At 44.3% G+C, this 129,764-nt stretch overlaps 1 protein-coding gene, 1 long non-coding RNA gene and 1 pseudogene across 2 annotated transcripts; 2 read left to right on the top strand and 1 right to left on the bottom strand.

Moving 5' to 3' along the window:
• The first annotated feature begins 31,514 nt into the window (after positions 1–31,514).
• On the top strand, positions 31,515–73,145 carry LOC147303056 (uncharacterized; annotated as a pseudogene).
• An 8,791-nt stretch (positions 73,146–81,936) lies between these two features.
• Positions 81,937–82,588, bottom strand: LOC147303055 (uncharacterized). The gene is made up of 3 exons (XR_015127352.1): positions 82,523–82,588; positions 82,276–82,331; positions 81,937–82,194 (listed from the first exon to the last, which is right to left on the bottom strand). It is a non-coding gene; the product is annotated as an uncharacterized LOC147303055 (long non-coding RNA).
• Positions 82,589–102,425: 19,837 nt separating this feature from the next.
• On the top strand, positions 102,426–103,952 carry LOC147303054 (uncharacterized). Its single transcript, XM_086283669.1, has 4 exons — positions 102,426–102,733; positions 102,858–103,140; positions 103,274–103,749; positions 103,928–103,952. The coding sequence occupies exons 1-4, from the start codon at positions 102,426–102,428 to the stop codon at positions 103,950–103,952; spliced, it is 1,092 nt and encodes a 363-aa protein (XP_086139795.1).
• Positions 103,953–129,764: the final 25,812 nt, after the last annotated feature.

The following is a 129,764-nucleotide window of genomic DNA, read 5'->3' as shown; positions in this document are numbered from 1 at the left end:
ACAGAGAGTAAGCTGGCAGACATAGTCAACAGGATTGGTGAGGTGGAAAATTGGCTTTGTTTCTTAGGAGACGAGCACGAGAGACAAAAGGCTAACCCCGCGGCTACAGTGGACGAAGTTGCAGTACTTCAGCAGAAGTTAGATGATATAGAAAACAGGGAACACAGGTCCTGGGTACCACCATCACCCAGGACCTGAAGTGGGAGCCCACCATCACCTCCGTCATTAAGAAAGCCCAGCAGAGGATGTACTTCCTGAGGCAGCTGAAGAAATTCAACCTGCCAACACGGACGATGATGCAATTCTACACTGCAATCATCGAGTCCATCCTCACCTCCTCCATCACCGTGTGGTACGCTGAAGCCACTATCAGGGACAAACAGAGACTGCAGCGTGTTGTGCGCTCTGCTGAGAAGGTGATTGGCTGCAGACTCCCATCTCTGCAGGACCTGTACACCTCCAGGACACTGGGGCGTGCAGCTCGGATCTCAGCTGACCCTTCTCACCCTGGACACAGTCTGTTTGACCTGCTCCCCTCAGGCAGGAGGCTCCGGTCCATTCGCACCAGAACCTCTCGCCATAAGAACAGTTTCTTCCCCTCTGCTGTTGGACACATGAACAATAAACGTACGACTGTTCCCACCACTAACACATGACCCTACGCTGTGTTCACTGCATCATTCCATGTTTGGCACTGATCACCACCTGCACTCATGTATATATCATGTATATATCATGTATATATCTATCTACTTAGCACTTTTAATTCTTATTCCCATTTTTATTTTCATGTCTATTTAAGCGTAATTTATAACAGTATGTTTGCACTGAAGCACCGCAGCAATTTCCTAATGTTGTAAACCCGCTCAACATTTGGCAATAAAACCCTTTCTGATTCTGATTCTGATAATCTGTGTTTTTTGGGGTTCCCTCAAGGCTCCGAGGAGATGGACGCGGGGAAGTTTCTGGAGGGAATCTTACCGAAGATTTTGAATCTGGTCCTTCCACGGGGCTTGGAAATAGAAAGAGCACACAAAGTCGGGGCTCCACCAAAGAGGTACGAAGGCGATCAACCTCCGCGAGCTAGACCACTTATAGCCAGATTCCTGAGATTTCAAGATCGTAATCGGTTCGCCGAGGCTGCCCGTCGCCTGGGGGATGTCGCATGGGAAGGTCACCGTATAATGATCTTCCCGGACTACTCAAGGTTGCTGAGTGAGAAGCTGAATAAGTTTAATGAGTGCAAGAAGCTTCTGCACAACAAACGTATTGGTTTCTCCTTAATCTACCCAGCAGTGCTTGTTGTGAAAGCTCTTCAGGGATCCCGTCGCTTCGAGGACCATAAAAAAGCAATGACTTTCATTCACTCCATGGTGGTGTTTGTTTGCTTGTTTGTTTTTGTCGTTTTTTGTTGTTGTTTCTCTTTTCATCTGTCGTTTTTGTTTATTTTTCTGGGTAGTAATATCTTCCTGTTTTGTTTTTTTTTTTGCTTTTTTTTTTTTTGCTTTTTTGCTTTTTTGCTTTTTTGGTTTTGTTTTGTTTTGGTTTTTTTTCCCCTGGACTCCGAAGTACTGGAACAATTTGTGGCTCTACTGTAGATCCAGTATGTTCGATTGTGGGTGTTTTTTTTTGTTTGTTTGTTTGTTTGTTTTTTCCTCTCTAGATTAAATTATGGGTTTAGCCTGGACTATCGGGGTATGGGGGAGCGGGGCTCAAGGCAGTGGTAGTTAAGTGTATGATCATGGTCTTTATTGAGGGGAGAATCATTGCCTGGGGATCCCCGGCATGGTTGAGGTATTGTTTTAATAGTTTTGTTTTATGTGTTTTTTTTTTTTTTATCAATTCTTGATGCCAAATTTGCTAATCATTATTAAAGGTTTCTGAACATCTTGCTTTATGTGTACTTTAAAAACTATCTATTAGTAGTAATAATTTGAGTATTATTAGCTGGAACGTCATGGGCCTCAATAATGCTGTTAAGAAAAACAAAATATTGTCCTTTATAAAATCTAAGAAGTGTGACATTGCATTTGTTCAAGAGACCCACCTGTTGCCCCCAGATTCTCAGAAGCTATGCGTGGGTTGGGTGGGATATGTAGGGGCAGCTAGTGGTAGTAGTAAAAGTAGAGGAGTGGCCACTTTGATTGTAAACATTTACAGTTTAAATGTATCCAAAAGATTAAGGATGATGCTGGGAGAATGATGTTAATGCTGTGTGAAATTCAAGGGAAGACGGTCATTTTAGCTAATGTATATGCTCCTAACGTAGACAATCCATCCTTTTTTGGACAATTGGAGAAAAAAATATCTGACATGGGGGACTATCCTATTATTATGGGGGGGATTTTAATGAGGTTATGGACCCGGTACTGGATCAGTCTATGTTTCTAGGGCTCATATGGCCCTAAAAGGGCTGACTGAGGCCTGGAGGTTACAAAACCCCTCTGGAAGGGACTATACCTTTTTCTCCCCCCCCAACCACTCCTTTTCAAGGATAGATTTTTTTTTGGTATCCCAATCACTAATGCCTGCTGTTGTATCGAGTAATATTGGTACCATAATCCTCTCGGATCAGAGCCCTGTTTATTTCCTCATGTTACTATCTAATGCTACAGCTAGGACGCCTAGATGGAGACTTAATTCCAGCCTTCTATCAGATGCAACATTTAGAGAGTCTCTTCAATTACAAATCAATCTGTATATAGAGACGAATGTCCCTACCGCCCCTTCAGCAGGAGTAGCATGGGAAGCACTAAAAGCTTTCCTGAGAGGTTATATAATACAGTATGCCTCATTTAAAAAGAGGGAAAATATTACTAAACTTCAAAATCTCGAACGTCAGATTAAACTTGCTGATTTAAAATTAAAAAATGATTGTTCTTCATTAAATTTGAATGAATTGACAAAGTTAAAATATGAATTTAATGCAATACTGTCACAAAAAGCTGAATTTTTTCTATTTCGTGCTAGACAAAAACACTTCGAGGAAGGGGATAAGGCCGGAAGGCTCTTAGCGAGATATATTAAACAGAGAGAGGCTATGGCTATGATCCCAGCTGTTAAAGATAATAATGGACGTCTTTTCTTTAAACCTAAAGTAATTAATATGATATTTATATTATACAGATCTTTATAGCTGGGAATTAAGCATTTATAATATATATATAAAGATATATAAAGACATTTTTGTTATCTTTAAATCTTCCTAGGGTGACAGTGGATCAACTGAAATATTTGGACGCTCCCATTACCGTTGAAGAGATAGTGGGAGTTATTAAACACCTGCCCTCTGATAAAGCACAAGGCCTGTATGGCTATACGGCTGAATTTTATAAATCCTTTCCAGAAGATATAGCGCCACTGCTTTTAAACACTTATAACGAATCTTTTCAAGAGGGTAGGCTCCCACCTTCACTATCTGAAACCATCATTACACTTATCCTAAAGAAGGATAAGGACCCCACTGGCTGTAAGAGAGTGATATTATACCCCTTATGTCAAACTGAGTGATTTATGACCCCCAATAAATTATTCATGAGCTCCGGAAGTAGGAAGTAATTAAGGAAGTAATAAAACTCGACAGCAGTCTTAACCTCAGCGGGAGATCATAAAATCGGCCCTGGAGCGGATTGGCTAACCGGGGTGCGAAGGGAGCGATGGGATTGTTATGTGATTGGCAGCGGGGCGAAGTAAGGCGGAGTTGGTCTAAGGGGGGAATTTTCAAACGAGGTAAGCAGCGCATTCGGGAGCAGAGCGGGGAGCAAACAAGCAGGAAAAAATTGTGCTCTGGTCTGGAAGCAGTTGCGGGTCGGCGATTAAGAGCGAGGTAGAGCTTAGAATGTGCGTTGAATTTTAGAGGTTGCTAGTAAGAGGGAAGTTTTTGAAGAAAAAAGAATAAGGACTTTTCCCCCTGTTTTGGATTATAAGGCTTTTGGGAATAGAGGGGGTACCTAACAAGTTATTGTAGGGTTTTTGGAGAAAACGCGGAGGGTTTTTTAAGGAGATTTGCCTTTTGCTCGGTGGAGGATCGGTAGGCGGGAGCCGCGGGGCGCTGAATTTGAGAAAAAAGACTAAGGATTTTTTCAGGATTTCCCCTGTTATCGAGTATAAGGTTTTGGGAATAGAGGGGGTACCTAACAAGTTATTCTAGGGTTTAGGAGAAAACGCGGAGGGTTTTTTAAGGAGTTTTCCCTGATTATGTATCTAAGGAGGGTTAGGGTTAGGGGATCGCGAAAGTTTTTTCTGAGTATGAGTTTTATTCTAAATCTACAAATGCATAAAAATCGAAATAAAGTTTTCCCCCAAGGCATGCAGCCTGTATTTGTGGCCATACTGAACGTTACAAAAGCACAAGTTTAACTAAACAATTTTAATATGGTTTAATACATTTTTAAACACATGAGCACGGAGCCCGAGAGAGCACAGTCCGGAGACACAGGCGCGCCCCCGCGCGCCCAGACACACTGACCCGCCACCAGATGGCGTTTTTTGAGCATAAAAAAGTAAAAACTTTTTAATGGCTTAAAAAATAAAAGAATGCTATTTAATATATAAGAAAGTATCTAAATAATCAATTAGTTGTTTTTAGGGGGAAAAAAGCAATGAGCTATGAACTAGCATATTTTTATGAATATCATATTTTTTATGAATATCATATTTTTTTATGAATATCATAATTTTTATGAATATCATATTTTTTTATGAATATCATAATTTTGTGAATATCATATTTTTATTACTTCCTTAATTACTTCCTACTTCCGGGGCTCATGAATAATTTATTGGGGGTCATAAATCACTCAGTTTGACATAAGGGGTATAATATCACTCTCTGCTGTAAAAGCTACAGACCGATAAGTCTGACCTCCTATGATAGTAAGATTTTATCTAAAATTCTGGCTAATCGATTAAACCGGGTAATAACCTCTCGTACATGTAGATCAAGTTGGTTTCATAAGCTCACGCTCTTCAGCTGATAATATTAGGATGTTAATTGACATTATGTGGGCGGTTCAGGACAGTCATTCTCCCATAGCTGCGATTTCGCTGGATGCCGAAAAGACAGAGTCGAGTGGAGATATCTATTCGCCACTTTGGAGTGTTTCGGTTTTACCAAAAGCTTTATCAACTGGATTCAGCTCATATATGTACACCCCAAGGCATCGGTACTTAGACCTATTATGGAATAATAGGGCCTTCTTTTGAACTAGGTAGAGGGACTAGGCAGGGGGATCCCCTCTCCCCACTCCTTTTCGCTCTGGCCCTTGAGCCACTGGCAGTGGCTATTCGTAGGGAGCCCAATTATCCAGGTGTCAGTATAGGGAGAGACTGTCATAAACTGATGTTGTACGCCGATGACATTTTGCTTTTTATATCAGACCCAGAAAAGTCTTGCAGGCAATAATAAATACGTTTTCAGCTATTTCTGGTTATAAGGTGAATTGGACCAAATCGGAGGCCCTTCCGTTAACTAGTTATTGTCCTAGGTCACTTTTTCAAACCGGTATGTTTTCCTGGCCTCAGAAGGGCATTAAGTATTTAGGCATCACTTTCCCGCCTCATCTGTCAGACCTGATAAAGATAAATTTTGAACCTTTACTCAGCGATATGAAAATTAATATTGATCGTTGGTCTCAGATGTATATTTTAATGTGGGGAAAGGTAAATGTAATCAAAATGGTATGTACACCTAAGTTCAATTAATTGTTGCAGGCTCTACCAATCCATGTTCCTTTGAAATGCATCAAACAATTTGACCAGCTTTGTAAAGCATTTATATGGAATAATAAAAAGCCTAGATTGAATCTGAGAAAACTGCAGAAACCAGTGGACAGAGGTGGGTTAGGGATGCCTAATCTACTTTTATATCATTATGCTTTTTCTCTTCGGCATTTGGCACATTGGTTCTTACCCCCTGAGAAAGCGCCTCCTTGGTTTTCCATTGAAAGTACTGCTTGCTCGCCATTTATACCATTATATAGCTTATCAACTAATCTGTCCCCCCACATCCAATCGCATCCAGTATATTCTCATTTGAAAGAAGTATGGAAAAGAATGTCCAAATTATTCAAATTTGACCCATATCTCAACCAATCTGCTGGTATTTGGTGTAATCCCAAACTTTCTATTGCTAAACTACCTTTCTTTTGAAAGCTCTGGTTTCAGAGAGGTGTAACAGTGCTGGGGGATCTTTATGAAAACAGTATATTTAAATCATTTGGAAAACTTGCGGAAGAATTTGATTTACCTAGGCAGGAATTTTGGAAATACCTGCAACTAAGACATTTGATGGCCAATACATTTGGTTTATCAGCAAAGCTCCCTTTAAGCTGCAACTTTCTGGAGGAAATCAAAAAAACCTTTGGGCATGGACAAGATGCATCAGCTTAATACAAAATGCTTTTATTAGCTTCTGATCCTAACACACTGTCCCTCAAAAGAACGTGGGACTTAAATCTCAGCTTTACAGTGGAGGAATGGCATCCTCAGGAATCTGAAAAAAATGTCACGTGAATTGCGTGAATTGCGTTCAAGATTGGTGTCCAGTATACTCTTTAAATAGAGTATACTGGACACCCTCACGGTTGCATAGGGTGGGTCCAAAGCTGGACTGGGACAAAAAATCGGCCCGGGCATTTTGACTAGAGACCGGCCCACCAGAATAAAGATTGAAAATGTGACGTCATTCAGGGGTAAAACCGCAAAGGATTCTGGGAACTTGTGGCAAGAGGTACTAGCGCACGCAGGCTTTCAATTGAACTCAGTTACACAGCGGTAAAAACAAACCCAAAAAATGGCAAGAAGCTGTTGTATTATTAACTGCAATAGCCGGTCGCATGACAGCCACGGGAAGCCGACGGGTAAAAAGATCGTTTTTTTTTTTATCGGATTACGTCGTTGAAGAGAAATTTTTTAAGCCATGTTTCCGAAGTAAGCCGACGGATGGTCTGGATATACCAAATATAACGTCTCAGAACACTCCAGCTCACATGTTAGTCTGCTCCAAGCATTCCCACAAAGGTCAGTCTGCTGTTGTAGTTAATGCGTCATTTTTCTTAACATAATTGGTTACAAGCAAGTCTGGCGCTGAACAGAAATTGTCGCGCTACGCTCCTTTATTTATTTTGCATAAATAGTGAATTGTCCTGACACAATATTGCATTTCGCTTCTGTTATTATCATGGTACATTGACAAAAACATATACTTTTATTCACAGGATAAAACAGTTGTTTTGTATCACTAATTGTCCAGTGCGATTACAACATGCAATATTATTGTCACTGTTACATTTCTGTGATGAACCAGAAATTATTTCCACTACTAATTAATTACCGTTGAGCTCAAAGGTTATATTAATAAACGGTTAACGAATGTGTATTTATGACGACGATTTGTGAGGCTGGTAAACTTACCTTTGTTCGTACGATGGTCTTTACTTTCTACACGGTGCATTTCAAGGTCCTGTACCCATCCGTCCATAGTAGAGAAGGTTGTAGGTCAAGTGGTCCCATTCATGAACAGTCTTTACGTATTTGGAGACCCTTCAGCTTTGAGTCACTTACCCACTCCTCTTGCTCATTGGGTATTATGCTGGAGAGGAAGCTGTTGGTGAAAGAGTGGAAGGCCTCATTGACTCCTACCTTCTTTCAGTGGTGTACCGCTTTGGGACAAGTGGCAGCTTACGAAAGATTGTCTATGGACTGCTAAATAGACTGGATGACTATAACGATAAATGGGCTAACTACTTTTCATATACAGGTCAGTGACGTATCCGGCTAAAGTAGTTAAGGTCAGACTAAATAGGATAGCTGTAATTGGGTCTATGTGAAATATTGGCATCATTGTGTATTTATGTTATTTTGGATCTTTTTTTTTGGATGGAAATATGCATTGATTCTCATTTTGTTTTGTTGTTGTGACTGGGAATGTCCACTCTGTTATCTTCTGTTTTGTTTTGTTTTGTTGTTTTAATATTAAAGTCTAATAAAGTTTGAGTCATAATATATTTAAAATGCAGTTTGTTTGCCAGATGTTTTTGTATGGCTTTGAAAAAAACAAAAAAAAACAAAAGGTCGTCCAGTCGAAAGTTCTGTCCTGAGATAAGAAATATTCTGTTTTTGTTTAAAAGGGGAAATGTGGTGTATTCATAATTGTCCCTGGTATATTTGTTGTATGGGCTGTACGTGTTTATTGTTCGATTGTGTACTGGCAATGCATGCCGGGAGGCGGTAATAAAGTGAGTAAAGAGGTGGTCTTACGGCACACAGTTGTCCTGCGTACCTATTCCGATTCAGAGTAAAAATCACACAGTCCTGTTTGATGGGTGGCAAAGACACTGGATTGACTGAGAGATGTGTGGCCTTTTTTGTTGCAGTCTGTGTTCATGGGTAAAGTGCAGGAGACCTATGTTTTTCTTCATCTGAGTGGAGCTTTGCTTGTGAAAAGATGAAGGCTGCAGTCCTTAAGGCATTTAAGTTAGTACCTGAAGCATATTGCCAAAAAGTTTGCTGTTAAAATAAAAGTGGAAGGACGGAGCTATGTTGAATTTGGACATAAGAAAGAGATCATTTTTGATCATTGGTGTTTGACTCAAAACTTTATACCCTTTAAGCAGTTGTGCGATTTCATTTATTTCATTGGTGGAATTGAAAAATTGTGTATCAAAGAGGATAGTAACTTACATCAGTGAGGATGAGTATATTCTTACAAAGACTTGGAAATCTGATTCTCTGAGTTTTTATCTGATTTAGTGCTCAGCTCAGATTAACATCCATGTAGATGCTAACAATGACAGCCTCAACATGGCATTTAATCTGTTATTAGACTCAATTGGCTTCTCTCAAAATGTAAAAGTACCCACCCACTACTTTAACCACACTCTAGATCAGGGGTCGGCAACCCTAGGCTAACCCAGGGTAACCCAGGGTTAACTGATGGCACGACCATAGCTGGACTGGCCATCCAGAATTTGATCGGTGGGTCGATGACGTTTCTTTCTTTGTTTGTAACGGTATAAACAATGAAAGGTGGCTGATTGGCCAAATAACTCAGTTGTTTGGTGGTGGCTATGGCGGAGCTTCCTCAGATTCAGTAACATTAGCAAGTGGTGGGGGCCAGCAGGTGGATGAGGGAAAGGGGAGGCAGGAGGAGCAGAGACCCGAGGCGGCCGCCAGAGTTTATTTTCATTGTGCTGACTTTTTACAGTCAGTTACAATAACTCGTACTGCGTACTAGCTAGCGTGACAGAGTTTCTACAGCTGGCTGGGTGCTATGATGTTACTGATGTTGAACTTTATTTTATTCGGGACGATCGTGGCTCAAGAGTTGGGAGTTCACCTTGTAATCGGAAGGTTGCCGGTTCGAGCCCCGGCTTGTGTCCTTGGGCAAGACACTTCACCTGTTGCCTACTGGTGGTGGTCAGAGGGCCCGGTGGCGCCAGTGTCCGGCAGCCTCGCCTCTGTCAGTGCGCCCCAGGGTGGCTGTGGCTACAATGTAGCTTGCCATCACCAGTGTGTGAATGTGTGTGAATGGGTGGATGACTGGATATGTAAAGCGCTTTGGTGTCCTTAGGGACTAGTAAAAGCGCTATATAAATACAGGCCATTTACCATATTCATAAGGTTAGTTAGTAGAGTTTCCAACCGCCCCGTAAAAAAACGGAATTGTCCCACATTCAGAGAAAATATTACGCGTTTCGTGTTGAGGTGAAAAGGGACATGTTGTCCCGGACTTCAGCTAGAATGGAAAAGACACAAAGCTGGATTTATTCTGTGTTTATGCTGCACAGCTGCCTCTACTTCTCTCATTCTCTCATTCTCTGAGTGGGAGACCAGAGATCACATTAACATGTGTCTCTGTATTAACAAACATGCCATATTGGTCCAGTTTATTTTTCTTATCATTGTTGTGAGGAGGCCATAGATAGCATTTGTATTTTCTGTTGTACAGTTCATTTGCTGTTATGGATAAAAAGTCTTTTCTTTTTTTTGTTTCCAAATAGCTGATAACTATTCGCTGACAGCTGCCAACATCTGCGAACACATATAATTCTATAAAGTGGTTCTATATAGTGTGTAACTGTTCATATAGAGTGTTATTAAATTTATTGCTGATGCAATCATATGGCACACTTGTTATATTCCCACTGTGGTGTCAATACACTATTAGAGCTTATGCCGAGTCAGACTGCACACACAATAGTTTGTTTACAAGCTGACTTCTCCTTTATTGGGATCACACAGAAGTAACACACACACATAACTGGGCGTGGTGCCCCCTACTGGTGATGGCTTGCATAGCACACAATAATTCTTGGTTCATACATAACATCTCCTCCGCACTAAGCTATGCGACCGTGGCACCACCCGCAGAAACATTTTCCATAGCCAAAGTAGCACCTTTTTTTTTATTACAACATTCATGAAAACTGGAACTAATGTTGCTTTCTGTATGAATTTCTTTTTAGAATCAGAATCAGAATCAGAATACTTTATTGATCCCTGGGGGAAATTATTTTTTGTTACAGTGCTCCATTTTAAACCAACATTAAGACAAGACAGACAATACGCTAACTAAGAATAGTACAATATATACATATATATACATACATACATACATAAGTCACTTATAAATAAATATTTGGAAAAGAAACATGTGTAGTTGTAGCAGCAAACAGTGTGTTAAGTGGATGCGTTGTACAGGGAGATGGCCACAGGCAGGAATGATTTCCTGTGTCGTTCAGTGGTGCTTTTCGGTAATCTCAGTCTCTCACTGAACGAGCTCCTGTGACTGACCAACATGTCATGGAGTGGGTGGGAGGTGTTATCCAACATTGTCTTTATCTTGGACAGCATCCGCCTCTCCGACACCACCTTGAGGGAGTCCAGCTCCATCCCCACAACATTGCTGGCCTTACGGATCAGTTTATTAAGTCTGTTGGCATCTGCGACCCTCAGCCTGCTCCCCCAGCATGCAACAGCATAGAGGATCGCACTGGCCACCACAGACTCATAGAAAATCCTCAGCATTTTCTGGCAGATGTTGAAGGACCTCAGTCGCCTCAAAAAATAGAGACGACTCTGGCCCTTCCTGTAAAGTGCTGTGGTGTTTTTAGCCCAGTCCAGTTTATTGTCAATGTGTACTCCAAGGTATTTATAGTCCTCCACAATGTCAACACTGACCCCCTGGATTGAAACAGGGGTCAAGTGTTTCCTGGTCTTCCTGAAGTCCACGATCAGTTCCTTGGTCTTTGCCACGTTGAGCTGCAGATGATTCTGCTCACACCACGTGACAAAGGAGTCGACCACAGCCCGGTACTCTGTCTCATCATCCCTGCTGATGCATCCAACCACCGCAGAGTCATCAGAAAACTTCTGAAGATGGCAGGTCTCTGTGCAGTGGCTGAAGTCTGTGGTGTAGAGGGTGAAGAGGAAGGGGGAGAGGACAGTCCCCTGTGGTGCCCCTGTGTTGCTGATCACCTTGTCAGACACACACTGTGGGAGACGTACATATTGTGGTCTTCCTGTCAGGTAATCAACAATCCAGGACACCAGAGAAGCATCCACCTGCATCGCTGCTAACTTATCACCCAGGAGGGTCGGCCTGATGGTGTTGAAAGCACTGGAAAAGTCAAAAAACATGACCCTCACAGTGCTCGCCGGCTGGTCCAGATGGGTGTAGACACGATTGAGCAGGTAGATGATGGCGTCCTCTGTTCCGAGACGAGGCTGATAAGCGAACTGAAGGGGATCCAGATGTGGTCTTACTATGGGTCGCAGCTGGTCCAGGATGAGCCTTTCCAGGGTCTTCATGATGTGGGAGGTCAGTGCCACGGGCCTGTAATCCTGGGGGCCACTGGGACGAGGCGTCTTTGGTACAGGGACGAGGCATGATGTCTTCCACATCACCGGGACCCTCTGCAGACTCAGACTCAGCATAAACAGTTTATGAAAGACTCCACACAGCTGGGGGGCACAGGCCTTGAGGACGAGGGGACTCACTCCGTCTGGTCCAGCAGACTTGCCTGAGTGAAGTCTCCTCATTTGCATCTCAACCTGGTATTGAGTGAAGGTGATGGGTGGGGGAGGGGTGTCAGGAATCTCACAGGAGGCAACATGTGAAGAGAGAGGCTGGCACAGTGGTGTGGCTCTGGATTCCAGGCTGACTGCAGGTGAGGTTGTGGGGGTGGGAGCAGACACTGTGGTGTCGAATCTATTGAAAAACAGATTCAACTCGTCGGCTCTATTCTCACCTCCCTCAGCTCCCCTGCTGTTGGTTGGCCTGAATCCAGTGATGGTCTTCATGCCCCTCCACACCTCTCTCATGCTGTTCTGCTGGAGTTTCCACTCCAGCTTCCTCCTGTAATTGTCCTTAGCCTCTCTGATCTTGTCCTTTAGTAACACCTGGACCTTCCTCACCTCCTCTTTGTTGCCCCCTCTGAAAGCCCTCTTCTTGTTGTTGAGGAGGGCTTTGATGTCCTTAGTCACCCACGGCTTGTTATTTGGGTAACAATGAACAGTCTGAGCTGGAACAATGGAGTCGGTGCAGAAAGTTATGTAGTCTGTGATACACTCAGTAAGCCCATTGATGTCCTCGGCGTGAGGCTCACAGAGTGTTTCCCAGTCGGTCACCTCGAAACAGCCCTGTAGTTCCGCTATTGCCTCCTCTGACCACCTCCTAACAGTCCTGGTGGTCACAGGTTCCCTCCTCACAATTGGCACATAGCGGGGGGTGAGGTGAATCAGGTTATGATCTGACCTACCAAGTGGGGGGAGGGAGGAGGAGCTGTATGCATCCTTGACGTTAGCATACAGTAAGTCTAAAGTTTTCTCTCCCCTGGTGGGACAGTCCACATATTGTTTGAATGTTGGTAGTGTATTGTCCAGTGATACATGGTTGAAGTCACCCGAGATCACAATAAAGGCACTCGGGTGCTGAGTCTGTAGCCGAGCTATGGCAGAGTGGATAGTGTCACATGCAGCTGTGGGGTTAGCAGAGGGGGGAACATAAACAGCCACCAAGATGACGTGAGAGAATTCCCTGGGTAAATAATACGGCCTGAGTCCAACAGCACACAGTTCAGTGTCCGGGCAACAAATCCTTTCTTTGATTGTTATGTTGGCAGGGTTATACCACCGGTTGTTAACTAAAACAGCAAGCCCACCTCCTTTACGCTTACCACTAGCGATGCTGTCCCTGTCCGCCCGAACAGTGTGGAAGCCTTCCACGGAAGCATTCTCATCGGGAATGACCTGGTGCAGCCATGATTCGGTGAAACACATCAGGCTACACTCTCGGTATTCCCTCTGACTCCGTACCAGTGCTGAGAGCTCGTCGATTTTACTTGCCAACGATCGCACATTTCCCATCACGATAGACGGCAGACACGGTTTAAACCTCCTCCTCGCTTCGAGCCTCCGCTGTCTCACCATCACCTTTTTTCTTCTCTTCTGTCCTTGACCTCTGCATCCCCGATGTGTTTTCCTCCAAATTTCAGCTGGTACTTCTGCGGGCACTTCTGCGGGCCTGGCCAGCGAGCCGGCCGGCATCAGGGCGATCAGCTGATCTCTGGAGTAAACAGTCCGTGCGTGTAGGAGATGTGCCGCGGTCCCGTTCCATGATAAAAGTAACAGTTCCACGGCCACCAGAAGAACAAAAACTCTCTCAATCCACCTGATTGAGTAAGAGATAGAAAACGGAGGAAAATACAAGTCAGAAAAAAAAAAGAATACGTAAGAAAAAAGAGCTAAACTAAGAGAAAAGCAGGAGCGACTGTAACAGGCTGCACGCTGGTTGGCGCATGCGCACTTTAGTTGAGAATAATGTCTCTGAATGCCAACATTCTCACCGAACTACTTAATACGCTCACCCATCACGATAACGGCTTGGTGACTCTCACTGGGTAATGTCTTACAGACTCTGTAACCTGTGTACAGTCAGTCAGTGATGATTTAAGAGACTGGGGTGTTTCTGGAGGTACGGTGGTCCCCATAACTTGTTCAACAGTCTCTTCCTGCAGAGCTGTACAAGGGTGAAGCATGGTGTCACTACCACTCTGGGCTGGTGACATCTGAGAGCTTGTCAGAGGATCCACTGTGACCTGCTGAGATACTGACTCGGGTCGTGTCAGCATCTGATCCACATGACGTTTCCACACTCCATGGGCTCCCACATTCACCTTGTATGACACTGGCCCAGTCTTCTCCAGTACGACACCGTGCGTCCACTTGTCCTCTCCCTTCCTATAATCGCGCACCAGGACAGGCTCGCCAACAGTGAACTGTCTGTCCCTGGAGTGTTGCTGTCGGCATTGTTGTTGCGCATCTTGTGACCGATGCACTGCTCCGGCCACACTGGGCTTCAAAAAATCCAGTCGAGAGCGCAGCTTGCATCCAATGAACAATATAGCTGGCGTTTCTCTAGTTGTTGCATGGGGAGTGTTGCGATATGTCAAGAGGAACGTGTCAAGGCATTGTTGCACAGGTGCTGTACCCCTGGAAGCTTTCAGTGCATGCTTGTTTGATGTTTGATACCATCATGGGGAGGCTCGCAGCTCTTCAACGGGAGATCGAGAGACCAGGCTCGGAGTGCTAGAATTCGAGCTGCTCACAAAGGAGAAATCAACAATATTCAACATTTGGACACCACGGCCCCAGCTGCAGGCCCAAGGCTGGAGCCCACCAAAACAACTCCCTGATAACGACTGTGTGATGACTATTCTTCCCGCCCCATGAAGGACACCTGGATTGGCTGGAGGACTGTTTACTTAGCCTGATAGGCCGAAGGACACTGTCTCAGCTAAACTATGGACACACACACACACACACTTACACTGATAAGCACTCACTCACCCCCCTCCCTTTCCAACGCCTTCGATGCTTGTGCCCTACCGGGGATGATAGCAGTCAACTGGACCAGCACAGATGCTGCAGGACCGGATGCGCTGTCTACGCCGGCTCTCTCTTACCCTTTACCCGCCCCTGTTGCTGGTCTCGTGTTTCTATGGTGTATTGATAGTCATGTGCTTTTGTGCTGAGGTGTTTTTTCTTTTATCAAACTGTTCTCCCACTAGGAGCTCAGTCTGAGTGGAGTTTTTTTTTCTCCTCCTCTTGCCTCATGTGGTGTATTTTCGTTGTTTTTTTCCTATCAGCCTACCTTCTGACATGTCTGCCCAATGTGATGTTTGTGTAAAGTTGGTCAGAAGGTTCCTTTGTGAGTGCGCATGCGCCATTAGCGTGCTGCCTGCTGTAACCCCTAATTTCCCTCGGGATGAATAAAGTATTCTGATTCTGATTCTGATTCTGATTGAATGTCTGCACAAAACGCTCAGCCAAACCATTAGTGGCAGGATGGTACGGCGCGGAGCGGATGTGTTTGACTCCATCAGCTTTCAGGAACACCCTGAATTCCTCAGAACAGAACTGCGGTCCGTTATCACTCACCAGGACGTGGGGAATGCCATGGCGACTAAAGAGACCCCGTAGCACTTGTATGGTTTTACCAGCTGTGGTGCTATCCATAATATGCACTTCAGGCCACTTGGAATGTGCATCTACCACCACCAGGTACATGTGACTTTCAAATGGACCCGCAAAATCCACATGGATCCGTTCCCACGGACAGGAAGGCCACAGCCAAGGGTGTAAAGGTGCTAACCCAGGCTCTTTTTGCATACGCTGACGAGAGTGGCAGGCTTTAGCTTGAAGCTCAATTTGAGAATCAATGCCAGGCCACCAAACATAGCTGCGAGCTAAGCTCTTCATCCTCACCATCCCTGGATGTGCAGTGTGGAGCTCTTCCAGGACATGAGAGCGCAGCTTAGGTGGCACAACCACCCTCACGCCCCAATAAGTTATCCCTGCTGTATTGTGAGTTCATGTCTGTGCATCAGATAGGGTGACAGCTCTTGATCTGTGTCCTTTGTTGCTGGAAAATGTCCAGTTGTTACCATTTCCAGCACACGAGACAAAGTGACATCAGACAAAGTGACATCAGACAAAGTCTCACGTCTGATCTCGGCGACACTGACTGGTAATGTGTCCAGCTGAGATGCGTAGAATACCTCAACCGCTCCCTGTTTCTCTTTCTGTGCAAGGGGCAGAGGTAAACGTGACAGATCGTCAGCATTGGCGTGATGTGCCCCCTTCCGATACTGTAAGGTGTAATTATGTGCTGACAGAAGGAGCGCCCAACGCTGCATTCGCGCAGCTGCCATTGATGGTGTACCTTTTACTGGACTCAGAATTGAGGTCAGTGGGCGATGATCAGTGAGCAAGGTGAACTTGTTACCATGGAGATACTGGTGAAACCTGCTTACTCCAAAAACAATTGCCAACGCCTCCCTCTCGATCTGAGCATAGTTTCGTTCAGCTTTGCTGAGGGTTCGTGAAGCATAAGCAATTGGCCGTTCTTGGCCATCAGGCATGACATGTGAGAGCACGGCTCCAACGCCATATGGTGAAGCGTCACATGCCAAACGGAGAGGCAGTTCAGGATTGTAGTGGGTGAGTATTTTTGGTGAGGCCAGACGTTCTTTAGCTTTCTGGAAAGCTGACTCGCAGGCTGATGTCCACTGCCATTTCTTCTCTTTGCTGAGTAGCTCATTCAGCGGCTTCAGGACTGTAGCTAAATCAGGTATGAAACGTCCATAATAGTTGAGCATTCCCAGAAAAGAACGTAACTGGCTCACATCAGCTGGTGCTGGAGCTTCCATAACGGCACGCACCTTTTCTGGTGATTTGTGTAACCCTGCCGCATCAATTATGTGGCCCAGGTATTCCACCGATTCTTGGAAAAACAGGCACTTCTCCTGTTTGAGACGCAGGCCATAGTCCTCCAGCCTGCTCAAAACTGCCTCAAGGGTTGTCTGTTTGTCAGGACCACTGACGAGGATGTCATCCAGATAACAATGGGTGTATGGTAGGCCGAGAAGCACTTGAGCCATAGCTTTCTGAAACAATGCAGGTGAAGACGCCACTCCAAAAGGCAAGCGATTGAAATGGAACAGCCCTTTTTGTGTCGAAATAGTCAGCAGCTTCTTAGACTCCTCTTCTACCTCCATCTGTAGGTAGGCATTTGCTAAGTCTAGCTTACTGAAATGCTGACCTCCTGCTAGAGAAGCAAACAGGTCCTCAATGAGTGGAAGTGGGTACTTATTAACACAGAGCTGCGAATTAAGAGTGACCTTGAAATCACCACAGAGTCTCACTGAGCCATCCTTCTTGTTGACAGGGACCACGGGCGTAGCCCAATCACTATGCTCCACTGGTGTGATCACCCCAAGCTCAGTCAGGCGTTTCAGTTCTGCCTCTACCCGAGGGCGGAGAGCACAAGGCACGTTACGTGGTGGACAGAATTTGGGGACACTATCAGGCCTAAGAGTCAATCTGGCTTTAATTCCTTTCATTGTGCCCAGCTCCTTAGAGAAAACGGCTGAGTGTTTCTTTAGCACAGCCTACAGATTGTCATTTCCGCTTTGCTCTCTGGCATGGACCATCTTTAAGTCTTTCCAGTTCAGCTTAATCACTCTCAGCCACTCCCTACCAAACAGTGGTGGAGCATCCACCTTTACCACGTACAAGGGTAGAGTTGCACGCTGCTTATTCAGTTCAACTTGCACCTTGATGACCCCTTCTGGTGCCAGCGGCTCCCCAGAGTATGTTTTCAGCATGATGTCAGTGGGTTGCAGCGGCAACTGACTCAGCATACTTTTATATTGTTCCCATGGTATCAAAGACACAGCAGCCCCTGTATCCAGCTCCATCTCCATTTTCTTCCCGTTAACTACAGGCATTAGGGAGATACGTGAATATTTCTCTTTTCATGACAAAGAATACAGCTCCAACTCACTATCAGTGTCGGGTCTGGTTCCTTCACTTTCACTCTCCTCTGCAGCAACATGATGAATTCTCCTCTTTTTGTCCTTTGCTCTGTTTTTGGGGTGGGGTGGCTGTAGCTCAGGTTGCAGAGCAGGTCAGCCACTAATCAGAAGGTCGGTGGTTCGATCCCAGGCTGCATCCTGGCTGCATGCCAAATATCCTTGGGCAAGATACTAACCCCGTGTTTGCCTACTGGTGGTGGTCAGAGGGCCCGGTGGCGCCTGTGTCCGGCAGCCTCGCCTCTGTCAGTGCGCCCCAGGGCAGCTGTGGCTACAATGTAGCTTGCTATCGCCAGTGTGGGAATGTGTGTGTGAATGGGTGGATGACTGAATGTAGTGTAAAGCGCTTTGGGGTCCTATGGACTAGAAAAGCGCTATACAAATGCAGGCCATTTACCATTTACCATTTTAACTGCATTGCCTTTCAGCTCAGGTTTCCCCTCTTTCTCTTTCCTGTTCCAATCTTGGCTGCTTCTGGCTCTACCTTTACACATGCGTTTCGTGTGGCCCTTCCTTCCACACTGGTGACAGTCACGGTCTTTGTACCAGCAGTCATCATCAGTATGATTAATTTTCCCGCAGCGGCGGCATTTATCACCTTTTTGTGACAGCACCACATTCACTTTAAGGGAACCACTCAACTGCTACACTTCATGTGTTGCTGTCTCTGCCGACACAGCATAATCAACTGCTTTGCGAAACGTGAGATCCTTTTCAGTCAAAAGACGCTTCTGCACAGTTTCACACTTTAATCCACACACAAATCTGTCTCGTAGAGCATCTTCCAGATACACACCAAACTCGCAATGTTCTGACAGTCTTTTCAGCACCGCCACATACTGTGCGACTGTTTCTTCTTCCCCCTGATTCCTCTTGTGGAACCGGAACCTTTCAGCTATTACCAGCGGTTTGGGAGCAAAATGAGCTTGCAAAACACCCACAATATTGTCATACTGCATTGTCCCAGGCTTGCTTGGCACCACTAGATTACGTAGCAGACCGTAAGTCTTGGGACCCATCACACTCAGCAGCACCAGGACCCGTTTCTCAGGCTGAATGTCATTAGCAAGGATGTAATGCTCAAAACGTTCAATATACGTTGCCCATTGCTCACCAGCATCATCAAATGGGTCCATCTGCCCAATCATTCCAGCCATGATGTATCCGCTGTCCACAGCCAACACTGTTGTTTCTGACTCGTCGGCGAAAAAGCAGCTAGCAGCTAGCTCCGATCCTAATTCACGTCCGTTTTCCATCCAAACTCGGCCACGCAGTCAGTTCATGCTCAGTAGACGGCCAAGTCTTCCAGACGTCACAACTCGTTGCCAATTTATGTTATATTCCCACTGTGGTGTCAATACACTATTAGAGCTTATGCCGAGTCAGACTGCACACACAATAGTTTGTTTACAAGTTGACTTCTTCTTTATTGGGATCACACAGAAGTGACACACACACATAACTGGGCGTGGTGCCCCCTACTGGCGATGGCTTGCATAGCACACAATAATTCTTGGTTCATACATAACAACACTGACTTCTGAGGAAATTTTAAATGGCACTCCTCATCACAGAGGTTGCTGACCCCTGGTCTAGATCTTGTTTTAACATATGGCATAGAAACTGAACATTTAGCAGTAAATATTATCAACCACTTCCTGAAAATCCTCTTTTAGCTGATTATTTCCTAATAACATTTAAATTTACAATAATCGATTACACCGCAGTGAGGAGTAGATTTAATCACAGTAGATGTCTTTCGAAAGCACTGTAACTAAGTTTAAGAATATAATCCACCCACTGTTATCATCTTCAATGCCCTGTACCAACACAGAGCAGAGCAGCTATCTGAACGCTGCTCCAACAGAGGTCGATCATCTTGTTAATAATTTTACCTCCTCACTACGTACGACTCTGGATACTGTAGCTCCCCTAAAAAAACCCCCAAATGACCTAATTCTCAACTGCGCATCCTAAAGCAGACCAGGTGATCATCATTTAGCCTGGAGAAATAGTTTGCTGCTTTATAAGAAAGCCCTCCGCAAAGCCAGAACATCTTACTATTCATCACTGATTGAAGAAAATAAGAACAACCCTAGGTTTCTCTTCAGCTCTGTAGCCAGGCTGACAAAAAGTCAGAGCTCTGTTGAGCCAACCATCCCTTTAACGTTAACTAGTAATGAATTCTTGAATTTCTTACAAATAATATTTCAACATTAGAGAAAAAAATTACCCATAATCACAATATCTCTTCAGTTAACTTCAATAATTACTTCCTCCAAACCATCAACGTGTCTTTTAGACCCCATTCCTACAAAACTGCTCAAAGAAGTCCTGCCATTAATTAATTCTTCGATCTTAAATATGATCAACCTATCTCTAATGATCAGCTATGTACCACAGGTGCAGAGGAATGGCTTATTGAAGAGTTTCAGTCAGGTTTCAGAGCTCATCACAGCACAGAAACAGCTTTAGTGAAGGTTACAAATGATCTTCTTATGGCCTCTGACAGTGGACTCATCTCTGTGCTTGTCCTGCTAGACCTCAGTGCAGCGTTCGATACTGTCGACCATAATATCCTATTAGAGCGATTAGAACATGCTGTAGGTATTACAGGTACTGCACTGCAGTGGTTTGTATCATATCTATCTAATAGACTCCAGTTTGTGCATGTAAATGGTGAGTCCTCTTCACACACTGAGGTTAATTATGGAGTTCCACAGGGTTCAGTGCTAGGACCAATTCTGTTTACATTATACATGCTTCCCTTAGGCACCATCATTAGAAGACATAGCATACATTTACACTGCTATGCTGATGACACCCAGCTCTATCTGTCCATGAAGCCAGATAACACACACCAATGAGTTAAACTGCAGGAATGTCTTAAAGACATAAAGACCTGGATGGCCGCTAACTTTCTGCTTCTTAATTCAGATCAAACTGAGGTTATTGTACTCGGCCCTGAAAAGCTTAGAAATATGGTATCTAACCAGATTCTTACTCTGGATGGCATTACCTTGGCCTCCAGTAACACTGTGAAGAACCTTGGAGTTATTTTTGACCAGGACATGTCCTTCAACGCACATATTAAACAAATATGTAAGACTGATTTCTTCCGTTTGTGCAACATCTCTAAAATTAGAAATCGTATCACCTCATTTAAGCACTCTGACACTTCAGGCCTACTGTTTGTTCCTAGAGTATTTAAAAGTAGAATGGGAGGCAGAGCCTTCAGTTTTCAGGCCCCTCTTCTGTGGAACCAGCTTCCAGTTTGGATTCAGGAGACAGACACTATCTCTACTTTCAAGATTAGGCTTCAAACTTTCCTTTTTGCTAAAGCATATAGTTAGGGCTGGACCAGGTGATCCTGGATCCTCCCTTAGTTATGCTGCAATAGGCGTAGGCTGCCGGGGGATTCCCATGATGCACTGGCTGTTTCTTCTTCACTCACTATGTGTAAATAGACCTCTGTGCACTGAATCGTACCTGTTATTAATCTCTGGCTCTCTTCCACAGCATGTCTTTATCCTGTCTTCCTTCTCTTGCAGCAGATGGCCCCGCCCCTCCCTGAGCCTGGTTCTGCTGGAGGTTTCTTCCTGTTAAAAGGGAGTTTTTCCTTCCCACTGTCGCCAAAGTGCTTGCTCATAGGGGGTCATATGATTGGTGGGTTTTCATCTGTACGTATTATTGTAGGATCTACCTTACAATATAAAGTACCTTGAGGCAACAACTGATGTGATTTGGCGCTATAGATATAAAACCGAATTGAATGAACAGGAAGGGGATGCTACAGCGACCTAATAAACTATTTACAAAAACAAAACAAAACATCTACTATGAATTCCCAAAACTTAAAAGTTCAAACATACATGCTAGATCAAAGAGTTTGCACCACAACACTGTCTTACTAGCAGCCAAATGGAATTTCTTATTTTCTTTTGTAAAACAAAATACCAATAATGACATGAAAAATACCAAAGAGAACAGTTACACACCTAGAAAAAAGATGAAACTAGTAGTAGAGGACAAAAAGTGGCAGGCCCATGAAAATGCCAAATTACACATTTGACTAAAAATCTGTGGTAATTGGTCTTGTGGAGTGATACATCCAAATGTTCAGTTTTTGTTTTAAATCTTAATCATTATGTATGGTAGACGCCAGGAGAGAAACAACATTGTATACACCCATCTGTAAAAGTATGGACAGTATTGAAACCACCATGTAGTACCATCTGGAAAGAAACTGACTGGCAATGGCTTTGTTTTTTTCAGTATAAAAATGATCCCAAGGACATTCCCAGTGCAGTAAAAGCATGCCTGGATGGAAAAAACATAACACTACCAGTCACTAGTGTTGGGAAGGTTACTTTTAACATGTATTCCATTACAGAATACAGAATACATGCCCCAAAATGTATTCTGTAACGTATTCCGTTACATTACTCAATGACAGTAACGTATTCTGAATACTTTGGATTACTTAATATATTATCATGCTTTTTACAACAACGTGAATGTACTATTGCTGTGTGATTTATTACTATTACTGAAGGTCCGTGACTCCGAACTGTAGTAAAGGGACCTCTGACTAATACGGCGGGGTCCCTGTCGGCTCGTAGCTGAAAAATAGCTTTACTTTGTTGTGTGGGTCAACTTTTCTTGCGAGAGACAGAGAGAGGCGTTGAAAGGCTGCTCCAACGGAACTTATTGTTTTCGGAGGAAAACACGAACACAGGTGTACAGTCGAGTCTTAATAGCTTACTTACAACTGGGCTCGTCAGGCACTCTTCTTGGCTGAAGTGGTTATTATTATATTTACATGCTTCCAGCTCCCGTTTTTCCTCGATGACAACTCGTACCTTTCCACTCCCCTTTTTCTCCCTCCTCGCGCTCGCATAATGTGTATGGCAGTCCATTCTCCCTGCAACACGGACTACACTGCCCATGATGCTACATTCTTTAGAGCTATGCTTGTAGCATTCTGCCTGTTAGCTTAGCACAACAACAACAACAACAACGAAAAGGCGCTCTCTCACTCAGGAAACACACAGTCGCAGAGAGAGAGAGAGAGAGAGCGTCGCCCTGTAACCATGGCAACCATAACGCTGCCGCCTGGAACAACAGAACGTAGCTGTCAAACAAAACCCAAACAGTCCTGACCTGCGACAATATGAAACAGGAAAGTACCGCAGTGTAATCCATTTATTTCAACAAAGTAACTGTATTCTGAATACCACCTTCTTAAACGGTAACTGTAACGGAATACAGTTACTCATATTTTGTATTTTAAATACGTAACGGCGGTACATGTATTCCGTTACTCCCCAACACTGCCAGTCACTGATGGGACTCAAGAGCTCCAACCTCGACAGAGCCCAATCTGTTTTTTTTTTTTGTTTTTTTTGGCCTGTCCCGTTTGGCTCTTTTGCATCAGAATTGTTGTCTAAAGGCAAAGAAAGATGCCCAACTTTACCAAACTGACCATCCCAGCCTTGCCGTAATGGTCCATTTGATTCACCTTTTATTGTTTATTTTATTTTCACTTACTGAATACGGGACAGACTTGACTGGGGGAAAGAAGGGGAGAAAGAAAGAGGGAAAGAGAAACAGCTGAGAAGAGGGACGGGGGAGAAGGGCAAAAGACAAAAACCAACAGAACGGGCAGAGAAAAAAAAATGCATATATCAATCACCTGGATCACCTGCTGAGAAAGAAAAAAGAAAGCAAGCAGAAGAGAACAAGAGTAATAGAATAAACAACATCACAATGATATATGGGAATATGACAGTAAATACTAAATGTTAAACATTATTGTGCAGCACATAAGATCAACAGAACACAGTGTGCTTTGAGGTAGGAGCCAAAAAGGGTGTAGTTTGTGGGTGTGATCACCCGTGTGTACACCTGTGAGCATGGACACGCTTGTTTTTTGTTTTTTAAAAGGTTCCTTCATGTAATAATCTGCTAGAGGGTGTGGGGGGGCCACAGCCCCGTCCTTCAGGGCATGAAGCAGGTGTGGAGGAGATCAAAACTCCAGACATCCAGAGGCCCCCAGAACACAAGAGACCAAGGAAGACCAACAGAGGGGCAGCTGCGCCACTGTCCCGGAAAGAGCTGAGGAGAGTCCCAGATGAGGGCTCACTCAGCAGCCGCGGAGCAGAAGCCAGGGGGAGTTGCAGTGACACGCCCGTGAGCTCCGCCGGCAGCCAGCTGCGCCTGAGTGACCGAGCCCCAGGCCGAGAGGCCGGGGGCACCCCACCTCCGAAGTGGCCCGAGCGAGCCCCAGGCTCCAGGCCCCGATAAGCGGCCGCCAAGGAGTGAGCCGGTGTGTACCTGGACGCCCATCCCCGGACACAAAGAACCACCAACGCACCGATGTCTGAGGGGGTCCGCCACTGGCAGGGGAAGTGGTGGTAGGGGGAGATAGGCCTCCAAACCTTGGAGGGCCTGAGATGTCCCCAGAGAGGTGGCGCCTGACACCCAACCTGACATATAGACACAGACATACAGGCACACACAGATACAAACATCCATTCCCACCCTCATGCTCTCATATGCACTTACTCCACACTCAACCAACGTGGAGACAGACATAAAGAGACGTTGTACACACGATCACACTCCCCAAGCGTACTCTACAAACCGGGTCTAGGTGCCCCCGCCCCTGGAGGGGGGAACTGCACCCAGACCCAGATGGTGTTACCCTTTTCCCTGCGGTGGGGGGAGGCAGACCACCCCAACTCCGCAGCAGCAGGAAGGCTCCACACTCCAGACCGCAGTCGGACGGCCAACTCCTCCTCCTAGTCCTAGCCCCCCTGCTCCAGCAGGTCGCAGAGAATGGGGGTGAGAGAAGACTCCAAACCTCCCTCCACCCGCTCATTGTAATGTTGATGCATGTGTGTTCTAAGGTGCAATGAAAACCCAGGAGGGCATGGAGCTACCTGCCAGAGAGCAGCAGGTAAGCGCATGGTCCCTCCTGCTAGCCCTCAATGTCTACGTGTATGTAAAATTGAGAGGTGGGCAACGATGCCAGGGGTGGGGTGTACACCCTGATGGTACTTTGGACTCCGTGTATCGTGCCCACCCCCAAGATCCTATATGTATGTGTAATGAGAGTGTGAGTAATGTGAATGTCTAAGTTGTGGGATAAAATTGAGGCAGAGGCAGCCAGAAGGGGACAGAGGGGGGGGGGGGGGGGGGGAGCCTCCTCTGCACCCTGGTGACATACCCCTACTCCAAGGCCCTGCATGTGTGGGTGGTTGTGGTGGAGCGGGAAGAGGGAGGCAGCTGGAGATGGGGAGGGAAGGAAGGGAGGGGCAAGTGACCCCTCCCTGGGGCCAGCTCCCCCGCTGACCCCAGTAGGCACCCCCATACTCCGCGACCCGCCAGGGAAAGGGGGCCCAGGCCCATCCAGACCGGGGCCCAGTGCAGCAGCGCTGCCCGGCCCCACAGAGCCTGGGACAGTCCACCCAACCCCACCACAGAGAAAACTGCACCCACCCCACCATCCACTCATCTTCCAGACTACATAAGACAATAAACACCCAGGCTGAGATCTTCCTCCACCTCTCCTGTATCTCCCCCTCCTGCAGAGGGAGCTCCTGAGGAGAGGAAAGCTCCTGCAAGATGTGACAATCTCCCCCACCAGTTGACGAGCCCCCCAGGTGGCTCGACGCACCGGCGGCACCCTGCTCCAGGGCTGGGCCCCCATGCACCCACCCGCCCACAACCCCGGCAACACACCAACCAGGACCCAAGCCCCCGAGGCCCGGTCCGGGTCCCAGCCCAGAGACGGAGCGCCCCCAGAACCTCACGCCCATCCCGGACCCACCCAGGGGCAGCCAGGCTACCAGGTCAGTAACCCACGTCCGTCAGCACAGACCCTCCCCTAGCCCCGCTGCACGCAGCCGCGAGGAAACAGTCACCTGAGAGCCAACAGAGCCCCTAACCGGACATGACCGCTACCCCGGGTTGAGCCCCCCAAGGAAGATGCCTCCGGGGAACCCTAAGCCTGTCCCTACCCCCACACCAATCACAACAGTGAAGGCGGGACCAAACTATGACCCCCCACCCCCACTAGGTGATGGAGCTGATCAAAGGAGCCCAGAGCAATTGATCTGATGTGGTGGCAGAGGCTGTATCAAGACTAATGTAATCTAATAGATAATTTCTATATTGGTTAGAATTAAGATTATTTTTATTTTTCCAGTTCATGAGGACTGTTTTCTTGGCTATGCATAGGGCAGTGAAAACCATATGGGCTATATTCTTTTCTGAAGTGACATTATCTAAGCTGCCCAACAAACACACTAAGGGGGAAGTTGGAATGTTACATTTCAGACACATCGATAAGTCTTCACATATCTCGCGCCAAAACTTCTGAACTGGTGGACAGAACCAAAGAGCGTGGATGTAATTGTCCGGTGAATTGGTTTGGCAGTGTGAGCAGTTGTTGGTAGACGTAAAGCCCATCTTGAACATCCGATGACCTGTATAGTGCACTCTATGTAATATTTTGTATTGAATTAATTGAAGACTGGGATTTCTAATTAGATGAAAGGTTTTTAAGCAAATCTGAGACCAGAAGTTTAGGTCTAAGTTAACTGATAAATCCGCTTCCCATTTTGCAATAGGAAGTGATATTGATTCATCTGTTTTAGAAAGCATTCTGTATATTTTGGATAGTAATTTGGGGGGTTTAAGAGTAAGAAATTGAACCACACTTGGTGGTGTTTGTAGTTCAACTTGACCCGGTTTAAATTTCTTTTTTACTATGGATTTAATTTGTTGATATTCTAAAAATCTTTTCTTGTTGATCCCATATTGTTCAACTAGTCTGTCAAATGGAATAAATTCTGTTCCTTCTAGTATATGTTCTAAATATTTGATTCCTTTATCACTCCAATCTGAAAAGTTTATCATATTATTGTTTTGTAATATGTCAGGGTTGTTCCAGATAGGTGTACGTTTGCATGGGATTAATGAAGACGCCGTCAATTTTAGAAACTCCCACCATGCTGTCAGAGAAGAGCTGATGTTGATGCTTTTAAAGCATTCATGTCGTTGGATGTTTGAGCTGATAAATGGTAGGTCTGAGATCTCTAGATTATTGCAGAGTGCTTGTTCTACATCTAGCCAAGGTTCATCTAAGAGGGTGTGTTTTAGCCATCCTGAGATAAACTGAAGCCTGTTGGCTAAGAAGTAGTGCTGAAAGTTAGGCAGTTCTAGTCCTCCTTTATCCTTGGTCTTTTGTAGTGTTTTTAAGCTTATACGTGGGGGTTTATTTTTCCAAAGGAATTTGGACATACATGAATCTAGAGATCTGAACCAATCTTGTGGCGGTTGCAGTGGTTCAATAAAAATTGCAAATAGTGAAGGGGAGAGTGGGCATCCCTGCCTGGTGCCCCTCAAGAGACAGAAGCTGGAGGATGTCTGGTCATTTGTTCTAACATAAGCTGTTGGGGAATTATATAATATTTTTAACCAGTTTATGAAAGAGGATCCAAAACCAAATTTGTGTAAAGTTGCAAATAGAAATTTCCAGTTAACTCTGTCAAATGCTTTTTCTGCGTCTAAAGAGAATATTGTAGTTTCTAGGTTTTTACTGTATGAGTAGTCTATCAAATTAAGTAATCTACGTGTATTTGTTGATGAGTGCCTACCTTTTATGAAACCAGTTTGGTCAGGATGAATTAAGAGGGGGGTTATTTTCTCCAGTCTCTTTGAGAGAGCTTTGCAGATTATTTTAAGGTCTACATTTATAAGGGATATTGGACAATAGCTTGAGGGATATACAGGGTCTTTGCCTGGTTTTAGCAGGAGATTAATGTTTGCAGAATTCATATTTGATGGAAGTCTGCCCTTTTCTTTAATTTCCAACAACGTTCTGTAGAAAACTGGTGCCTGAATCATCCAGAATTCTTTGTAGAATTCTGCAGGAAAGCCGTCTGGACCTGGAGCCTTATTATTGGGCATACTTATCAGGGCTTCCTGGAGTTCACCTGGTGTCAGTGGTGAATCCAGTGCCATTGCTTGAGTGTCCAATAATTTTGGAAGAGTTATGTTGTCCAAAAACTGATCAATTTCTTTTTTAGATGGGTTTATTTGTGGTGAATACAACGTTTTATAGAAATCCCTGAAAATGTTTATTTGTATCGGTTCATATAATGTGTTCCCAGATGAATCTTGAACAGCACATATAGTTGTTTTTTCTTTATTTATTTTTAGCTGGTTTGCTAGAAATTGACCGGATTTATTACCATGTTCATAATTTTGTAGGCGTAGTCTTTGTACTAAGAATTTTGTTTTTTTTATCAATTATCTCATTTAATTCTAGTTTTGTTTTGCGTATTTTGTTCAATGTTTCCTGATCTTGGTGGGACGCGTAGGCTTCTTCTAGTGATTTGATGTTTTTTTTCTAATTCCTGAATATTTTTGTTTTCTTTTTTCTTTTTATGTGATGAGAAAGAAATTATTTTACCTCTCATCACAGCTTTCCCTGCTTCCCATAGAACAGAAGCTGATGTTTCGGGAGTGTCATTATAGTCCAAATATGAAGTCCACTCTTTTTAAAAATATTTAATAAAGTCTTCATCTTTAAGTAGTGATATATTAAATCTCCAGTTTTTTCTTGGCGTAGTATTATATATTACAGAGCCCAATCTTGATAAAGAATAGTGTAGAAGGCAAACACAATCCCCAACAACAAAAGGGGCTTTAGAATTTCCTCCAAAAAGCCCGGCAAACCATTCCTGAAGACTACTTTAAAGAACTTACAGAAATTGCTTGCCACAGAGGGTTCAAACTATTGAAGTTGAAGAATAAAGGTGGTAAAGTGGGTATGCAGATGTTGCAGTAATTTCACATTTCCCTAGCAAAATATGAAGACATGATGGGTGACACAAGACTTTTGCACAGCACTGCAGTTATGAGTGCATTTACATAGAAGTGGGGGCATTGGTAGCACCTGGCCAATCACACACATGAAAACAGAATAAGTTATTTTAAAGGAAAATATAAAACATATAAACTATAACATGAGAAAAATATTAAGAGGTTACACGGACTGAAAGCAACACACTTACTGCAGACAAATCAGCAATATGAATGTCTGTAGCAGGAAAATCACTGTACAGTGGTATAGTACTGTAAGTTTGCAGTGGATGTGTAGATGGTTAACATGCTTTGTGTCAGTAAGACTGGAAAATAGAAAGTAAATTAGTTTAGTTCTATTCAGTCATAAGTGTAAAGCTAGAAAAGAAAACTGGCCAGAATACTGACTGTGTGACTATTTTCTCACTTTGAACAGAGGTTTAAGAATAGGAAGAAATAAAGAAATAATTAGAAATAGTTATTTAGGAATCATATTGAAATAAATGAAATGAGCTGAACTAATTGAGATAAATGTGCTGATCTTTGTGCTTGTGTATTTTTCTTTCCTTCACTAAGCTGTATTTAATGTTGTAATTGTCATGCCAATAAAGCACTTTTGAAAATAATAGAACTGAATTTAGCAAACCCAACTGGCTTGACCAGACGCCGTTTGAAAAAACAAAAAAACCCAAATAAAAAGGCTGCACACGTCTAAGATGTACAGTATTAACCTTCCAAACAAACATCTTAGGCTAATGAGAGGATAACTGTCTGGGCAGTCTCTCTCTCTCTCTGTCTCTCTCTTCCACCCAAGCAGAGCACAGCAAATAATTGGTCCCCTGTGGTTTTCATGAGGGCATTTATCTCTTGAAGGGTGTGCATTACAGGTTTGTTTGTTTGGTCTTTTCTTTCCCTACTGCACTATTTTGAATAACACTTAAAGTATACAGAAACTTCTTTTTAACAAGTTTCTAGGGTGAATGGGGTGGAGGTAAAGCGAAGAGCAAAACCATGGAACTAAACGATTGATTGAAGCACCCAAACCTCATTCAAGCTGCCCAGCCTCCCCGCTGCTTCATAGCAGCAGTCCTTGATCCATGTCAAGAATGATAAACACAAAAGGTAAAGCTGCTGAGGAACACTTTAGTTCCTGTATGACTGTTGAAACTGCAAATGTTTTTATTGTCGTGAACCTGATCACCTCATTGCAATTTGTCTGTATACTAAAAAAGTTCAGTCAAAGAATTAAACTCAAACAAATTCAGTGTGATTTTACTTTAAATCAGCTTAAGTCATCATCTAAAGCAGGGGTGTCCAACTGCAGGCCTCGAGGGCTGGTGTCCTGCAGGTTTTAGATGTGCCCTTGATCCAACACAGCTGATTTAAATGACCTCCTCATCATGTCTTGAAGTTCTCCAGAGGCCTGGTAATGAACTAATCATTTGATTAAGGTGTGTTGACCCAGGGTGAGATCTAAAACCTGCAGGTCAGCAGCCCTCGAGGTCTGGAGTTGGACATCCCCGATTTAAAGAGTTGCCAGAAAGAGAGATCGATAATGAGTTTAAGCCTTCCCGTAACTATTTCTGTAGAATTCAATAGTACAGTATGTATATAAACAACCTCGTTTCTTATTAAGAACTAAGTCTGTATGTTGTACAAACCTTCTGTTTGTGACAAATATTCAGTTTATTTATAGTACAGAAAATTTTTTTTTACCAACTGTAATTTTTGTTTTGAATATCTCAAATTTGAAGATTATTAAATAATTTACATCATAATTAGGGAAGGGAATTGGTAAGAATTTAGTGATTACGATTGCATTATCAATATCACTAATCCATTTGATGCCTTATCAATTCTAATTGGCTCATTGTTACAACCATCTCTAAGCAGCACATCAAAGACATTACATTCATGCAAATTAATGATATGCTGAGTAGTCAAATGTTTGTGAGTGTTGGAAGTGTTTGGCCTGTTTGTTGTGATCCGTGTTGGGGTCATTACTCAAAAAAATGTAAAAATAGTTATTACACATATTACACAGAACACTTTTCTTAAACGTAATGCAGTACCTTACTTAACTGCACCCAGGAGAAAAAACACATGTACGCAAGCACGGTGTGCAAATGGATTGGGCAAGCTTGTCCGAGTTTGCCATTTTAACTCCATGTGTGGCAAAATCTCAAAGGAAGAGACTGAGAAAAAAACGAGACAAAACTGCCCACAGCACAGCTGACAACGTACACGTCACAAACATGAACTAGTGCAGGATGTGGGAGAGGCAGACAGCTGCAGAGAGGTGGAGGGAAACGAGAACACAGAGGAACAAATAATGAAAGCTGTTTTTAGTTTGGTACACAGAACACTGGGTTAAGGATTGTGCTCAAAACAGGAAACTGAGGCTGTTTCACTCAGGGTGGAGGCTGAGAAAGGGAATGGTCCTCAGCACTGCAACAAAAGGTAAAAGAAGAAAATAACAAACACACACACAGGAAATGAACATCAGGTTGATAAAACAGGCACACACATGCAATGATTTACACTCATAAACATGGGCATATCGCTCATCACTGTTGAAAACAAAAAGCTTAACAGACACACTTATTACCAAATGCTAAATTTATCAACTTCACAATTAACTCTCTAGGTTGCAGGACAACAGGTTGACTTTTAGTAGACTCTGCTGCTACCAATCAGTAATCGGTCAATAAATCCCTTCCTTCTGAGGTGAGGGATGACAACAGAACTGGCAAAGAGTTGATGATGATGATGGCCTTAAGAGTCCCTCTTCTGATTGCCGCCAATGGGTTACAGGTGAGAGACACAGGTAAGGAACCAGGGCTCCACTCGTGAGGGTGGGTGGAGGGAAAACAGGCTTCAGGTGAAAAAACTACCATACACTCACTCGGATCATGACTGTACCCCCCTGGGTTGCCTCCTGGCGACTGACCAGACTCCGACCTGAGAAGATAATTGTAAAACCATAGAAGGGTGAGGAATGAGGGATCGAGGAACCCAGGATTGCTTCCCCAGGCCGTACCCCTCCCAATCTACTAGTAACTATTGTCCACAATCTGCCTGACCCTGCAGGTCGGGTGACTGTCAACCACTAGCCAAGCTTGTGGTGGGGGGTCAGACAGAGGTCACAGAGAACTCCTGTGGACGGGCTTGACCAGAGGTAAATAGTTGTTTTAATTTAGTGAAGGCTGAGTTGGTTTCTGAAGGCCACACAAAAGGAATCTTGCTGGAGGTAAAGTAAGTGAGTCGTGCCACTACTTGACTATAGTTCGTGATGAAAAATTGATAAAAGCTGGTGGATCCAAGGATTCATTACAGGTGTTTTCGAGAAGTGGGAGTTCTCCATTCGCTCACTGCCTGTATTGTTAAGGGCTCCATCTTCACCTGCCCTCCTAATGTAGCTAAGAAAAGTGACAGAGGGAGAGTGAAATTAATCTTTCTCAGATTTCACATATAGATGGTTTTCCAGGAGACATTGCAGGACAACTCTTAAAATAAAGTTGGTGCTCTTCTAGAAACTTGGAAAAAAAATCAGGTCGTCATCTAAGTACACAAAAGCAATGATGTTTAAGTTGTCCCTTAAAACATCATGCACCAGTGTTTAAAACACTGCCAGGGCATTGGTGAGTCCAGAGGGCATGACTAAATACTGTGTGTCCCAGGGGTGTAATGATTATCATAATAATTACACAGATCAAGCTTGGTAAAGATTGTTGCACAATGAAAGGGCTCAAAGGCCAAGTTAAAGCAGTAATAATAATAATAATAATAATAATAATAATAATAAATTTTATTTATGAGCGCCTTTCAAGTCACCCAAGGACACTTTACAATAGAATAAAACACTTAGTAAAACAATGGGAGAATAAGAACAATAAAATACAAGCACAAGATAAAATGAACAAACAGTGGATTCACAGTGAATATGCAGATTTGAACAGATGAGTTTTGAGTTGGGATTTAAACTGGGGGGAGAACCAATATTTCTTATTTCAGGGGGCAGAGAGCTCCACAGCCTGGGAGCAGAGCAGCTGAAAGCTCTGCTTCCCATGGTGGTGAGGCGGAAGGAAGGTACAGTAAGCTGGATAGAAGAAGAAGAACGAAGTGAACGGGCAGAACAAGTGGTGGTTAACAGGTCAGAAAGGTAAGGAGGAGCAAGGTTATGAAGGGCCTTGAAGGTGAGTAGAAGAAGTTTGAAAATTATCCGGAATTTCACAGGGAGCCAGTGAAGTTCCTGAAGAACAGGTGATGTGCTGGTAGGAGGGGTTCTGGTGATAATGCGAGCAGCAGAGTTCTGAACCAGTTGAAGCTTATGGAGGGATTTTCGGGGGAGACCATGCACCATCATTGAGCTTTAGAAAATTAGAGGTAAACCAGGATTTTAACTCGGATAGACATTCTGTAAGGGAAGAAGGTGGGAGGGAGGAATCAGGTTTGCAAGAGAGATATAACTGGGTGTCATCAGCAAAACAGTGAAACTGAAGATCAAATTTGCGGAAGATAGTACCTAGAGGGAGGATGTACAGTGGGGCAAAAAAGTATTTAGTCAGCCACCGATTGTGCAAGTTCCCCCACCTAAAATGATGACAGAGGTCAATAATTTGCACCAGAGGTACACTTCAACTGTGAGAGACAGAATGTGAAAAAAAAATCCATGAATCCACATGGTAGGATTTGTAAAGAATTTATTCGTAAATCAGGGTGGAAAATAAGTATTTGGTCAATAACAAAAATACAACTCAATACTTTGTAACATAACCTTTGTTGGCAATAACAGAGGTCAAACGTTTACTATAGGTCTTTACCAGGTTTGCACACACAGTAGCTGGTATTTTGGCCCATTCCTCCATGCAGATCTTCTCGAGAGCAGTGATGTTTTGGGGCTGTCGCCGAGCAACACGGACTTTCAACTCCCGCCACAGATTTTCTATGGGGTTGAGGTCTGGAGACTGGCTAGGCCACTCCAGGACTTTCAAATGCTTCTTACGGAGCCACTCCTTTGTTGCCCGGGCTGTGTGTTTTGGATCATTGTCATGTTGGAAGACCCAGCCTCGTTTCATCTTCAAAGTTCTCACTGATGGAAGGAGGTTTTGGCTCAAAATCTCACGATACATGGTCCCATTCATTCTGTCCTTAACACGGATCAGTCGTCCTGTCCCCTTGGCAGAAAAACAGCCCCATAGCATGATGTTTCCACCCCCATGCTTCACAGTAGGTATGGTGTTCTTGGGATGCAACTCAGTATTCGTCTTCCTCCAAACACGACGAGTTGAGTTTATACCAAAAAGTTCTACTTTGGTTTCATCTGACCACATGACATTCTCCCAATCCTCTGCTGTATCATCCATGTGCTCTCTGGCAAACTTCAGACGGGCCTGGACATGCACTGGCTTCAGCAGCGGAACACGTCTGGCACTGCGGGATTTGATTCCCTGCCGTTGTAGTGTGTTACTGATGGTGACCTTTGTTACTTTGGTCCCAGCTCTCTGCAGGTCATTCACCAGGTCCCCCCGTGTGGTTCTGGGATCTTTGCTCACCGTTCTCATGATCATTTTGACCCCACGGGATGAGATCTTGCGTGGAGCCCCAGATCGAGGGAGATTATCAGTGGTCTTGTATGTCTTCCATTTTCTGATGATTGCTCCCACAGTTGATTTTTTCACACCAAGCTGCTTGCCTATTGTAGATTCACTCTTCCCAGTCTGGTGCAGGTCTACAATACTTTTCCTGGTGTCCTTCGAAAGCTCTTTGGTCTTGGCCATGGCGGAGTTTGGAGTCTGACTGTTTGAGGCTGTGGACAGGTGTCTTTTATACAGATGATGAGTTCAAACAGGTGCCATTCATACAGGTAACGAGTGGGGGACAGAAAAGCTTCTTACAGAAGACGTTACAGGTCTGTGAGAGCCAGAGATTTTCCTTGTTTGAGGTGACCAAATACTTATTTTCCACCCTGATTTACGAATAAATTCTTTACAAATCCTACCATGTGGATTCATGGATTTTTTTTTCACATTCTGTCTCTCACAGTTGAAGTGTACCTCTGGTGCAAATTACTGACCTCTGTCATCATTTTAAGTGGGGGAACTTGCACAATCGGTGGCTGACTAAATACTTTTTTGCCCCACTGTATATTATAAAGAGAAGAGGGCCTAAAACTGAGCCTTGGGGTACACCAGAGGTGACGGGGAATAGACGAGAGCGGAATGATCTTAGTTGAATAAACTGGGAGCGGTCGAGGAGATATGATTGAAACCAGGCGAGGGGTGTGTCAGAGATGCCGAGAGAGGAAAGTCTGCTTAGAAGGACAGAGTGAGAAATGGTGTCAAAGGCTGAGCTCAGATCTAAAAGGACGAGAATGGTGAGAAGACCAGAGTCAGCTCCGATTAGAAGATCGTTAGTGACTTTAAGTAGAGCAGTTTCGGTACTGTGACATGAGCGAAAACCAGATTGAAATCTCTCATAGATGTTATTATTAACCAGGTGTAAATGAAGTTGAGCTGCAACCACTTTTTCGAGTATCTTAGAAATGAAGGGTAGACTGGAAATTGGACGGAGGTTGTTAAAGTTGTTAGGATCTAAAGAAGGTTTTTTCAGTATAGGAGTGACTAGAGCAGTCTTCAATAAGGAGGGAACGATACCGGTGGTGAGAGAAGAGTGAATGATAGCAGAAATGAGTGGGAGTAAAGAAGAGAGGCAGGATTTCACAAGCCCCGTGGGCATGGGGTCAAGATGACATGTGGCAGGCTTTGATTTACATATGAACTCGGAAATATCGGATAAATCAGGAAGATGAAAAGTGGAAAACGGCTCAAAAAGGAGAAGAGGTTCTGGAGAGGGCGTAGACACAACATTTGATCTGAGTTGCTGGTGGATGTTATTGATTTTCGTAGTCCAGAACAGCATCAAGGAGTTGCAGGTTTCAGAGGAATAGAAGTGCGGTGGTAAAGCGTTGGGGGGTTGAATTAGCTTGTTGAAAACTGAAAACAGAGTCCCTCATAAGAACTGATAATACCAGAGTAGAAGCTTTGTTTGGCCTTGTTAATGGAGTCTTTATACTGAAGTACGTAGTATTTATAGATTTCTGAATCAACAGTTAAACCAGATTTCTTATATTAACGCTCTAGCTGCCGAGCTTTGGCCTTCAGAGCTCGGAGGTCAGAGGTAAACCAGGGAGCAGAGCGAGCGAAGGAAACAGAGTGGGTTTCTACAGGAGCCAGAGAATCAAGGACAGTGCATAGACAATTATTATAATATAACAACAAATCATCAGGAGTAGAATAGAAGTCCGGAATCTGAACATTGTCCAAACTGGTAGTGAGAATGTCCATATCAATGTTCTTGATGTTGCGGAACGAGATGAGACGGGTTGGCTTGGTAGAAGAGCAGCAGAGAGTGAGGTTAAATGAAAGGAGCCGCAATAAAAACATTTGCGGGAACGAAAACGCTTCTCCCCCAACTCCAGAGTCACAAATGGCTGATTTGCATGGGTTTGGGTGGAAGTTCAGAGATTGGAAATGAGAAGTCCGTGGCAGATGTTGTTATCGAAAGTAGTGAGGCTGAAGTGGAAATGGCAGAGCAACAAGAGCGACACAGGGCCTTATGGGTTGTGTAGTTTGTTTAGCTTTCTTTGGCTAAAGGGAGTGGGTGTGGTCTGCCTCTCCCCACCGCAGGGAAAAGGGTAACACCACCTGGGTCTGGGTGCAATTCCCCCCTCCAGGGGCAAGGGTACCTAGACCCGGTTTGTAGAGTACGCTTGGGGAGTGTGATTGTGTGTACAGCGTCTCTTTATGTCTGTCTCCACGTTGGTTGAGTGTGGAGTGAGTGCATATGAGAGCATGAGGGTGGGAATGGATGTTTGTGTCTGTGTGTGCCTGTATGTCTGTGTCTATATGTCAGGTTGGGTATCAGACGCCACCTCTCTGGGGACACCTCAGGCCCTCCAAGGTTTGGAGGCCTATCTCCACCCACCACCACTTCCCCTGCCGGTGGCGGACTCCCTCAGGTGTCGGTGTGTTGGTGGTTCTTTATGTCTGGGGGTGGGCGTCCGGGTACACACCGGCTCACTCCTTGGCGGCCGCTTGTCGGGGCCTGGGGCCTGGGGCTCGCTCGGGCCCCCTTTGGAGGTGGGGTGCCCCCGGCCTCTCGGCCTGGGGCTCGGTCACTCAGGCACAACTGGGGGCCGGCGGAGCTCACGGGCGCGTCACTGCAACTCCCCCTGACTTCTGCTCCGCGGCTGCTGGGCGAGCCCTCATCTGGGACTCTCCTCGGCTCTTACTGGAACAGTGGCGCGGCTGCCCCTCTGTTGGTCTTCCATGGTCTCTTGTGTTCTGGGGGCCTCTGGATGTCTGGAGTTTTGATCTCCTCCATACCCGCTTCACACCCTGGAGGACGGGGCTGTGGCCCCCCCACACTCCCTAGCAGATCATTACATGGAGAAACCTTTGGAATGCAAGCATGCTGATCCACACAGGTATGCACACATGGGTATTCACAGACGCGGACTAAAGCTTTCTTGGCTGCTGCCTCAAAGCACACTGTGCGCTGTCTATCTTGCGTGCTGCACAATATCGTTTATTATTTAGTAAATATTGATATCTATGACTAGCTAGTTTATTGTGATGGTGCTTTGTTTTCTCTATTATTATGTTGCTCTTTGTTGTTTGCTGTCTCCTCTGTTTGTTTTTTTTGTTGTTTGTTTTTTTTTTTTCTCCATACAGGTGACCCAGGAGTTCTTTTTTTTTTCTCTCTCTTCCCCCCCCTTCTCACCGTCTCTTCTCCCCTTTGGTTTTCTTTCTTTCTCTCCCCCTCTTTCTCTCATTCATTCCCCCTGTCCTATTTATTAAAAAAAAAAAAAAAAAAAAAATGACAAAGGATGAACTGAAGCTCTGCCATCACGTAATGTCGCATACTGCTGTTTCTGATGTCATTTAGAAAAAAAAAAAAAAAAAAAAAAAAAAAAGATTCAATGACACAGCCTGATATTGACTCAACATTGTTTCAATGTTTCCTTGCTATCTGGGTTAGCTCCCCCGCAGCCACTCTCAGCTCGGTTAGCTCCCCCGCAGCCACTCTCAGCTCGGTTAGCTCCCCCGCAGCCACTCTCAGCTCGGTTAGCTCCCCCGCAGCCATTCTCAGCTCGGTTAGCTCCCCCGCAGCCATTCTCAGCTCGGTTAGCTCCCCCGCAGCCATTCTCAGCTCAGTTAGCTCCCCCGCAGCCATTCTCAGCTCAGTTAGCTCCCCCGCAGCCAGTGCTCCTCTCAGCTCAGTCTCCTGTGCCTCCTTCAGCTCAGTCTCCTGTGCCTCCTTCAGTTCAGTCTCCAGTGTCCCCCTCAGTTCAGTCTCCAGTGTCCCCCTCAGTTCAGTCTCCAGTGCCCCCCTCAGTTCAGTCTCCAGTGCCGCCCTCAGTTCAGTCTCCAGTGCCGCCTGTAGTGCAGGCCCCAGTAGCTCCAGTGCCGCCTGTAGCGCAGGCCCCAGTAGCTCCAGTGCCGCCTGTAACGCAGGCCCCAGTAGCTCCAGTGCCGCCTGTAGCGCAGGCCCCAGTAGCTCCAGTGCCCCCGCTACCCGTAGCTCTGGCTCCAGTATCACCGGTTTCACTCATTCACTCCATGCAGGGAGAAAGTCTAATTTCACCTCAAGGTGCTTTTCATGGTTCAGCCGCCATTGGCACAGTTTGCCGCTCCAGGGCTTCCCCAGAGGCTAGGTCTCAGTCCCCGGCTGATTCTGGACCCCTGAAGTTTATGCAGCCACCTGAGAACTGCACCATGTCAGCGTTGCCTGGGCAGAGCCAGTGCTCAGTGCATCGCCAGTTGCCTTCGTGTTTGCCATAGGACTCCATGCCTGCTGGCTTTGTGATGGCTTCTGCTGAAGGGTCTGAGGGACCGCTCTGGCCTTTTGTTTCCTGTTTCCGCTGGAGGGTCCAAGGGACCGCTCCAGCCTCAGAGCCTTCAGCCTCGTCTGGTCCAGCCTCAGAGCCTTCGTCCTCGTCTGGTCCGGCTTCATCCGAGTCTTCGTCCTCGTCTGGTCCGGCTTCATCCGAATCTTCGTCTTCGCCTGGTCTGGCCCCGGCCTGTGCTTCGCCTGGTCCGGCCTCTGCCTGTGCTTCGCCTGGTCCGGCCTCTGCCTGTGCTTCACCTGGTCCGGCCTCTGCCTGTGCTTCGCCTGGTCCGGATCGCCATCGCCTGAGTCGCCGCCGTTGCCTTCCGCGCGGTCGGCCCCCTGAACTGCTCCGTCGTCTCCCTCGTCGCCGCCGTTGCCTTCCGCACGGCTGGCCCCCGGACCCTCTTCGCCTGAGTGGCCGCCGTTGCCTTCCGCACGGCCGGCCCCCGGACCCTCTTCGCCTGAGTGGCCGTCGTTGCCTTCCGCACGGCCAGCCCCCGGACTGCCATCGCCTGAGTGGCCGCCGTTGCCTTCCGCACGGCCGGCCCCCCGAACTGTGTCCACGTCGCCGCCGTTGCCGTCCGCACGGTCGGCCCCCTGAACTGTTTTGGCCTCCTGTGCTGTCGGCCCCCTGAACTTTTCTGTTTTGGACTCCATTTTTCTTGGGCTGTGGTGTGTTTCGTTTCATTGGTTTTCTTGGGTTGGGTCTCGTGTTTTGTTTTTCTTTTTGTCTTTTGGCCTTCTGGTGCTCCTGTTTTGTTTTGCCTCGAGCCCTCCGTCCTGGACCCCCGCCGCCCGCCCTGGTCGGGTTGTTTTCTGTTTTTTCTGGCTGTTTTTCTTGTTGGGCTGTCTGGAGCCAGCCTTTGAGGGGGGGGGGGGGGGGGGGGTCCTGTCATGATCCGGAGTCTGCGACTCCGTGTTTGTTTAGTTTATTAGTATTCCGTGGTTTTGGTTACCTTGGGTGTTTATACTCTTCTGTTTCATGGTTCATGTTCCTATGTCTGTGTCCCCCAGCCTGTGTTAAGTTGGTGTGTTATGTCATTGCGTGTATGTGTTTCCTGTTTTATTGTGAAGGTCTGCGTCTTATGTGAGTGTTTCAGTTTGTTTCCCTACTCTCGTCACGTGATCACTCCCAGCTGTGTTCCCACCTGTATGTAATCTCCCTGTGTTCTCTGAGTGTATTTAAGTTGTGTCTTCTGTCATAGTAATTGCTGGTTCGTCTGTGTTGTTTCCCCTCGGTCTCCCTGCGTCTTCCCGTATGTATTTCTCCGGACCTCCCTGCATCCTCGTTTCTGGTTTGTCTTATTAGTTTACCCAGTTTAGGTTTCCAGTTTCATGTTTTGTCGCCACCGTTGTTTGTACTTACCCACCTCTGTGAATAAACACTCACCTGCACCAGAGCTGCCGCCTTTTGGTCCCTTTCTACAATTCCACACGGCTTGCCCCGGCAGACCGTGACACCTCCAAAGCACATATGGACATGTGATAGAAACCAACAAAAGAACACAGTGGATAAATTACATCTATCATTATATAACCATCTGCCTATTATATCACCACCACATGTTTGCTAATTTCATTAGCCATGCACTTAAAACTGTATAAGAGCAAATGCAAACTAGTCTGACGTGGCAAAATACAATGGCAGAAAAGCAGGAGTGTACATGGTGACACGTTGCACCTTCATCCCTAACAATACTGTTGCTGATGGTTCTTTTACAGAAGCACACACTACAAACGTTTGATAAAGATGTCTCACACCAAATGGTGTCCTTAACTGAACAACAGTCTCTCACAAATAAACAACTTACATTAGATCAAGTTTTAAATCTCTCTTTATAGAAATGTTACAGTTGAAATGACTTGCCATTTAATTTTTTTTACTCCCTTTATGCAGGATCCTCTTGTGTAGGGCTAGCTAGGGGGTGAAGTATCTCAGCTGTGAACTTAAGGACATCTGCACTCGTTCAGATGTAGTGCCCAATAAAAAACACCAAAAACAAAAAAACATGTTAACCCCTGACTATGGATGATGGTTTTACCTCTTTCATCTCTATCTATGTGACCCCTGCTGATTAACACATGAATAGGATTGCCTGTCACGTGTTACTATCTAGGCTTAAATGGGTTTGATGTTTACAGGCCTGCAGTGACATGAAATAATAACCCCCACCCGAGTAGAAAGTACAACTATTTGTTTAAAAATGTAGTGAATAAAAGTAAAAAGTTTTCAGAAAAATAACCACTGAAGGTAAACACCTGTGGCCAATTCACAGCTAAGAAAAGTAAAAATAAGGGAATAAAAAAGAACTTCAGTGTCCCAGAAAGTTGATTGTGTTCATCATTCATTACCTTGTTGTTAAAGGACAAACAGGTTTACCGAGGTTTTCCTGCAGTTTCCATGCAGACCAGGAGGAGCCAAGAATCAAACCACCAACCTTCAGTATATCAGTAGATGCCCTGCTCTACCTCCTGAGCTACCTAAGCTGCATCAGCTTCCAAATGAAAATTAAACACAACAGGTCGGCAAGTATAGAGAAAGAATCAGAATACTTTATTGATCCATTTTTTTTTTCCATTCATTCGCTTCCGCTTATCCTTTTCAGGGTCGCGGGGGGCACTGGAGCCTATCCCAGCTGTCATAGGGCGAGAGGCAGGGTACACCCTGGACAGGTCGCCAGTCTGTCGCAGGGCCAACACACAGACAGCCAGACAGACAACCATTCGCACTCACACATTCACACCTAGTGACAATTTGGATTATCCAATTAACCTATCCCCACAAGCTGCATGTCTTTGGACGGTGGGAGGAAGCCGGAGTACCCGGAGGGAACCCACGCAAACACGGGGAGAACATGCAAACTCCACAAAGAAAGACCCCGGCCTGATGGTGGAATTGAACTCAGGACCTTCTTGCTGTGCGGCAACAGTGCTAACCACCGTGCCACCGTGCTATCTTTATTGATCCCTGGGGGAAATTATTTTTTGTTACAGTGCTCCATTATAAACCAACATTAAGACAAGACAGACAATACGCTAACTAAGAATAGTACAATATATACATATATATACATACATACATAAGTCACTCATAAATAAATAGCTGGAAAAGAAACGTGTAGTTGTTGCAGTAACCAGTGTGTTAAGTGGATGCGTTGTACAGGGAGCCACAGGCAGGAAAGATTTCCTGTGTCGTTCAGTGGTGCTTTTCGGTAATCTCAGTCTCTCACTGAACGAGCTCCTGTGACTGACCAGCATGTCATGGAGTGGGTGGGAGGTGTTATCCAACATTGTCTTTATCTTGGACAGCATCCGCTTCTCCGACACCACCTTGAGGGAGTCCAGCTCCATCCCCACAACATTGCTGGCCTTACGGATCAGTTTATTAAGTCTGTTGGCATCTGCGACCCTCAGCCTGCTCCCCCAGCATGCAACAGCATAGAGGATCGCACTGGCCACAACAGACTCATAGAAAATCCTCAGCATTTTCTGGCAGATGTTGAAGGACCTCAGTCGCCTCAAAAAATAGAGACGACTCTGGCCCTTCCTGTAAAGTGCTGTGGTGTTTTTAGCCCAGTCCAGTTTATTGTCAATGTGTACTCCAAGGTATTTATAGTCCTCCACAATGTCAACACTGACCCCCTGGATTGAAACAGGGGTCAAGTGTTTCCTGGTCTTCCTGAAGTCCACGATCAGTTCCTTGGTCTTTGCCACGTTGAGCTGCAGATGATTCTGCTCACACCACGTGACAAAGGAGTCGACCACAGCCCGGTACTCTGTCTCATCATCCCTGCTGATGCATCCAACCACCGCAGAGTCATCAGGAAACTTCTGAAGATGGCAGGTCTCCGTGCAGTGGCTGAAGTCTGTGGTGTAGAGGGTGAAGAGGAAGGGGGAGAGGACAGTCCCCTGTGGTGCCCCTGTGTTGCTGATCACCTTGTCAGACACACACTGTGGGAGACGTACATATTGTGGTCTTCCTGTCAGGTAATCAACAATCCAGGACACCAGAGAAGCATCCACCTGCATCGCTGCTAACTTATCACCCAGGAGGGTCGGCCTGATGGTATTGAAAGCACTAGAAAAGTCAACAAACATGACCCTCACAGTGCTCGCCGGCTGGTCCAGATGGGTGTAGACACGATTGAGCAGGTAGATGATGGCGTCCTCAGTTCCGAGACGAGGCTGATAAGCGAACTGAAGGGGATCCAGGTGTGGTCTTACTATGGGTCGCAGCTGGTCCAGGATGAGCCTTTCCAGGGTCTTCATGATGTGGGAGGTCAGTGCCTGTGCCTGTAATCCTGGGGGCCACTGGGACGTGGCGTCTTTGGTACAGGGACGAGGCATGATGTCTTCCACATCACTGGGACCCTCTGCAGACTCAGACTCAGCATAAACAGTTTATGAAGGACTGGATTGGTCAGTGGTTTAACACGTGTTGTGTGTTGATTTAGATCCAACACATTTTTTCATGAAGTCCTCTTTTTAATATCACAGTTGTGTTAGCTAACAACGCAGCTGTTTTAGAAGTGCAATAAAACTATTCTTATGACTTATGTGAACACTTTATACTGTAAACATTTGGAAAAAATTGCACGTTTCATGTTCAGTTCAGTTCAGTTCATTTTTATTTCAAACATTTCAAACATGTGCCTTCACAATCATTACAAAATATCATTCCATTATTTGTTTGAAAAGGAGTAGGCTGAAGTATTTACTTATTTGTCCCTACCCCCTCAAGTTTTACCCCTCATTCATTTAATTTTTTTTTGTCTTAAATTAAACAAACAACATATGAAACATATGAAGTAAAACAAAACATAACATACATAAATCAAAAACAAGAAATTAGCAAGCCCCACCACAGTATAGTTTCTTTCATATGAAAAATACAGAATGTGTATATTTGCAGATACACAAGTTATGGAAAAACAACAAACCAAAACAAAACAAAAACTTTTTGGTCAGATTCTGCCTATAAGGAAGGAAAGTAAATGTGAGTAACAACATGCCAGATTTCTTTAACCAACACCATTGGACACACCAGAATAATGAACATAATGGCAAGAAAGAGGGATTACTTTATTATGGATGCATTTAAGAATAGGCCTCTTTACGTAAGACCTAATGCCTCAAGTCATGAGACCTAACGCTGCTGACGATCCTGCACTGAAGCTTACAGCACACTGTGGGTTTGACTTTTATGGCCTAATTACTCAATTTAAAGGCTATGATGATGACACACTAAATGTGTTTGTGTGCATAAGAGAACTCGTGGTGTAATGACTAGTTTTACAATGAGGGCTGGACTTCATGCTCTTTTGTGTGTGTATATGGTAAATGAACTGGGTCTCATAAAGCGCTTTTCTTCTCTACTTTAGCACAACAAAGGGCCCATTTACATTCACATTAATGCAAGAGCTTCCTTTCATTCACACACATTCACACACATCTGGAGTGACTTTGGGTACCCAGGTATAGTTGGCACGCAGACTGGAGCAGGCAGGGATCTGACCACGTTCCGATCAGTAGATGTTCTTCCTCCTGTGTCCCAACCTCTGTGTGTGAGTGTGTCATAATTCATTGGTGTGGCTCCATTAATGAATTATGGTGTGCCTACATAACTATATTGTCTGTCAGTGTGTCTACATGACCAGTTTATTTTTTACTGTGTTAAATAAGTTTCATTGTTCTTGTAACAGTGACAAAAAAGATTGTATTCCAATCATTCTCCAAGCTGCTTACCCAACGTGAAATATTTAATGTCCACATTCAAACCTCACTAATGGCCTAATCAGTAAATGAGGCCTACACACACACACACACACACACACACACACACACACACACACACACACACACACACACACACACACACACACAAATTATAAGATAAGTTTAAATAAAAAGTACATCCTTACTACTTCTATAGGAATTAAAGAATCAGAATCAGAATCAGAATGGGGTTTATTGCCAAATGTTGAGCAGGTTTACAACATTAGGAAATTGCTGCGGTGCTTCAGTGCAAACATAGTGTCATAAATAGCACTTAAATAGACATGAAAAAATAAAAGTAGGGATAAGAATTAAAAGTGCTACGTAGAAAGATATGTGCATGAGCTATACATGAGATATATACATGAGAATAAGAATTAAGAGTGCTACGTTGAAAGATATATACATGAGTGCAGGTGGTGATCAGTGCCAAACATGGAATGATGCAGTGAACACAGCGTAGGGTCATGTGTTAGTAGCGGGAACAGTCATATGGTTATTGTTCATGTGTCCAACAGCAGAGGGGAAGAAACTGTTCTTATGGCGAGAGGTTCTGGTGCGAATGGACCGGAGCCTCCTGCCTGAGGGGAGCAGGTCAAACAGACTGTGTCCAGGGTGAGAAGGGTCAGCTGAGATCCGAGCTGCACGCCTCAGTGTCCTGGAGGTGTACAGGTCCTGCAAAGATGGGAGTCTGCAGCCAATCACCTTCTCAGCAGAGCGCACAACACGCTGCAGTCTCTGTTTGTCCCTGATAGTGGCTCCAGCGTACCACACGGTGATGGAGGAGGTGAGGATGGACTCGATGATTGCAGTGTAGAACTGCATCATCGTCCGTGTTGGCAGGTTGAATTTCTTCAGCTGCCTCAGGAAGTACATCCTCTGCTGGGCTTTCTTAATGACGGAGGTGATGGTGGGCTCCCACTTCAGGTCCTGGGTGATGGTGGTACCCAGGAAGCGGAATGAGTCCACAGAGGTGATGGGGGTGTCAGTCAGGATGATGGGGGGGAGTGGGGCTGTGTGCTTCCTGAAGTCCACAATAATCTCCACTGTCTTCTGGGCATTCAGCACCAGGTTGTTGTGGCTGCACCAGGACACCAGACGTTCAACCTCCCTCCTGTAGGCAGACTCATCCCCGTCCGAGATGAGTCCAATAACGGTGGTGTCATCTGCAAACTTGATTAGCTTGACAGACTGGTGGGTGGAGGTGCAGCAGTTGGTGTACAGGGAGAAGAGCAGAGGAGAAAGAACACAGCCCTGAGGGGAGCCGGTGCTGATGGTCCGGGAGTCCGAGACATTCTTTCCCAGCCTCACGTGCTGCTTCCTGTCCGTCAGGAAGTCAGTGATCCACCGGCAGATGGGATCAGGCACATTCATCTGGGAAAGCTTGTCTCGGAGGTGGTCTGGAAGGATGGTGTTGAAGGCAGAGCTGAAGTCCACAAACAGGATCCTGGCGTAGGTTCCTGGGGAGTCCAGATGCTGCAGGATGAAGTGTAGGGCCATGTTGATGGCGTCGTCTACAGACCTGTTGGCTCTATATGCAAACTGCAGGGGGTCCAGGAGGGGGGCCGTGAGGGTCCTGAGATGGGAGAGAACTAGGCGCTCAAAAGACTTCATGACCACAGATGTCAGAGCCACGGGTCTGTAGTCATTTAGTCCAGTGATCCTAGGTTTCTTGGGGACAGGGATTATGGTGGAGGACTTGAAGCAGGCAGGCACATGACATGCCTGCAGTGAGGAGTTGAAAATGCCAGAAAACACTGGGCCAGCTCGTTTGCACAGTGTCTGAGGGTGGCAGGAGACACACCGTCTGGGCCGGGAGCTTTCCGAGCATTCAGGTTCTTAAACTGCTTCCTCACATCTGCTTCATGAATATGAAGAGTTGTGGTGGGAGGAGGTGGTGTGAAATCCTCTTTTGTGTGGGGTGAGGAGGGGGGTGTTGTAGGTGAACAGTTTGAAGGTGGTGATGGCTCTATGGAGGGGGGAGATGTGGGGGAATTAGTGTCCAAAGTGCCTCTATTGTTGGGGTCGTTGGAGGTGTGAAGGCTGCCTGATGGCTCGTCAAAACGGCAGTAAAAGTCGTTAAGGGTGTTGGCTAAGAGCAAGTCATCAGTGGAGTGGGGGGTTTTAGGCTTGTAGTTTGTGATATTCCTAAAACCTTTCCACACAGAGGCCGAGTCATTCTCTGAGATCTGCTGCTGCATCTTCTCAGAGTGCTGATGTTTGGCAATGTCCACTTCTTTAGTGAACCTGTACTTGGCCTCTCTGTAGCAGTCCCTGTCTCCGCTTCTGAACGCCTTACTCTTTTCCAGCCACAGCTTTTTGAGTTTAGGAGTAAACCAGGGTTTGTCATTGTTATAACTCACCCTGGTGCGTGATGGCACAATGCTGTCCTCACAGAAGTGGATATAGGAGGTGACAGTGTCCGTAAACTCGTCCAAGCTGTTAGAAGCAGCCTTCAATGTGTCCCAGTCTGTGGTCTCCAAACACGTGCGAAGCTCCTCCACAGCCTCGTTGCTCCACAGTTTTTTAGTCCTCACGACAGGTTTGGAGAGCTTCAGCCTCTGTCTGTACGCGGGGATTAGGTGGATCATGACGTGGTCAGAAAGTCAGAGTGAAGCGCGGGGCACCGCGCGATAGGCCCCGCTGATCGTGCTGTAACAGTGGTCTAATGTCCTCTCCTCTCTGGTCGGGCATTTAATATACTGCTTATATTTTGGAAGCTCATGGCTCAGATTGGCTTTGTTAAAGTCCCCAAGAGCAATGATGAGAGAGTCCGGGAATGTCCGCTCCGTGTGGAGAATCTGCTCCGCGAGTGCGCACTGAGCTGCCTGCGCATCTGCGTCTGGCGGGATGTAAACAGCGGCCAGGATGAATGAAGCAAACTCCTGCGGAGAATAAAACGGTTTGCAGTGGATAAAAAGATATTCCAGAGAGGAAGAGCAGTGCTGAGCAATCACTGTTACATCTGTGCACCAGCCACTATTGATGTAGAAGCAGACACCTCCACCTTTGGTTTTACCGGAGAGAGCGGCCTGCCGGTCCGCGCGCAGCAGATGGAAGCCCTCCAGCTTGAGCGCGCAGTCTGGGATGTTCTCACTGAGCCACGACTCCGTAAAACATAAGACACAGGAGGAGGCAACGTCTCTGTTCATGCTTCTCATCAGGGCCAGTTCGTCTATCTTATTCCCGAGTGAGCGTACATTGGAAAGGAAGATCCCAGGAAGAGCAGTTCGCAGTCCGCGTCTCCTCAAACGCACGAGTGCGCCGGCTCGCTTCCCTCTCTTTCGGCGTCTCGCTTTCCTGGTCAGAGTCAGCAGTAAATCTGCCGCAGATGCGACAGATATTGGAAATAAATCCACAGGCGTTGTAGTCCTGTAGTTAAGGAGCTCTTCTCTGGTGTACGAGTATCCAGAGGAGTGCCCAGACACAGAAGAAATGCACAAAAACAAAACAAAAGTAACGCACTGAAGCACCAGGGCGACCATACGCGGCGCCATCTTGGTTGTAGCTGAGAAAGTAGCTGATAATCCTATGTATGTGAATAACTGATAATCGGTAAATATAACCCTTACCTTTTGACATCTGGGACTACACTCTGAAATATATATAAACACATTTATGCATGTGCAATTAGGGAAAGACTGATCAAGTATGACCTGTTTGAAGTGTAGTCAGAAGAAAGCATCTTTTTTCTAAAAAGAACATGGCAGTGTGCTATGATTATAAATCACAGGATTTTAAGGGCAATGTCATTTGAACCGTGTCAATTCCAAGATCCTGCTTCTCACTTTCAAAGCGCTTCATAACCTCGGTCCTCCATATTTATCTCCACACATACTCACCCTATCGTACACTCCGCTCTTCTTCAGCTTCCCTTCTATCTGTTCCACCTGCTGGCCTGACTACCATGGGACTCAGAGCCTTTAGTTGTTCTGCCCCGAGACTTCCACCAGATCTCCGGACCACAAACTCGCTCACCACTTTTAAATCATGTCTCAAAGCTCATCTATTTAGAATTGCATACACCTGATCTGCCTTAGTCCATTTTTACCTGCTCAGCTTTTATGCTTTTGTTTTGGTTTTTTTACCTTATGTCTAAATTTTATTTTGCCATGTTTATATTTTATTGCTGCTATTGTTCTTGTGTTATTGTAAGGTGACCTTGAGGATCTTAAAGGAGCCTATAAGTAAAATATATGAATTATTATTATCATCATTATTACTCTACCACCTCAGACGCTTGAGAGACTTCCAACTGCCCTCCAAGGTGCTCAGGAACTTTTACTCGTGCACCATAGAGAGCATCCTGGCGGGAAACATCTTAACCTGGTTCGGGAACAGCACCATGCAGGACAGACGAGCTCTACAGAGGGTTGTGCGGTCAGCTGAGCGCACCATCCGCTCCGAGCTCCCTGACCTGCACTCAATCTACAGCAGGCGGTGCTGGACCAAGGCCAGGAAGATCGTGAAGGACCTCAGCCATCCCAACAACAGACTGTTCTCTCTGTTGAGGTCAGGAAAGCGATTCCGCTCCCTGAAGACCAACACAGAGAGACTGAGGAGGAGCTTCTTCCCGCAGGCGATACGGTCTCTCAATCACACCACCACACAGTACTGACCCACACATATGGTTCTTACACACACACTGGACTTTCTGGACTTTGTTTTTGCACAACACTGGTCACTATATTCTTCATTTCCAGTTAATACTTGTACAGCTGCTGTTATTGTGTATATATTTATTTATATTTAGATTTCTTCATACATTCTTATATAGTTCTATATTGTGTATTGTGTATTTTGTTGTACAGTTATTTTATTTTCAACTTTAATTTATATATTTTATCTTATTCTTCCCAGTTAAATTTACCCTTCATTCTAATTTGTGTTGTACAGTTATTTCATTTTTAACCTTAATTTATATTTTATTCCTTCCTAGTTAAATTTACCCTTTTTAATTTTTCATATTTATTTCCTATCTTATTCATAGCCTTTCCTTTTTTTGTTTTCTTTAGGTCACGAGCAGTTGTCCAAGCATTTCACTACATATCGTACTGTGTATGACTGTGTACGTGACAAATAAGAATTTGAATTTGAATTATTATAAAGTGGAGACAAACAGTGGCCCATTTGGCAAAAATCCAAATACATCTGTGCAAACACCTAATATCAGCTATGAAGCATGGAGTTGGAAGTGTGGTGATTATTTTGCATCTACAGTGACCTGGGCACCTTGCAGTCAGTGAAGTGAAGGTGTTCTAGAATCCTATCTGAGGTACAACAGCTAAAGCTTGAACTAAACTGGATCACTCACCAGGACAATAATCCTAAACACACTAACATATATAAAAAAGAATAGCAGGAAAATAAATCAAGGTGTTAAATGGCCCAGTTCAATGCCAGACCTGATTGAAAAGCTGGGGCAGGACCTAAGAGAGTTAAATGAATGCCTGTAAAACACAAGTGAACTAAAACAGTGTTGTAAAGATTCAGCCAAAGTCTTCCACAACACTGTGAGAGCCTGATAGAGTCATTTATACAATTACAAGTCCTATAAGATACTGAATCATGGGGTGTGTTTAGTTGCTCCACACACTACTTTGACATTTTGGCTTAAATGAAAAAACAAAATGACACATGACAATACGTAATATGTTGTGGGCTGTGGTTTTTCTCAGGTTGTATTTATATGATTTTAAGATTTGAGGGTTATACTATGAACAAAGTTCCACACAGTGAGGCTTTCTTTGTGTTGACTGACTTGACCTAAAACCCCCAGCTGGCGAAAACAAGATCGCAGATATTGTGAGGTTGTTTTCAGCTTTCTCTGAGATGAAACGAGATGGACAAAATGTCTTTAAATTGTTCACAGATCAAACTGAAATACATTTAGATCAACTGAACAAATATTCTTGGTGTGTGTTCTCTGTTTCAGTAACTGCAATTTCTAGCATTTTTAAAGAGCTTCAGAAGCAGAATAAGTTATACAAATATTTTTCTGATTGACTGATTTAGCACTTCATTGATTGGTAGTAAGGTGTAGTAACAACTTCCATCCACTGTATCCCACGTATTCAATTCAGGTCATAAGAAAGCTGGAGCTCATCTTCCCAGTTTCCATAGTGCAAGAGGTGGAGACGTGCTGAACAGTTTGAAAGTCGGTTACTGTAAATTTACTGTTTATTTTTATATACTCAGAGACAACATTTGTGTCGTTTTTCTTTCAGATTTTTTTCTTTAAAACCCAGACTGATAAGAAAAGAGGACATCTGAGAATATGGAGAAGCCCTTTAGGCTTCTAACCTCATGTTTCCCACTTTTCTGCTTCAAACTGGAGTCCTATTTTGGTGGTGCAGTGGTGCAGTGGCTCATATTGTTACCTTTCAAGAAGAATGTTCTCGGTTTGATAGTGAGATGACTACACTGACTATGGACACAATCAAACACTTCTGAGACAGAAGAGGCTTTCCTCTGGCAACACTTCCAAACAAGCAACACCCGTTTGGTCTTTTTCCCATTTTCATTTTATGAAGCTTCACATTTAACTTGCTAACTGAGGTTCAAAGCTGTTGCTTTAACTTTTTATCGAATTCAAATTAGGGATGATGAGGGAGAAAAACATATGGTTCTTCAAAAGAGAAAAATACACAAATAAATCCATATCATGGAGTTTTTCAAAATGACCATTAAACCTTATGCAATGGGCAGCACGGTGGCACGGTGGTTAGCACTGTTGCCGCACAGCAAGAAGGTCCTGAGTTCAATTCCACCATCAGGCCGGGGTCTTTCTGTGTGGAGTTTGCATGTTCCCCCTGTGTCTGCGTGGGTTCCCTCCGGGTATTACGGCTTCCTCCCACCGTCCAAAGACATGCAGCTTGTGGGGATAGGTTAATTGGATAATCCAAATTGCCACTAGGTGTGAATGTGCGAGTGAATGTGAGTGTGAATGGTTGTCTGTCCCTGTGTGTTGGCCCTGCGACAGACTGGTGACCTGTCCAGGGTGTACCCCGCCTCTCGCTCTATGACAGCTGGGATAGGCTCCAGCACCCCCCGCGACCCTGAAAAGGATAAGCGGAAGCGAATGGATAGATGGAACTTATGTAATATCGCAAGACGCATCATAACAATTCTGTTTTTGCACACGTCAAGTTCTACATCTTAATAGTTCACCAGCAAGCAGCCACCTGCTCCTGATTCCTAAAGTACTCTGTGGTTGTGTGTTTAGAGCCTGCTGAAATTTCTCTGTGCTTTCTTCCAAAACCTTCTCTTCTGCCTTTTTTCTCTGTCTTTCAGATCACTGATGTTCTTTATTTTTCCCTCTTTCACTCTTTCTCCATCTTTCCCTTTATGAGAAACTCTTTCTTCAACTCAGGCTGGCTGTTATTTTTTCTCCTTTTTTGATCATCCCTGTTCCTTCTCTTTCCTTCCTCTACTTACAGCTTCCCCTTTGCCATTCTAGCCTGAAATGTACCATTTTGTAATTACTATAATTTTTCTGAACCATATCCATTTATACGGATTAAGGATGAATATTCACAACACAATTACGTATTAAGCAATAGAAATGCTATCCAGTCTTTAAGTCTGATGTCATTAGCCATTTCCAGGTCCAAACTCTGCTGCAGATCCCAAAGTCACAGGAACTCTGCAACATCACTGAGAGTCACAAACTGTCTAAATTCTTTCATCTTTAATAAAATGATCAGTGTGGCTCTACCAGGGGTAACATCCAGGCATCCATGAAAACAGAGTATATGACATTTAACAGAGTGGGAAGTTAGCTCGCTGGTTTCCACCTAAACATGATACACCAGCTCTGCTATCACTTCCAACATAAATGAAGACAGAAAACTAAACAGCAGTGATGTTTGTAGGGTTACTGAAGTTGGGCTAGCTGGTATATAATGATGTGCTACATGATCGCTAGCGAGGCAGCTATGTTAGCATAACATAAACACAGTGAAGTAGGAGGATGAACGCCAACTTTTTTCCACTCAATAAAAGTTAACATGAGGGTTCCCGATGGTTAGGCTGACAGTGATCACTGACTGTTTTTAGGGGCTTGTTCAGATGAAATAGAACAAGATACAAGCATTAAAAATGAACACAGAGTAGTTTGGACCCAAAAGCAGGGTTCATACTTCAACACTTAAAAGACCAGCTCTCGGGGCAGAGATAGCTCAGTAGATAGAGTCTTTGCCCCATCATTGTTGGGGGTTCAAATCCACCGAACAGCGGCTATCTGCTGAAGGTACCCTTGAGCAAGGTACCATCTCTACACACTGGTCCCCGGGTGCTGGATTGGTAGCTGCCCACTGCATCACTGAGTGAATGGGTTAAATGCAGAAGACCAAGCATTTTCCTATGGGATTAATAAAGTATACATTAACAATGAGATTCAAGATATTCAAAATAATATTCGACACATCTGTAAAGCAGAAATATCAGTAAAATACACAGGAGGTAATATAACTGAAATAGTAATAAAAATAACTTAATATAATTGGTGAATAGGACACTTTACGCATTTGTCAAGACCATTAGAAAAAGGGTCAAAAATCCTGATGGTCTGACATCTGATGGTGCTGACAAAATACCCGACTTTCTCTCATAACACATGTTTTCGTGACAGAAGGCATCTTGTTTTTCATCAGTTGCTTGTGGCCTCTACAATCTACCTAAATGGAGCTCTTTTTACCAAAATAAATTATTCAATCTTGCATTTCATTGACTGTAGTGTTGACATACTATGGTTGTGACACAGGGTTTTATCAGAAAGGTGTGCAATAAATGAAATAAAAATAAAAAGCTTACCAGAGCAGTGATCTCATGGCATGTGTATCAAACAGGAAGTGGTAAAGGGGTCATCAGAGTGTAAGCTGCCCACAACAATTCCTGATCTTTTGTACTTTAAAAAAAATCTGATGGTGTTGACAGAAACTCTGGACACGATTTTAATCACTTAAAAATTATGTAAAAAAATTTTTTCGACTGCATATTTTGATATTATACAAGGTATTGACTTAAATACTTAATGACGAGAGCCATGATGTTTAATTTGTTAATATATATAATCTGTTATCTGTTATTAACCTCTGTCTCTCTTCCACAGCATGTCTTTATCCTGTCTTCCTTCTCTCACCCCAACCAATCACAGCAGATGGCCCCGCCCCTCCCTGAGCCTGGTTCTGCCGGAGGTTTCTTCCTGTTAAAAGGGAGTTTTTCCTTCCCACTGTTGCCAAAGTGCTTGCTCATAGGGGGTCATATGATTGGTGGGTTTTTCTCTGTACCTATGAAGCGCCTTGAGGCGACTTTTGTTGTGATTTGGCGCTATATAAATAAAATTGAATTGAATTGAATTTTACAGTACTTTCTTCTGTATTTTAATATTATCACACCTGCTTCTGGACAATGGATTTTTACGGTACCGGTAATGTCTTGTACCTTTTAAAATAAATATATATAATGGTCATGCAACACAGAGCACCTGTATAAAAAAGCCCAAAGCCGACTGTACTTCCTCAGGAGGCTGAGGTCTTTCAACATCTGCAGGAAGCTCCTGAGAATGTTTTACCAGTCGGTGGTTGCTGGAGTACTTTTCTATGCTGTGGTGTGCTGGGGGAGCAGCACAGCAAAGAAGGACTCATCCAGGCTGGAGAAACTGATCAGGAAGGCTGGCTCTGTGGTCGGCATGAAGCTGGACACTCTGGTGACAGTGGCAGAGAAAAGGACACTAAAGAAACTGCTGGACATTATGAACAATGCTGGGCATCCTCTGCACACGGCCATAAACAACCAGAAGAGTCTGTTCAGTGACAGGTTGCTTCTCCCAAAGACAAGAACCAACAGACTTAAAAACTCCTTTGTCCCACACGCCATCAGACTGTTTAACTCCTCTCTGGAGGGGAGAGGGAGGGGAGACAGGAGGACAAAGGAGGGGGGAACAACTAAGCTGTAGTGCCTCTTCACCTCACTGTGCAATACCTTTGTGCAATACTTTTGTAAATAGTCAATGGTGCAATAGACCTCAATACTTGAAATGTGCAATTCACTTGTATTTTTATTTTTTATTCCTATTTATTCTATTTATCCCCTTTGTATATTTTATTTATATTTGTCTCTGTATATATATATATATATATATATATATATATATATATATATATATATATATATATATATATATATATATATAGGGTTAGGGTTAGACCATGTTGGAGTAAACATGGTCTAGAGTGTCCTCTCCTCTGGTGGGACATTTGACAGGCTGATAGATCTTTGGGAACACAGTCTTTATCAGAATCAGAATCAGAATCAGAATGGGTTTATTGCCAGATGTTGAGGTTTACAACATTAGGAAATTGCTGCGGTGCTTCAGTGCAGACAATAAGAATTAAAGTGCTATGTAGAAAGAAAGATATGTGCATGAGATATACATAGAAAGATATATACATGAGTGCAGGTGGTGATCAGTGCCAAACATATATACATGAGAATAAGAATTATGAGTGCTACGTAGAAAGATATATACATGAGTGCAGGTGGTGATCAGTGCCAGACATGAAATGATGCAGTGACACAGCGTAGGGTCATGTGTTAGTGGTGGGAACAGTCATACGGTTATTGTTCATGTGTCCAACAGCAGAGGGGAAGAAACTGTTCTTATGGCGAGAGGTTCTGGTGCGAATGGACCGGAGCCTCCTGCCTGAGGGGAGCAGGTCAAACAGACTGTGTCCAGGGTGAGAGGGGTCAGCTGAGATCCGGGCTGCACGCCGCAGTGTCCTGGAGGTGTACAGGTCCTGCAGAGATGGGAGTCTGCAGCCAATCACCTTCTCAGCAGAGCGCACAACACGCTGCAGTCTCTGTTTGTCCCTGATAGTGGCTCCAGCGTACCACACGGTGATGGAGGAGGTGAGGATGGACTCGATGATTGCAGTGTAGAATTGCATCATCGTCCGTGTTGGCAGGTTGAATTTCTTCAGCTGCCTCAGGAAGTACATCCTCTGCTGGGCTTTCTTGATGACGGAGGTGATGGTGGGCTCCCACTTCAGGTCCTGGGTGATGGTGGTACCCAGGAAGCGGAATGAGTCCACAGAGGTGATGGGGGTGTCAGTCAGGATGATGGGGGGGAGTGGGGCTGTGTGCTTCCTGAAGTCCACAATAATCTCCACTGTCTTCTGGGCATTCAGCACCAGGTTGTTGTGGCTGCACCAAGACACCAGACGTTCAACCTCCCTCCTGTAGGCAGACTCATCCCCGTCAGAGATGAGCCCAATGACGGTGGTGTCATCTGCGAACTTGATTAGCTTGACAGACTGGTGGGTGGAGGTGCAGCAGTTGGTGTACAGGGAGAAGAGCAGAGGAGAAAGAACACAGCCCTGAGGGGAGCCGGTGCTGATGGTCCGGGAGTCCGAGACATTCTTCCCCAGCCTCACGTGCTGCTTCCTGTCCGTCAGGAAGTCAGTGATCCACCGGCAGATGGGATCAGGCACATTCATCTGGGAAAGCTTGCCTCGGAGATGGTCTGGAAGGATGGTGTTGAAGGCAGAGCTGAAGTCCACAAACAGGATCCTGGCGTAGGTTCCTGGGGAGTCCAGATGCTGCAGGATGAAGTGTAGGGCCATGTTGATGGCGTCGTCTACAGACCTGTTGGCTCTATATGCAAACTGCAGGGGGTCCAGGAGGGGGGCCGTGAGGGTCTTGAGATGGGAGAGAACTAGGCGCTCAAAAGACTTCATGACCACAGATGTCAGAGCCACGGGTCTGTAGTCATTTAGTCCAGTGATCCTAGGTTTCTTGGGGACAGGGATTATGGTAGAGGACTTGAAGCAGGCAGGCACATGACATGCCTGCAGTGAGGAGTTGAAGATGCCAGAAAACACTGGGGCCAGCTCGTTTGCACAGTGTCTGAGGGTGGCAGGAGACACACCGTCTGGGCCGGGAGCTTTCCGAGCATTCAGACTCCTAAACTGCTTCCTCACATCTGCTTCATGAATATGAAGAGTTGTGGTCGGAGGGGGTGGTGTGAAATCCTCTTTTGTGTGGGGTGAGGGGGCGGGTGTTGCAGGTGAACAGTTTGAAGGTGGTGATGGCTCTATGGAGGGGGGAGAGGTGGGGGAATGAGTGTCCAAAGTGCCTCTATTGTTGGGGTCGTTGGAGGTGTGAAGGCTGCCTGATGGCTCGTCAAAACGACAGTAGAAGTCGTTAAGGGTGTTGGCCAAGAGCAAGTCATCAGTGGAGTGGGGGGTTTTAGGCTTGTAGTTTGTGATATTCCTAAAACCTTTCCACACAGAGGCCGAGTCATTCTCTGAGATCTGCTGCTGCATCTTCTCAGAGTGCTGATGTTTGGCAATGTCCACTTCCTTAGTGAACCTGTACTTGGCCTCTCTGTAGCAGTCCCTGTCTCCGCTTCTGAACGCCTTACTCTTTTCCAGCCACAGCTTTTTGAGTTTAGGAGTAAACCAGGGTTTGTCATTGTTATAACTCACCCTGGTGCGTGATGGCACAATGCTGTCCTCACAGAAGTGGATATAGGAGGTGACAGTGTCCGTAAACTGTCGGCCTTATTAAAGTCACCTGCAATTATGTGAACACCGTCCGGGTGGGTCCGCTGCTCTTCTTTACTGCTGTTCAGCAGGATAGAGAGCACCGTGTTTGCATTGGCGTCGGATGGATTGTGCGCAGCCGTGATAATCACAGCTGTTCGTTCTCTCGGTAGAAAAAAGGCCAGGATCTTATTGACATGTATTTGAGGTTTGGGGAGCAGTGACTGTTTATAATTGTCCCGTTGTCGCACCAGCTTTCATTAGGGTTGCCAACTCCCTGAAAAATAAATAAGGGACACCTCGTGGCCAGGGCCGGGCGACCCAGTTGTCTTCACCCTTCCCAGTGTGGTGAATTTTCTAGCTCTTTTTTTGTGTGTGAAATTATTTTTTTAACCATTTGACTTGAAGTTGATTTAAGTAGATTCATATTCTATTCTTTGTGATATGACCATATGTGAAACAAGTGATCATTTAGCCATTTACTTTTAGCTCAAAATGACAACATTAACACGTAGCGCTGATATTCACTGCACATGCCCATATTAACTTTTTCCAGCCAGGTGTTTTCCTTTTCCCATTCTTCCCTTTCTCTGAGCGAACAAACATTGCTGCTCTAATGCTGGGCTTACACTGTGCGGTTTTTGGCCCATTTTGAGACGATTTTTGAGTCGTGCGACCGATTTGGTGATCGGACCGATTTTGGCCTTCATCGTGCGTCGTGTAGTATACGTGGGGTAACGAGAAGTGATTAACACCTCACGACCCGCTCCCGATCATCAATCGCTCGTGACGTGTCACCGCAGCCGCTCACACTGCTCACGCACAAACACGTAAACGTCGGTGAAAAAGATGGAGCAGCACGGCTGTGCAGCGTGTGATCTGGACACAAGCGATGGAGGCACAACTTGTAGAACTTTGGCTCATCCGAGCCTTTTCGATGTGGCCTCACAAAATTATCACGACCACAACAACCATGAAAATAGTTGGATTTACATGCTGCTCAATCACAGCTGCCTGATCAGTGTTTTTCATTAGCAATTGAGCATAGTTGATTGTGGTGGTCTGTCTGTGTGAGTGAAAGACAGAGGGAGAGCGAGCAACAGATTTTCTGTTATAACCTTCATTTTATGGACGCACAGTGTGAGCACTCAGGTCGCATCAGAGCATCGGGCGGTATAGTGTGAGACCTGCATCGTGACCTACCAACTTCTAACCCCTGCGAGTCAATCGTGCAGTTTGAGCAGGAGCTGAATAACGCGACTGAAAAACTCGCACAGTGTCTGCCCAGCTTTAGGTGTACTGTCATCCAAAACTTGCACCACAGTGTCGGCGTTTGTTTCCCTGTTGGCCATGCTTGTTGTTGTGGTCATCTGTTGTCTGCCGGTATTTTCTCAGCAAGCGAGCTTTCCTCGACCAATGAGATAAGCGGTAATCTGACTTGTCATACTCGAATTGTCATAAGTGTGCTGTCAGCTCATTGTTCACAAAGCAAGAGAGGGGCTGGGAATTATGCTTTCAAACAAAGCGTTAATTCCATAAACATTTATAGACTACTTTTGATTCTCACTGTATTACGGGACAAAGTGCGTCCCTTATTAGCTCAATACGGGACGTGTACTTTTGTTTCTAAATACGGGACGATTCCGTTTTTTCATGCACCTTTGTCCTGTCCCAGAGCAGAGTGCGGCCTGCTAGGCTAGCTGCATGCTAGCATTGCCGGTTGAAGTCAGGTTTCGGTGATGATCAAGGCACAGCAGTCACGAACATAGCGATTTCCCACTAGTTGTAATTCCAGGTCATCTGTTTTTTTTTTGGTTTTTTTTTGTGTCCCGTTTGGATCTTTAGCCATCAGAATTGTTGTCTTAAGGCCAAGAAAGATGCCAAGCAGATTTATTTTACCAAGTGGATCATCATGGCCTTGCCATATTGGTCCATTTGATTGACCTTTATTATAATTATGAATTTATTTTATTTTCAGTTGCTACAAACGGGACAGACATGATTGGGGGATAGGACAGCGAGAAAGAATGAAAGAAAGAGAGGGAGAGAAAGAAAACCAAAGGGGAGAAGAGACGGTGAGAAGGGGGGGAAGAAAGAAAGAAAAAGAAAAAAAAAACAAACAAACAAAAAAAACAAAACACCTGGGTCACCTGTATGGAGAAAAAAAAACAGAAGAGAAAGCAAACAACAAAGAGCAACATAATAAAAAAAACGGCACCATCACAATAAACTAGCTAGCAGTAGATATCAAATTCAAATTCAAATTTTATTTGTCACACACACACAACCATACACAGTATGACATGGGGGTGAAATGCTTGTAGCTGTACAATGCCCGACCATTAAATGACAGAAGAAAAGTTTTACAATATTTACAATTTACTACAAAAATTTACAAATTAACTTAGGAATTTACAGTAAAGAATGTGCAAATAGCAGAAGAGATTATAAAGATAAGGATTATAAATTACAGGCCCACAACAGCAGTGTCGTCAGCAAACTTGACAATGGAGGTGGTGTCGGATGTGGCTACACAGTCATAAGTGTACAGTGAGTACAGCAGGGGGCTTAAAACACAGCCCTGAGGCACTCCAGTGCTGAGTGAGATGGAGGGGGAGACTTGTTTTCCTACCCTCACTGATTGGGGTCTGTCTGTGAGGAAGTTGAGGATCCACTGACACAGTGATGAGCTGAGTCCTAGATCCGTCAACTTGGTGAAAAGCTTAGAGGGAATTATTGTGTTGAATGCTGAACTGTAGTCCACGAACAGCATCCTAACATAATTCCCTCTGCCAGTGTCCAGGTGACTCAGGGATGTGTGGAGCAGGTGAGATATGGCATCGTCTGTGGAACGATTAGTCCGGTAAGCAAACTGAAGTGAGTCGATGGTGGGAGGAAGTGAAGAAGTGATGTGATCTCTCATCAGTCTTTCAAAACACTTCATCACAATTGAAGTCAGTGCTACTGGACGGTAGTCATTGTGGCAAGCGGGCTGTTGTTTCTTTGGAACAGGGACAATAATGGACCGTTTGAAGCACGTGGGAACCACAGCTTGGGCCAGGGAGAGGTTGAAGATCTCCGTGAACACCGGTGCTAGTTGATCAGCGCAGGCTCTAAGGACCCGGCCAGGGATTGCATCTGGTCCTGCTGCCTTCCTGGTGTTCACCCTCCTGAAGGTGTTCCTCACGGCATGCTCTGTGATGACGAATGCATTTTCTTCACTGGTGCACTCCGAGCGTGCACAGCCGTTTGTTGTTTTAATTGCTGCGGCGTCGAAGCGAGCATAAAACGTGTTCAGCTCATCAGCCAGTGAAGCATCGGCATTCATCATTGAAGAAGCTGGTCGTTTATAGTCCGTTATAGTCCGCAGTCCTTTCCACAGGCTCCTAGAGTCGCACTGTCGTAGCTGTGACTCTAGTTTTTCCCCGTAGCTCCGCTTTGCCTTTCGGACCGTGCTGCGCACGTTGTAGGACGCAGCCTTGTATAGGTCCATATTACCGGAGACAAGCCCTTCATTGTAGGCAGCGGTGCGTGATCTCAGAGCGTCGCGGATGTTTTTATCCACCCACGGCTTCTGGTTGGGAAACGTTCGGATGATAGTTCTTTCTGCTGTGTCGTCCGCTAGTTTCCCGATAAATCCCACAACCGCTTCCGTAAACATGTTGATGTCATCAGAGCTGCGCCGAAACGTCCCAGTCTGCGTCATCCAGTGCGTCCTGCAGCGCGGCCACCGATTGGTCCGTCCAGCGAGCGACCTCCCTCCTGATTGGTGGTTGCTGCTTTAGCCTTTGTTTGTAAGCAGGTATGAGGAAGATGGCGGAATGGTCCGATTTTCCAAATGCCGGCAGGGGTTGAGCCTTGTAACAGTTCTTGAACGGGGTGTAGCAGTGGTCTAATGTCCTCGTGCCCCGGGTGGGGCAGTTGATGTGCTGGTGAAGGTTGTGAAATGTCCATTTGAGATTCACTCTGTCAAAATCTCCCATAACAATGAGTGCGGCATCTCGGTGAAGTGTTTGTTGATGTGTGAGAGCCTCATGTAGCTCACATAAGGCAGTGTCCGAGTCCGCGTGAGGCGGAATGTAAACAGTGCAGGCAATGACCGCAGTGAATTCCCGAGGGAGATAGAAAGGGCGACACTTAACGATCAAAAGCTCCAGATTGGGCGAGCAAGAGCGTGTGAGTGGGGAGATGTTTGTGCTGTCGCACCATCTGTTGTTCACCATCAAACACACTCCACCACCTCTTTTCTTCCCCGACTCCATTGTCCTGTCCATGCGGTAAACCGAAAAGAACCCCGTCGGCTGAACGGCGTGGTCTGGTATCGCTGGGTTCAGCCAAGTCTCGGTGAAGCAGAGGAGGTTGCAGTCCCGAATGTCTCTCTGGAACTTGATTCTGGCTCTGAGGTCATCAAGCTTGTTCTCGATGGATTGAATATTGGCTAGCAGGATACTGGGCATGGGTGCGCGGTGTGCGCGAGCCCGTAGCCTGTTCCTGATGCCGGCTCTTTTACCTCGAGGCCGTCGCTTAGGGTCGCGTCCTTTGTTCTCTCTCAGGATCTCCTTTGGCCAGGTTGGGTCCGGAGTTAAACATGGTGAAATGTTCGTGTACTGCAGACCAATAGAAACCAAAGTGTCTCTACTGTAGCGGATTTGTGTGTTTTGCATGATGCCCATGCAAGATTATCGCAGATATAGCAAAAAGTGACGAAAAACTGCAAAAAGTGGAGAAGTTAGGGCAGAGCATCCAGCACGGCAGCCGACCTCACCGGCGCCATATCAGTAGATACTAAATAATAAACGATATTGTGCAGCACGCAAGATAGACAGCGCACAATGTGCTTTGAGGTAGCAGCCAAGAAAGCTGTAGTCCGCGTCTGTGAATACCCGTGTGTACACCTGTGTGGATCAGCATGCTTGCATTCCAAAGGTTTCTCCATGTAACGATCTGCTAGGGAGTGTGGGGGGGCCACAGCCCCGTCCTCCAGGGTATGAAGCAGGTATGGAGGAGATCAAAACTCCAGACATCCAGAGGCCCCCAGAACACAAGAGACCAAGGAAGACCAACAGAGGGGCAGCTGCGCCACTGTCCCAGAAAGAGCTGAGGAGAGTCCCAGATGAGGGCTCACTCAGCAGCCGCGGAGCAGAAGCCAGGGGGAGTTGCAGTGACGCGCCCGTGAGCTCCGCCGGCAGCCAGCTGTGCCTGAGTGACCGAGCCCCAGGCCGAGAGGCCGGTGGCACCCCACCTCCGAAGTGGCCCGAGCGAGCCCCAGGCTCCAGGCCCCGATAAGCGGCCGCCAAGGAGTGAGCCGGTGTGTACCCGGACGCCCACCCCCAGACATAAAGAACCACCAACGCACCGACACCTGAGGGAGTCCGCCACTGGCAGGGGAAGTGGTGGTGGGTGGAGATAGGCCTCCAAACCTTGGAGGGCCTGAGATGTCCCCAGAGAGGTGGCGTCTGACACCCAACCTGACATATAGACACAGACATACAGGCACACACAGACACAAACATCCATTCCCACCCTCATGCTCTCATATGCACTTACTCCACACTCAACCAACGTGGAGACAGACATAAAGAGACGCTGTACACACGATCACACTCCCCAAGCGTACTCTACAAACCGGGTCTAGGTACCCTTGCCCCTGGAGGGGGGAACTGCACCCAGACCCAGATGGTGTTACCCTTTTCCCTGCGGTGGGGAGAGGCAGACCGCCCCAACTCCGCAGCAGCAGGGAGGCTCCACACTCCAGACCGCAGTCGGACGGCCAACTCCTCCTCCTAGCCCCCCGCTCCAGCAGGCCGCAGAGAACGGGGGTGAGAGAAGACTCCAAACCTCCCTCCACCCGCTCATTGTAGTGTTGATGCATGTGTGTTCTAAGGTGCAATTAAAACCCAGGAGGGCATGGAGCTACCTGCCAGAGAGCAGCAGGTAAGCGCATAGTCCCTCCTGGTAGCCCTCAATGTCTACGTGTATTTAAAATTGAGAGGTGGGCAACGACGCCAGGGGTGAGGTGTACACCCTGATGGTAATTTGGACTCAGTGTATCGTGCCCACCCCCAAGATCCTATATGTATGTGTAATGAAAGTGTGAGTAATGTGAATGTCTAAGTTGTGGGATAAAATTGAGGCAGAGGCAGCCAGAAGGGGACGGGGGGGGGGGGGGGGGGGTAGCCTCCTCTGCACCCTGGTGACATACCCCTACTCCGAGGCCCTGCATGTGTGGGTGGTTGTGGTGGAGCGGGAAGAGGGAGGCAACTGGAGATGGGGAGGGAAGGAAGGGAGGGGCAGGTGACCCCTCCCTGGGGCCAGCTCCCCCGCTGACCCCAGTAGGCACCCCCATACTCCGCGACCCGCCAGGGAAAGGGGGCCCAGGCCCATCCAGACTGGGGCCCAGCGCAGCAGCGCCCCCCGGCCCCACAGAGCCCGGGACAGTCCACCCAACCCCACCACAGAGAAAACTGCACCCACCCCACCATCCACTCATCTTCCAGACTACATGAGACAATAGACGCCCAGGCTGAGATCTTCCTCCACCTCTCCTGTATCTCCCCCCCCTGCAGAGAGTTCCTGAAGAGAGGAAAGTTCCTGCAAGGTGTGACAATCTCCCCCACCAGTTGAAGAGCCCCCCAGGCGGCTCGACGCACCGGCGGCACCCTGCGCCAGGGATGGGCCCCCATGCACCCACCCGCCCACAACCCCGGCAACACACAAACCAGGACCCAAGGCCCCGAGGCCCGGCTAGGGCCTCGGGGCCTCAGCATGACACAGGACCTGCGGCCCCACTTTTGCTTCCTTTCCCTCCTCTGTCTGTGCCCCTGCCTAGCCCCGATAACAATCCATGGGGAGCCCGGTGCTCTCGCTATGTGATTTGGGATATTGTCCCACAAAACAGAGGTCTGGTGCTGGTCACCGATGTCTCTGAGGTCCTGGCAGGTGTAGCGAATATTGAAAGCAGAACCAATAGTGCACAAAGAAACAAGAAGAACGTACAAACTAAACAAGCTAAACAAAACAGTGGAGTACTGAGACAGAGAGCCGTAAGCCACTGCAACAATGTGCGCTTCTATCTTGGTCACCAAGAAAGAGTATTTAAAAGTATTTAAGAGTATTTAAACACGTCTGATAAGAGATCTAAAAAGCACAGCTGTCCTTCTCTGACAGGATCTCTGGTTTGCTGTGCTCATCAAAGTGGCCATAGAAGGTGTTCACATCTTCAGCTAGACAAGCAGTCACTTCCCTGATGCTTTACCTCTTCCCTTTGTATTCTGTTATGGCCTTTAACCCACTCCACATACACCTACGTCGCTGTAGCAGGACTCCACCTTTGCTTTCTGCTGTCCATCAGCCGTTTTTATTGTTCTTATGAAAGTGTAGCCAACATTTCTGTACTCACAAGGATCTCTATAGGCAGCTGTCCACACTCTAAGAGCAGCATGCACCTCCTTGTTGACCATTGGCATAATTGGAGTAAGGCCGTACAGTAACCCACAGTACGATATCATCAATGCATTCATAGATGTATATGGTGATGCATTACAGGTAGACTTTTACGTTGTTGTTGTTGGCAGTTTGAATAATGTCCCAGTCCATAGTCGGGAAGCAGAAATGCAAGACTGTGGAAAAAATGACCTGACCACATATTTCACTCTTTACACACTTCTTTATTCCTGTTGCTTCTTAGACACGGTCGCAGCTTTTCAGCCAACAGCCACACACAACAACAACCTCAGGTTCCAGCACGTTTATAAAGGAGAGGCATGATCAGGTGATTAAGCGCAGGTGTGTCAGCCTCCCCCACAGCCGTGCCACGAACCACATCCCGCCAAATTCCCCCATCGGCCGACTTAGGCTGAGGAGCCGCCCGGCCTAGCCTACCCTATGCCCCCCGCCCTCGGAATCAGGAGTCATCTGCTTATCCGGCAGTGTTGACAAGGCAGGTCTGGGGGCAAGGCAGTGGCCGCACAGCAGGCACGGACGTGAGCCGAGGCTCACAGGCGGCTTGGCAGGCCTCGGTCCCTCAGGCCCCTGACCCCCAGCTCGGGCTGAGCAGGTCCTCCCTGCTGCCAAAAAGAGAAAACTCCAACAATTTGATGAGCTCCCCCCCCCCTGCATTTATTCATTTAATAACAATGATTAAATACAGAGTGGTGTATAAACACATAGTGAAAAAAGATGAGTGAAAACGAAACAGTCTACACCTATAAGTCTAATCTTAAAAGTAAGGAGGTTCTCAGTCTCCTGATTCCAATCAGAAGAGGAGACTGAAAGCTGAAGACTGTGCCTCCTATTCTACTTTTACATATCCTAGGAACCACAAGTAACCTGCAGTATGAGAGCAAAATACAAAAATCACTAGGCAGAAACCATGAACTCATTGACCAGGCTCTATAGAAGAACCACAAAATACAAAGGTAAATGCACTGATTCTTATAGAGGCGCTTTTCTACTCTCCCAGAGCACTCAAAGCGCTCTATACAACATTCACCCAATCACGCCCTTTCTCACAAGCACTTTATCTACACTCAGAAGTACATTCACACTGCGATGGATGCATCAGAGTGCAAGTTGCGGTTAGTATCTTGCCCAAGGATGCTTGACACATAGTCTGGAGGAGCTAGGGATCGAACCACCAACCTGCCAATCAGTAGCTGACCTACTCTACCTCCTGAGCTACAGCCACCCCATAAGGATGGAAAGGAAACACAGCAAGAGGGAGAACATGACGAAGGGCAAGGGAAGACTGAGATAATACACACAGGGGGATAATGAGGGAACAGGCACACTGACACCCACATGTAAACTTGATACAGGGACAAGAGATAAACCAACAGGGAGACATGACTGACTGGGGAGGCAAGACTATGAGTGACTATGGAGTCAGGGCATAAAGGGACCAGACAGAAACAGGGACCCGACTAAAGAAACAGATATGGATCAAAAAGGGAACTAAATCTATACTAAACAGAAACAAATCATGAACTTAAAAGTGTGGGTCAAAGACCCAGAACCATGACGGATGTGTAGTAATAGCATACTGGCACAGATAACCCTGGACTCTGAGACATTCAGCTAATCCAGCAAAGACAAGTATTCTCAGAACATTTTGGCTATGGCCACCCTGATGTTTCCTACCTCTAAAGATAAAGAGAATGTATTGTAAAATTAGTTTTTTGTTAAGCTGTAAAACTCGCTGGGGCATTTGTCCTTCCTTGGGAGCTGGGAGTGTGCGAGTCATTTTTGTCTTGGGCTCTGATTTCCTTTGGCCAGGTCACAACAAAAACAAATATATTCACAAATACATTGCACAGAAGTAAACACTGGGTCATAGCAGGTGATATGGTACTAGAGAGGTCTTTAAGATACAATGGCCCCGATTATTCAAAACCTTGTATGTGAGGAGAAGGATTTTATCAATCCGTCAATCAGTCAAACCTTTATTTGTCACATGCAAAGTTTACACCTGCAGTGAAATTAACCCCTCCCCCCATCCAGAGTAAGAATCTGCTTAGATACCACATTTAAGATTTTCAGGGCCGAGTACAATAACCTCAGTTTGATCTGAATTAAGAAGCAGAAAATTTGAGGTCATCAGGTCTTTATGTCTTTAAGACATTCCTGCAGTTTAACTCATTGGTGTGTGTTATCTGGCATACATTTTCACTGTTATGCAGATGACACCCAACTCTGTCTAAAGAGCTGGCCATATGGAGATTTGATTCAAACCACTGAAGTGCAGTACCTTTAATTCCTATAGAGATTGAAAATGTGACGTCACTCAGGGGTAAAACTGCAAAGAATTCTGGGAACTCGTGGCAAGAGGTACTAGCGCACGCAGGCTTTCAATTGAAATCAGTTATTCAGCGATAAAAAGAAACACAAAAAATGTCAAGAAGCTGTTGTATTATTAACTGCAATAGCCGGTTGCATGACAGCCATGGAAAGCCGACGGGTAAAGAGATCGGTTGTTATCGGATTACGTCGTGGAAGAGAAATTGTTCGAGCCATGTTTCCGAAGTAACAAAGAGCCGACTGGATTGCAGCCATTCAAAGACAAAATATAACGTCCCAGAACACTCCAGCTCACAGGTTAGTCTGCTCCAAGCATTTACACGAAGGTCAGAGTTTTGTAGTAGTTAATGCGTCATTTTTCTTAACATAATTGGTGATATAGGTTACAAGCAAGTCTGGCGCTGAACAGAAATTGTGGCGCTATGCTCCTTTGTTTATTGTGCATAAATAGTGAATTGTCCTGATACAATATTGTGTTTCGCTTCTGTTATGGTACACTGACAAAAACATATACTTTTATTCACAGGATAAAACAGTTGTTTTGTATCACTAATTGCCCAGTGCGATTACAGCGTACAATATTATTGTCACTGCTACATTTCTGTGATGCTACCAGAAATTATTTCCACTACTAATTAATTACCATTGAGCTCAAAGGTCCTATCAATAAACTGTTAACGAATGTGTATTTATGACGACGATTTGTGAGACTGGTAAACTTATGATACGTACGATGGTCTTTACTTTCTACACGGTGCATTTCAAGGTCCTGCACCCATCCGTCGGTAAACTGTACCTGGGCTTGTTGCAGTGACCTGAAGTTACTAAACTTCATGAGTGTGTGCACTCACTCCAAGAACCGTATGATTATATATATAAGCGTGGTGAAAGTTGGGCAAAATACGCTAATGTATTTTGTCCCTCTGTGTGCTCGTAAGGGTCTGACCCTTTCACTGGTTTGATTTTTTTCCTCGTATCTTTTCTTTGACTTTTCATCAAGTCTGTCTTTGTACGGACCGGCATTGTTCTCCTTCGTTTTGTACATTCCTTTTTGGGGGGCAAAGAAAAAGCAAGAATTTATTGGAACCGAAGAATGAACGTTTTGCGGTGCTGCAAATGCTTGCATTTGATGCAGGTACTTGGATTGTTTTGCCACGAGTTCCCGGCATGCAATGCACGAAAGTCACGTGGTCTGTCAATCTCTATTGCATGTTGAAATAAACCATTACAGTAAGTAGTATTGATCGCTGCACTGTAACGGTTTAATTTGAAGCTCTGGCATACACTCATGGAATCCTGACACATCTTGAAAATCCTCTCTTTTGAAGGCTGACTGATTACCCCAGAATTTCATAACAGCATTATACCCATAAGATGAAATCTTAACAAAGTATACCCTGTGCATCAACTGTTGGTTGTGTTGGATATGTACCTACCTTTCTTTCTGCCCAGTTGTCCATTGGTCTTAAGTCTTGGTAATACATTGTTTTCAATGCAAGATCCTTTTTAAAGTTAATGTATTTATAAATAACAAGCATCAGTTAGCAACAGTGTAAGAATAATTCCAATGATGCTTGACACAACCCATGTGACATCACCAGTATAATGTATGCATGGAAACAATTTGCAAGTCCCCCAGAGAATAACTCTTGGGACTTAGTGCTGTGTAACTTAAGAACATTAGCTGAATCACCGTGTGATGGAAAACTGATTTTGAAGGTACATTTGAACCAAATTCCCACAAACTAATCAATCATCCTTTTCATGTGTGAAGTACAAACTCCACCTCTCATCCGAAGCTTCTCGGATGAGAGGTGAAACGTCTTCAAGTAACTTAAAGAAGTTTCTTTGCAAGCTCCTTTGACTACGATGACCTGGATGACTAAGAACCTTCACAGACATACAAACTCCATAATTACACGACATCTACAACTAACCAATAAACTAGTCTGAATGTGCATGATCCCACCTTCTTATTAGCCAATGAACAAGAGGCCAATAAGATTCAGAAAATAATTTGAAGAAAATGAAAACTGTCTAGAACAAAAAAAATCACAGATTGCACTTTCCCATTGGCTCATAGATCACTGCACACATCTCCCTGATTTCTACTATAAATCATGGTTTCTCCCTCACATACTAATTTGGGAATATTTATTCATATTTGCTGCCACTTGAGATAAAAAAATCAATGAGGCAATCAAGTTGTCACTATCAAATTGCTGCTTTGGTGGTGTTTTGCATATTCACTGGTTCCTACATGATTAAAAACACATCCATCGACGCCATGGCCACTGACTCTTCTTTAATTAGTTTGAGAAACTTATTGAGCTCTTTCACTCTCTCCCTCTTCCTCTCTCTCTGCCTCACACACACACGGTGCAGAATTGCTAAAATTATCAGAAAACATTTACGATGCAAAACCTGTTGTTTTGGGGAACGTTCGACCTGGTATGGGAAAAATACATGTGTGTGTGTATGCATATGTGGACACACATTTACTTTATTTATTCATTTTATTTATGTGTCAATGGTCAACTGAGATCAGCAGAGAATTCCTTTAACTTGAGAGCGTGTGCTTTTTGAAAACATTCATTTGAAATGTTTTGACAGTATAGTACTTTATAATATCTGTATTATAAAACCTCTAATCCACACAGCTGTGTACATACGCAGCATCTCCCAAATTACCCAAGTACATTTAAGGCTGTACCCAGCAGCTATTTAGCTTAGGACACATGGACAGAGAGAGCCAGCTAATGGGAAAAGCCACTGTGAAGGAGCTTTAAATCTAACACTAAGAATAATTTTGCAGTCCTCTGTGCTGTCTTACATCCAACAGGGTTATGATTTGTTAGCTGCACATCCGTGATGCAAATCAGTATTCCACCACGTTCCAAAGGTTTTCCATTGGATTGAGATCTGGCGACTGTGGCAGTTATTTGAGTACAGTGGCGTCATTTTCATGTTCCAGACTGGGATGATTTAAGCTTTGACATAGTGGATTGCCCATCAGTGGTCATAAGCAGGACAAGCACAGAGATGAGTCCACTGTCAGAAAATCAGAAAAATGCAGCCTGATCTGACAAGTCTCTGTTGTGAGATACTGATGGCAGAGTCTGAATGTGTTGTAAAGAACATAAAAGAATATATCCACCTGCCTTGTACCATCAGTTTAATCTGGCGGAGGTGTAGTAATGCTTGGGAGATGGTAATTTAGCAGAGTTTGCTAGTAGATAAGTAGGCTGTGCTGTTTAAACCAACATTTAAACAGCCTACCTGAGTACTGTTGCTGGCTATGTCCATTCTTTATCAGAATCAGAATCAGAATCTGATTCTGATTCTGATTTTAAATGTTGGTTTAAACAGCACAGCCTACTTATCTACTAGCAAACTCTGCTAAATTACCATCTCCCAAGCATTACTACACCTCCGCCAGATTAAACTGATGGTACAAGGCAGGTGGATATATTCTTTTATGTTCTTTACAACACATTCAGACTCTGCCATCAGTATCTCACAACAGAGACTTGTCAGATCAGGCTGCATTTTTCTGATTTTCTGACAGTGGACTCATCTCTGTGCTTGTCCTGCTAGACCTCAGTGCAGCGTTCGATACTGTCGACCATAATATCCTATTAGAGCGATTAGAACATGCTGTAGGTATTACAGGTACTGTGCTGCAGTGGTTTGTATCATATCTATCTAATAGACTCCAGTTTGTGCATGTAAATGGAGAGTCCTCTTCACACACTGAGGTTAATTATGGAGTTCCACAGGGTTCAGTGCTAGGACCAGTTCTGTTTACACTATACATGCTTCCCTAAAGCTGAGCATACACGTGCAATTTTCGCGTTATTCAGCTCCTGCGCAAACTGTACGATTGACTCGCAGGGGTTAGAAGTTCGTAGGTCATGATGCAGGGCCGATGCTCTGATGCGACCTGAGTGCTCACACTGTGCATCCATAACATGAAGGTTATAACACAAAATCTGTCTCTTGCTCTCCCTCTCTGTCTTTAACTCTCTCTCTCACATACACACACCACCATCAACTTTGCTAAATTGTTAATAAAAACATTGACCAGGCAGCTACAATTGACCACAAAATATATAACAAGAAATGAGGAAAAGAATATGTTTTTTCATGGAATGCCATAAGGCCAAGCTGAAGGATTTTAGATGAAACCCTAAATAGCTGATTAATCCAAGTGACTGCTGCAGCCCACTGAACTGTCCAAACTGTTGTGATTCTTTGGTGGAATATGAATCTTTGCAAGCAGATTTTCAGAATCATTAATGAGACGCCAATATTCATCTGACCTCTAACTATACAGTCAAAATGGTTTTCCATTTGTTACAGCTTGGAGCAATCCAGAGAAGATCCCCCTATCATTTATCTGTATCATCCTCCTCCTCTCTCCCTGTGTTTGCGCCCTTTGCCCACTGCGGTGGTCTCCAGTTTCCTTAATGGTTCCCAAGATGCACTGTGGCTTTGTGGGTGCACTAAAGTGCGAGTGTGTGTGTGTGTGTGTGTGTGTGTGTGTGTGTGTGTGTGTGTGTGTGTGTGTGTGTGTGTGTGTGTGTGTGTGTGTGTGTGTGTCTTGCCAACAGAAAGAGATGATACGGTCATTTTGACACTTGAGAGGTTTTCCATCAGCTGCTTGAGTCTGGGCAAGCTCCTTCAAAGGCACTTACACACACACACACACACACACACACACACACACACACACACTTCCCTTACCCGGGAGAAAGCAAAGACATAGAAAATGGGGAAAATCCCTTATTATCACAGTTGGAAGTTGCTGTTACATGGTCACTGTGATGAATTAAAAGGAAAATCACTGCTTTTCTCATCTAATCTGAACAGACCTGTTTCGTTGTGAGTGTGGTCTGCTCTCCAGTCATGATAATTTTAAATACAGCAATGACCCAACTGTTGTATACCAGAAACTGCTTCAAAGGGAAAAAGCACAAATTAGCTGATTGAGACAACATATTTTGTTTAAAAAAACAATGTAAAAAGTTGAGTTTTATCAAAGTTATTTTAAATTTGGATGATCCCTTTTTTGTCAAGTAAGAGGTTGAATTTGTGTAAAGGACCCAGGAGGTTGTTGTGATTGAAGGTCACAGCTACCAATGTTGCCACAAAGTCTCTGCTGCTGTGTTAGAAGAAAAATTAGCTCCAGAAAAATATACTGCTCACAAAAATGAAAGGAATGCTTTTTAATCAGAGGATCGTGTCAGTTAAACTTTTGGGATACTGATTTGGTCAAGCTAACTAACTGTGGGAGCTGTTGGTCAGTTTCAGCTGCTTTAATGTTAATGAAATTAACAACAGGTGCACTAGGGCAACAGTGAGACAGCGCCCAGAACAGGTAATGGTGAACAGCTGAAGCCACAGATTTGTTTTTCCTCTTCATCTTTTCTGGCTGTACTCGTCACATCAGCAGCTCTGCACTCAAGCAGGGTGAGGGTGGAGAGGACCAGGCCTCTTCCAGCACTCTTTGAGGGTGGTCAGGCCCAGCTTCAGCCTTAGCCTTCAAGGTCAGCTGTGAGCCCTACACAACCCTGGCCATGAAGGGAGACTGGGAGCCCTGCAGTGTCACCCCAGCCATGAAAAGAGACTGAGAGGCCTTGTTGCCAGAGCCAGAGGGTCCCATGCTTCACCTCCAGCTTTCTCCCATGAGCTGTTTCTGCAACCTTGTGTTGCTGGTTTCTGTTTTGTTTCTGGTACCTCTGTCCTGGCCCCCTCCTCTCACCTGGGTCCAGTTAGGATAGGATTCATTTGGGCTTCACATTGATACATTATTTTGACATCTAAGTTATTGGTTTCACTTTTTGGTTATTGTTTGAGTTTAATGGTTTTGTTAGCCTTTAGTTTTCTAACTTTCATTTTTATCTAGCTTCTACCACATCCACATCTACCACATCCTGATTTATGTTTGACAGCATTTTTAGTAGATACTGGCACATGGTATGAGGATGAACTGAAGCTATAGTTTTGGAAAAGCATTGGAGGGGACTGTCGGTGGCTTTTGGGCCAGGCAGAGCCCCATGTACTAATAAGACGTGAATGGGTTGAAAAAGGGAAGGAGGGTGGGGCAAATAAATACGAATAAATAGTTTATAATGCAGGAGGGTCATACAGAAAACTGTAAGTGAAGTGTATAAAGTGTGATAATTTATCTCCCACTAGCTGGGAGAAGTGGGCTCTGGTTCGTGGCTCAGCTTCAGGGGAGGGGTGGTACAGCGGGTTCAGGGCAGAGCCAGTGGAGGCTGGCTGCTGCAACAAGCTATGGTATGGGGAAGGCCACAGAGGGGAGTGCTGGCACCTCCAGACTGGGCAGACCCCCACGGAAGCCAGCCCCAAAAAGCAGTGATGACTGCGTTACAAACTTTGATCATTGCTGGGAATGTACAGGGGTGCCAAAAATAGAGGCATTCTGTACTAAGTAGAAGTACAGTTACTTACTTACTTAAAATACTCCAGTAAAAAGTGAAAAAAAGTGAAAAAGTATAGGCTAGGAAACGTAACAAAGTATAACACAGTTTGCCAAAAGACAATTCTACAGTCTATTTTTATGCACAGGTAACTGGACATGATAATACAAATGTTATTCAAAATAAATTATAGTGCTAATGAATGTGCTCATCTTGAATCTCTTATTTAGGACCAGAGATAGGCAGTAACGCGTAATCTGATTACTTTTTTCAAGTAACGAGTAAAGTAAGGGATTACTATTGCAAAAACGGTAATTAGATTACCGTTACTTTCCCGTAGGAGCGCTGCATTACTGCGTTACTAAAACCGTGATTTTTTTGTGAGAATGTCTCATGACAGTGACGTAAGCGAGTGCGACGTTCGTGACAACAGCTGTGTGCAGATCAACAATGGATCATATATCGATTGTGGGAGAGAGTATGAGCGTGCAGCGTTTAAAGCGTGGAAGTACTGACCTTACTTTGAGTTTGATTCTGTAAAAAGTGACAAAAACATTAGTGTCCATCGTGCGTGGGAAGAAAACTTCTTTTTACAGCGAAAAAAACCCCTAAACCTCCAAGCAAGCACCGAGTAGCTACGACGTAATGGGAAACTCACAGAGAAACTCGCGGATTCTTCCACTGACCGCGGCACACCTGCACCAGGGTAAACCTCCGCCTGCTCCAGTCCTGCTTTACAGGTGAAAATAGAGCAAAAGGACCGCTAGTCTTTGACTTTATTTATTTTCTGCTGTGTTTTACTTAAATCTATTTGAAAGACTGAGTGTAAACACAAAATATATTTTTATTTTATGTCCTGGAATGTGCAGAAAATAGGTTTAAATGTTAAACTAATTTATTCAAGTCAGAGAATGTTGCATATAATTTTATTTTTGCTTGATGCATAAAGTTAAAAGATTAAAACTAATACAACAAGTTTTAAAAAGAGACTTTTCCATTTGATTACATTTTGTATGATGGATTATGCAGAAAAAGTAGAATTGGGCTGAAAGATCTATCACTTTATCACCTATTCAGGTTGTAAATCGTGTCTTTAAAAAGTAACTAAGTAACTAAGTAATTAATTACTTTTGAAAATAAGTAATCAGTAAAGTAATGGGATTACTTTTTTGGGGAAGTAATCAGTAATTAGTTACTGATTACTTTTTTCAAGTAACTTGACCAACACTGTTTAGTACACAAGCAGTAGCGGGTGACTTTGCCTCCACACCTAAACAGACAAATGAGAACAGACAGGAGTCAAAGTGACATCTGGCAAGTGGAGGAACACTAAGATTGGTTATAGTCGCTCAGCGTGGGGAAAATACTAACAGCCCACAATCATTTCTATTGTGAGCTCCAGTAGATTTTTTTAATTGGACAGGCTGTAATCAGCTGACCTGCTGCTCTTTGTGGATTTACACAACTGACTTCAACAAGATTATTCAGATGTTTGACAGCTATCTCGGCTGATTTCCATTTCCTACAATCACAGTATGAAGTTAGTATAATGATTGAATTCAGTGAATTAATCTAATCATCATCAGCGTAAATGTAAATGAATCTCTGCTACACAATGATGGAACCAAACACTGACCACCACAGGCACTATGCATCAGTCCAACACAGTAGTGACGTGTCGGCCGCGAACGAAATGGCTCTTAGAGACGGATCTTTGACGTGAACCACGCGAGCCGGCTCCTTATCGCGAGCCATGTTTTTTTTTTCTTTCTCTCTCTCTCACTTTTTTCCCGCTTCACTCCGCACGCGAGCCTTGTGCTTTGCGCTGGGCAGAGGGGGGAGGGGCGGTAGTTACAGTCAGTAGCACAGGAACAGAGCGGGAGGGAGAGAGAGAGAAAGAGCCAGGGTCAACAACGTCACATTAGAAAGTATAGTAATCATCCACAACTATTTTCAGTTGTGGATGATAAAGGATTCAGAAAGTTTATTCATGCAGGTCCATATGACAGAGAATATGCATGTCCTTTTTGTTTTCATATTTCAATTTATATTTAATTGTGTTGTGGTTTGCAGTGTTTTGTGTTGTTTCACTTTAAATTTGTTTAAAAGGAAAAAGCTGAAAATTTAAATAGTTAAAAGTTGAAATGTGAATAGTTGTTTTTTGTATTATATGATTTATTTATTACATTTTATGTGGAGTGAATAAATAAAAGTATATCTACGGTGGCTCCTGGAGACAAAGCACGTACAAACTCCAAAACACGCAAAAACTCAGAAGCACGTAAAAACTCAGAAGCACATAAAAACCCCAAAACATGTACAAACACAGCAGAAGTGCTCCAGGATGCCAGGGGGCAGTGTTGAGCTTTTGTTACCGAGTGGCTACACAAGCCAGCAAGTACCAACGACTGGATTTGGTGTGTGGTAGAAACAGGTAAATGAACTTTTTTTTTAAATTATTTGAATATATATGAGTGCTTGTGTATAAATACACAAACAATACACACATGCTTTCAATTGTGTAATTTAAGTGATCTAGGTAGCTCTGTTTTGGAAGTTCAGTTAATGCTAGAAATGTGCTTTGGAGTTTGTACGTGCTTTGTCTCTAGGGGCCACCGCATATATTTATATATAAACATATATAAATAAAATCACTTTTTTTTACATTAGTAATTCATTTTGTGCATAATTTTATATTATTGTTAATAATAAATTAATTAAAGCAACAAAACAACCTGAAGAGCCGGTTCGGAGCCGAAAGAGCTGGCTCTCTAAAAAGAGCCGGAAATCCCATCACTACAACACAGTTCCTTCTTCTGTGAATTACCACATTAATACAAGCTAACCTGTTTATCTTGCACAAAACTACCCAAATTTTGAGTACCACCAAATAAGTATATTTAGTTTCTTTTTTTGTAATACTTTTCACAAAATTAAAACACACACATAGGCTTTTTATAATTTTGTTTGCTGATGTTTGTTGAGGTGAAAGAAATTAATGTTAGAAATGTTGTGGAGTAACATGCTCATTCCTCACAAGTTAGATTCTGACTATAACATATGGAGGTCTGCACTTGTCTGGGCCTACTTTAACACCTGAGTATAAATGCTATGAATGATTAAACCCAAAGTAATGAGTATGTTATGAAAATGTAAGGAGTAAAAAGTACATATATTTCTTTAAAAATGCAGGTAGAAAAGTAAAAAGCTGTCATACACACACCTGAAAATTCTATTGAGTATTTGTACTTTGTTACTTCCCACCTCTCAGAACATATAACAGGTAGGTTTGTGATGATGAGTGGCCTATGGTCAACGATTTATTTATTTTTTCTTAGTGAACCGGATATAACAGCACAAATGCAGCAGAAAAGGCGGGAGAGATCAGAAGAAATTCCAGATGATGAGTGAGGGGAACCTGAATCAGTAGCGACCTAGCCTGACTTGGTCATGAACACAGGCTCTGATGGTGAAACATGCTGGGATTTTGAAGCTGGAGGTAACAGACCGATATCTCGTAAGGGCTTAGGGATGAGCTTTCCTGAAATACATAATGAAAAGGGGTTGTCTGGCTGGCTACTTCTTTTTTTTTTTTTTTTTTTTTTTTTGTGTCCCGTTTGGATCTTTAGCCATCAGAATTGTTGTCTTAAGGCCAAGAAAGATGCCAAGCGGATTTATTTTACCAAGTGGATCATCATGGCCTTGCCATATTGGTCCATTTGATTGACCTTTATTATAATTATGAATTTATTTTATTTTCAGTTGCTACAAACGGGACGGACATGACTGGGGGATAGGACAGGGAGAAAGAATGAAAGAAAGAGAGGGAGAGAAAGAAAACCAAAGGGGAGAAGAGACGGTGAGAAGGGGGGGAAGAAAGAAAAAAAAAACACCTGGGTCACCTGTATGGAGAAAAAAAACAGAAGAGAAAGCAAACAACAAAGAGCAACATAATAAAAAAAACGGCACCATCACAATAAACTAGCTAGCAGTAGATATCAGTAGATACTAAATAATAAACGATATTGTGCAGCACGCAAGATAGACAGCGCACAATGTGCTTTGAGGCAGCAGCCAAGAAAGCTGTATTCTGCGTCTGTGAATACCCGTGTGTACACCTGTGTGGATCAGCATGCTTGCATTCCAAAGGTTTCTCCATGTAACGATCTGCTAGGGAGTGTGGGGAGCCACAGCCCCGTCCTTCAGGGTATGAAGCAGGTATGGAGGAGATCAAAACTCCAGACATCCAGAGGCCCCCAGAACACAAGAGACCAAGGAAGACCAACAGAGGGGCAGCCGCGCCACTGTCCCAGTAAGAGCTGAGGAGAGTCCCAGATGAGGGCTCACTCAGCAGCCATGGAGCAGAAGCCAGGGGGAGTTGCAGTGACGCGCCCGTGAGCTCCGCCGGCAGCCAGCTGTGCCTGAGTGACCGAGCCCCAGGCCGAGAGGCCGGTGGCACCCCACCTCCGAAGTGGCCCGAGCGAGCCCCAGGCTCCAGGCCCCGATAAGCGGCCGCCAAGGAGTGAGCCGGTGTGTACCCGGACACCCACCCCCAGACACAAAGAACCACCAACGCACCGACACCTGAGGGAGTCCGCCACTGGCAGGGGAAGTGGTGGTGGGTGGAGATAGGCCTCCAAACCTTGGAGGGCCTGAGATGTCCCCAGAGAGGTGGTGTCTGATACCCAACCTGACATATAGACACAGACATAAAGGCACACACAGACACAAACATCCATTCCCACCCTCATGCTCTCATATGCACTTACTCCACACTCAACTAACGTGGAGACAGACATAAAGAGACGCTGTACACACGATCACACTCCCCAAGCGTACTCTACGAACCGGGTCTAGGTACCCTTGCCCCTGGAGGGGGGAACTGCACCCAGACCCAGGTGGTGTTACCTGGGTCACTGGCTACTTCATTTGAGTAAGGCAGTGATAACTACTGGGTAAATTTTGTAAACAAATGAAGGTGATAGAGGTTTTGGAGGTATTGATTGAATTCGGAATGCCAATTAGAGAACCACCTTCCACCATGATAACCCCAAAACCAGTAGAAGGTATAGAACTGAATGTCAACAAGCGGGACAACTGGTCATGATGAAAGAAGGTGCCATTTGAGATGGAAGGACATGTTGCCAAAGCCACATTTCAGCTTGGAGGAGCTATCCAAAACGCCTGTGTCAAGAAGTGAGGCTTTAGATAATGCAAGTGAGAGTAAATGAAGGGAGGCCTTGAGGAATCATGCACAGGGTGGAGTTCAGATGTGTAAAAGGACTAACTATTTTTCGTAAGAAAGCAAGAAAATTGATTTAGAGGAGAAACTTAATGGAAAATCTATGAAACCTGGAACCGGATAATTATTAAGTTTAGTGGGATTCTGTTTCCATAGTAGCAGTGGAATGCCTGCAATAGATGGTGTTGGTTCAGGGGTTTGAGGTTTTGGAGGAGCAGCTGGAGCTCCTGGGTGTGAGAGACCCAATGGTCATGAGAATTTGCATAATTAAGATCAAGGAACGGACCTCCCAGCCCATTGTTCCTTCAGTGGGCTGGTTTCAGTCATTATGCAAATGTCCTGATTATAAGATTGAAACCTGCAGTCAGCTGAGACTGAAGAAGTCACCTGGATGAGTGACGAAACGTTTCGTCCAGATGAACAGAATCAACTTTTGGAGGGACCAGATATGCATCTTATGAACTGTGAGTTATTTTGGGCTTGGATGAGGCAAGCAGGATGGGAATATACCAGATACCCTGCAGGAAAGAGCAGAATGGGTAGAAAAGACAAAGTAGCAGAGGCTGTGGTCAAGACCCAGTACAAGCTCAGTAAGCCCCAGACCCAGGCCTTGCCATGCACATACACATGCCAATGACTCACTCACACATGCCTACCCACTACAAAGACAAAAGACACATATGCACATTGACTCCACCCGAAGTGAAGTGTGGATGATGCTAGCCCCTGAAACTACCAGTTAACTCCCACCCTTGGCAGGCTGTATGAAACAGTCATGCCCCCGATAACTCAGTGTTGAAGGGGATATGTTGAGTGGCCAAAAAATATAAGGTTCCCCCAAAAAACAAGGTCGTGAAGAAACTTCAACATAACGATGGATATAATCAGTTTAGTGTAATCGGATTATGTATTATGTTATATAGTTCATTAGCGGTCACAATAATGAATAAAATATGACTATGCAGATTGGGACCTGGAAGCAGAGTTGCAGTCTTGTACAACTATCTGCAGCTTCTCATGTCTACTAGAACATCAACAAACAAATCAAAAATCTGGAAAATAATGATTTAAACATAAAAAAATCTGAAAGAAAGAACAATATAGTATACACAACTGGACCAAATAGTGAAACAGAGGAGAGAGACCTGATGTGTCACGGTCCTGGGGCATTTTGACCCAGTGTTCTTAGTTTTCTTGTGTTTTTGTATTTTGTTCATTACCTACTCCATGGTTCCTAGGTTATTCAGTTGGTTTATTTGATTTCCCCTCGTGTATTTACCCCGTGTCCCCCTCTGTGTATCTGAGTTCCCATGCCTCACTTCTTCTCCTTGTGTTTTATTCCATGTTTTCCCCAGCCCGTTATGTCTGTGCTATCCCCGCGTTCACTCTCTCCCTCCGCGTCTCTGTGTACTTCCTGTTTTACTTTGATAGTCTCCCATCAGAGTACATCACGTTGTGTTGCTCCTGCCCTGTTTTGTTGTAATTATTAGTATCAGCTGTGTTCCCTGTCTGCTCCCACGTCCCTCGTTATCCTTCTGTGTATTTATGTCCTCGTCTCCCTCGGTTCTGCGTCGCGTCCTCCCTCTTAGCTGTGTGACATCCCCGCGAGTTTAGCTTTTCCAGGTTAGCTTCATACTGTTGTTTGTATCGCCTTTTTCCCTGTTCTGTTAATAAAGCTATATTTTGATCCCGGTTCTGGTGAGTTTGCGTTTGGGTCCCTCTCCTGCCTGCACACAGCATTTCATGACATAATGTTTAATGAGCCACATTTCATTAAGACCCTGTCAGTATACGATTTAATAACTAATCAATAAATTGGTTTACTTTGCCTTACTAAAATCTGGTTACAGCAGGGTCTTTATATAGTTTAAACGAATCAATACCCCAAGTCACTCTTTCAGAATTCTTGAAGTAGGGTTAGGAGGGGATGTGGCAGCAATCTTCTGCTCCAGCTTATTAATCAAAGACACAGAGTTAATTCATTTGAAAGCCTGATGCTTAGTCTCCCAAAGTTGATTCTGTTCATCTGGACGTTTTCAGTGGGAGAAACGTTTCGTCACTTGGATGGGTGACGAAACGTTTCTTCAGTCTTCAGTCTCAGCTGACCGCAGGTTTCCCCAATCTTATAAACAGTACATTTGCACAATGACTGAAGGAACAATGGGCTGGGAGGTCAGTTCCTTCATCTTAATTATGCAAATTCTCATGACCATTGATCAACAACCACTGATTGAATGGTACTCATGGCCAGTGTTGGGACTAACGCGTTATTAAGTAACGTCTTGATGCATTCTCAATCATCCAGGAAAGTAAATCTCCAAAAGTTGATTGTGTTCATCTGGCCTTCGCGTTTTGTGGGAGACTGAAGAAGTCACTTGGATGAGTGACGAAACGTTTCTCCCACAAAATGCTACGTCCAGATGAACACAATCAACTTTTTGAGAGTTATTAAGTAACGCGTTACAGTAACTAGGTTATTATTGTGGTAACGAGCACGGTAACTAGTTATTATGCCAAAACCAGGAACGCGTTAGTCGTTACTGGGATTTAGATAGGCTCGTTATTTGTTACTTCATGTGGTGGCATCGCAGAGCTTCCACAGATTCAGTAACATTAGTAAGTGGTGGAGGCCAGCAGGTGGATGAGGGAAAGGGAGGCAAGAGGAGAGACCCGAGGCGGCCGCCGGTCCGAGTGTCAGGTGAACTGAACTTCAGGTAAGAAGTTATGAGCTGCAGTCTATCTGGGTCAGATATAAACCAAGTTTAGGTGGAGTTTATTTTCGTTGTTCTGACTTTTTACAGTCAGTTACAATAACTCGTACTGCGTGCTAGCTAGCATGATGGAGTTTCTATACAACTGGGTGGGTGCTATGATGTTAGTGATGTTGAACTTCATTTTATTCATAAGGTTAGTTAGTAGAGTTGCCAACCGTCCCGTAAAAAACAGAATCGTCTCGTATTCAGAGAAAATATTACGCGTTTCGTATTGAGGTGAAAAGGAACAGTTTTTCCCGGACTTCAGCTACAATGGAAAAGGCACAAAGCTGGAGTTATTCTGTGTCTTTGCTGCACAGCTGCCTCTTCTTCTCTCATCCTCTCACCCTCCCTCTCCTGTTTCTACTTCAATCATGAAACTGATCAATGATCAGCTGATCGTCTCTCTTGTTTGTTTACCCAAAGTTTTGCCAGGGGGCCATGTCGGGCATTAACAGGGACAGGGGGGCACAAGGAAATACTTTTCTTTCTATCATTTAAAATATCTAGCTTTTAAAAAATAATTATCTGAATCTTACAACAAACGATTGATAGATTGATGCATATATACCATCAGAACAGTGAACATCACTGTCTCAACAGTGTTTATTTTCATTCAAAGGCTTTATGATTTTTCCTATAATGGTGGACCGGTCTCTAGTCAAAATGCCCGGGCCGATTTTTTGTCCCAGTCCAGCCCTGTATGCAGCTCATCTGCAGTCTGGTTGTCAGGTTTCAGTTAACGGACTCAGGCGCAGACCGGGACTCCTTACAGGATTTACAGATTTTATTTACACAACGACACCAGGTGATGCTATTTACAAAGTGCTGGAGGGAGGGGAGGGGGGTCCAGGGTTCCGGGGTATGTGAGGGAAAAGACGGGAATCTGACGTCCTCCAAAGGCTCTCTCTCTTCACTCCCCACACTGGGGAAACACCATCCACTCACTCGTCCACGGGATGACAGGCAGGCAGGGAAAGGTCCGGGATAGATCTGTACACAGAGATTATAGTTAGAGGCGAACAGACGGAACGAACTCACAGATCCTTATTTACAATCTACTGAGCGACTGACGCTGATAACTCAACGATCCAGCGACGAGTGACACAGTGCTGCTGTCTTAAATCGGCCTTGTGATCATCCCGATAGGCAGCAGGTGCGTGGGCCAGGGGCGGGAGCCCATAATGAGCATCGCCCCGGCAGGGGGGAGAGAGAGAGAGAGAGAGAGAGAGAGCACATGTTGCCTAATACAGAATCAGCTGGTGAGGCACAGGGACCATGACAGTACCCCCCCCTCAATGGGAGCCCCCCGGCGACCCACCAGGCTTATCCGGATGCAGACGATGGAACGCCCGCAGCATGCGCCGGTCCAGGATGGCCGCCCGAGGGACCCAGGACCGTTCCTCCAAGCCATAGCCCTCCCAATCCACCAGGTACTGGAAGCCACGCCCCCGCCGCCGAGAATCCATGATACGGGCGATCGAGTAAGCCGGCAGACCGTCCACGAGCCGGGGGGGGGGGGGGGAGGGGGCCTGGAAGGCGGGCACAGAGGACTGGACCGGAGAGGTTTAACCTGAGACACATGGAAAACATCGTGTATCTTCATGTTGCGAGGCAGCTTGAGCTTAACAGACACAGGGTTAACCAAAGCCGAGATCTCGAACAGGCCGATATAGGCAGGAGAGAGCTTCCTGGATTCCGCCCGGATGGGAACGAAGCGTGTGGAAAGCCATACCTTCTGCCCAACAGTATAGGCGGGAGCGGAGGACCGGCGGCGGTCAGCGAAGCGTTTGTTGCGGTCCTTGGTGCGTAACAACGCAGCCCGGGTGGCCTTCCACACCCGACGACACCTACGCAGATGCGCCCGGACGGATGGCACAGAGTGTTCGCCTTCGATGGAGGGAAAAAGAGGTGGCTGGAACCCCAGAGAAGCTTCGAAAGGGGACCTGCCCGTGGCGGAGGAGGTCATGCTGTTGTGGGCGTACTCGATCCAGGGCAGTTCCTCGCTCCAGACGGCCTGGTTGGAAGAGACGATGCAGCGCAGGGCTGCCTCCAACTCCTGGTTCGCCCGTTCGGACTGGCCATTGCTCTGCGGATGATAACCAGAGGAGAGACTGACCTTAGATCCCAATGAGGTGCAGAACTCCCTCCACACACAGGACGTGAATTGAGGACCCCGGTCAGACACGATGTCATCTGGAATGCCGTGCAGGCGAAAGACATGGGTGGTGAGCAGGCGAGCAGTCTCCAATGCTGTAGGCAGCTTGGGCAGAGCAACAAAGTGAGCCGCCTTAGAAAAGCGGTCAATGATCGTGAGTATGACCGTATTACCTGCAGATGGCGGGAGGCCGGTCACAAAATCCAGAGAAACATGGGACCATGGTCTGGTAGGCGTGGGTAAGGGATGAAGCGGACCCGAGGGTGGCTGGTTTGGGGTCTTGTTTCGAGCGCAGGTTGTACACGCGGAGACGTATTCTTTGGCGTCCCGGCTCAGGGTGGGCCACCAAAAGTAGCGCTGCAGGAAAGTAATTGTGCGGTGTATTCCTGGGTGACAGGAGAAACGGGCTGTGTGTGCCCACTGTAATACCTGAGACCTGACAGGTTGGGGAACGAACAGGCGCCCCGCAGGGCCGCCTCCTGGATCCGGTTCGGCTCTCTGAGCCTCGCGAATGGCCGACTCGATTTCCCAGGAGACAGCCCCCACCACACAGGTGGCCGGGAGGATGGGAGCAGGGTCCGCCGGGTCTTCGGAGGTGGAGAACTGTCGAGACAGGGCGTCCGGCTTGACGTTGCGGGATCCTGGCCTGTAAGTGATTGAAAAGTGGAACCGCGTAAAAAACAGAGCCCACCTTGCTTGTCTGGCGTTAAGCCTCTTTGCGGTTTGCAGATATGCCAGATTCCTATGGTCTGTCCAAACGATGAACGGTTGGGCAGTGCCCTCCAGCCAGTGCCTCCACTCCTCCAAGGCGAGCTTGATGGCAAGAAGTTCCCGATCGCCAACGTCGTAGTTGCGTTCTGCGGGGGTGAGACGACGGGAGAAAAAGGCACACGGGTGAAGCTTACCATCCCTCTGTTGCGAGAGGACCGCTCCTACTCCCGTGTCGGATGCGTCCACCTCCACCACAAACTGCAGGGTTAGGTCGGGCTGGACCAGAATGGGTGCTGAGGCGAATCGCTCTTTCAGCTCCAGGAAGGCTGATTGGGCAGCATCGTTCCACTGGAAAGGAACCTTGGGAGAGGTCAATTGCGTTAAAGGCAGAGCTACCTTGCTATAGTCCCGGATGAACCTCCTATAGAAGTTAGCGAAGCCGAGGAACCGCTGCAGCTGCCGTCGGTTGGGGGGTTCAGGCCACTCCACCACGGCTTTCACCTTAGCTGGGTCAGGACGTAGGTCTCCCTGCTCGATGACGTAGCCTAAGAAGGCAACTGTGGACACGTGGAAGACACATTTCTCACCTTTTACGAACAACCGATTTTCCAGCAGGCGTTGCAGGACCTGTCTGACGTGGGTCTCATGCTCTGACAGTGATTTGGAGAAGATCAGGATGTCATCGAGGTAGACGAAGACGAACCTGTTGATGAAATCCCTCAAAACATCATTAACGAGTGCTTGAAAAACTGCAGGAGCATTAGAGAGGCCAAACGGCATAACCAAGTATTCAAAGTGTCCAAGGTGAGTATTGAAGGCGGTCTTCCACTCGTCGCCCTCTCGGATCCGAACTAAGTGATATGCGCTCCTCAAGTCCAATTTGCTGAAAACTGTCACCCCCTGGAGCAGCTCAAAAGCAGAGGTCAGAAGTGGGAGTGGATATTTGTTTTTGATGGTTATGTTATTTAATCCACGGTAGTCGATGCACGGGCGGAGAGACTTGTCTTTTTTCTCGACGAAGAAAAACCCTGCTGCTACGGGCGATGAGGATGCGCGGATCAAGCCGGCGGCGAGGGACTCTGAGATGTATGACTCCATAGCCTCTCGCTCCGGTAGAGAGATGCTGTAGAGACGGCTAGTAGGCAATGGCGCGCCAGGGAGTAAGTCGATAGCGCAATCGTACGGTCGGTGAGGAGGCAACGACTGGGCCCGGTCCTTGCGAAACACTTCGGCGAGATCATGATAAACAGGGGGCACTCCGGACAAATCGGAGGGCGCGGTCGACTTGGCGAGGGAGGCTGGTGTGTGAGGCGGTGAGGCGGATTTAAGGCAGGTCATATGGCATTCCTCTCCCCACCCCGTAATGCGTCCCGTAAGCCAATTAATGCACGGGTTGTGTTGACGAAGCCAGGGGTGCCCGAGAACGAGCGGCGTCCGAGTGGCCTTAAACACAAAAAAACATATTTCCTCAGTATGGTTGCCAGACAGAGTAAGAATAACGGGCTCAGTGACGTGAGTAATGTCAGGTAGGCGCTGGCCGGACAAAGCAGTGACATGCAAAGTGTGGGGAAGAGGTTCCTGCCCTAGCTGAAGGCGGTCTGCTAACTCAGAGTCAATAAAATTCTGTTCCGCCCCTGAATCTATCAAAACGGAGAGAACATGACCTTTGGTGTTGACCGTGAGCTGGGCAGACAGCGTTAACCGTGGAGGAGATTTGTCTTGGCTGAGACCGCCCACCAGCACTCCTACCGTCACTGGTGGGCGCGACCTTTTGCTCGAGATGGGCAAGAGGCGACCACATGTCCCTTGTGGCCGCAATAGAGGCACTCACCGGCAGAGATACGGCGCTGGCGTTCCGCGGCGGAGAGATGCGAGCCTCCAATCTGCATGGGTTGCTCTCCTCCGTCTGCGCTCTCTGCCTCTGGGCTCCGAGGTGGAGCCAGCCCTCCACTGCCCCATGGCCTCCTGGGAATTGTAGTGCCGCGGCAGACGACGAGCTCGCAGCCGGTCATCCACCTTGATACATAAAGCCATTAACTCGGTAAGAGAGTGGGGGAGATCTCGCATAATGAGTTCATCTTTCACCTCTTCACGAACATTATTGAGCAGTGCACTCCGTAAGGCCTCCGGTCCCCAGCCTGTCTCTTCAGCCAAAATCCAAAAATCAATAGAATAGTCAGACATGCTCCGCTTCCCTTGTTTGTAGTTCAGCAGACGAAGCGCGGCGACTTCAGCGCCTGAGCCTTTATTGAACACAGTCTGGAATTTAGACAGGAAATCAGCATAGGCAATCCCGGGATCCGAGCTAAGCACGACCTGAGCCCACTTTAAAGCCCGGTCCCGCAGCAACTGAACAAAAAAGGTTATTTTGGCACCGTCGTTATTATGGAAGCGCCGCTGCTCACGGAACACAAGAGTACATTGAGCCAGAAAACCAGCACACTTGTCCGACTCACCCGTAAAAGGTTCCGGCGTGGGCAGGGGTCCGTCCGAGGGTGGCAGAGGTGCCGGAGGTGCGCAACGACATGGTATGGTATCTCCAAATGAGTCAAATAAGTCACTTCAACTTCAATTTCATGTGGCTGACAAACAAGCAGCAACTGAAGGTGGCTGCTCTGAAGGCCCGGTTTGGTAGAAGGTCTTGCCTGTGGAAGGAAATCAAGATGCTATGACATTTTTACAGTGACAAGATTTCTAAAAACGCGAAGGAAAACTTGCACATAGTATTCTTTAAAAAATGCTTTGAGTTGAGGTTCTTCTTAGTTTCAACTGTTTCCACTAGCTGTGCCCTGCTGCTGACTCTCCCATTAAAATGACTAATCTCTAGAGTTGAGATTATAGATCTGGTCCTCCACAGGCTTCCTCTATTAGACCGATAGGTCTAATAATAGAGGGTCATCACAGTCACACGATAGCCAGGAAGTATTCTGTCACACTCACTGATCAAAAGGCCTGGTTTCACGTGTGAGGGGAGACTGAACAAATTTGTGTAATTTCATCACATTCAGTGCTGTGCTAATAATGTCCACAACATTATTCAAATTGTAGTTTATTAATCTGCATCTGTGCATTACCAAAGTGTCTTCAGAGTGTTATCAGTGATGGACTGTGTGCGAGTCCATTTCCAGAAAACAACTCCCCCGCCCCACTCTGTCTGTTAGATAATAATACACTTAAAGTCACAGTTTGTCTGAGGAGAGAGAGAAGATGCTGCTCTCCTCTCACTGTAAAGGGAGAAACAACACACACACAATACTTACACTAGGAGAGTGGGTGTGTGGATGGGCTGGAGAGGGGGTGGGATGCAGAAGAATGATGGAAAGAAAGTGAAGGACAGAGGAGGTGAAAGTGACAGAGAGAAAGAGTCCTACAGTCTGCGAACAGTTTTTATACAATTAGAACTTACAGTAAGCCTTCATCAAAGAAACATACTGGAAATCTCATTTCTTTACATTTCATTTTTCAATTACTGCTTTCCAGAAAAATCCCCCCCCCCCCCCCCCCTCCTCTCTGTCACAGAAAAATTCTATCTAACAGAGCTTGTTTTGCTTATTTCCACCTTTCTTCCAATTCTGTTTTCGTCCAATCACGGATCTAGCTAGCCTAAGATACCCCAACCTAGAGCAGTCATTTGCTAATGGCTCAGTCAAATTAGAGTAAAAATAAGACACCAACCTATGTGTGGCTACAAGAAACTGGTGTCTGTGGTTTCCCAGGAATTACATTGACTTTTTTTCTTCCTCTTTTTTTGCATCCAGTGACTGACTGCAGTAACTGCAGCAAGCCAAAGGTTAAGAGTGCAACACCAAAGGATAATCCTCTGGTATGGTGTAGACTTGTTTCCCCTTCAGATTCTGATTTAAAAGAGGTCGTCTCATGTCAGCCCCCTAACCAAGAAACTGCTGAGTTTGTAAATACTCACTGAATAGTTTTTGGACAATTTTAAGCAAGATGTTTTGATGTTTGACTTTTTTTACACTAACCAGGACATGTGCTGGAGAAATTTCTCTTCAGCAGTCTGCTGCTTTCACCGCTCTCATCAGACGATAACCAAGCCCTGGTCCAAGCCCCTCCTCAATCAGCAGACCAAGAACAACAAGAAGAAAGCAGGAGAAAGACCAGATGGCAGTATGAGTTGTTACTTTGTTGCAGTTGTTAAAGTTATAATAAAACTGTGTGTGCTTGTTTGAAAGTTTTAGACTCTTTGTAAGTTTCAGAACACTCCACATCATAGTGCAAAAGTCCTCTTTATTTCTATTTGAAAGAACCATTGCAGAGCCCAAAAACACACAGGGTGAGCACTGAGGCCTTGGACCTACTCATTCTCAAACATTGAGTTAAACGATCACGCAGGGATGAGTCCAGAATCAACGGTCAGCATCAGCAAACCTTTATACAATTTCATTAGTAAAAATGGTTTGCAGTAAATCACATTGCACATTGCTGGAGTAATACTGCACCTGGCACACTTGACATGAAGACAAACCTGAGTTTTAATAAAATGGCCCTTACATTGAGTCTCTTCGCAGTTCTAAGGTAACTCAACGGTTGCTTACAATATGACTTATGTAGGACCTTAACATTCCCCCTGTGTGCATAATATCAAATAATGAAAACAGCTGGTAGGAATGAGTTTTCTGAACGGTATGAGCCGGTAACAACAAGAGAACGTTTGATTTTATCAGCGAGGCCGTATTTTCTTGTCAAATTGATGTTGAAACTCTTGTTCAGAGATGCACTGTCTTTAGAAATGGATTCACTGAAGGATCCTTTCAGTCGAAAATGTCTAAAAACAGTAACAGCAATACTTTGACCAGCAAGTAACCAAAATCAGTTGAAAGGGGCGGGGATAGCTCAGTAGGTAGCGTGGTTGCGCCATGATCGGAAAGTCGGGGGTTTGAATCCACTGAACAGCTACCCTGAGGTACCTCTGAGCAAGGTACCATCCCTGCACACTGCTCCCTGGGCGCCAGATTTGCAGCTGCCCACTGAGTCAATGGGTTAAATGCAGAGAGAGTAATTTCCCCACGAGGATCAATGAAGTATACATAATTATTAATAAATCATTTTCCACAGCTGACTGGACTGTGGACCACTCCTGAACTTACTTTAGCTTTACAGAAGGGCTACAAAGTAGCTAGAATCACAGAGGTATGACACTTTGACAGAGTAATACTGTATTTACCAATATGTCCAGTTTTTTCTTCACAATAAACAAAATGCTTAGGCAGCATGCTTATATCAGGGACTACCATGCTAAAAAGGACTCAGATTCGACCCTCACAACATAAAAGTTAAGCCTGCTAAAAGACAGATGGACAAACTTTGTTTAAATTTTAATTTGGAGCAAATTTAGAAAGCAAAACAATCGTAAACAAAGCAAACAGGAAATTATATTATATTTTGACACAGAGTGTGTTGCATCTCAGCAGAAAAGAAGAATTCCCAAACGGTTGATTCTGTTCATCTGTAGCGTTTTCAGTGGGAGCAACGTTTCATCACTGAACTAGAATTACAGAGGTATTTATGGGGCATTGACAGGCAAGCAGGATGTTGATGATTTCATAACAACATCATAGCAGTGGGCCTAAAAGCTATGGCTGTATGACTAAGGACTGGAAAAAGCCAAAAGCATCACACAAACACGTTGTCTGTGAGAGAGTCGACTTATTCTGATTACAGGATGTCAGTAAAGAAAACTGAGACGATACAAGCAAAGCATCAGACTGATTGCTAATAGGCAGGATGGACGGAGGAACCTCTGCCTCTCCTCACTACAGTTTTACCCAGGGGTGTCAAACATATGGCCTGCGTGCCACATCCAGCCCGCAAGATAATCTTATGTGAATTATTAATGACTTGTCGGTATGTGGGAGTCGAAGCTTCAGCCCTGCTGAGCATCCATGCAGGTATGGGTGGGTCTTTATTTTTTTATGGCCATGTGGCAAATCACATGCAAATTTATGTGAAAGAAGAAAGAGGGGCAGACGTTCCAAGACAGCAAGTGTAGCAGGTACAGGTCAGGTACACAGAGAGACGGGAAATTGGATCCAAGCATGTCGGGAAAAGTGAAAAAGCTTTTTCCAATGATATTGGAGACACAGCTGAGTGCAGATTGTATAAAATTAGGAGCCGGATGAAGTGTTATCTGTTTTTATTTTCAGCAATCTTCCATTGTGGAGGACAAAGAGTTTCAAACGTGTCCAGGTCTTAAATCTCATGTTTGTTCTCCCTACTAGTAGTAAATGCATAAAATAAGGCTTTATAAACTACACAACTTTGACACGGCTCAGTGTCTAAGTGCGTCTCAGAGGCTTGAAGCCATTTATAATTCTTTACCTGATTGATCTGCTGCTCACCCCAAACAAGCACAAGCTGAAATTTTGGACTTTTTTTATAGGACTGGATTCCTTTAATAGTAGGCAGCTATCTGTGAACTAGTTGTAGTAAGCAACAGTACATGTATCTCTTATTGATATAATTTTAGTTTGTGGGAATGAGTTAAAAAGTTAAAGAGTAATGAAAATGTAGGACATTAGCAAAACATTGCTTGATTTGCAAACCAATTAAGTTACTCAGTACAAAGCAAGTACTGGGTTCATAGTGTAATAGATTACAGACTGGGAGGAGACACAAAGAGGGCCATCAGGAAAAGCTTCTGGTGGAAACATCTGCCAAATCAAACATGCAGAGTCACCCGCCCTTGTGAGTACAGGAGCCTCCATAAGAAGCTACCAAAAATCAGAATAGTTCTTGTAAGTCATTATGACTTTGTCCTGTCCAGCAGTGCAGCAATAAAGTTGTTGTCTGAAGGCCAAAAAATGCCAACAGATAGAAGTTTTCGACTTTAACTGTATTTGATAAAATCCTCCCTTATAGTTATTCATACAACACAAAGTAACCCCAGTGCCCCCAGTGGTAGGGGGGTGAGAGGGAGAACATCTAGTTTTACAGATGTTATTTTAATACAGACATATGGGACATCCACAGAAATGTCTCAGCTAAAGGTTCACGTCAGCGTTTCAACACCAAACAATTAAAGAGCAGGTAAACAGAGCAGGCAAAAAGATGTAACCACAACAAAGCACGGCTTGCTCGTCAGACGGCGTGTACACGGATACGGCTGTCGGGTGCTGAAAGCCGCCGTCTCACAGGTTCTGAGTCACTCCAGCCAAAACACTGAACCAGCAGCAAAAGAAGATGTTTGGAAAACAATTGTTAGGATGCCTGGGTCGTTGACCCAGGGTTTTTGAGTTTATTATATTATTTATACTTTCTAGTCTTTGGTTTCTTTGAGTTCTGTCTTATGGTTTATGTCTCTGTCTTCTCTAGTTGCTCTGTCTCCCCTATCACCTGTATCCCCTTGTCTAGTTCACGTCTCTGTGTATCCTTAGTTCCTATATCCCCGTGTTCAGTCAGTGTTTGTGTCTGCCCTGGTCCCACGTCTCTGTTCCCTCTGTGGTGCCTGCCTGTGAGTCTGTGTTATGTTTCCTGTTTTACTTTGAAAGTCCATGTCTGATGTTAATGTGTCTGGTTTTGCTTCCCCTTGTCTCGTTAGGCCTGATTTGCCCCAGCTGTGTTTCCCTCCTGTTACCCATTCCCTGATTGCTCCTTCTGTGTATTTAAGCCCTGTGTTTCTCTGTGTCCGTGTCGCGATCTACTGTTTATTTTGCTGTGTGTTTTGTCAATCCGCCCGTTTAAGTTTATTTAGATTTTTTCCAGTTATGTTATGTTTGAGTTCAGCATTAAAGCTATTTCAATTTACGTTTGTCTCTGGAGTCTGCACCTTGGGTCCTATCCCTGTCCGCACACAGCCCTCACCTAACAACATTGTCGTGAATTTCGTCTTACTTCCACCACAGCTCTCAGTGTGCTTTGAAACCCAACAAAAATCCCAGTTTTACCAGTCTACTGTACAGCGTTGTCCGCTGCTGGGTTGTTTTTTTTCCCCATCAAAATGAACAGTGACAAGAAAACCCAGTTTCTGTTACTCAATACTGAAGAAATTCAAACTTTCCCAAATTCCAAAATGCTTAGCTATGTCTCTAACAAAACCTGTACCTCTGTGACAGTTTTTCACTTTTTACTATAAATGTTTCTTTATTTTTACGACTACAGTTTTGGGCAATGAGCTACCAGAAGGTTTTCCTTGCTTTTAATTCTTACAATTTCATCCAAAGAGTCGTGCTGACATTTCTTTGTCACACCAGCTTTCTTTCATTCATGTAGTAGGCCTATGTCACTTCTTTACACAAACTGTCCTCTAAATCTGGTTGGGCCACACTTAGGAGAAACAATTGCAATCAAGCTGGAAATACTCTAAGGTGATAAAACCACCTGCCTTTTTTTAAAAATCTATTCTGCAGAGAAAAAAAATCAACTTCCACTCCCAGGTGATTCAGATCCATGAAGAATCCACTGCAAAAGTTTTGCAGTGGATTCAACTCCTTCTGTGGGCATTTCATCAGGTGCAGGTTTTTTTCTCCACTCAAAGATGCTTCATCGTTTGGCACGATGAACCAGGTACAAGGATACGAGATCTCTGTCAAAGCCACCTCCAACGGTCCCTCTATGTCCACACTAGCGTTTTTCAGTCGTTTTCACAGAGTTGTGCGTCCACATTGAAACAGCCCAAAACGCTTACGTTCCAGTCCTGCGCAAAAGCGAGTGAGAATTAAAGAATTTGAAGAAAATCTATCTGGAGCATGTACAAACTGATATTAATCTTTTTTAGGGCTGTCAAAATTGAGAGCAATCAAAACAACTGCTGTATAATGCACTCGCTATCTTTGTTTAATTGGTCACATGACTGCATCACATGACTACAATACGTCATCGTTTTAGAAAGTCTGCGTTTTTGTGTGTCCGCACTGTGACAGCTGCGTTTTGAAATGTATGCTTTTACGAGAGCGTTTTCAAAACGCTGCGTTTTTCTTTGGGGAAAGCGCCATCTCAGTGTGGACGGGAGGCCAAAACGGAGAGAAAACGATGCGTTTTCAAACGAAAACGCATTAGTGTGGACGTAGCCTAAGTAGATTTTCCACCTCACAGGGAGGGTGGCATGTCAGCTGGATGCACCGCCTCCGTAAGTGGTAGCTGGACTTGCAGGGGTCTAGCTCTGTGAAGATGGGGTTGCCAGACTGTCACAGCAATCGGAGGTCTCTTCAACAGGGGCTGCCATGCTCGCTTGATAATCTGAGGATGTGTAAAGGGGGGGCGGGGGGTTAGGGGTGATAAGGGGCACTCCTCTGGTTAACCACTGAGCTTTTTTAACCATTAAATTCTGATTATATCTAAACTGTTATCTAAATTTTTAACCACTCCTGTGCAGGAATACCGAGTGCTGCGTAAAACACACGACCTTCTGAGCTGCAGAAATCCTCATCCACACCTACACTGCCCTTGGTGTCTGGCAACAGGCACTACTCTAGAGCAGCACTTGGTGCTTCCCACAGGTTACAGGTAATAACTTTTTAAACAGGGGTTACAGGCAGTTGTTCTTCTATTACATCTACATGATAAGTCAGTGTCGGCTGCTCTCTGCTCTGTCCTTGTTGATGCGTCTCTCACGGCTGGTGTTTTTCTTGGGGGTGACAATCAGAGTCAGTATGTCCTAATCGGAAACCATCAAAGTGAGTCTGGCTGTGAGTGTTTTTCCATAAGAGCAGATTATTCAGCAGTTTGAATTTCAAGTAAGTTTTACATAGCTCCGTGGACCTCCATGTGTTCAGCGATTAGACGGACAATAGGGTGCTGCACACAAGCTGTAAACACTTTTATTACGAGACACAGAAACAGAATGTTAATATGACTGGTTAAAAATTGGGGGAAGGCTGTTGTTTAAACTTGGTCCCCATGATTGTGGAGTGGGTCCATCCCTCGGGTCATCTCACGCCTTCTGGACATCTCCCTTTAATAAGACCTCCAGTTCACTAGGGCAACCATCGCTTGCATCTCAGCCCTGCAGAAAGAGATGGGGGGGGGGGCTCCCCCTAACACCATGATTTATAGACATGTTTCCCTGTAGTGGTATCAGTGTACCAGTCTACTCCAAGCACGAATGTGGTAGTTTTCACCATTGGACTGTGTGGTATAGATGTGGCATTCTCAACACCGTATTCTACAATACCTATTTGTGCAATAAAAGATAAGACGTAAATGTGGGATTAGATAAAATGTAAGTGTATAATTGGATAAAATATAAATGTGAGGTACACATGTATTAAAGATAAAAAAATTAATTCTAACACAGTCCAAAAATGTACCCAGGTTTTATTTGGTAGAGTTCACCAGCTCTTAAATTAAATAAAAACATAACTCCCCCAGAATTTACTGGCCATTGTTGTTCTAGGATTTTTTCAGCAGGCTTCTGGACTCTGCAGACATACATTAGATGCCTCTTTGTGCATTGCAGGCTCCCTGTAACTGTTATCTGGACAAGCAGCGAAGGGTTGCAGGATCTCTTGGCCATATTGGTTGAAAAATCATTTGTCTTTTTTTTTAGCTGATTTCTCAGTTACATTTTTAGGCTATTTTTATCATTTTTTTTCTGCATATTTATTGATTTGTCTAAATATACATATCTCCCAATTTTGGGGGACTCAAAAGAAACTGGACAAACTAACATAATTTTAAATAAGGAGTGTTTTTAATACTTGGATGAAACTCATTTGAGGTCAATGATCATTTCAAGTCTAAAGCCAGAGTCATCACCAAATGCTGTATTTCCTTCCACTGACTTGCTTTATTGTAGCTACATTCAGTTCCTGCTCTGTGCTTTGAGTTTTGTCTTCAGTAACTGACAAGAATTGTCATGTACTGTGAGCAGGAGGCAGGAATGGTGGACCAAAGGGTGCAGACTTCAGGAGGCGAAAAGTGCACTCAAACAGCTTTGTTGCTGGAAACCAAAATAACTAAAATGAACATAATATAAACTATGCAGGAACGCTGATGGACAGAACACAGTCTATAATGAGGGACGATACAAGGACAAGTAGGGGAAGACAGACTAAATGCAAGAGGTGAACAGGAACAAGAGGAAAGAGCTGGGAGACACGGCTGACACTGATTACATGCAAAACAGAATACACTGACATAAGACAGACCTTCAAAGTAAAACAGGAAACTCAACACACATGCAGAGAGACTGAGAACTGACTGAACAGGGACGGAGGGAGTACAGAACCATAACCTCACAACTAGCAAATCTTTAACAGAAGACATAACCAGAATAAACAAGAACGTAACATAATATTAACAAACACAAAACACTGAGTCAGACTCAGGACCATGACAAGAATGTCAGCACTGTCAGGGCAGGAAGCAGAGGCAGAGGCTGAGTGACTTTGCCAAAGAATACATTTATTAGCAATCACAGAACAGATAACTGTGAAACGTGGCAATACGTCAGTGAAAGGTCCTGTGGTACAGTTCAGGCAGGGTGTCTGGATACGTGGTGCTGGGTTCTGAACCAGAGGGGACAGGTGTGAGATGGGTCTTAGTAGGAGGACGAGAGAACTAGGGCTGAACGATATATCGCATTTGCGATAATATCGCGACATGATCAAGTGCAATTTTCTAACCGCAAAGGCTGCGATTATACTGCGATTATATTATACAATTCATGGGCTGCATCCTCCTGAGGCCGCATTTGTAGACCGATTACGTCACAGCGACGCGCCGAAGGCTGTCCAAATTACTACCATATCCCAGAATTCATAGCGCGGCCCAGCCAAACTCCAGTTTCCAGCAATGGCGGCCGCTACTAAGTTTTAAAATTACTCATACTAATCTTTCTGGGTCACAAAATAAACTTTTAACATATTTTCAGGCGAGAAAGTAGTTGTGTAAACATCAAATATCTGCTCGGTTTATCAAGATATCCCATATTTGCAAAAGTGCTTCGACGTTTTCAGAGGCGTCTGCTACCCACCAGCTCGACAGCTAGCCGGGAGCTCGAGGGTTACTGATGCGGCCGAGAACGGCACAACTCCCGGCACATCATTTTCAGATCACCGCGGAGTTTCGCTGCTCGGGTTAAACGTGATATATAAGTCACTTAGACAACCTAAAAATGTTATTGTTGGGCTTTTTTCAGTGTTTTGTTTGTTCGTGAGTAAATCGGTTTGGCTGAGATTAAAGTTATTAGATTAGATAAAATAAAACTTTATTAATCCCCCGGGTGGGTTCCTCCTTGGTTTTCACACAGCTGACTAAACGTCAAACAGAAAACTTATTAAACAGAAGTATGAGACAGTCGAGAATTTACACCAGTGTCTGGTTATATTTTAGATAGCAAGAAGCAGACGGCCGAGTTTATTAAACTCCACCGAGACAGCGGTGACGCTAATCAGAACTAGACCGTCCAATTTCACGCCTTTAAACTTTAAAGGCGTGTTTGTGTGTGTGTTTATACAATTGCTATTATGTTTGCATTTTATGTGTAATGTTACTGACTGCAGAGATCAGTAAGATGTGTGTATTTTTTATTTATTAGTTTTATTTATTTAATATTATTTTTTAATTGAATGACTGTCTAGTAGTTCACAGATGTCGAAAAACTGAGTGTGGTAAAGCCACTGATTTTTTTTATGTATATTTCTGCAATCTGCACATTGTACTGACTTTCATTTTAATGTTTACACCAGGGTTCCTTGTCAGCACTTTATGCTCAGATGTTTGTAAGCTAAAAATAAACTATTGTGTATGTTCAAATATACTGTTGTGATTGAAGAAGTTAAATAAAAATGTCAGTCATCAATTCATGCATCACCTCATGTCATCATAACAGAGGTCTGTCTTCCAGGAAAGAACAGTTTAAAATTAATGTAATATAGTATTGGCCATACTATATGATGTATTGCTTGTCTTTGTTTAATAATACAGCAGACAAATACCTTTAAAAATAATCGCATATCGCATCGCAATCGCAATATTGGGGCAAAAAATCGCAATTAGATTATTTTCCATAATCGTTCAGCCCTAGAGAGAACAGGAGGTAATGAGTCTCTGCCTTACTTGTAAGCAGGGTTGGTCAAGTTACTTGAAAAAAGTAATCAGTAATTAATTACTGATTACTTCCCCCAAAAAGTAATCCCGTTACTTTACTGATTACTTATTTTCAAAAGTAATTAATTACTTAGTTACTTAGTTACTTTTTAAAAACACGATTTACAACCTGAACAGGTGATAAAACGATAGATCTTTCAGCCCAATTCTACTTTTTCTGCATAATCCATCATACAAAATGTAATCAAATGGAAAAGTCTCTTTTTAAAACTTGTTTTATTAGTTTTAATCTTTTAACTTTATGCATCAAGCAAACATTTAATTATATGCAACATTCTCTGACTGGAAGAAATTTGTTTAAACCTATTTAAACTTATTTTCTGCACATTCCAGCACATAAAATAAAATATTTTTTGTGTTTACACTCAGTCTTTCAAATAGATGCAAGTAAAACACAGCAGAAAATAAATAAAGTCAAAGACTCAGCGGTCCTGTTGCTCTATTTTCACCTGTAAAGCAGGAGTGGGGTTTGTGGAGGTTTACCCTGGTGCAGGTGTGCCGCGGTCAGTGGAAGAATCCGCTAGTTTCTCTGTGAGTTTCCCATTACGTCGTAGCTACTCGGTGCTTGCTTGGAAGTTTAGGGGTTTTTTCGCTGTAAAAAGAAGTTTTCTTCCCACGCACAGCGGACGCTAATGTTTTTGTCACTTTTTATGGAATCAAACTCAAAGTAAGGTCAGTACTTCCACGCTTTAAACGCTGCACGCTCATACTCTCTCCCACACTCGATATGTGATCCACTGTTGATCTGCACACAGCTGTTGTCACGAATGTCGCACTCGCTTACGTCACTGTCATGAGACATTCTCGCAAAAAATCACGGTTTTAGTAACGCAGTAACGCAGCGTTCCTACGGGAAAGTAACTGTAATCTAATTACCGTTTTTGCAATAGTAATCCCTTACTTTACTCGTTACTTGAAAAAAGTAATCGGATTACAGTAACGCGTTACTGCCCGTCTCTGCTTGTAAGCAGGACGGGGGTAACGTGGGGGGAAAACTGCCGATGGGTTCCAAGTGAGTGTCTGTATGGCTAGGATCCAGCGTTCCAGGAGGTTCAGGGTACAGAGGGGACGGCAGGAGGGCAGGCAGGTGGAGCAGTAACCAGTATGGCGAGTGACCAGCAGAGAACAGGTAGGTGACACACTGCACAGATGAGTAATTGTCCGAGAGATACTATGACACAGGAGAAGAGACTTAGCACAACGAGAGTCAACTACAAATAAACACAACTTGATGCTCGACACTAACTACGATTTGCAGACGTGCTGGCAATGACTCGTTGAGTCTTAAATACTGCCAGATGAATTATCAACAAGGGTGGAGGCTCCACCCGCGGGAGGTGACCTGACGCTGTCAGAGAAACACAGCCGCTCACCCTGACCATGACAAAAATATTGCTAACACGCCTGATCTCAAACAGAGCATTATTTGGTAGTTGTTCCCACAAACATAGCTAAACCTCAGTATGCTTCAGTAGGCCCTTAATAGATTTTAATGACAACAGGGAAGGAATCAGGGCAAAGAGTGGTTGTTGAATTCATCCAAATATATACATGTTAACCAGTGTAAATCTTTATTGAAGTCCTCACTTACTACTAGCATCCCATGGCATGACAGCACATAATATTGTTTTCATTCATCAGGTATTCACAGATAAACATCTCCAGGCTGACAGAAACAAAACCCACCTTAAGTTTTTGTATGAAGTGTATTTGCCAGCCATGATGACATATATCTGCTTAATTATTGTTAAAGATTTGTCGCTTTTGATGCTGTTTCAGAGGCGTTTCTAATATGTCAGAATCAGAAAGGGTTTTATTGCCAAATGTTGAGCAGGTTTACAACATTAGGAAATTGCTGCGGTGCTTCAGTGCAAACATACTGTCATAAATTACGCTTAAATAGACATGAAAATAAAAATAAGAATAAGAATTAAAAGTGCTAAGTATATATATATATATATATATATATATATATATATATATATATATATATATATATATATATATATATACATGATATATACATGATATATACATGAGTGCAGGTGGTGATCAGTGCCAAACATGGAATGATGCAGTGAACACAGCGTAGGGTCATGTGTTAGTGGTGGGAACAGTCGTACGTTTATTGTTCATGTGTCCAACAGCAGAGGGGAAGAAACTGTTCTTATGGCGAGAGGTTCTGGTGCGAATGGACCGGAGCCTCCTGCCTGAGGGGAGCAGGTCAAACAGACTGTGTCCAGGGTGAGAAGGAATAGCATCCTATAGAGTCACATACAGAATCACCTGTTGGTGACTACAGAAATGCAGCAGTGTCCACAGACTGTTTGAGGTCATTCACATTTAGGCAAAATATACTAAACCATGAGCTGAAACAGAAGCCCTAATTCAAAATGAGCTCATTTAACCTCCACTTTTTGTCTAATATGACAACTGTTTGTCAGGAAGCAGGTGTAGCTTTGTGACCAGTAACTTTACAGATATTACATGCTATTTAAGGGAAAGGGCTCCATGGGGACGAGCAGAACTGATTGCTGTATGATTATATCAGTTTCTTCTGGAGGGAAACATGAGGAGAAATCTTTAAGAGACAGAGAGGGTCCACGTAGATCTCCAGGGCCACTTCTCAACCATTTCTGGACGGCCTGTAATATATTATGCTCTGCTCAGAGTCCTGCACATCTTGGTTATTCAGCCCATCCCTGGTGATCTGGTATTACAATCTGTGTGTGGATGTGGGGGGAGGGGGGCGCCTTTATATTTCCATCAGACTATTTCAATGAGCGTCTGTATTGGAAACATTAGAGAAGCTAATTTTAGTGTATGTTGTTACACTTACCAAGAACAGAGACAAACCATGCTATCAGGTTTGACTCTTAAACACAAAAGTTTAAATATGCCATGCCAAGGCTTATAATTTCGACTGTAGCAGCCAATTCTGTAAACGTTTGACTTGAACAAAAATTTACTGCACATTAACTCACATAAACTAACACATATCATTCTCAAACGGACGAGTGGGAGGGAACGGTGGGTGGGTCTTCTTACAGCCTTGTATCCTGTGGCCTGCCCAGGATGAGGGGAGTGGAGCTGGTGGTTCGGGAGCCGGACTGTCTGTGTCCTGGGGTTGGAGCCGGCCCTTGGGGCCACCGTTCCCTGCATAGCGGAGCTTGGATCGACGTGGATGGGCATATGTCTGTATTTGTTGTGTGAATTGGACTATAAGGGTGTGCGTCTGTATTTTTGGACCTCTGGACTAAAAGCCTCCACCTGCAGACTCTGTGATGGGACGCAGACTTCAATGGACATATTAAACAATGTAAGACTGCTTTCTTGCACAATATCTCTAAAATTAGAAATATCCTGTCTCAGAGTGACACTGAAAACTTAGTTCATGCAGCTAACTACATCTAGGCTGGACTACTGTAAGAGTCCTAAAAACTCCCTGAAAACCCTTCAGTTAATCCAAACTCAGTTAATCCGTTAAATTCAGTTAATCCCATGACCTTTGTCGACGCGTCTGTGCCCCTCCGTGTTCCTCCTGTGCTCCTCCCTAAACTCCTTGGTTCCACATTTCCATGGTTTCCAAGGTATAACAGCAGGTAACGCTTGCCCCTGAGCATCAGCATATGTTTTGTGGAACCCACCTGGCTCTCGGGGGTCCACAGAGACGTCATGCTCTGTCTCACTGCTGAAGGTGCCAGAGGATGAACGTGGTCATACATTTCTGTGGTTGGAGAAGCTCTGTTTCTGCAGGTCTGACTGGAGGTGGTTGTCATGGTAATGGGTAAAGTGGTGTCTCCAAATAAGGAGATGTCCAGAAATTTGCAGAAGAAGAAACGTGAGCCGACATCAGACCCAAGGCCACCCTAAACTGTTTCGACCAGTCATGTTCATGTTTATCACACATAATAAAAAGCATTTTGTCTCTGAGCCAGAGAGAGGATGTCCATGGCACCATGTAAAACTATTTAAAATTCTACAGTTTTAATAATAAATTGTTAAAACTTATAATTGGAGTCTTCCAATTTGCCCCCATTTCTGCATCTCTTTGCTTTGGTCATGTGCACTGTGAGGTACTGTCTCATTACTTTTGTATTCTTTGGCTGAATCTGACCGGAGGGCTTGATTGGCAGTGAAGCATTACAGTTTTTCTGAATCCCATTGTAAAAACTAATCTGTCAACTATGAACACTCTTTCATCAAATCAATCCCACAGTTGCCAAAATCTTAAACACTATTCATCTGGTTAGGACACCAGTTGCAAATCTGAATCTCCCATTTACCAAAACTCTAAACACATTCTCAAACACACAATGCATTTAGCAGTGTGGTGCACTTGTATCCAGAATGGTGTACACAGGCCACAGAATTTAAACACAACTAACAGACTTCATTTTTAACACACTACCACTAAAAATTGAAAACACATGTTGCAACCTTTTCTTCTGCTTTTTGCTAGATTGAAGTGCATTGTAAAAGATTTCAGAATGTTTGTACACAAAATACACAAATATACCAAATATATTTTACAGTATTTTTCTCACAAAAACAATGTACACAGTGTTCATCCCAACCAACACGAAGTTCGATATACCGTGGTCTACATATACAGACGACAGAAGAATTAGCTGAATACAGTTACAGCAAAAACAAAACAAAAAAACCTAAATAACAATTATGCTGCATCCTTTCTTCTGATGCTGTCTGGCCACAGCACCACATCACAAGCAATGTTTTCCCAGGCCGATCAGCAGGTCAAATATCGCTTAGCATTGCGAATCCAGCCATGAATAGCATCAACTGCTATATCTCGTCATGCATCTTCCATAGCTTGGAGGAGCTATGGAAGGATTTCGGACACTTTCCATCTCCAGGCAGAAAAAAGTCCCTCAATACAGTTTTTCTCAAATGTTAAAACACAAAAGCCAATCCTGTAACCCAAATGACCAGTAGTCTAAACACATTTACTAAATGTAGCCACCATATTCCAGTACCATAAACACATGTCACATGAAGACACAATTCACAAAACACAACCCTCTGTACTCATAAATCTAACACATTTTTCCTTGCTAAAACACATGTTGCAAAACAACTCTGCTCATATTCTCAAATGAAAGCCCATGTGATGCAAAATGCTTGCCACAGTCACCAATCTTTGAACACAGGGAACACACCTGGCGTCAGTCATTACACACAACGACTCAAAATTGAAGACACCTGTTGCTAATGATGTGACCCCACCTATAAAAGCATAGTTTGGTGAAGATGCCAAACAATCACAATGGATGAAGGCATTCGAGCGTGCGGAAGGAGAAGAGCTGCAGGCCAAAGAGGAAGAGGGGTTGAGATCAGAGGAGGAAGAGGTGAATGCCTAAGAAGAAGAGGAGTTTGGAGTAGAGGAGGAAGAGAAGGTCCAGGTGGGAGAAGAAGACAACCTCGCACCATCATAACAGATGATATGCGAGCAAGAGTAATTGATCATGTCATTGTCCATGGCATGACAATGGCTGAAGCGGGACGAAGAGTACATCCAAACCTGAGTAGGTTCACCGTGGCCACCATTATCAAGGCATTTAGACAACACAACAGGTATAGTACGCTATTGCTTTCTTTGTCACACTACAGTTTTACAGGCCTGTGAAAGTGGTCTGTTACTTTACATGTAGTTTTACATATAAATCAGTCAATTGACAACACATGTTTCTTTCTTTAGAGCTGAAAGAATGCCACATAGAGGTGGGAGGGTTGCCATATTCACAGCGGCACAAGAAACCCTCATTGCAGATATGGTCCGTGAGAACAACTGCATTAGACTCCGAGAGATCAGAGACAAAGTCATTGCAGATAATGTAAACTTTGAGAACATTGATGCTGTCAGCGTGTCCACAATAGACCGAGTTCTCCGGCGCCAACAGATGAGGATGAAACAGGTCTACAGGGTTCCCTTTGAGCGCAACTCTGCGCGACACATAGAACAACGTTACGAGAATGTGCAAGTACGTATACATCAATGTCCACAGTACAGTTAGTGGACATACTGTGTTGCTTAGTGGCCTACATTACTTCTGGACAATACTGTGCTACCTGATTGACCGTTCTGAACACCTGTACGCTTTTCCATGTTCACAGAGGATAATGCAGTTGGACGCGATGGCCAGACCCCATGAGTACCTCTTCCTGGATGAGGCTGGCTTCAACCTCCAGAAACTAAGGCGAAGAGGCCGTAACATCATTGGCCAAAGAGCCATCACTGAGGTTCCTGGCCAACGGGGGGGTAATATTACTCTTTGTGCAGCTATGGGTACGGAGGGGCTTGTCCACCGGCATGCTGTCCTTGGGTCTTACAACACCCAACGTCTCCTCACCTTCCTAGAGGAGCTAAAAGACATCCTCCTGGACCGTCAACAACACCATCCTAGGCTAGCACATCACATGTATGTGATCATTTGGGACAACGTCCGCTTCCACAAAACACACCAAATCAGAGAGTGGTTAACCACCAACAGTGACCACTTTTTAAACGTCTGTCTGCCACCCTACTCCCCTTTCCTGAACCCTATAGAGGAGTTCTTCTCATCATGGAGATGGAAGGTGTATGACAGACAGCCATACACACGAGAGAATCTCGTACGGGCAATGGAGCTGGCCTGTGCTGACATCCCAGTGGAGGCCTTCCAGGGATGGATTCGCCATTCCAGGGCGTTTTTCCCGCGGTGCCTAGCAAGGGACAATATAGCCTGTGATGTGGATGAGGTGATGTGGCCCAATGCAGCTCGGCGACATGATGCCGCACAGTGACTGTGTGTAATACTGTAAAAAGACCGTGTAGACAATAAAAAAAAGACTTCACACCCTGATCATGTTTCCGAGAGTACTGTTGTGTGCGATAGATTCTGTTTTTGCATTGAGTTGTGTTACAGTAGTGTACGTACATGCAGGATGTTTTTATAGATTTATAGTCTTCATGTGAAACTCACAAATCTAAATGCCTAATCCTCTGCAGGGTTCTATGACGATCCGTTACTGTACAGTTTATAAAAATATGCATTGGCAGTTATGAACCAAAGAACCTTCTCACAAATTGAGCATTGTGTTTTCAATTGTTTTGCTGTAGTGTGTAATGCTGTGTATAGTGTTTACAGTTTTGACAGCTTCGAGCTGCTCTCTTGGTGTGGGAGTTTGAGTTTTGCAGTGGGAAGGTGTGGTTGTGTTTATGTAGCTTTAGAGAAGGGTGTTGTGTTTGGACATTGGGGGACCTGGTGGTAACGTTTGTGACATGTGTTTTAGCATTTGAGAAAAACTGTAAGATTGAGGAATGGAGAATATGGAGGGATGTAAACAACTAAAAAGTGTGGGTGGGCAGTGAACTAGTCACGAACCAGAGCAGCCTGGTGGAAACTTATGTTGTCCCAAATGACAACATAGCTGAGCTGTTCTGGGTTATCTGTCTGATCTGGTGGAATGAGTGTGTTGTGTAGGATGTCCAGGAATGTGATCAGATGGGCAGTGTTGTAAGGGACAAGGGTAGCATGGTGATGAAATTCACCATGGTTGGAAAATGCTGCACACATGCTGCACACACTATGATGTTCCAACCACGCTTGCCAGGGACTTCAACAATGACACGCTGACCAATGGCATTCCTTCCCCGCCTTTGTCTTTTTGTGAGGTTGAAGCCAACATCATCAATGAAGATAAACTTGTGCTCAACTGCAGCCACCTCTAGCTTAAGGACTCTCTAAACACACATGATACGTAGAAGTGGTCCCTATTGTAAGGCATAATCAGAGTATGATTACTGTACAGTACAGTAATATGTATACTTTAATTTATACAGTTTTGACAGTATGCAACACTTGTGGGATTGTATGGGACTTATTTGCACAAAGTTGCGATTCTTTGACTCTTTCTGAGCAGTCTGGATAATGGATGCTATAGTGCACCTGCTCAAATTTGGCTGTACTCTTTGCTCAGCCTCCCTCATTGGTAGACCATGGTTGACCACATGGTCAGCCAAAGTGGCTTTGATCTCCTCAGAGATTACGTTCCTTCGCCTTCATCGTCCTCATCCTCACCATCCTCCTCTTACTCTCACTCCTCTCGCTCTGCCTCTGTTTCCAGTGTTGGCATCCATTGCTCCAAAACAGAAGAACTCTCCTGCTGCCCTTTTACAGTTTTTTCTGATTGCTTAAGCACATTTTTTGTAACTATTGGCTAATTTTTGCAAAACTCTTCACACAAATAAGAAAACCTGTCACCCAATCATCAAAACATTGTAGTTCTCTTGCAAAAGCAAACACAGCTAGATTAACTCTTCACACCTTCGTAAAAATGGTGTTTCCGTATCAAACAGTACACACAAGCCATCATCTACTAAGCACACAATGCGCCAACTGCACACTGATGGTATGAATACAAAACACATCTGGCTTTTGCTTTCTCTGTGCACAAGGTAGGCCATGTCAGTTTGAGCTCATACTTCTGTCATAGATCCATAAGCATAGAGGGATCCAAACTTCAAGTACTGGTGTTCATTCAAACACATCAAAACAAACACAAGTGTTTATTTCCAAGTATAGGATTATTTGCAATCGCCATAATGACTATATGGGTTACTTGGTCTGCAGTGAACATGCTTCCTCTGCCCCAGCATCTGGTCATCTAGCAATTCTGTAAAGTAACAATTTCAGTATTTTTACATCAATGGTATTGGTGTGTTTCTCATTGGCATATGGCCGTGCTACAAATCTTTGTGCGAAGTGACTGTACTAACCGATTCTCATTTCAAGATGTCCTTATGGTACTTGCTACAGTGTAGCGGCTCGAGTTAGGCTGGACCCGTTGGCCAGCTACCCTCAGGGTCATTCCACGGTTGATTACATGGTCCACTATTGTAGCTCTGATGTCATCAGCAATTCTATTTCTTACTCTTCCTACCCTTCCTCTCCCCCCTCCTCGTCTTCCTCTTGCTCCTCCTTGTCCTTGTCGTCCTCTTCATCCTACTTCTTCACCTCCACGTCCTCTTCCTCGGCCTCCTCTACTTCTCACTCTTTCTGCTCCCTCCATTGTACTCCGCACACACAGCTTACCTGTATTATAGTGCTTAGGCTGATTGCAAAGTGAACTAATTATCTAAAAATGTTTTCACATGTGAAAGTGTGCCAGACAGTTGGCAAATTAGTGTTAATGATAGCCATACATGTGTATACTTTTGCTAGGAGTGTGTTGGAAATTTGGTAATTGAGTGTTGTGCAGTGAATTGTGCCTACAGTTTTGCAAAGTGTGTGTTACAAAATTGCAAACTGAGTGCAAAGCAGTTTTTGTGCTTTTAGTTTTGCAAACTCAGTGAGTGGTTTTGCTATAAGTCTGAATAGTTTTAGAGATTGTGCTACAGGAATCACAGTTAGGGTTTAAGCATTCAGAAAAAACCGTATAAAGCTCTGATTTCTAGATTGCAATTGTGTGTGAAAGGTGTTTACCCATGTGATGAGTTAGTATGCAAAGTAGGGCCACTGAGTTTACAATTTCAAATGACAGTGTGTTTCTTGTGCGAACAAGAGATTTTCTTCATGAAAATTGTGCCAAATGAAGAAAACTGTGTGTAGTGTTTTGAAAAAAAGTGTGTTTTAAAACTGCAATTTGAGTGTAAAGCAGGAATTGTGCTTGTAGTTTAGTAGAATTAGTTCAGGGAGTTGGTGCATCAGATACATGTTGCAGTCATTGTGTCTGAAGTGCAAGGAATTGTGTGTACACAACTGTGAAAAACTGTGTTGTGGATATGGTCCGTCAGAATAATGCAATTCCACTGCATGAAATACAGCAGTGGATTATAGAAGACAGCATACATGTTGAATCTAGCAAAAAGGAGAAGAAAAGGTTACACTTTTTCTGATGGCCTAAGCACATTTTTTGTAACTATTGGCTATTTTTGCAAAACTCTACACACAAATCAGCAAAACATTGTAGTTTTCTTGCAAAAGCTAACAAACCCTGCTTAACTCTCCAAACCTTCGTAAAAATTGTATTTTTGCATCAAACAGTTAACACAAGCCATTTTCTTAACAAGCACACAATGCATCAACTACACACTGATGGTATGAATAAAAAAAACACATCTGGCTTTTGCTTTCTCTGTGCACAATAGGCCATGTCAGTTTGAGCTCATACTTTTGTCATAGGTCCGTAAACATGGAGGGATCCAAACTTCAAGTACTGGTGTTTATTCACACACATCAAAACAAACACAAGTGTTTATTTCCAAGTAAAAAAAGGAATTTCACTGAGGAAAAAAAAAGAAATCGGTCTACATCGTGTCGTCTCTCTGGGTCCGGCCACAAAATTTCGTCTACATGCAATGTCCTGTAGTCCAAGGCACCGGGGAAAACATCTTCTGGAATGGCGTATCCAGGCCTGACATGATGCCTGGTCAATATCCCCACATGCCTCCTCCATTGTCTGTAAAATGCGTTGATGGGGGATGACGGTCATAGACCTTCCAGCGCCAGGCAGAGAAGAACTCTTCAGTTGGGTTCAAGAATGGAGAGTATGGGGGGAGGCTGAGTACAGGGAAGAGTGGGTGATCTGTAAACCAGTTGTGGACCAAAGCAGCCTGATGGAAACTAACATTGTTCCATATGATGACGTATCTGGTCTGCTCTGGTCTCTGAACATTAGTGAGCATGTCATGTAAGGTGTCCAGGAATGTTGTAATGTGTGCAGTGTTATATGGGCCCAGGGTTGCATGATGGTGAACAACTCCATTTTGGCTTCTAGCTGCACACATGTTATGTTACCACCACGGTGTCCTGGGACATTGATTATGGCACGGTGTCCAATGATGTTCCTGCCACGTCTCCTTGTCTTTGTGAGGTGGAAACCAGCCTCATCCAGAAAAATCTGCTCAGGACCCATCTGCCTCTAGCTCCATCACTCCATCACATGCACAGCACTACAGTGTGCACTTCCAGATTCAGTACCAATGATACTATAGCTCACCTGCACATATCGCAGCTGTTTTACACGTTCACTGTTTCTTTCCAAAGGTGCTCTGTACATTTGTTTCATTCGGATTCTGTTGCGGACAAGTACACCACCTAATACAGAAATGCTCACATTTCGTATGTTTTGGAAGGTGGTGTCATCCTCAATTATGCGCTGCTGAATTTCGTGTAGTCTAATGGAATTATTTGCAATCGCCATATTGACTATCTGGGTTTCTTGGTCTGCAGTGAACATGCTTCCTCTGCCCCAGCATCTGGTCAGCTAGCAATTCTGTAAATTGTTGGTATTGTTGTGTTCCTCATTAGCATACGGCAGTGCTACAAGTCTTAGTGCGAAGTGACTGTACTAACTGATGCTCATTTTGAAATGTCCTTATGATGCTTGCTGCAGTGTAGCGGCTCGAGTTAGGCTGAACCCGTTGGCCAGCTTCCCTCAGGGTCACTCCAAGGTTGATTACATGGTCCACTATTGTAGCTCTGATGTCATCAGCAATTCCATTTCTTACTCTTTTTACCCTTCCTCTTCCTCTAAGTTAACAATTCTTCTGCTTATTTACAGTTTTTTCTGATTGCTTAAGCACATTTTTTGTAACTATTGGCTAATTTTGCAAAACTCTTCACACAAATAAGAAAACCTGTCACCCAATCATCAAAACATTGTAGTTCTCTTGCAAAAGCAAACACAGCTAGATTAACTCTTCACACCTTCGTAAAAATGGTGTTTCCGTATCAAACAGTACACACAAGCCATCATCTACTAAGCACACAATGCGCCAACTGCACACTGATGGTATGAATACAAAACACATCTGGCTTTTGCTTTCTCTGTGCACAAGGTAGGCTATGTCAGTTTGAGCTCATACTTCTGTCATAGATCCATAAGCATAGAGGGATCCAAACTTCAAGTACTGGTGTTTATTCAAACACATCAAAACAAACACAAGTGTTCATTTCCAAGTATAGGATTATTTGCAATCGCCATAATGACTATATGGGTTACTTGGTCTGCAGTGAACATGCTTCCTCTGCCCCAGCATCTGGTCATCTAGCAATTCTGTAAAGTAACAATTTCAGTATTTTTACATCAATGGTATTGGTGTGTTTCTCATTGGCATATGGCAGTGCTACAGATCTTTGTGCAAAGTGACTGTACTAACCGACTCTCATTTCAAAATGTCCTTATGGTGCTTGCTACAGTGTAGCGGCTCGAGTTAGGCTGGACCCGTTGGCCAGCTACCCTCAGGGTCATTCCACGGTTGATTACATGGTCCACTATTGTAGCTCTGATGTCATCAGCAATTCTATTTCTTACTCTTCTTACCCTTCCTATCCTCCCTCCTCATCTTCCTCTCCCCCCTCCTCGTCTTCCTCTCCCCCCTCCTCGTCTTCCTCTTGCTCCTCCTTGTCCTTGTCGTCCTCTTCATCCTACTTCTTCACCTCCACGTCCTCTTCCTCGGCCTCCTCTACTTCTCACTCTTTCTGCTCCCTCCATTGTACTCCGCACACACAGCTTACCTGTATTATAGTGCTTAGGCTGATTGCAAAGTGAACTAATTATCTAAAAAAGTTTTCACATGTGAAAGTGTGTCAGACAGTTGGCAAATTAGTGTTAATGATAGCCATACATGTGTATACTTTTGCTAGGAGTGTGTTGGAAATTTGGTAATTGAGTGTTGTGCAGTGAATTGTGCCTACAGTTTTGCAAAGTGTGTGTTACAAAATTGCAAACTGAGTGCAAAGCAGTTTTTGTGCTTTTAGTTTTGCAAACTCAGTGAGTGGTTTTGCTATAAGTCTGAATAGTTTTAGAAACTGTGCTACAGGAATCACAGTTAGGGTTTAAGCATTCAGAAAAAACTGTAAACTACAGCTACTTCTGTAGCTTTACTGCAGAGTTTGTAAAACAAACAGCTGTGGATGGAGCCGCTCCAAAGTTTCCTTTTTTCACGTCAGAGTTTGTTGATCAGGTGGTTTGAGGAAGGAGTCCCTCAGAAAAGGTTTGAATGCTCATTACAGAAATAGCGCTGCTGTTTTGGATGCTAGAAACATGTTTTCTTCGTTTACAGTGGGGCAAAAAAGTATTTAGTCAGCCACCGATTGTGCAAGTTCCCCCACCTAAATTGATGACAGAGGTCAGTAATTTGCACCAGAGGTACACTTCAACTGTGAGAGACAGAATGTGAAAAAAAAATCCATGAAGCCACATTTGTAAAGAATTTATTCGTAAATCAGGGTGGAAAATAAGTATTTGGTCACCTCAAACAAGGAAAATCTCTGGCTCTCACAGACCTGTAACGTCTTCTGTAAGAAGCTTTTCTGTCCCCCACTCGTTACCTGTATGAATGGCACCTGTTTGAACTCATCATCTGTATAAAAGACACCTGTCCACAGCCTCAAACAGTCAGACTCCAAACTCCGCCATGGCCAAGACCAAAGAGCTTTCGAAGGACACCAGGAAAAGTATTGTAGACCTGCACCAGACTGGGAAGAGTGAATCTACAATAGGCAAGCAGCTTGGTGTGAAAAAATCAACTGTGGGAGCAATCATCAGAAAATGGAAGACATACAAGACCACTGATAATCTCCCTCCATCTGGGGCTCCACGCAAGATCTCATCCCGTGGGGTCAAAATGATCATGAGAACGGTGAGCAAAGATCCCAGAACCACACGGGGGGACCTGGTGAATGACCTGCAGAGAGCTGGGACCAAAGTAACAAAGGTCACCATCAGTAACACACTACAACGGCAGGGAATCAAATCCCGCAGTGCCAGACGTGTTCCGCTGCTGAAGCCAGTGCATGTCCAGGCCCGTCTGAAGTTTGCCAGAGAGCACATGGATGATACAGCAGAGGATTGGGAGAATGTCATGTGGTCAGATGAAACCAAAGTAGAACTTTTTGGTATAAACTCAACTCGTCGTGTTTGGAGGAAGAAGAATACTGAGTTGCATCCCAAGAACACCATACCTACTGTGAATCATGGGGGTGGAAACATCATGCTATGGGGCTGTTTTTCTGCCAAGGGGACAGGACGACTGATCCGTGTTAAGGACAGAATGAATGGGGCCATGTATCCTGAGATTTTGAGCCAAAACCTCCTTCCATCAGTGAGAACTTTGAAGATGAAACGAGGCTGGGTCTTCCAACATGACAATGATCCAAAACACACCGCCCGGGCAACAAAGGAGTGGCTCCGTAAGAAGCATTTGAAAGTCCTGGAGTGGCCTAGCCAGTCTCCAGACCTCAACCCCATAGAAAATCTGTGGCGGGAGTTGAAAGTCCGTGTTGCTCGGCGACAGCCCCAAAACATCACTGCTCTTGAGAAGATCTGCATGGAGGAATGGGCCAAAATACCAGCTACTGTGTGTGCAAACCTGGTAAAGACCTATAGTAAACGTTTGACCTCTGTTATTGCCAACAAAGGTTATGTTACAAAGTATTGAGTTGTATTTTTGTTATTGACCAAATACTTATTTTCCACCCTGATTTACGAATAAATTCTTTACAAATCCTACCATGTGGATTCATGGATTTTTTTTTTCACATTCTGTCTCTCACAGTTGAAGTGTACCTCTGGTGCAAATTACTGACCTCTGTCATCATTTTAGGTGGGGGAACTTGCACAATCGGTGGCTGACTAAATACTTTTTTGCCCCACTGTATATAAATAAAATTGAATTGAATTGAACTGCAAGTCTCTGGAGGATCCTACACCTTGATGTTCGCAGGGCTCCAGAGGCACCAGCAGCTTCAAATATCTGTTTGCTGCTTTGTAATGGCCTTTTAGCAGCTGGGCTCTTAATCTGATTTTGTCTGGCAGAAACCTTCATCAGTGTGCCTGTATCTGCACAAACCCATGTGTGCTCTGACTCAGCCACAAATCTCTTAAAATTATGGTGATCACGCTTAAATTTTTGTGAAATATCTGAGGTTTTCATTAGGTGTCCAAGGCATTCAACTTTTCAGCAGCAGAGATCATTTTTCATTCCTATGTTGCTTGAAAATGGTGGCCTGCTTAATAATGTGGAACATCCTTCTTTGGTAGTTTTTCCTTTAATTGAGCTCACCTGGCAAACTAATGATCACAGAGCCCTGAGACACAATCCCATCCATGGGTTTAATTGAAAAACAACTTGTTCAATCTTTATGACACTTAAACACAATTTTCATAATAATTAGGAATGCAGTGTAATGTTGAGCAGCTCCTGCTCCTATTGACTCAGTTTCTGGTGCCAGTCCTCCCGCTCCCTGTCCAGAGTCCTGTCCAACTCCTAGAGACTGACTTCCAGAGACATTTTTTCTTTTCGGAACTGCTGCAGCTACGAGCTGAGGGTCTCCACTCTGACCGTTGTGGTTTCCAGCTCTTCTTTGGTAGCCAAAGCCACTTGTTTTTTCTCCATTGCATCCTTCTCTGCACTGTGTAACTTTGAGCTGAAAACCCGGCCTTTGTACTGCTGAAGCTGCGACTCGCTGTCCTGCCGCAGCTGCTGCATCGCCTCAGCCAGTTTGCTTTCAAACATTCCCCTCCACCCTGAATCCACCTCCACCAGGCGTCTTTTGTCTGTTTTGGATCTTTAGGATATCCTGCTCACTGACATTCTTGTGGAGTTTGAGGTTCTCTTTCAGTGTTTGCACCTGGCTCTCCATTTCGACTCTCCTCAGTGTCTCAGAGCTCAGCTGGTTCTTGGTGTCTGCCAGTACACACATACTTGTTCGAGTTGGCTCTGCAGGTCGGTGAGGTCGCAGCTGAGTCTGTGGTTCTCAGCGTTCTTCAAGCATAGAGTCGCTTCAGCACTCCTGAACTGAGCCAACACAGCCATCATCTTTCTTTTGGTTCCTCGCCTGAAGCATCCTGTAGTCAAGGTTCAAGATTCTTTATTTGTCACACGCATACACTGTAAACCCCAACAGTCTGCCTGACTTATAAAGTTTGTGGATATAACAATTGAAATTTCTCACAAAGTTGAAACAACCTAAAACTTTTCTGTTCTGTTAACGATTCAAACAGTTATAATTGTACATGGCTTAGAAGTTGAGAGTAAATACTGCTTCCTTATTATGATTTTTGAGTAAATGTTTTTTTTCTGAGCTCCGCATTTGTACATCAACTATGTCATGATGTTTTCCCTCTAACCTGAACGACGTTGACAGAAAATTCTGTTCAATATGGCTGCCCTTCTCGAGCGACCGGAGATCACATTTGGAGAAACTTGTAAGCAATGTTTATTTGTTTCGTAAAAAAGCAAGTATATTAATATGTTGCAGCCAAGAACTTCTTTTCGAATGTGCTGTTGTGTGATATAATTGCAATAATATAATTGCATTGTCATTGTAATATAATTGGTTGTAATATAATTGCATTGTGTTGCATCAAAATGGTAAACTACAAAAAACACAGGCCGGCCTCCGCACTGGTGTCGCTGGCCAGAGTGGAGGTGGCCTCGGGGGTGGATGAGGCCGTAATGGAGGCGTTCATCCTGACCTAGGTTCTCCGTCTCACCCTGCGAGTCACTGCTTTTGCTCTCCTGATCTTGGACTGGGATTTAGCCTTCTTCCCACCCACGGCATGCATGCGTCCATGTCATTCGTGTACAGAATGAACAGAAGGGTGAGAGGCGGCAATCCCGGGGAGATCCAGGAGAAGACGAGAGCACATCAGACAGTACACTGTTCACCTTCACTTATTGTGACGTATTAGTCAGAAAGTCTAATAGCCCACTGATCACACTGGTTGCACGCTGGCAGTGTGTGTTGTGAGGCTGATATAAACCAAAGATTTTCACAAGTCACTGGTAGTGTGTGTGTGTGTGTGTGTGTGTGTGTGTGTGTGTGAGAGAGAGAGAGAGAAGAGGAAGAGAGACAGAGAGAGAGAGAGAAGAAAGAGTTTATGTTAAAAATGAAAACATATTTGACATCAGCCTCACTGGGATGCGGTGTTTACTTCTCTGCCTTACAGTTCCCTTTGACCACAACTCTGTGTATCCTGACAAACCAGAAGAGAGACAGAGACAGTGGACGAGCAGGCACAAACAGAGAAGTGAAGGAAGAGAGAGCAACCCACAGACCACAGAATGGTTGTGGCATCAGTTACAGTGCATCTGGAAAGTATTCACAGCACTTCACTTGCTCCACAGTTTGTCATGTTACAGCCTTAATCCAAAATTAATTTTTCACCTTAAAATTCTGCACACAGTACGCCATAATGAAGTGAAAAAAACTTTGCTTGAACTGCAATTTTTTCAAAATAAAAAACAAATTAGACATGTCAGTAAGTACTTACAGCTGTTGCTATGGCAATCAAAACTGAGCTCAGATCCTGTTTCCACTAATCATTAATCTGTAAAACTTCCTGCTGTGGAAACCTCAGGTGATTGGACATCATTTGGAAAGGCACACGTCTGTACAAGGTCTCATTGATGACACATGATGTCCAAGGAATTGTCTTTCTTGGTCTGTAGGCTATTCAACGGTGTGTTATATTAAATAGAAAAATGATAGTAATAAGAACTGTTCTCCCTTTAATATTTGAAATTATACATCCATAAATACAATCAAACTTTGCAAGGAACAGGCTCATCTGAGCCTGTAATAACTCAGAGAGGCGAGTTGTTTCCAAACATTGATTAAAAACAAGAACATGAAATTATTTCTTAAAAGGAGCTTTAGAAATATTAGTACAATACTTAAACAATACTGGAAAACACCATGGAAATCACAAGTTGTGTTTCTTTTTTCAGTTTGGCATTTGTGTTTTTTTTAATTTTGCAACATCGTCCCAGCTAATAGGATGGCACAGGTAATGTGCATCTGTACAGGCAATTGAAAAGACATTTTTTTCTTTTAGCAATAAAATCAAAACTCTATACCGCTAACTCTACCCTCCTACAACCATGAATTAATTAAGCAGTTTCAAAAATTGATGTGAAATAAATCTTTCTCGTTATCGTTTGGACACTCAAAAGCATTAAGACTGTAAGATTGACAAGTTTGAAATCGTGCATTTTATTTTGGGCTTTTCCAAACGGGCCATTCGATCCTGGCAAAAGTCAGACCATTTCTGGAGGGTGATGGACTCTGCCGGGCCTTCCCTTTGTCACTGATTCTGTTCATAATCTTTATAGACAGAATTTCTAGGCATAGCCAAGTGGCAGAAGGCTTTCACCTGGGTGGTCTCAGAATCTCACCTATGGTCACGAGCTGTGGGTAGTGACCGAAAGAATGAGACCACGGACACAAGTAGCAGAAATGAGCTTCCTCCAAAGGGGGGCTGGCCTCTCCCTTAGTGAGAAGTTCAGCCATTCGAGAGGGGCTCAGAGCCGCTGCTCCTCCACATCGAAAGGAGCCAGCTGAGGTGGTTTGGGTATCTGATAAGGATGCCTCCTGGGTGCATCCTGGCTGAGGTATTCTGGGCATGTCCCACTGGGAGGAGACAAGCTGGAGGAGGTGGCTGTGGAGAGGGAGGTCTGGGCTTCTCTGCTTAGGCTGCTGCCCCTCCGACCCTGCCCTGGATAAGCAGAAGAAGATGGATGGATGGTGTGAGTAAAAGAAAACATAATTAGAATATAAGGTGCTTAAATTTGCTTGAGGGGTCCAGTTGTAGATCAGAGGAATAGGAAAGGATTTGTCAATGTGTGTGTGTTTAAGTTTGGTTTAGCCGTAGGCCTGAGAGTGTGTGTTGTGTAGAGGGAGAGGAATTTATTGACACTGGGGTTCTGCCTGTCATACAAGGAGGCAGGAAGCTACAGTTGGTGGATGCTAGGACTGTATGGAACAGATAGGAAAGAGAGGAGAAGTCTGCTACCTTTGTCCCTGAATGTAATTAAAGCTCATAAGTAGAAGTAGGTTTGCCGGAGACCCTCCACAAGCTTAGTGGTAAAAGTAAGACAACAAGAGGCCAATGGCCCAGTGGAAACTGCCAAATGGATGCAGAGGGGGGGTCTCAGTGCTTGTAATCTGTTAACTATGTTTTCTAGAGGAATTTGTTGAACCTTGGGTGAGGGGAGATGGACTTTTATGACTGGCAGGAAGTCACATACACAGAGACATACACATAGTGCTTTAACTGTTTCGACGCACACCCACCCACACACACACACTCACTCACGTGCTCGCGCATACATACACAAACACAGAGTTTGCAACAAACCATGGGGGTTTTACGATGGGGTCGCTCCTATAAAACTGGTGGAAACAAACAAAGAAGTGAAGATCTGCAGAGGGACACCAGCCCTGTACGTCTCTCCTTCTGGAAGGTGCACGCGTAACTGAAGATGAACGAAGGTTTTGTGAAATGACTGCTGAGTCCGGTGTCGTCTCTGGAGGCACGAGGAATAAAAAGAACCGGGGTGAACCTGCTTTACATAACAACGGATGGATGGGTACAGAGCATTACTACTACACTCACTGGCCACTTCATTTGGTATACCTTGTAAGTAGTAGGCTGAACCCTTTTTTCCTGCAGAACTGTAGCACAGATTTAACAAAGTGCTGGAAACTCCTCAGAGATTTAGCATTATACAGTTGGTGCAATGTTTGGTCAGTGCCATTAGAGTGAACTCATTGTCATATTTAAAACCAGTCTGCAATGATTTGGCATCCGCTTCTCTTGCTGGAAAAATCCAAACAAACAAGGTATTTTCATAGAGTGACTGCTGGTCACTGGATAGCCTCTCATTCTTTGGACCATTCTCTGTAAACTCTGGAGGTGGTTGTGTTGGGAAATCTGAACAATCATGCCACATTCAGAGTCATTTAAATGACCTTTCTTCCCCATTTTGATCCTGCTTTGACCTCGTCTCTGTGCCTAAACACAAAATAAACAAGTTATTGCCACATGATTGGCTGAATAGATTTAGTTTCAGCACTCACACCTAATGAATTTGCCAGTGTCGTTGTGTACAACTCTTCCAAGATTTTAATAATTCATGCAATAATATTTGATAGTTTTTAACCCACACGTGACATTGAAGTGAATCTCTATGTATGACTGTCACACAAAACCACAAATTTGACAACATTAATTTGATCAGTGTGTTTAACAATTTAAACAACTTGCAGACCATATCATATTCCCTCTGTGATATCCATTTACTTATTTATTGATAAATCCATTCATCCTAAATTATTAATTGTGTTATGTCAAAAAGGTCAGTAGTGGCTCTCTTTCACTGACAAACTGCCCTCTTTATCTAAAAAGTGAAAGTGATATTTTCAGTTCAATTCAGCTTTGTTTATACAGCACCAAATCACAACAACAATTGCTTTAAGGCACTTTACATTGTAGGGTCGACCCTACAATAATACATTCAGAGAAAAACCCAACAATCATATGACCCCCTATGAGCAAGCTCTTTGATGACGGTGGGAAGGAAAAACTCCCTTTTAACAGGAAGAAACCTCCAGCACAATTCCTAGGCCGCATCCTTTGAGCGGCTGTGAAACAGCCTTCAGATTTGTGTCACCGCTGTCTCGGTGGAGTTTAATAAACTCAGCCATCTGCTCCTTGCTATCTAAAATATAACAGGACGCTGGAGTAAACTCTCGACTCTCACACTTCTGTTTAATCAGTTTTCTGTTTGACGTTTATTCAGCTGTGTGAAAACTATAAATTTAATCTCAGCCAAACCGATTTACTCAGGAACAAAGAAATCACTGAAAAAAGCCAAACAATAACATTTTTAAGTTGTCTGAGTGACTCATATATCATGTTCAACCTGAGCAGTGAAAGACCGCGGGGTTTGAAAACGATGTGCTGGGAGTTTGCCTTCGTATTTCTGGCAGGTTTTCATATTGTTACTATTACTAAATTTTTATACATTAGATTAAACTGTATCAACCTCATTATAATAAAAATAAGGTATTTTTAAAAAAAATTTGTCAACTTACTTACAGTTTATTTTGTTATTGTTATTATTAAATTACTAGCTGAGAAATGTTTGTTGCTAAGCGGTCTTTGGTTGGCATAGGCAATCCATCCACTACAACAAGAGAAGATTGCTATCTGTGCGGGACAAGGGCGCTGAGATTGATTAAATATATTACAGATCCAGTCTGTTTGCTACATTCGGGCGATCGTGGCTCAAAGAGTAGGGAGTTCATCTTGTAATCAGAAGGTTGCCAGTTCGAGCCCCGGCTCAGACAGTCTCGGTCGTTGTGTCCTTGGGCAAGACACTTCACCTACCAGAGGGGCCGATGGCGCGATATGGCAGCCTCGCCTCTGTCAGTGCGCCCCAGGGCAGCTGTGGCTACAACTGTAGCTGCCTCCACCAGTGTGTGAATGTGAGAGTGAATGAATAGTGGAACTGTAAAGCACTTTGAGGGCCCTGAAAAGCGCTATATAAATGCAATCCATTATTATTTGTAAATATTTTTGTAGTATGTTATTTTAAGCCTTTTGTTTAGAGAGCAAAGCAATGCTGAGCAACAACTGCTTCTGCTACTGAAAGGAAATGACATCACCCTACCTGTGCTTTGATTAACAAAATAAAAGAACAAAACTGACATACTGAGGAGAAAAAATATTTGAGGTTTACTGAAACTGTAACTCAGACATCGTGTCAGTTAATGTTTTCATATACTACAGTCAAATGAATAAAATATTTGTGTGTTTGTCTTTTAATATGGTAACATCCAATCATCCATTAATGCTTTTGTGCTTGTGCAGTTCAGCATGAGAACACAACGCCTCAATAAATAACATTTTAGCTGTGAAACCGTGTGCCATCAAAAAACAAGGAAATTACTGCTACGCTATAGTTTATATCTATGCACGTGATTTAAACACACATGAAAATGAACACAGCTTTTTGAATCAAAGTAGATATAGTCAGTAGAACATTTCTTTTTACTCATTAGCAGCATGCTTACAATACATTTTACAAACTGTTTTTGTGATAATAATTCTGCTTTATGGTGCATTATTCAAAGAGAAACAATATGAACGTACTGACAGAGGTGATGTTTTAACACAATGATCCTACAAATACAAAATCTGTTAAAACACGCAACTGTTGATTTTTGTATTATTTTTATGGAATACAGTTGACTACAAAAAGACTAATAAAACAACTTTTATTGATGAGCAAATGAGTGTTTTATGTTTATTTATTGTGAAAAACACATTCCCAAAAATGTCCTGAACTTCCTCTGTGGTCTTTCTCTTTTCCTCCTCCATAGAAGGTCCAGTTTCAGCGTACTTTACCCTTTATATTCACGACCCTTCTTATGCGTGTTTTCTGCTCTGTTGTTCAGACCATTTCAGCCTCGTCTCTCTAACTTTATCCTCCAAACTGCTCAACCTGTGCTGTTGGAGCTCAGTGTCTTTCTAGCCAGTTGTGTACATTGCATGTGGCTGATCTGTCCTTAGTGTCCATGCGTTAAAAGCCTTTTCCTTTGCTTTTGTCACCAGCAGGGTGACAAAAGCAAAGGAAGTTATGTTTCAGTTTGTTGTTGTTATGTAATTATGTTATCTGTGGTCATGGGGAGCCCCTTTCATTATTTATTTACAAGATCAAACAGCTGAGCGAAACACAGTAACAAAGCAAAAGTTCTCATTTATGAAAACAAAACCTTCATTGGTGAAAACTTCCATCATTCACCAAAGTAAACATTAACAAATCAGTAAACTTGGATTACTGATTATATGGCTCCCAGTGTAATTTGCATGTTCTTTACTTAAAATTGCTTATGCAGTACTGAAGCACCCTGAAATGTGCAGCATACTTATGATGTCCTGTAACATGGGGATGTTTGTTTTAACAGAAATAACAATTAAATTAAATTTTGTAGTTAAAATTAATAATGTTGAAAATCATCTTTAGCTTTAACATGATCACAAAGTTGTGTACTCAAAACTTGTGCATGTGAGTGTAGACGTTTACTCGGTATCTCTCAGATTTTACGACACCTCGTCATATCTCTGTTAATGTCTCTGCTCAGTCCTCGCTCATAAAGATTAACATGCTTGTCTTCAGTTTCCACAGCTGTGTCTAAAGTGCATAGGTTACATCTGCCGACTTATCAAGGTCCGAAGAGATGCCCATACTCATTCTTCTCTGATAGCAACATGAAAAGCACCCAGCAGAGTCAAGGTGAGTAAGACAATAATCTCCTTTCTCATTATTAAGCTTGAATGATTTTTTGAGCACAGGCAATGACACATAATGAAACAACACCAAAATTGGGGGACGAGATGGATTAAATCCTGAGTTCCTCCTGACATACACGCACGGCTCAGGTCACAGATATGTTTTTCTCCTCTGAGAGGAGGGATTGGTGTGTGATTTTGAGCTGCTGGTGTTTGAACTTTAAAGTGTTTGTCACACACACACACACACACACACACACACACACACACACACACACACACACACACACACACACACACACACACACATAATGTGAGAAGCTAAAAGGGTGGTGTGTTTTGCCGTGTGGAGATGTTTCTGTTAGGTGTTGATGTAGTTAACATGATCTTAATCCAATAACATGTAGATACTGCTAAAAGGCTTGCTGCTAGCTCTCACACACTGGTGCAGTTAACAGAGCCCTGTCTGAAACACTGGATACAGACGTACTGAGTGCTGAAGAGGAGGAAAAGCACACTGATACATTTCACTTTGTTTTCATTGATTCTTTTGGTGAAGACAATTCAGATATTTTTTAGTTCAAACATTTAAACAGACACCTTGATGTAAGCAATCCAACATGTGATTATCAGTCATTTCACGTTCGACACTATTTTAAGCAAAAAGGAATGATACCCAGGCGATGGTCAGCACACAAGATCACTTTTCACATCCATTTCTCTTCAGTCCAGCCGACTCTTTCTGTCCTTCCCTGCTGTTAGTTTTTGTCTCTCCATGTGTCTTGGTAAATGGTAAATGGCCTGTATTTGTACAGCGCTTTTACTAGTCCCCTAGGGACCCCAAAGCACTTCACACACCCAGTCATCCACCCATTCACACACTGGTGGAGGCTACAGTTGTAGCCACAGCCACCCTGGGCCAGACTGACAGAAGCGAGGCTGCCGTATCGCGCCATCAGCCCTTCTGGCCAACACCAGTAGGCGGTAGGTGAAGTGTCTTGCCCAAGGACACAACGACCGAGATTGTCCGAGCCGGGGCTCGAACCGGCAACCTTCCGATCACAAGGCGAACCCTCTTTGAGCCATGATCGCCCCAAGATCGACTTTGTCTTGGGGCGGTCGTGGCTCAAGAGTTGGCAGTTCATCTTGTAATCAGAAGGTTGCCGGTTCGAGCCCCGGCTCGGACAGTCTCGGTCGTTGTGTCCTTGGGCAAGACACTTCACCCGTTGCCTACTGGTGGTGGTCAGAGGGCCCGGTGGCGCCAGTGTTCGGCAGCCTCGCCTCTGTCAGTGCGCCCCAGGGTGGCTGTGGCTACAATGTAGCTGTGAATGGCGCTTTGGGGTCCTTAGGGACGAGTAAAGCGCTGTACAAATACAGGCCATTTACCATTCTTGTCTGTTTTCATCCTTCACATCTTCTACTTCTGCCTTATTTTCTGGTTTATTTCTTTTTTATTTATTCATCCTTTTACTGCCACTTATCATCACATCTCTGCTGCTCGTTTCTTCATCGGCTTGTCTTTACCTTTGCTCCCGTGCCTTCCATCTATCTATATCTGTCTTCAGGTGTTATCTGTCCATTTAAAGCAGGGGGCAATTAGGCCGTCTCATTAATAATACATAGTAAAGCTGGTTAATTATTTACTTTAATTGCTGATTTAAGTTTCCTTTTCTTGGCAGAATAACACACACACACACACACACACACACACACACACACACACACACACACACACAGTGGTTACTGACTCTGAAAGGTGACAGAAGGATTGAGTTTCTCCAGCTCTCCTTCTCCCTTTTTTCATCCCTTTGCGTGAACATGCACAGACTGCGATTCTGCAGTGATAGATGTTGAAGCATGGTCCTCAGGTCAATACAGTCAGGTGTAAATGAAAGTAGCGCAGCAACTTGTAAAAACTGGTGCCTCTGTGTTTCTGTGATTGCAGCAGAATAAAGAGGTTACTAATGAGCTAACGTTTACTGGATTACTGATTCCTGCACTTTCATCATTCACACTGATTCACTCCTCCCTGCAAGATAAATGACAAGACTGATACAATGACACTGTTCTTAAGGAATATGAAGCTGCAGGTGGCAGATTTTAGCTAACCCTAGTACAATGACAGGGACGATGCCAGCATAGCTCTTCAAAGGCAGTGACGACTGCTGCTGATGAGTGATGTTTGTATGGATTAACCAAACCAGAGATCACTGAGAAAGATTCAGACCTAGGCAAGCTGAGCACACTTATGATTGGTCAGGAAAAAGGGAAATAGCTAAAAACTAAACTAAGATTTTACATTAAAGCCTGATTTATCTTTCTTCATCAGTACTTTGGTGTACCTTTGGTTTTAAATGTGCTATATAAATACAGTTGTATTGTATCAGTCATGTAATCTGTTCCTTTCCTTTGATGTGTGTATCAGTCTAATTGTGCTTATCTGAAAACCTTTGGACTTGAGATTGCCTTTCAAACAGGATGTGCAGGAGTGTTTGACCACATTTCCTCCTGTGTGTCATATTTGGTCTCTGAACTCTTTGTGTCTCTCTCTAAGTAAAAAACAAACCTTCCTCACCTCTCCATGTGTTTTTGTGCAGGCCAGTGTCCCCATGAAGAAGCTGCTTGGACTTCATTAGATTGTACTGTATGGTGACGTCCTGCTGTCAGTAACAAGGATTCATCCTGTTGTGCTGCAGACTCACAGGAAATCACTGTTACTGGAGGCATGCTTCACATCAGCTTTCACAAGCATCGCACAAGTTTATACTGAACCCATAAAAGAAAGAAAGAAGAAAGAAAGAAAGAAAATGCTGGATGTAGCTGGATGATAGAAATTAAACCTCATAGATGCAATGTGACATTCAATGTTTTTTCTTTTGATTTGTCAGGAACAGTGTTGGTCAAGTTACTTGAAAAAAGTAATTAGTAAGTAATTACTGATTACTTCTCCAAAAAAGTAGTTACTTTTAAAAAACATGATACACTTCCTGAATAGACCTTTCAGCCCAATTCTGTTCTTTTCTGCATAATCATCATATAAATGTAATCAAATGAAAAAAAATCTCTTTGTAAAACTTGTTTTATTCGTGCCACCATGCTGCCCAATATTTAAACCTATTGTCTGCATATTCTAGCAGATAAAATAAAATCATGTTTTGTGTTTACACTCTTTGAAATAAATGCAAGTAAAACACAGCAAAAAAGAAATAAAATCAAAGATTCAGCAGCTCTGAGTCCTGTCACTCTTAAACCTGCTGTCACCCAGCAACAAGAACGGTTTCTGGGGTCAGCTCAGGATCACAGTATACAGTATAAATAGTCTTTGACTGAGCTGGCAGACAAATACAAGCAGTGTCTGAAGGAGTTAGCTTAGAAATGTGAAAAACTACGTCTGCTGGCTCACAATCAAAAGTCCCAGACTTTACAACAAAACAATCATAGACTGGCTCGGAAACATCAGACAATATTTTATTACCGGCTGACTCACAAACACCAGTCAATGTTTGAGAAACACAAAACTTTTTATTACTGAAACAAAACACACAGTTTCCATATCGGCACTATGGAACTAGGAACAATAGTCTCTGTTTTCATTTTCTTAGGCTCAGCGTGAGCATGAAGGGAAAGTTGATTTCACTCACTGTTGAGGTGGGATCCACAGACACAGCATCAGTAGACGCAAGCGATAACACAGGCTGAAGCTGGGACTGGACAGGACACGCAGCGTCAAAGTGCCAGGACGGTACAGGGTACAGGTGGAAATCTAAACCACAAGGAAATGAAGAAAAACTGAAGCTATATAACACCAGCAGAAAGACCCAGGACAGTGTACTGAGTCTGTCTTTGTGCCACTGCTCTTTACTTTGCTTACTTTGTGGGAATATTTCAAATGAATGGCCAGAAGTTAAATATTATTAAATACATCAGAGCTTGAAGATCATTTTGATAGGTTCAATTATGAGCTTACCTGGTGATTTATTTGATTGTGAGTAATAACCAAGGCACACATCTCAGCTTTAACAAATCTGATAAAAGCTTTTTATTAAAGCGTATCCAGTGAACTGTGGTGACCTAAACCTCGTGTTACAGGCTCATTCAGGTCATTTGATTCTTTGTCTTGCAGTAAAGAATCTAAAAAACTAATTTTGGATGGTCACATTTATTTTTTGGTGGATGATAAATGAACCAGTACTTATACTGCATTTTCTCTAATATTCACTTGCCCCTCACACTCACACTGCAGTGCATCCAACAGATGCAGCCATGGATTCAGTACGGTGCCCAAGAACACTTTAACATGCAGCCTGGAGGAGGCAGCTTTTGGTAGATGGCCCACTGCAGCACTCTAATGACCCAGCAAGTTTGAAGCAAATCATGTAGCACAAAACGACACAGTCGTGGACGCTGATCGTGCCGTAGCGAGTCATTATTATTTTTCTTTAGTTGAACTGATGCGTTCTGTTTTTGTCAGGCAGTTAAATTTTTGTGTGTGCTGGCAAGTGATGTGAGAACTTTGTGTGTGTTTGGGAGAGGGGGGGTTAAAGTAATTACATTTCCATGAGCGTGTACAGTTTCCTCAGAGGCTCTGTGTGTTCTGCCACTGTGAGCTTACACACACCTCTTGATGCGCACACACCGTTAAGCTACTGTGGTCGTATTTCATCCTGTGAGTTTGTAAACAGGGCCTGGTGTGCATGTTTGTATGGGTGGCCATTTTTCTGCCCAACATGTTTTCCGTTTTAGGCTGTTCAGTGTAACCCAGGGGAACCTGTGACTAATCACACACAAACGCACACGTGCAGGCATGCATATATTTTTAAGCAAGGCAATATACTGACAAAAGTTATGCATAGATATACATAGTTTCAAGATATGTACACAAACAAAAGGACAACTCTCTCTCTCAAACACACACATGCACTCATTGGCCCCATGAGGCCTTCCGTTAGCTCTCACTTAGACATTTGGTCATGACACAATGGAGGAAAGGCGGCCCAGCGGAACCAACAATGGGCAAACACAAACAAATAACAGCAGTGAGATGCCAAAACAACAGCAGGAGAGCTGAGGAGGAGGAACTGAGCGCTCACATTGGTTTATCTGAACAACAAAAAGACTCAAGTGAGTCTGGACTTGACAACCTTAAAAAGCTTTTGCATGAATTGTAGTTTATGTAGAAAAAGAAATAGATGTACAGTAAGCCAAAGAGTAGGAGACAAATTTTGAATTCTACATCGACAAATCTCGTCTGACAGACAATTAAAGGGGGTAACAAACGCACCACAAAAGCCGGATCCGTGGAACCATTTTTCAAATGGTGAGCTCTGGCTACAGTGGGGCAAAAAAGTATTTAGTCAGCCACCGATTGTGCAAGTTCCCCCACCTAAAATGATGACAGAGGTCAGTAATTTGCACCAGAGGTACACTTCAACTGTGAGAGACAGAATGTGAAAAAAAAAAATCCATGAATCCACATGGTAGGATTTGTAAAGAATTTATTCGTAAATCAGGGTGGAAAATAAGTATTTGGTCAATAACAAAAATACAACTCAATACTTTGTAACATAACCTTTGTTGGCAATAACAGAGGTCAAACGTTTACTATAGGTCTTTACCAGGTTTGCACACACAGTAGCTGGTATTTTGGCCCATTCCTCCATGCAGATCTTCTCGAGAGCAGTGATGTTTTGGGGCTGTCGCCGAGCAACACGGACTTTCAACTCCCGCCACAGATTTTCTATGGGGTTGAGGTCTGGAGACTGGCTAGGCCACTCCAGGACTTTCAAATGCTTCTTACGGAGCCACTCCTTTGTTGCCCGGGCGGTGTGTTTTGGATCATTGTCATGTTGGAAGACCCAGCCTCGTTTCATCTTCAAAGTTCTCACTGATGGAAGGAGGTTTTGGCTCAAAATCTCAGGATACATGGCCCCATTCATTCTGTCCTTAACACGGATCAGTCGTCCTGTCCCCTTGGCAGAAAAACAGCCCCATAGCATGATGTTTCCACCCCCATGCTTCACAGTAGGTATGGTGTTCTTGGGATGCAACTCAGTATTCTTCTTCCTCCAAACACGACGAGTTGAGTTTATACCAAAAAGTTCTACTTTGGTTTCATCTGACCACATGACATTCTCCCAATCCTCTGCTGTATCATCCATGTGCTCTCTGGCAAACTTCAGACGGGCCTGGACATGCACTGGCTTCAGCAGCGGAACACGTCTGGCACTGCGGGATTTGATTCCCTGCCGTTGTAGTGTGTTACTGATGGTGACCTTTGTTACTTTGGTCCCAGCTCTCTGCAGGTCATTCACCAGGTCCCCCCGTGTGGTTCTGGGATCTTTGCTCACCGTTCTCATGATCATTTTGACCCCACGGGATGAGATCTTGCGTGGAGCCCCAGATCGAGGGAGATTATCAGTGGTCTTGTATGTCTTCCATTTTCTGATGATTGCTCCCACAGTTGATTTTTTCACACCAAGCTGCTTGCCTATTGTAGATTCACTCTTCCCAGTCTGGTGCAGGTCTACAATACTTTTCCTGGTGTCCTTCGAAAGCTCTTTGGTCTTGGCCATGGCGGAGTTTGGAGTCTGACTGTTTGAGGCTGTGGACAGGTGTCTTTTATACAGATGATGAGTTCAAACAGGTGCCATTCATACAGGTAACGAGTGGGGGACAGAAAAGCTTCTTACAGAAGACGTTACAGGTCTGTGAGAGCCAGAGATTTTCCTTGTTTGAGGTGACCAAATACTTATTTTCCACCCTGATTTACGAATAAATTCTTTACAAATCCTACCATGTGGATTCATGGATTTTTTTTTCACATTCTGTCTCTCACAGTTGAAGTGTACCTCTGGTGCAAATTACTGACCTCTGTCATCATTTTAGGTGGGGGAACTTGCACAATCGGTGGCTGACTAAATACTTTTTTGCCCCACTGTAGCTCCAAATCACAACAAAAGTCGCCTCAAGGAGCTTCAGAGATACAGAGAAAAACCCAACAATCATATGAAGCACTTTGGCGACAGTGGGAAGGACAAACTCCCTTTTAACAGGAAGAAACCTCAGGCAGAACCAGGCTCAGTGAGGGGCGGGGCCATCTGCTGTGATTGGTTGGGGTGATGCAGTTGTGCATAAACCTTATGTTTGGCCACCCCTAACCAATGGTCACAAGCAGAAACGGCTGCAGTGGGCCCAGAACTACATGAAGACTAATTTTCAAACAGTGTTGTTCACTGATGAGTGCAGCGCAGCCCTGTATGGTTCAGATGGATGTAGAGGTGGATGGTTGGCTGCATCGTCAGCAAGGAGGTGGAGTCATGTTTTGAGCCAGAATCACGGGGAGAGAGCTGGTCGGCCCTTTTAGGGTCCCTGAAGGAGTGAAAATGACCTCTGCAAAGGATGTGGAGTTTCTGACTGACCACTTTCTTCCATAGTAGAAAGAGAAGAACTGTGCCTTCTGCAACACAACCATCTTCATGCAACACAATGCACCACCTCATGCTACAAGGAACACCTCTGGATCATTGGCTGCTGTCGGCATAAAGGGAGAGAAACTCATGGTGTGGTCCCCATTCCTCCCTGACTTCAAGTCTATTGAGAACCTTTGGAACATCCTCAAGCAAAGAAATATGAGGGTGGGAGGCCGTTCACATCCAAACAGCAGCTCCGGGAGGCTATTCTGACATCAAGACATTCAAGTAGAAACTTTCCAAAAACTCATAAGTTCCATGGATGCAAGAATTGTAAAACTGCTATCAAATAAGAGTTCCTGTGTTAATGTGTAACTTGACCTGTTAAGATGTTTCTGACTGAAATAGCTTCTGATTTCAGTGAAATTGATCCACTAATGCTGCAAATTCAACAAATAACCATTTTCAATTCTCTACAACCTATAAAATGTTTTGAAACTCTGTGTGCGTAATAATTTGGAACAAAGCATTTTAAGTTTTTTATTTTTGAAAAACATACTGTTTTCATTGGGATGTTTGTTCAGTAACATTTTGTCGATGACTCGAAATTATGCCAACTGTCATTTGAATCGACTATTTAGGAAAAACAGAGAAAAATATCATTTGCATAATAATTTGGAATGCAGTGTAGAGTGCAAATGACCAGTCAGCTGGCAGACTACGAGAAACTAATGGATGTGAATCAGTGCCTACAGGAAGATGCTGGAAGCGGGGGAGGAGAGATTCAAACTGTCGCTCAGCCCCTTGCACCCTGCATCCATTATCCGAAGACACGAACACAGCAGTCGATGGCCCAGAGGGGAAAATGGAAAAATGAAGAAGAGTCTGGAAGCTTGCTTGCCTACGCACCCGTTTGATAGAGCGCGGCACCATGAGCGTGGCAGAGACTCACAAGGATGGAAAACGTGTTTGACTGAAGAACAGGTCAGAGAAACATTACTCTGAGACCAGTTGTGGTGAGATGTGTCGGGGGGTCCTCTCATAAATGTCTCCTGAACAAATATATAGGCGTAGTTAGGAAGGGTTCTGAGCATGTACTTTATTATACCGGCCTCCCAAGTGCACAAAGGACTATTTACAAAAAGAATAAACATGTAACTTTATTATTTTATTATTTTATTTACAAAGCTAAGTGGATAAACCAGCCTACATGTTACCCTCACCGAGTGCCAGATAGGCCACCAATACCTCCCTTTATAATCCATTGCCCCTCCCACTAGCCATAATATTTCTCCATCATGCCAATTTTCTTCACAAAACAATACTTTTCTCTGCTTATTTCCAGCCATATTTTCCATGATAATCATATATGTATTTATGAGTGTCATGGTCCTGAGTTGTGTGACCCAGTGTGTTATGCTTAACCTATTTTGATGTTTATTGTTTTCTTAGGTTCTTTAAGGTAGCCCAGTCCTTTTGTAATTATGTTACCCTTGCATTACGTCTCCCTTGCCCTTCGTGTGTTTATGTCTGTGTGTCTTGTACTGTCAAGTTCATGCTGTCAGTTATGTCACCTCCCCCTGTACTACGTCTCCCCGGTTCATGTCTCATGTTTCCTGTTTTACTTTGAAGGCCTGCATTCACTGTCTGTGTATTCAATTTCACTCCTCCTGTCCTGTCGTTAAGTTCATGTGTGTCAGCTGCGTTCCCATGTGTGGCCACTTCCCCTGATCATCCCTCATGTGTATTTAGTCTCTGTGTTTCTTACAGTCTGTGTCGCGTCGTCTGTGTTCCCACCCTCCATGTTTCCATGCCCGGTCTGTTGTATTCATAGCCTTACCTTAGTTCATTCCCAGTTTAGGTTTCTGTTTAGTTATTGCTTTTGTGCTGCCCTTATTCTTGTTTGTTTCTCTTGCGTTACCAGCCACAATAAAAGGCTCGCTTTTGTTTAAAGTTTACTCCCGTGTCACTCGTGTCTGCACCTGAGTCCTCCACGCACTCTCCACACGGTCTGTCACAGCGGACCGTGACAATGAGTACTTTCAGGCAACTTACAGTGTCTCGCAATAAGGGAAAAACCCAAACAAAAAGTAATGCCGTTCACGTGGAACCCCCCTCCCAAAAACGTG

This window comes from Aulonocara sp. 'chitande type north' Nkhata Bay, linkage group LG23, assembly GCF_057382095.1.
Source record: "Aulonocara sp. 'chitande type north' Nkhata Bay isolate Kocher_YH1m ecotype deep benthic linkage group LG23, A_spYH_male_GT1.1, whole genome shotgun sequence".
In the NCBI taxonomy this organism is placed as follows: Eukaryota; Metazoa; Chordata; class Actinopteri; order Cichliformes; family Cichlidae; genus Aulonocara; species Aulonocara sp. 'chitande type north' Nkhata Bay.
The sequence above is the reverse complement of the archived record's forward strand: the minus strand, read 5'-3'. Positions and strand labels throughout refer to the sequence as shown.

Excerpts from the sequence above, each read along its gene's own strand:
- LOC147303054 (XM_086283669.1), top strand. The coding sequence starts at position 102,426 with ATGGATGAAGGCATTCGAGCGTGCGGAAGGAGAAGAGCTGCAGGCCAA. Across the intron at positions 103,141-103,273 it reads AACGTTACGAGAATGTGCAA|AGGATAATGCAGTTGGACGC; the intron begins GTACGTATACAT and ends CCATGTTCACAG. Across the intron at positions 103,750-103,927 it reads TGGAAGGTGTATGACAGACA|GATGCCGCACAGTGACTGTG; the intron begins GCCATACACACG and ends GCTCGGCGACAT.